The 122,507-nt window shown below is 41.3% G+C and overlaps 2 protein-coding genes across 3 annotated transcripts; one reads left to right on the top strand and one right to left on the bottom strand.

The window, feature by feature from the left end:
* Positions 1–16,209: 16,209 nt before the first annotated feature.
* Positions 16,210–56,444, bottom strand: adgra3 (adhesion G protein-coupled receptor A3). 2 transcript variants are annotated; one of them, XM_084711702.1, is made up of 20 exons: positions 55,719–56,444; positions 55,384–55,545; positions 43,178–43,249; positions 35,739–35,810; positions 29,360–29,431; positions 29,170–29,241; positions 28,473–28,633; positions 27,504–27,717; positions 27,155–27,319; positions 25,270–25,471; positions 24,234–24,383; positions 23,507–23,665; positions 23,133–23,300; positions 22,768–22,975; positions 22,451–22,659; positions 22,172–22,296; positions 21,068–21,191; positions 20,314–20,459; positions 19,292–19,387; positions 16,210–17,959 (listed from the first exon to the last, which is right to left on the bottom strand). In XM_084711702.1, the coding sequence occupies exons 1-20, from the start codon at positions 55,853–55,855 to the stop codon at positions 16,519–16,521; spliced, it is 4,155 nt and encodes a 1,384-aa protein (XP_084567828.1). In that variant the 5' UTR covers positions 55,856–56,444; the 3' UTR covers positions 16,210–16,518. The 2 variants fall into 2 exon arrangements, with proteins under 2 accessions (XP_084567828.1, XP_084567827.1); XM_084711701.1 differs by having other exon boundaries at positions 55,384–56,444.
* Positions 56,445–58,452: 2,008 nt separating this feature from the next.
* On the top strand, positions 58,453–63,567 carry gba3 (glucosidase, beta, acid 3). Its single transcript, XM_084712976.1, has 5 exons — positions 58,453–58,681; positions 59,531–59,771; positions 60,508–61,288; positions 62,076–62,199; positions 63,101–63,567. The coding sequence occupies exons 1-5, from the start codon at positions 58,627–58,629 to the stop codon at positions 63,301–63,303; spliced, it is 1,404 nt and encodes a 467-aa protein (XP_084569102.1). The 5' UTR covers positions 58,453–58,626; the 3' UTR covers positions 63,304–63,567.
* The last annotated feature ends 58,940 nt before the right edge of the window (positions 63,568–122,507 follow it).

The raw sequence follows: 122,507 nt of genomic DNA, 5'->3' as shown, positions 1-122,507 counted from the left end.
AAAGAACATCATTAAAAGATCATAAAGACGTATAAAACAACAAATTAAATGCTAATGAGGCATGTTAGCACAAAGTTAAGAGGAACTTCAGTCTCTAAACATGTTATGATGGTTGCAGTCGCTGTCAGGTCACTGATCATTCATTTCCCTCACACTGTTCTTCAGAGATGCTTTGTATATGCCGGAGCGCTTTATAGACAAAGGACTTTCTGACTTAGCCCTTGAATTTCTGGACAGAAAGGTGACAAACATCACATGACCAAAGTTCCTTCTCTTCTCTGCTATTTTTCTGGGCACCGGGGAATGCGGTTTATCCTCGATATGACCTTGGCACAAACAAAGAAAGACACGTTTGCAAGCTGAGGCCAAGCGTTGCCACCGAGTTGGCATCGGCTGTTTGGCACACTATCCAAGGAAGTCAAATGGAGTGAATCTGTGGCATAAACAAGCCTGCGGGGGGAAATATAAACATGAAAGACGACGTCAGCGATCATAAACAAGCACCTTATGTCCCGCTGTCCCTATAGTTACAGCCGCAGCAACAGTGCTTTGACCGTCCTTCAACGGGTTTCCTTTCTACATCACAATCAGTCACTTTCTATTCATCCTTCACTGTTTTAGTCCACCTCTCCCTCTCTGTCCCCTGTCTCCTCACCCTATTTTCTTCCCTCCCTTTCTCCTTCCCTCATTCTTCTCTGGCCGGAGTCCCAAGGCAGATGGTCCATGCAAGCAGATGCTCCCCACCCAGTCTCTCGAAAGGGAAAAACAAAGGCTGGATCCAAAGCAAACAAAATCTGCTGGAGACGAGCAGGGAAGTTCATGGTACAATTAATCCTGGATTTGACCACGGACCAGCCAGCTTTTTTTTTTTTTTTTAATCGGCAGGTAGAGAGGAAGCACACAGGTGGTCACACAAAAAGAAATCCAACCAGTGACTTCCAAAGACTTCTTTCTGGGTCCAATCTTGATGCTTGCTTGACTTCACTGCAGTTGGTATGCCATTAAGACCATCTGATGTGCCAGATCGGACTGTTTAATAAGTCAAACTGTCCAACTTCAAATCTAATTATAGCATGGAGTTAATATAAAAGTAGGCAAACACATCCCAAAACTCTGTGAATTTCAGATTTCTGGATTGCAAACTCTTGATGGGATAGTATGGATTATTTGAGGGGGCTGTATGACGTACTTGTTGACACTAGATGCCAGTTTAGAGAAGCAGACAGGCACCCACATGGATGCTAAGCTGCACTGCTGTGGACAGGGTCGGCAGCAAAATGTATTTTATCCACTTAATAAAAAGTGTACGCTATGTTCTGAATATTTTCACCACTTTACCTCACCATTACCTACAGGAAATATCGCTCTCTCCAAACCAACCAAACTCCATAGGCAAAATCAGTAGTTTTACCTCACAGAACATGGGAGTGGCTGGTCTCCAATTGCCTCGCTCTATTAGTTTGTTTGCGTTTTTGAGTGACTTTGGTGTTTTAAAAGGATAGTTCGTATTCACAAATGTCACACAATAACACAACCAAACTAAGAGATCAAAGCTATGGTAGACTGGCAACTCCCATGCTCTGTGAAGTAAAAAGACTAATTTTTCCCATGGAGTTTGGTTGGTTTAGAAAGAACATTAATTGTCAGTTTTAGGTGGGCCTTTTTTAAGTGGCTAAAATACCTTTTGTTTGCCGACCCTGGCAGCTACGGTTGGTAACGCACTTTTGACAAGTACCTCATACAACCCCACATCAAATGATCCGACCCATCCCTCTAAAAGATTTTACTTCATCAAGAGAAACAGAACAAGTCTGGATAAAGTCACACAATAACTTCTGTAATTTCCATAATTTAAAAAAAGAAACAATAGCATCTGAAAAGGTTGTCAAGATGGTTCTTTTATGAAGCTGCCACTTCCTTAAAATGTCAGTCCTTAAAAACAACACACAGTCGAATTCTGAGTGTCCTTAAGTTGCCTTAAACTCAGTTAGTTAGAAAAAGCTTTGCTTCACAGACCCAGCAATTTATTCTAACAACAAATCAAACAGCACATCTTTTTCTGTAACAAAGACAGAGAAACTTTCAGATCGTGGAACCTGTGCTGCACGCTGTCAAAACTCTCCTCTGAGAGGCTGAAACGCACCGCTCTGCCGTCTGACAGATTTGGAGCAGTTTCAGTTTCAGCAGCGTCACTCTGATCGCAGGACCCCTGGCTGACAGATGCTGAGAAAACACTTACGCCGCATGTGGTCAGTTCTTGAAGCCATAAAAGCTGACATTTAGGAGCAGACAAAGTGTAAAATGGTTCATTGCTTGCCTCTAAAAAAACAAATACATACTAGGCTACTAGGACAGGTACTGCACATTCTTCACTGAAGCATCCCACACACAGATAATCACCTTGTATATTCTCCAAGTTATGATTAACTGTTTTTCTAGCTACATCTGGGCACAATCATGTCACCAAACCAAAGTCTAATAAAGAACTCTGGATACTCTATCTTGAAATCTCAATGAATCAGTGGCCATAGATAATAATTTTCTTGATTAATAAATTAGGTTAGTTGGTCCACAAAATGCCAGAAAATGGTGAAAAATGTTAATGACTGTTTCCTAAAGGTCAAAATGACGTCCTCAAATGTCTTATTTTGTCAACAACCCAAAGATATTCAGTTTACCATCACAGATGACTAAAGAAACCACAAAATATTCACACTCGAGCAGCTGAAATCAGAGAATTTGGACATTTTTTCTGGTTCAAAAAATGGTTCAAAACAATTAATGGATGATCAAAACAGCGTTTCATTTAATATTATACTATTCAATTAATAGACTAATTTCTGCAGTGCAGACCCACATGGAAAGGGCTGAACTATTTTGAAGAAATATCTAATTGCATTTATTTTGACTGATATTGCAACTGCGATTTGATTTCCCATATTACAGGAAAGGTTAACTTTACATCATTAGTTTAATTTTCACTGAAAAATACATTAAAACAATTACGGTGTGTCATATTTTTCAGGAATTTGTACTACACAGAAGCGTTTTCTAAAGTCTAGAGAATGATGTGTCAGCCAAAACACCTCTGCAGCAACAACATTTAGTTTAAAATGCTGTTTTGACAAATATTTTGCCTTCAACAAATACTGTGCATCCTGCAATTTGCAGCAGACTGTATAGCGATTTCAATAATATTTCTATTAAATGTTCAGCTGTAATGGAAATGACCATCCTCTATATTCTATAACTTATGATTAACTGTATTTTTCTAGCTACATTTGGGGACAATCAGGTGGGAAACACTGTTTGACATATTTTACGATTTTCTGACATTTTATAGACCAAACAACTAATTGATAAGTCAAGAAAATAACTGACAGATTAATTGATAATAAAAATAATCATTAGTTGCAGCCCTACTTTCAGTAAAAGAGTGACTCATTTATAACATTTATAAATGGTGCAAATGGGTTGTTGCACTTGCACTGAAGCCAAAGTCCTCACTGGCTCAAACATTAAAATCCTGATTCAGTACTGATGCCTTCAGTATTGATTATTTCAGAAACTGTTTGTTCTCAGTGTGATTTGTCCAGTCATGCATATGCAGATATGTACTGTGGCTGACCTCATGCTTGCACTTGTCTCTGTTTGTGTACTATCACTGCATATATCTTGGGTTGTCTCTTGCCCGACACTGATCTGCAAAGCTTTTTACTGTATTAACTAGTTGTGTTGGAAAATGTTATGCAGGATAGCAGGATAAAACATAAGCCAAAGTAATTAAATGCAAATCGGAGTAAATGAAGCATTAATTCAACAGCTATGAGGTAATGCCTTGTGGTAACATTTTTACTGTTTATGTTTTATTGCTTAATGTTGTTTAGCGCTGTTCAAGGCCCTGGATATACAACATGAGGCATAATTAGCAATGATAATTCATACTGACACAAAAGAAAGGAGGACATCCATCACGAACAGACCACAATGGACACAGCAGCTTGTTCTCAACTACTTCAGTGCAAAAGACGGAGCTAGCCGTGGTGCTGAAAAGCAGCTCATTCGGAACAATAAACCTTACGGGGCTGCCTTTCATATATCGCCTTTCTGAAACTCAGGGATACGGTACTAAAAGAGGGAGGAAATGTCTAGGGGAGCCTCTGGCAGGCACTGACAGAAGTTGCAATGGTGATCAGAGAGAGCTCCAAGGCACCGATGCAAAGAATCACTGCACCGAGGAAGCAGCTCTTGGGAGGATCAACCCATGGCTCGGTGGCTGTAGCATTTTTGTAGGCGATCGTTACGTTTTGAGATTTCCCCGAGGAAACCACGATGCGGCAGCCCACTGGAGACAAAGCGGTGGGAGCTTTAGACAGTGAGGAAAGAGAAAAGGGATGAAGAGTTGAGAAATAAAACTGCATATTTAGAAAAAAAAAACTCTGTTAGTGACATGATTTGGTTTCTCTGTACAAGAATCTGCAAATACGTGGAAATATAAGCCAGACGAATGTCATGCATATCTCCAGCCTCCTAGACTGACCTGCTACTTGATTAATGAGAAACCTGGTCAGGAGTGGGAGCGAGAGGAAAACAGGTGAAACCCTAAAACTTTAAAGATTTACGTTCAGCAGCGTTAATATGAATGCTGAATGTTTGCCAAGTGAGTTAGAATCTGTTTATGATTTGTAAGAAATCACGAGTAATCTTGTAGGAGTAGATGAAGAGTTAAACTGAGCAATATCTATATGTCTATCTATATGTATATGTCTTTGCTTAACATTGACTTACAAGTGACAGTCATAAACAGCTGATAAACTTACAGTGCAGGCTTCATCATCGCTTGCATATCAGTGTTTCGTGTCCTTGCAACCAGCCTGAGCTGGGAGAGGTGGCAGGGGTGGGGAGGAACAACTCGCTTCAACCATAGATCGTATATTAAATAGGAATTCAACCTATTTAATATACCGTCCATGGCTCCAACTTTCGCTTTGGACTGCAAAAGTCATTTCTGAATGCTAGGGTCTAACATTTTTTTCCTTTAAGAGTGAAAGTAAAAAGTTAACAGCCATCCAAGTGTTGAAATAAACTACTTTTGGGAAGAGAACTGCAATCAGTATCATTCAATAATGTAGGCAAACACCTACGAACTCACATTTAATAATGAAATATTCTATAACCAAGATATTAAAGTAAGCTGAGCAACAGTCACATGTCTTCATCACAACATTCTGATCAAAAACTGAATATTGTGTCCATGATATGGCTTATTCAGCCCTTTTCGAAACACGTATCCAAGTCTGCATGCCCTCATTAGATGGCATGCATTGTACTACTTAAAGCAACTATTTTAGCAGTTGCATAATATATTGTTTCTCATTCTTCATGGTGGGTAAGGGATGGTAATGGGAAATCTAAATTCCAGAGACATAACTATATGAAACATTTGCTGAGGGAGTATTAAGTTGGAGAGGAATACCTCTAGACAGTTCAAATCTTTTCAAAACCTTCAACGTATGACTCATGTCCTTAACAAAGGCTAATTAGAAGTCAATTAGGTGTGCAAACAAACATTAACCTGAGCCAGGAATGATGAGCAGTTAACTGCTCTTCTGGCTCAGAGAGAGGCAGTGAGGAGCCTGAGGGGAAACCTATGGACTATAACTGAGCGATCATTATTCTGGATACCGGCCAAGTGCTGTGGAGGGGGGTGGGGGTGGGGGGGTACCCAGGAGAGAATCTGTGCAACTGAATCCATTATGGTGGTGTTTTGTTTTTCCAACAGATGCCCCTGTGCCCATATACGTGCATTCAATTTTCATAAAGGGGCTCAAAAGTTTTGTGTACACAAAGTGTTGCCAAACATGAAAACGCTTCACTGCAACTGGGATTTCTACACCTTACCAACCCACACAAAATTATAATTCCCTGCAGGTAAAATCATTCAGCAGAAACTCAAATAAAGAATAACAAAAATGGCTGCTGCTCTGCTGAATTTTTGGAAGAAAGTGACCAACTTCGCCCCTGTACGAGACCATCGAACAACCACATCTTCCTTTCAAGAGAAGTCAACACATGTGACAAACGTAAGAGATTTACATTGCAGAAGCATGCAAACTAAACTTTTGCAAAAGAAAAAAAAATTCAACCAAACTCCCTTAAAAATGTATAACAATTTAATTAGTACAGGAATTACAACTATAAAGAGACTAGGTAACCTAAAGTTACCTCCTATAAATATATGATGTTGACACCTGTGAATCACTTAAATGAAATTGCAAGTTTTACAACTTATCTGATAGTTCTAAAATCACACAAAATTTAACTTATACTGCATCAGGTTTAAATAATTTTGACCAAAAAGCAAGGCCATAATAACTGTTATTCTTTTGCATGCAGATTTGCTTGACTTTTCCTTTCCAAAGCAAATAAAATGTTAAATCCCAGCAGGTGAAATTATTCTGCAGAACAAAAATGGCCGCTTCCCAGCCGAGTTCCTGCCAAAGTGACTAAAGTCAGTTGCACAAAAGACCAGCCAACCATATTTTCCTTTCAAGAGAAGGCAAAAGTCTCGTAGTGACAAAAAAACTTAAGTTGTAGAAGCATGCAAGCAAACTTTAGCATAAGAAAAAAAATACGCCAAACTCCATTTTAAAATCTATCAATTTAATGTTGCCTTAGACTGCATAACCTAAAGTTACCTATAAATTAACAATATCTTTGAAAATGAGAGATAATGCCCATCACCTGTCAATCAATCACTTACATAAAATTAGAACTTTTTACAACTTAATTAAATTGTTGGCTTCCGCCATCAACACTCTCTTCTGGTGTAACGATAATGAGGAAGCAAACATTATCGTTAAGATTCAAAAGTTAATCATTTCAAATCAATAATTTGTTTATTGCTGCATTGGCTGCAAGCCGAAACAAGGAGTGGCCCTTTAACCACATAAAATTTAAATTATCCTGTGTCAGGATTCAGTTTTTTGACCGATATGCAAGGCAATATTAAATCATCATTTTTATACGAGGAGTTTCGCGTGACCTTTTCTCCATGCAAGATCGAACAGAGCACATACACAAATCACTATATTGTCGGTGGACGCTCAAACACATGCGACCACTGTCCTACCAGGAGAAGAAACAGCAGCATCCACCCGGGCAGAAATGGTCTCCACTCTCTTTGCGTCCATAGTTTGATCCGTATGTGGACTTTTCCTCGTGGACAGGTCCTGGTTTCAGCGGCTCAGTAGTACACGTCTGGTACTAGTTGCTGCTCATTCAACTCCCAAGTTTCGCAGTGAGTGCGAGAGCCGGAACGCCGCACGTTCTCGCGGTTCTTGACGGGAACGCGCACAAGTGGGTGAGTGTGTGTGTGTGTATGTGTGTGTGTGGTCTCAGTGACTGGAGAGTAGGAAAATGCTTTTGGTTCAAGGTACCTTAAACATTGCTGAAAAGACTGACCAATTAATCGATCGATTAACAATTTAGGTAATTGACTGATTATCATTTCTGGAGAACAATATAAAAATATTTGCTGTTTCCAGCTAAACAAACGTGAGCATTCGCTCCTGTGTTTCACATAATTGCAAATTTTTCTTTGGTAATGGATGGAACTTTCTATTTCTATTCTCCAAAAATAAGTAATAATAAAAAAAATAATTGTTAAATGCAGCCATAATTATACATTTGAGCCCCATGCTAACTGTATTACTTAAAGGGATAGTCCACCCCCAAAAAATGAAAATTCAGTCATCATCTACTCACCCTCACACCGACTGAGGGTTGGGTTTATTTTGTTGGTCCGCAAAATACTGCTGGAGTTTCACAGGAAAACAGCGAATCTCCCAAACAATGTAAGTGAATGGTGACCAGTCCTCAAATGGAAAAAACAACAGAATAAAACATAATATGCTCCCATATCGCTCGTCTGGTGAAATCCAAGTCTCATAACTTGGATCCCTTCTCTTCCATCCATGTGCAGTTGTGCATCCTTCAGACTTACAGATTTTATCTCACAGCAACCTGTGGTCAATTCAGAATTCACTCTATAGTCCTTAAAATATGCAAAATCATATGTCTCCATTCAAATGCTACCAAAATAGACAGTCATTCTCTAGATGTTAAATATCAAGTGTCAAATGTGAAGTGAGAGTGCAGTGATTTTTAATATTTTGCTTTAATTTGTACTGTTTGCACAACATTTTCTTTTTTGCTCAGTGTTTGATCAAACGTCAACAAAATATTTGACAAAACGCCCAAAACCAGCAGAAAGATGTGTGATTGTTCTTTTTTCAGAATTTTATCACAACCATTTTGACTTTTTTAAATAAGCATTTTAAGTTTAAACAGACAAAAATGCCCCAGTTTTGCACGTCTGAAGTAATTGTTTCAAAAGTTTGGGGATGGCTCTTTTCTGTTTAAACTTGGTTTTTCCAGTTTGGGGTAGAAGAAGTTGACTGGCCTCCACAGAGTCCTGACCTCAACCCCATCCAACACATGGGATGACCTGGAACACTGACTGCCTTGTGCCAGGCCTTATCACCAACAGTGTGTGACCTCTTGTGGCCTAGTGGGGAGCAAATCCCTGCAGCAAGTTTCCAAAAAATTGTGGAAATCCTTTCCAGAACAGTGAATGAGTCACATTAATGCCTATAGTTTATCACGTATGGGTCTAATGTTCTGCTGTCCGCATACTTTTTCACACCCGATGGTCAAATCATTGTCCTTCAGTATCTCAGAACTCCAGTGATTCCAAGCTCGCATCTTCATCCGCTGGCATAAACTGAATTTATGGCGTCTCTGTTACAGTGTGGTTTGTTTGGCACGCCATGGGCTACATTAAACATTAAGGCAGTGGTTCCCAAAGTGTGGTTCAGGGACCACCAGGGGTCTTTAACAGTGTTTTCATCATGAATCTCCCCACAAACTGCTACGACAGTTACATAATTCTGCAGTAAGTCAAAACACTTTGGAATGCGGCCTGATAATACGAGTGAATGTGCAGACAAATACTTACCGTACATCACACACAGTTTCTCCCTTCTACTCTATTTTTCTCAATCTTGCAAGCAAACAAACTGCAGTATAAACAAAATATCAGCCGTTGGACAGAGCAGTACGTCTTTGCACACGTAGTGTATCTACACACTGAAACAAGCCCGCTCCCGCCAACAATAAAGCCCACGATGAAAAGATAAACCCAGAATAAATCAGACATCCTCGTAGCGAGCCAAGACAACTGTCAGCTGTTTTGAAGATTAGACCATTTTTAACAACACGGCACATCTGTTTCACGAAGGAGAGTTTGCTAAGGATCGCTTGACTGTCTCCCAAGAATACCACAGTTTTCTGTCTCGCTGTAAAAACACACACTCGGTTCAGTCCAACAACAGACAGATTTAGACAAATCATGAAGCATTTGCTCAGCTAGCATTATGGGAAATTGCTGTCACTTTTCAAAAAGAGGAGCTTCTCCCTTAAACTGTTCTGATGTGTGGCTACTTTGAACCACGGTGGAATGAATATTTTTAGACATGTTTATTTCTGGAATATACATGAATCATATGCAGCTGATAAAAAAAAAAAGGGGAGTATGAGCCCGGCGCTCATATGTTCCACATGGCTGACATGGATTTCGGAAGATTTATGAGAATAAAAAGGAATCGTGGAGCTTCAATGATTCATCAAAACAGATGTTGGTCAAGGTGAAAGGTGCATATAAACTACAGCAGGCCTGATGTTTTAATGTATTAACTTTATGGCCTGTAAGCATGGATTTCTAATCAAAACAGTTTATCAAATCTGAAAAATGCTGAGATTATTACCAGGCACTGCACTAAATGCTGTTTAGCCATGAAAGCAAACATATTTAACTTTAATAAATGCTGATAATAAATGCTAAAACACTGTTTAACAATACCAAGTTGGGGTGTTGTAACATACTGGTACTGACAATAACCATGACATTAAAAACATGAAATATGGATGTCAGGTTAATACACATTATGTAAATAATCCTTTGCCTGTAAATACATACAGCTAGCTAGCTAACTAGCTTCTACCACACTGAGTGGCTACTACTGCTGCACAAAATCATGTTTGTATGGTTACAGACTCTTTCCACCTTCCTACATTCGTATTTTGAGTGTAACTGATTTACCAAAAAAGACACAAAATGCACAATAAACAAAGTTTAAGATGAAATTGATTTTATGTCCTGTTCATTCAACTTTGTTTCACCCCCTCAGTTTGGGAACCAGTGTTGTAAAGCAACACATTAAGGTCACTTGTTAAACTAGCTAACAAAGAATGATTTATGTAAATTAGGTTGTTACCTAGCGCTGTGCTAACATTAGCTAACTTTTTAACTGCATCTACTGTTCCCCCCAGCAAAGTCTTCCAGCCATCTTCAAAATCTGGTTTTCTTTTCAATTTGAAGAAAAGAAAACCAGAAGAAGAGGAAACAGGACAGGAGAAAGCTGACAAAGGCAGATAAGGCAATTCTTTCTGGTGGTTATGTGCAAGTTGTTTCCTAATTTGCGTTATGCTAAGCTAACGTGCTTGCAGTCGTATGAGAGTGTCAAAATGTTTTTGTGAATCATCAAAAATGTCACTTTGGAATACAAAGAAAAGCATAAAATATTGTAAGCAGAGATAGAAAACCTGTTGTTGTTCCAGCTGTTCAATATTTGGACACCTCCATTCACATACATCTATAGCCTCTGTCCAAGCCCTCTAGTGTGCAGACAAGACAAATACATTCCAGCAGACAACCTTCAATTTCCGAGATGTGTGTGCGAGAGGTGGGGGGGGCTACTGTCTGCAACTGTCACCGTGAACAATGACGGATACCGTTTTTGAGGTAGCTATAAATAACAGAGCACCTGGACAGAAAGATGAAGCCAAAATCTGCTCTGGCACAGGTAGATGGATGGCAAATGCGAGGGCATTAATGAGAGCGCAGGTCCACCAACACATGGGGACGAGAGCTCTGCAGATGGCCTGATGTCATCATTATATGACACTGTGTGTGTATGTGTGTGTAACTTTCTGGAAAAAGAGGGAAAATGGCATTAGAGAGTGACCGATCCTCATTTTTTTCTAATAATTGTGGGAAAATGACATTAAAATATTAAAACAGTCCACAGAGAACTTTGATTTTATGCTTGCAGGCAATAAATATATTTATTTCATTAAGTGAAGTGTCTCATATTGGAAAAAACTATTTCACTACACAGGCATTCAGCCCTCCTCTCCCTCCTTCGAGATCACAAAATGAGCATCTATTTCTGTCCTCCTCTCCGATGGTGCCCAAACTTTAATCATGATATATTTTGGTTTGCACAAGATCTCTTTGCTGTGCTTAATGAGGAGACCGTGCTGATATTAGAATTCCATCACTTCGATTCAACTAAACACACAGTTAAAAAATGAACATAATATCTTCATCAAACACGTTCCAGGAGTCTGGAGAGTACAGCGGGGTTCACACGGGGCTCCGCAATACAAGAGACGAGTCAATTATGAGGTGGAAATTGTAGCTGATTTTGCAGTCTTGTGTGGTTTAACAGGATGAGATTGCAACCTCCGACCGATGACGGGCAGATTCTCGATTTGTGACACCATTATTTAAGGTGGCTCTTACAGCCGGCTCCTCTGCCAAGAACTCCTCTGGACACCGTAATCAGTTTGAATGAAATAAGACGGAAAGGCAAAGCATTCATCTTATTCAGACTGAATGTCACGAAGGCGATCTCAGAACCCATTAATGTGCTTTTACCAAAGAGTGTAATACAGAGAGGTAATAGGCTCCGTATCTCTCTGGTTTTGTCCTAGAGATGTCACGGGACTGTCAAATACGAGCTTGAACTTTAAGGACACAGTCAGCAAATTAGCTGGGGTTCTTCAGCTGGTTCTGCTCAAGATTTTTTTTTGAATTTTGGTGCTATTTGACAATAAAAAGACCTTTACTTATTTTGCACTTTTCAAGTTAATTTACAAAGCACTTAACATACAGTTCTAAAGAGATAATAGAGCACAGTGAAATCATAAAGCAAGTCTAAAATAGTGAGTTTTTAAAACTGGCATGAAAGAAGGTGAAGTGTACCTTCCACAACATTTTAAGGTTTGACCGAGGAACGACCTACCAGAGGATCTCAGGTTGGACTTGGGCTCGTGGGTGGTCAGGTCAGCTATATATTCTGGCGCTAAGCCTTAAAAGCGAACATTAAAAATGTTAAAATCTATTCTGAGATGGACTGGGAGCCAATGAAGCGGTTTCAAAACTGGTGTAATGTGTTTTCTCCTGACGGACCTGGTTATGAGTCTGGCTGTGGAATTTTGAATCGGCTAAACTTATTGAGGTTTTGTTATGTGAGGCACTGGAGCTGATTGATAATTCCCAGTCACTACACAGAATGACCTTCCTGACAGATAAGCATAAAACCAATCTGAAACCAAACCTGAGATGCCCACCCAATTTTTAAGACCTTTTTTATGCCTCCATGCCAAAGAGAACCGTGGCCAGAAGCTTTATACTTTTTGGTCATCCCAGATTTTGTGAATGTGATATATCTCCAGAATGTCTTGAGGGAATTTCTTCAAACTGGGTTTGTATGTCCACTTGGACTCAAGAATGAACTGATTAAATTTTGGTGATCAGAGGTCAACGTCCCTTTGACCTCATGTCAGTTCTATTTTTACTGATGCGACATCTCATGAACACCTTGAAGGAATATTTTTTTTCAGGTTGTCTGGCAGAGATCTGCACTCTAGTTTACATAATAAACTTCTGGCTATTTGATCAGATGCAGGCAGAAAAATCTACAGACAAGTCTGGAAATTTAAGACTGGAAAAGCATGAAATTTCAAAACTGAGAATGGTAGAAACCCTGCGTTCACTTATTTTAATCAAATACATAATGTGGACTGGAAAGTTTCTCTATTTCTGATTTGCTTTCCCTAAAATGCCTCTTTAGCATTGTCAGCATAAATCCAAGTCAGCATCGCAGAATGCAAATCTGCAGACGGTCGCACACTTTAGCTTCAGTGAGGATGACTAAGGCATTTTTAAGGAAATGATGTGCAAATATAAGATCGTCTCATCAAGCATGACAAATAAAAAAATAGCAATTAATATTAATAACGTCAGTTTCCCTGTAGTGTGAAGGACAAGTGTTGTTGCTCAGGAAACATGCATCTGTCTTAAAAATAAAGTTGTGTAGTATTATGTACCTGTATGTGTTGAATGTCTAAGTGTTTAAATGCAAACATTTGCCAAAGCCCTGACCTTAGCTAAAACATAACCTGCATACCGATGTGACTTTGCCTCATTTGCAAGAATTTAAATAAAGTCCACATAAACTGCATAAATCCACCAATTATCTGTGCAGACAGCTGCTTGACAGTGACGGCGATCATCACAAACCCCGGATGCTAATTAATGCTTTAATCTATATGTCAGGCCTCGGAGGTTTCGGGATGATTAGCAACACTGCAGGTAAAAAATATTTTGGTTCCCCTGGACAGCCAGAGCCACCTAATTACAATCAGCTCAGTCAGATGGCTTCACTTTCTAGAAAGTATCAATCTTCATTCCGGTGGCAAGTTTCCACAACAGAGCCAGATGCTTCCTCCAGGCGCCACGAGCAGCGATTGGAAAATGTAAACAACACATCACTTGTCTGACGTCGGTCGTCCCTGAGCCTCCTGGTAAGGAATTGTGCTCAGATATGCTCCACGGAGTGCACTAAGTGGAAACTGGGTGGAAAAGTATAAGAGGGATCATCAGCGTGTCTGAAAATAGGCTGTTTATCAGCAACCGATGCTTTAGGTGTCTGAATATGACTCTCTCATCTCTGATTTATTATTCCAGAGATGTTTGATCTGACCCTAAGACTTCTGAATGAGACCAAGAAAAGATCTAAATGACTTCATTTGTTTTATCTTAATTTAGTATCGATTTCTGCCCAAGGTGTCCCTGTGATCTTAAAGCACAGATACTATCGCTTCATTTGCCTTGATGAGCTTTTTTCCCCCCCAACACGGCACAAACATCCTCCGATTGTCATTCCTGCCTCCCTGACAACCTCAGATGAACTTAATAACAGATGGCAGTGCTAAAGAAGCTCGGCAATTATTTGAAGATCACTCTTTCATGCCTGGAGGGAATCAGTGAGGCTGCCACTAATCAAGGCGTAACTGCTCTCTACATAATTCAAAAGTCTTATTATAATTTGTCACATCCAAGATGGCCGGGCAATACATCTTTGCCTGAGTGAAATATGCGTTTTATTAATACGCTATTAATAAAAAATTGGAGCTATTGGAGCTGTGCTGTCCCTCTGCTGCCTCTGCGACGAGGATGATCAGTTGGAAATGATTACTGATCATTTAACTGAAGGATAGTTTGCAGCATGACCTTCAAAATTTCAAGATGGTTAGCTTGTGACATGCTGCAAGAAGACACGATAATAACGTCATCTTATACAGGTCGTACTTGTCTTATTTAATATCTAAGCCTTGGAGAGGATTCCTTAATCTCAAAGTGTAACATGGAGTTTGTGAAAATAATTTTGCACCTCTTAGCAAGTGGAAATAAGACTATAATGCTACATTTCTGCATCTGTATGTATGTACTTACTGTACATTTACTGTATTTGATATACTTCAGTATTTCCAGTCATTTTACTCAACTATATTTCGGATGGAAATATTGTATGTGCTACATTTATTTGTTCCTAGTTTTTTTGTGTGGTTGATTAGAGTAAAAGTACTGCAATAATGAGAAAATGCTCCATTACAAGTAAAAGTTATTCATTTACATCATCATATATAACAGTACAAAAGTATTATCAGAAATACACACCTTAAGCAGGAGTGCCTAAACCTTTTTACTTGAAGGACCACAACTGAAACTTAATGGTGAGCCATGAACTTAAATAACTGCAGCTGCCCTTACAAAAATGTTCTGTTGCATGTGTTCACATACAAATAGGACAAACTACTTTCTCAATACACTGCGCCTTTAAGTTTGACACTCTTTGTACATCTGATGCAGTCGGCAGGACGAAATTTAGAGCAAAAAGAAAAAGTATTAAAGTACAATTTGGAACGTAGCTAATGAGCTGTCATCTGTCTGTGTTCTCTCAGCGGTTCAGTCAATGTGACGAATCATCTGCTACGCAGAGGATTGTGGGTCAGAACAGCCAGAAAATACCGGCTTGTATACTGCAAAATGCAACCAGACCCAGTGCTACATCCTGGTATTTTTGGCATACTGCATTTGACACACTATGTATTGGGACATGCTACGTCTTTTTCTGGTATACTACATGGTATAATACAGACTTATGAAGGCAGGACCTTTACTTGATGGATTGTTTTAACATTGTTTTACTTTAATGTCCATATTGGATATAAAAACAGCTAGTTTTGTACATACATTTTTTTCATTTTAAGCCAAGCATTTTGCAGTACCACTGCCTCCAGGGCGCTCTCAGGCCCATCAGTGGGCCCATCAGCCCACTGGCTGAGAATGGCTGTCTTATTCCACCACTGCTCAGCTACCGTAAAACCATACAAATGCAAAGTACCAATTTACTGTCAGACTTCAACAGTCCGCGGTTGTTGACACAACCACAGTCAGAAACATGGCATCCACCCAGCAAAAACTGATACTAATCCATTTCAGAGCGCTCAGCAGTCAAATCATACTTTGTGTCTGTTATACGCTCGCTCCCCAACAGCGGTGTCAAACTGCGAGCGGGACTCCAGTTCAGCTGTCGGCTGAGGAGGAGACGCAGACTGGAGGGAGGTGGAAGAGGAAGACGATACACTCCTCTCATTATCCTTTCTTCTCATGGCGGCTTCACTTGCCCTGTGAGTCAGCTGTCAATCACAGCCCGGGCATCGAGTCAGCAGGAGCCCTGAATGTTACGGTGCACTCATCAAATCTGCCAGCAGGCAGGGAGAAAACACCTACAGAGCCCAAAGCCACAGCAGCCAGTCGCAATTAAAGTGCTGCTCCGCTGTGGAGAAAAGAACCCGAGGCCACCTGAAGGTCAGTGAAAAACCCAATTACCAGCTTGTCATATATTGTCAGCAAGAGTAATTCTTGGAAACAAAACAGCTCTGACTCACCTTTGCACCGGCTGCAGAGACCCAAGAGGAGATGGTGGTATCACGCGAATAAAAAAACACTCAATAAGGTAAACGGAACTTTTGTTTTATTACGGTTGGGACAAACTAGAAAATGGTGAAAAATCCCTGGGGTGAGGGTATGTACAGGGCCACAGCTCAGACCATGCAGTTTCATGTACACGACTCTTAATTGGAGTAAAAACGGTTTCGATTAAGCATTATAAAAATAGACCATTTACAAAAACATATCTACAAAGACAGTTCAGTGGCAGTAATGATTTGATTGTACATCAAAAAACTGTACAAAAAAAGACACATTTCACAGTTTAAAGGCGAGAGCGTATCACGGTGCAGTCTTTGGGACGGAAACTGTCGCTACACAGTAGTTTCATGTTTCCACAGGCCGGTCTTTACACTGGCTGCACTCTCTGTGCTGATTAAAGGCACAGGCTGTCCATTTTCTTTCAGCGTGCCACCGTTTTGAGTGACAAGGTTGAGCCCGTACGACTTGGCTTGGCTCTCTAGTTCTGTGCTGCTCAGCTGCTTTGAGTCTTTACTTGAGGTCGACGTGGTGGCGGCAGTTACCTGTTCAGTCTCTATGGTTGTCACAGACCCGTTCCCCAAGGTGCCGCTGCCTCCTTTGTCGGCATAGCGGGAGCGGCGCGGCAGGCTCGCGCTGTCGCTGCTGTCTTGCTGCAGCTGGCTCTGATGGCGCTCTCTGTAGGCCATGTAGGCCGCCCGTCGACTGTTGCGTGCCGCCACGTCATAATGGTGGTGCCGCCTGTGGGGGGCGCTCTGCACGCTGCCGTCCACACTGGTGGGGACGTCATAGGCGTACTCTCGAAGCACAGTTAACCGACTGGCCCTGTGTGCTCGTGCTCTGTTTTTGTGATGCCTGCTGGTGTGTCCGTTTGTGGCGGCTGCTGGGTTATTGTTGATGTTGTTCATTGGGCGGAACTGCACCTCCACCGGCGCTACGTGCATTTTAATTTCATTGTCTAGCGAGTGCTCGGTCAAGCTGTTGTCTAGAATGGCAGCACCGTTGGCTGTCGCCGGTGCCGAGGCGGACTTGCACTGTGCTGCCTGGGCGTGCAGATTGGTCAGCTTGCTGCCGTGGGCGGAGTTGCGCATGCTTGGAGCGCTCTTGTTCGTGTAAGAAGAGTCTGCACTGCTGTGGCCACACTTTGTTGACTCCCCGTCCGCCTTGTCAGCAGATCCTGCAGTGGAGGTCATCGCCACGCCTGGCTGAGGCAGAAGGACATCCTCCTGTGCAGAGTAGGCTCGTCTCCCAGAGCAACAAGCCTGGGACCAATAGCGCCTCATATCCTGCCTGTTGACGCAGTGATGTGCCACCATGAACGCCCCCAGTGCCAGTGCGGCCACCCCGAACAGGCAGGTGAAAGCCAAGTCAAAGGGGTGGTCCTGTGACACCGCCATGGCCCCAAACACCCAGAGGGCCGCGTACAGCCCCAACGCCCCTGCTGCACCCATCAGCTGAGCGGCAAAGGTGTGCTCGTTCTCCAGCGCTGACAAGGGCACAGCGTGGGGAGCAGACACTATGGAGGACGCCGCCTCATGAGGCTGGAGCTGCAGAGTGAGGGGGTGGCATTGGCTGCTGGGACCATCGGTCCCAGGCTCGGAGACGGCTGAAGCCAGATGCTGCTGCTCCTCGGTTGGCTCCTTAAGCTCGTAACGACGTTCAGGGTGGCGGCGCAGCTGGAGTAGGATGCTGAGGAAGTACATGCAGTCCACGAAGATGATGAATCCCACTGGGCCATAAAAAGCCCCGATACTGGGCTCCCACGCCATCCAGCAGCTAAACAGAGAGACAGAGCAGACCAATCAAATACTTCATTAATAGTAAGATAATAGATGTAGCTTTTAAAGGGATAGTTCACCCCAAAATAAAAAAACAAACAAACATATATTCCCTCTTACTTGTAGTGCTATTTATCCATCTAGACTGTTGTTTTGGTGATATTAGCTATAGAGATTTCTGCCTTCTATAAGTGAACTAGATGACATTCTGCAAAAAAAAGTATATCTGAAAAATTCAACACCAGTGTCACCAGAAATCCTAACCCCAGCACTAATTTCTTTTTGTTTTAGCATATCCCAGAACTACTTTCTTTCTACAGCAGAATCTACCAGGACTACTTCCTTTTTGTTTGCAAATCTCCTGGATCTACTTTCACTCTGTAGTAGAATTTACTGGAACTACTTTCTTTCTGTAGTAGATTCTGTGACAACTACTTACTTTCTTCTAGCGAGAAAGTTTATTCTAGAAAGAAAGTAGTTCTTACAGGAAACTGCTTAGAACCAGTTCTGTGGATTATCTTGAGTAACTGGGTCATGATTTCTGGAAAGAGACATTCGTTTTGAATTTTTTTTTGCTCCAAAATTTGGCAACTTGAACCAAAAAAAATAGACAGATAAATAGCACTGAAGGTAAGAGGAAAAATATATATTTCTGATTTGGGTGAACTGACCCTTTAAGATTCTTTTTTCCCAATTATATCAAGATCATCTTTCCACACCAACTTAAATTATAAAGAACAGTACTTCCTGAAAGCAAAATTGCCAACAGTGCTCATTAAAAAAATACCATATCTCCTTATCTTAATCTGACACCATCATTATTTACTTCACAAAGTAAAAATGACACTTTGAAAAACTTTTGCCTCTAATTTTTACAGTAACTGTCCCATTACGTTTAATAACACAGGCTGGATTCATCTTGCTTGCAAGAAATTAATTAAACTCCCAAGACTTCAGACAGATACGGGTCCAGATTTCTCAATTAGTCAGCCACGTTGCACAATCTAAACAGCTGCCACTGTGGAGGGGGGTTGTGGGAGCTCGCTGTAAACTGGCAGCAGTTGCTTGTTGCTTGGATGCACACACCATTAATAGGCCTCCATAATCAGAACTTCAGGGAATAAACTTTTCCTACCCTCATGAAAAATATCCATTATTTACTAAAGCAATGCAGCCTGGCCGGCCGATAACTAAAGCGAACTCCTCCTGAGGACAGTGTAAAAGATCTCCTGGGCCTGGATGCTCTTTTATTACACGCCGGTGTCCAGATAAAATAACTACATCCAAAGGGAGGCAAAATTTAATCACTTTCTATACAGGGTCTACTTACTATGGTGCATTGGCCCGGCTGCCGTAGTTTTTGATGTTCGCTGCTGCAGTGATCCCACAGACAATGATGGGTATTCCTCCACCGATTAAGTAGAACCTGTTGGGGAAAGTACAAAGACATGGTGGTGCTTTAGTCTTTCTGTTTGGAGGAGGACAAGTGGACATGAGCTGGGCACAGAGAACCTGTGGTCCAGTTTCAGGCCTCTACACTGACACCATGTGGCAGTTTGACCAACACACGACCAAGAGAAAGCTCAATGACACACTCACCCCTTCTCTTCTTCTCCCCTGAATTTTGTGCCAGACAGCTATGCTGTTTTATCTGTACTTGCATGCTTATGTAGATCCCACCGTGACACAAGTCATACTCTGGTACTGGGGTTTGTTCATTTCTTCACTTACACAGAGTGAGAATTGAATACAGCAGCAAGCAACAACTGAGAGAAAGCTGCAGTCAACCAGCAACAAAAAGTATTTCATCCACTTAAAAAAGGATCATCAGTTTAAATGTACACTATATTCAGAATATTTTCACTGCTCTACCATACCATCAGAAGGGAAATAATCGTTATACAAGCCAAACTTCGCTCTCTCCAAACCAACCAAGCTTCGATTTTACATCGCAGAACATGGGAGTTGCTGGTCTTCAGTTGCCTCAATTTGATTGTTTGTGTTACGGTGGGACTTAATTGTTTTAAAGGGATAGTCTGGATTGAGAAAAGTCACACAAGAACACAAAACAAACTAACCACTCGAGGCAACAGTAGACCAGCAGTGCTACGCGAGGTAAAATGACCAATTTCACTGATGGAGTTTGGTTGGTTTGGAGAGAGCAATACTGGGCTTATGTCGCCATGGTTTCGTGTCAGAAAAGGCTGCTTAACGGTAAAATAAAGATGTGAAAATAGAGCTTACACTTAAATTCATATAGATTTTTTTAAGGTGGACCTCTTTTGTCTTAAATCCCTTGTGTTGCTGGTTCAAAGCGAAGAAAACGCACCCCTGATGAATTGCCAACCATACCTCAACATGGGCCGCGGTGGCGGCGGCGGTTCGTCCAGCTCTTCATAGCGCTTGGCCTTGCGTGTCACCTGTTTGTAAATGTTGCGTGCAGTCACACCAACCCACAGAGCAGTAGCCAGGGTTGAATAGTGCAGCAAGATGCCCACCTGGAGGAGATTGCATCATTATTATATATACATGAAACATAAAGCAAGAGAAATACAATCAGTCTCTTAAGTCAGAATGATGGATGTCCCTGTTCTTAAGTTTCACCGGTAAAAAAAATAAAAAATAAAGATGAACTCTGGTAGGTGGGAGTGTTTTAAGTGGCATGATGATCCTCGAGCAATTTTGTACCAAGTATGTCATCATCAGCCTGAGCTGTACAGTATCTTTATGCCGGGGGGATTAAATAAATAAACAAAAACTTCTCTGCCAAAACCTTTCATCGCGGTACTTTGTGCAATGAAAAATGAATAAGTAATGTGACTCAGTACAACGTGCCATGAGGGGAGGTGCAGGTTTGCCTCCAGCCATGGAAACAATCTACTGTATCCTTGGATGTATTTTTTACTGTGCTTCCCCAAGTTTTTATGAGCAGAGTGAGCTTCGCCAAAGGCAAATTCTTCAATGTTTTTTTCCTTGAAAACATCCAAAGCACTTGTTCATTTCTGACTGCTGACTATTAAGTTTGGAGGAAAGCGTTCACAGGAGAGTTGGAGGTGTGTGCGCGTGTGTGTGTGTGTGTGTGTGGACGGGCGGTGTGTGTACTCACTGCTTGGCAGACACTTGCGTATCTCGTCTGATTGATGCCGCCTACAAAGACCCCGCAGGTGAGGGAGATGTGAAAGCAGAGGTTGACCAACATATGCCAGAACTTGCGGCTCACACGGACAGACCTGCAGTCACGGAAAAAACAAATCACACAATTAAAATGCGGGGAAAAAAAGTCTGTCATGCGAACACTGCACACTGATCTGGATTTTGTTTTGTCTTTAACCTGCCAAGGCTGTGCAATGACTATATTCCTCAGGATGACTACTGGATTCAGAACATACTTTTACAATAACATTCTGAGAATAAATAACAGTAAAATTTGTCCAAAACATGAAGTTAAATAAATACAAACAAAAATAATGGTGACAAATCTGCCACTATATTACTATCAGGGCTACAACCAGCCATTATTTTAGTTGTTGATTAATGTGTTGATTATTCTATCAATTAATCAATTACTTGTTTGGTGTATAAAATTTCAGAAAATAGTAAAAAATGTTGATCAGTTCCCAAAGCATACGTGACATCTTCAAATCTCTTGTTTCTCTTGTTTTGTCCACAACCCAAAGATATTTACTTTACTGTCATAAAGGAGTGAATGAACCAGAAAATATCCACATTTAAGAGGCTGTAACTTTGCTTTTATTTTCTTTAAAAGATAACTTAAACAGATTAATTGATTAACTTAGCAGTTGACAACTAATCAATTTATTGTTGCAGCTCTAATTACAGTGGTCAAATCCTAGATGACATAAAGTTCATAATGTCAGTATTACATATCACCAGACATTATACCAGCCTTTACTTAAGCAGTCCGTAATATATATTGTCATTCTAGTTGTCTATGAACTTGCAGGATCTTCCGATTGAACTTGACTCCTGATTCTGCTGCTCTAAAGCAGTCAACCATTATTTTTTTTCTTTTAAAATGACTTCCTTCAGCTTCCTTTCGGTAAAATTGATGGCAGAGGGAAAAGCGGTATTCCAACTAAAAACATCTTATTTGAAAGAATTAATATCAAGGTAGTAAATATGAGACTCCTGCAAAGCATGAGTGACAAATATACAAATATGACCTAACAGTGCAGGCAACATCTGTTACCTGTGATGGTAGATGTAGCTGATGATGATGGTGAGCAGGCTGAGCAGGAGTATGATGGCGGTGGCGTAGATGACTGGGTGCAGGGGCTGGATGCTTGGAGACAAATACTCCACACTGCTGAGGTCCTGCATGACAGATGAAGAGGTAAGTACTCAGCTTTAGGTAAGATTGTTAAGACACGTCACTACACGTCATTACCGAAAGGAGTCTATAATTATAGACAACAACAAAGTGCCAGATTGAAGCACCCTGCACACCACAGGGATTAATCCAACCCACCATCAGCAGGCCATAGCTGCCCAGAGAGTTGCAGGAAATGGTGGTGAAGTTGTCGTGATGGCCCAGTATGTGGCAGCCGTCGCTTTGCCAGCCTCCGTGTCCTCCCACCAGGCTGAAGTTCCAGGAGGCGGACACAGCGTCTGAGCCACGGGCAAACCGCCGCAAGGTGATGTTCACGGGTGTCCTCAGGACGTGCGGGGACATGCCATCTAATGGAAAACACAGACAGGCTTTCATGTTGCGGCTGCTTTCAGTTTTCTCCTCTCTGATGAAAAAAATCTATTAAATACTAATTTTATCAAACTGTTATGACTCACCTATCTTGGCCATGATGACAGGAGTGGCCACGCTCCTCCTCTTGCCACCATCAGCCAGTTGGGAGGAGTTGCCGGTGGAGGGGAAAAACTTGCCGTTGCGGAAGCCCAGTAGATGGAGCTTGTAGACCATGTCCTCTGCCTGCCCGGGGAGTGCAGTCTGGGCAAACAGAGACTGAGGAAGCTGCAGAGAAGCCTCCACAACGGTGCTCTGCAGCGACAAAAGATGCAATCAAGTAAAAACTCCAACCATTTCAGATTTGATTTGTTTTGTTAATGTTAAGCTTTTCCGTATTTTATTTTATGTGTGTACAAGTTATGTTCGGCGAAACAATCCGCTAACAAATTGAATTGAAATTGAAGCTGACCTTGTGCAGGATGCTGGAGAAGGAGCTGGTCGTGTTGCATTTGAAGGTGAGCTGGCGGTCCTGTCCGGGCGTGCGCTCAGGGCTGGGCCTCTGGAACAACATGCAGGTCATGCCGTTCCAGTCACTGACCCTGACAGCGTGACCCTCCAGCGCGATGTTGGGGGAAGTCTGTAAGGACACCGGGACAAGAAAAATACGACTCAAATCATCCTGTTTTGAAGTGTTTAAATTTTAGTGCTTTGAATATGAGAAAGTGTAGGTTGACTGGTTCTCTGTAAGTGTTTTTTTAATTCTTATGACTTTTGTCTGCTTTGCAAGTATTTCACCACACTTCCATACAGTGGAATAAGGGAACAAATGTTGAGGAGACCAACCAGGGAGAAGGCCTGTCCTGTGGCCAGACAGTAGCCAGCGATCTTCTGTAGGCAGGTGATGATGCGGGAGCAGGCCATGGCTTCACGCTGCGCCATCCACAGCACCCTCTCATCCGCCAGCATCAGGTTGCTGGCCATGCTGACCATCACCTCACCCAGCTGGGAGACGAGAAAAATTTAGAGATGAGTGAACACACACATAGATATCTGGGGAAAGCTGTCGTTATGGCTTCTGTGAGCCAAAAACAGTGACTTACTTACATGTAGCAGCAGCTCATATTTTAAATGACTTGAGTGGAAACATGAGTGAATATTCTCAGCCAGCATCTTGTTTGTATCAAACAACACTGAACACATGCTTGAGGGAGACGCTTGACTCGGCGTAGCTAAGCGACTATTGGAAGCACATTTCAAGCGCGGTGTCGCCCAGCTTAACTTTAATATGCTTTAAAACTATCGACTCCTTGCCTACAGCAGTTTACTTGGAAAACTTTGCTTCTGGTAGGCCTACAGCTGTGCCGAACGTCGTGACAACACATCCCTTCTCATTAAACAACATGACAACAAACAGCTGTTAAGCATTAATCTATTTGTCCTTGAAAAGGGTAATACACCAAACGCATGCATCAGATTCTGCCGTGAGGGATAAGTGTGTGAGAAGTGCTTCATTCTGATTTTTGGGTTGGAAATATGAACAAAAAGTAAGTCCCGCCTCCGTAAGACTTACGTCTTTGATCTTCTCGACAAACTTGCCAATCTTCTCGATCATCTCAGCCACGAAGATAATGTCCATCTTGTCAGAGAAGTTTGCGGCATCGACCGTGTAGACCAGCAGGCGTCGAGCCCTGTGCACCACGTTGCTCTCATTCAGAGGCATCTAAGAGAAAGATACAGAGAAAATCAGTTTTATCTGACTTGAAATGGTCCAAAAAAAGAGGGACAAGCAGAAGAGATAAGAGGAACTCAGAGGACTGAATAAAAGGGGTAGTTCTCATTATTAGAAGTAGAGTAGAAGTACCTACAGTAGATGTTGGCTGCCATGTCTTCAGTTATAAGGAGCAGAGAGGAGTAGCATAGAAGCAAAGCAATAAACTGCTGTGGACAGTTTCAGCAACAAAGGGTATTTTAGCCGGTTAGAGTCCACGTTATATTTTATTCAACCACTTCACACCCTTTTCTGACAGGAAACCACAGTTAAACAAGTCAAATATCACTCTCTCTAATTCAACCAAACTCCATAGGGAAAATCTGTAATTCTACCTCATAAAAAATGGGAGTTGCTTTTCAACCACTGCTTCTATTTCAAACTTTGTGTTATTGTGTGACTTCAGCATTTTAAGAGGATAGTTTGGATTTACCAAAGCCACACAATAACACAAACAAACTAACAAATTGAGGCAGCGGTAGACCAACAACTCCTGTATTCTGTGATGTAAAATTACTCATTTCACCAGTGGAGTTTGGTTGGTTTGGAGGGAGTGATACTTGTCTTACATAAGGGCAGTTTCTCGTCAGAAAAAGCTGTTAAGGCTGCTGCAATACCTTTTTTTAAGTGGATGAAATACCTTTTGCTGCTGACCCTGTCACTGGTGCTGCTCTCTGCTTCTCTGAACTGGGAGCATGCTGAAGGCAACACACAGAGTATGTGCCTCATACAACTCCACATCAAATAATCTGAACTGTCTCTTTAACATACAAACACTGGGAAAGACAGTGAACATGGTTACAGGGACAGAAAATTATCTCACCAACTAGATACCGACCTGGTTGATGACATATAGAAATCTTGTGACATCTTTCTGGAACTGGCAGCGGGAGTAGTCCTCCTCCGCCCACACTCCCTTGCGATCACAGTAGCGCCACGCCCGCTGCTCCTCGCCCGCGCTGCCCGAGTATGAACCGGGGCTGGATGGCAGTCTGTTGCAGGGGAGGTAGGCTCTGATCCCTGCCAGGGTGCGAGGCCACCTGGAAGGAGCCAAATAGATCTCAGTCCTGCTGTCTCCTCATTAACTGATGCATGCAATGTCCTTATTTTCTCCTAACTTTGTGTCATGTGAGCCATAATGTGCGTGACATCAACAGCAACAGAGGACTGTTGTGATTATGGTCAAAGCAAGAAGTAGTTTAAATGTTTAACCACAAGGGGGGGCTACAGTGCTTGACAAAAAGCATGCTGTGCATGTTGTACCTCAAATATAATGGTTCATGCATGTAAATATACACTTTTTGAGAATGGATTTCTGCACACATTTGAGTATTCACTTTGGGAAATTACTAAAAACCCCTATTATCTGTGCATTAATATCTATTTATACTGTGAAACCATCATTTACATTTGCTGCCTGCATCCTGTGCAACCAAATCTCTATATATCTGTGAAATAATCTATTTTACACAGCAATATTATTTTTTCTCTCAGTAAAATGCAACCCGCATTCCAATCAGAAAGGTGTGTAAAGTTTGGTTGTATAGTATTTTATTTCGTATTTTATGTTTTTCTCATAATTTATATTTTATTCCTATTTTATTCATCACTCGCTCTTTTTCTACTTGTACTTTCGATCCTTGAGCTGCTGTAACGAGTGAATTTCTGCAGTGTGGGATCAATAAAGTTTATCTTATCTTATTATTTATGAATACGCCTTCTGTTTGCTAATGTAATTTGGTTTCTAAAAAAACCCAAGAAGCTCTTTTAAGTCAAAATATGCAGCTACTTGTAAAGGCTTCATACAGTTTTTTAACAGTAAAATTTCCAAGCACTTTCAAGGTACCTGAAGCAAACTTGTTCACACTTGTGAAGCCTTTACATTTAAAAAGTTACTTTTTTTGTATCCACACCATTTAATGTATATCATCAATTTATTTATTTTACCAGCAATCCATATAAACTTTGATTTCATGTTTTGATCATGATTATTTAATGCTCATTTCAATGCCACAAGGCAACAAATATGATGACGGGACTCTTTCTTTTGAACTATTAAATGATTTTTGGTGAACATGAGTGATCAGGAAGCTTTCTTTAGACATTTAGTCTCATTTTCAAGCATCAGAACAGAGAGTTGCACGCAAGTTACAGACAGTACATTCAATATTGAGACAGATCAAACAAAAAAAAAACTCAACATGATAATTACAAAAGTGCCAAAAGGCTGTACAGACTCAGTGGGTAGAGAGACTAATGAAGTCCTGGAAGCATAGGTTATGACAGGACTGTTTATGTGACGTGTAAGTGTACAAATAACTGGGCAGTAGTCCAAGTATGGATTTATAATTGAAGGTATACCAGTGCAAAGGTCTGTGCATGGATAATGATGACCGAGTGAATGGTATACAGAGTACAATGATGTGCGAGGGGAGTATACATATATCCAAGCATTTTCCTAACCCTGAAACGGTTAAGACTAAGCAAAACATTTAAATACTATGTAAGAACCCTGTTTGTAGAGCTGTAAACAGTTGGACATGTGACATGACTGGAAATGGGCGTAAGCCCATGTAAAACACAGCTCTTAAATTACATAAAGAGATGCCAACAACTAATCTAACACAAAATCCAGCCTTTTATTTTTCGGAGTTGCACTATATTCTTAGGGTGACTGGCACAAGCAAGTAGCTCTGTGTCTGGTTAAATGTTCGTACACTTACTTGAACTCGCCCTTGTTGTTGGCGACGCGTTCGGGAGCACAGTACTTGGCAGAACTCTCCAGCACCACAATGTGGACAGTCCTAGTGGTGTTGCCCCTGCTCGTCCTGACCCGGCACTCCCAGTTCCCGGTAAAACCAGGCTGAATGTTTGAGATGGTCAACGCACTGAGGAGAAAAAAAAACACGAAGGGGAAAAATTTCTCATATTTAGCAAAACTGTGCTTTATGGTGAACATGAAGAGCTGGACAGAGATACCTTATTTATCCTAAAGGATAATTCAGCTATTATAAAGCTGTTAATGCGATGAAAAATCCTGAAAAAGACAAACGCTGAGGTACACTTCCATACCTAGCAATAAGGGAGCAGTTCTGCACCATGCGCTTTTCAATGGAAATGCCTTGGTCGGCGTCAGGCTTCACCATGCGACCGTTCTGGTACCACAGCACCTGCATGTCCTCGGCCACGAAGGAGGCCTGACACTGAAACGGCAGGCTGTCCCCCTGAAAGACGACCTGACGCTGGGACGGAGTCAGCTGGAAAGAGGGCAGCTCAAGTGGAGCATCTGAGGAAGAGAGTCGGGTGTCATTTCTCACATTAAAAAAAATATACTTGGTTCATATTTGTCACTATAATCTTTAATCCCATCGACTCCGGACACAATGCTTTTTTGTTTCCCTCTTGGCACCTGTTGGACACGCAGGGAAACTACAGCGCCGTGAATTCTGGGTACATTAGAGCTATTTGTCATTCAGGTCAGGCCGCGGCTCCTGCTAGATGTGTGCCATGTATTTCATAATCCCTCACTGTGATGAGTGCCAAACTGATAAGACATGAGCAAGTACAAACAAAGGCAGCACTGGCCTGGGCAGCCCTTCTCTTATCTCCCGTGTCATTGCACAAGCCCCTGTTCCCCAAACACCAGCCGCCTCACTGATACCAAAACAGAAAACTTAAACAGACAGTGTCGCATTTTGACCTTACATTCCTTGTCAAAACTCAATGCGACTTATTTCAACCTTTAAAAATGTCAGATAGTGCCGCTGAAAGTATGACTTATTTGATTCCAGAGTGTTCAAAACAGCTGTTATTTCTAAAATTAATTAATCAAAAGGTACTGACTCAGGTCTGATCATTTTTCTCATTTGTGAGCAAATTTTCAAGCATTTAAGAAAATATACAAAGTGCGGTTTTCTGGTCCGTGTCAGACTTTTCATGTCCTATATAAGGAACACCGAAAAATCGTCACACATATATGATATCATTATATCACACAGCCCTACATATGTATGCGAAGTTTTTGTTCAGGTGTGTTCCTACCGCAGGTGAGGAGCTCAGGCCTGATGGAGGTAATGAGCTGGCCCTGTAGAGACTGGGGGTAGGAACATTTTGTGGTCTTGACCGTGATGTTCCTCTCTTTAATCCAACGCAGCAGCCACAGAAGGTTGCAGTCACACAGCAGGTAAGGTGTCTGAAACTCCCTGTGGATGTATAGTAACACACACACATATACAGAAACAAGGGAAAGACAGGTTTAGTGATGGGGATCAGCTCCTTCCCAGCGACCAAAAATTCTTTTCATTGTTGATTAATCTGTCAGTTGTTTTCTCAATTAATCCATTTGTTTTTTAAGTCTATAAAATGTCAGAAAATGCTGAAAAATGTCAATTGGTGTTTCCCAAAGCCTAAGATGAAGTGCTCCAGTGTCTTATTTTGCCCACAACCCAAAGAAATTCAGTTTACTGTAATGAGGGAGTAAAGAAACAAGAAAATATTCACATTTAAGATGCTCGAATCAAACCAATCATCACAATAGTTGGCAGTTAATTTAATAACCAATTAATAATCAATTAATCGTTGCAGCGCTACTTCCCGACAGCAGCCATAGACCAGATTTTTAAAATCTGAGCCAAGCCATACAATGATAGCAATCATATGACATCCATGTGGGGTTAGTGGTACACAGATGGTAAAACTGGCTTTGCATTGGGAAGGAAACATCTCTAATCATACTTACAATGTCTTCAGAGACACCAAGCTGTCAAACGTCCCCTGAGCCAATGACGAGAACATGTTCCCTGAAAGGTTCCTGGAAAAAAAATAAATAATAGAAATATGATGAAAAACAAGGGCCATTTTTCCCAGACATTGTTTAAATACCTGTTTTAGCACACGACTGACACACTGATAAAGTTACTATTACTTACAGTCTGATCAGACTGGTGAGGCCCTTGAAGATGTCTACATTGAGACAGCCGATGCTGTTGTTTGACAAGTCTCTGTAGAACACAGAAAAACACAGTTTCTGGTTTTTATTTCTTCAATATTTCAAAAATAACACATGATAGCTACACTGGTCAAAAAGTCCTTCAATTAGAGAGCTGCATGCAGGATGCGTGGGAATGTTTTCCAACAAGATAAGCTCTGAAAATCAGATTGTAACCTTTAAAAAAAAAAAAAAAAGATAAACAGAGAAATGTTTAAGCTGCTGAGCTGACGTTTTTTTAAAGAAAGAGCCAAGTTCAACACAGACACGTTGAGGCAAAGAGCCCAAACGTTCAGCTGACAGGTTTACAACTTTCAAGGTGATTTTAGATCATGTCTGTGTGGGCCTGCGGGGAAACCTACACATCAAAGGCACAGTTACACACTAAGAGAAGATTAATCGCCTGTGATTAATGTCAAACACGTCAGAAGTGTGTGTTTCTCCTCTGGATGTGACCTGACACGATGTCTCTGGCAAACATCAGATGGAAGCGTCTGAGACTCCTGACGCCTTCCAGAGGGAAATACAGACGGGTCCGGGGCCGAACACGGGAGAGACTGATCCTACCTCCGAATTACACCCAATGTGCAAACATTTAAAAACAGCTGCACAGAGGAAATATTCACTGGAGGCTCCAGGTACACTTTATTACACCATCTGATGCATTAGTCTCACAGTTAATTCCTTGTACTATAAGTGTTGCTGAGGTTTTGACCCAAATGTGCCAAAATTCTTGAAAATGTGGATTTTTATTGTGAAATACTGGATAATTTTAATTCTTCAGGCCCTTCTTTTCCCATGAATTATGATGCGGCATTTCCTGAACGCACCGTTTCTAATGAAAAACAAGCTAGACTTTTAAGTTAGCTGAGGATAAAACTTGGTGGCATCTTTATTGGCTGCAGAATAACTTTTTGTGGCTGCGGTTAATGCCGACCCCTGATGAATGAACATATTAAGGATCCATCAATGTGTTGCTCTAGAAAAACTAACATACATTACTAAAGGAAAGCTGTGAGTTTTTTTTAAACATAATATTGGTAATGATCGAGTGGACACAGGACAAATGGAACAGGATTATGAAGTGTAGTAGCTTGTGTGATCCTAAAGATTGTTTGTATGTTGTAATTACTGTAAAATCTGTGCTTTCTCCTCTGCTTTAATTGCCGTTTTTATTTATTCGCCTATGTATTTGATGATATACTGTATTTGCTGCCATTTTATTAATATGTAATGCTTGTTATACAACCCCAATAAAAATATTGTTAAAAGTCATTTGTTCCATTGCTCAAAAAAATAAAATAATTAGTACAGCTGTAAAATTGTTATAAACTAAATCTAAATGGCTTTGATAAGTTGTCAGACATGGTTATTATCCAACAATCACATTTTAGGCTCTTTACATTCCCATAGAGATAACGTTTAAAGCAACCGAGGTTCACAGTCACAGCACCTTCACAATGGCTGTAACACATATTCCACTGCGAATGATCCAATCACTGAAAAGCGCCAAGTAAAGAAACAAGAGCCTGAGAGAAAAGACACATCATTACCTCAAACCACCAGCTAAACTGTATCCTGGGGTGCGGGAGGAATGTGATACTGACACAAAGTGATACCTGGAAAATGACTGTCAGGCATATGCTAACATCCGAGCATTTATGTAATTATTGGTGTTGGTCCTTAAGGTACCAGCTGGGGAATTTACTGTGTGAGGTTATTAGTTCCACTTGGAAGAGAAGGAAAAAGCCGTCTTTTGCAGGCTTGCCAATTTGTGCGAGCATTGTGTGTCAGGGGAAGGATAACAGTAGAAGTGAAGGGGCGGAGGGAGGGGGCTCCCCTAGCTAAAGGCAAACTTTCATCTCACTTTATCGCCTAGATTCAAATTCTAGAGTTACAGCTACATCAAAGGACTCGAGACAAGCTGGTGAATACTCCTATTCCTTTAACTCATCTTTCCTGTGTTGTGAATCATAACAGATTTACTGAGAACTATGCAGAAAAGATCCACACGTCACCAAATTTATCGTGTCTGACTGTGTTCGCATTACTGACTGAAGTCTCTACATCTCCATCTGCTTTTACTAGTTGGCTAGTATTCGTTACCGAAGATTAATTTCAAACACGTCCTTCAACCACAGGCATGTAGCACATTAACAGCACGGAGGACTGTTTCAGTGCAGTGCTTCAGTTGTTGCGAACGATACGAGGAGCAGAGGCAAAAATAGCTCGATGTGATTAGGCTCGAGCGGGGACTGTTCAGCTGTTGGTGGAATGCAGAGTAAAAAGGAGCTGAGGCCAGAGACATTCATAGTGTTTCAGTGTTGTATACTGTGTTTACATATATTTATATGTCTAAAACTGTGTGGAAATGTGTGTGGACTGTGTGTAAAGTGAAGTAAAGGATAAAGTTATCTTTCCCTTGAGGGTGTAACCAATAGTGCACCGTATACCCGAATTCCCAGCACGAATAAAGAAGCCCAGACAAGTGGGACCAGCTGACTAGTGACAAGTGAGAGTTCTTGATACGCCGACCTTCTCATCTGAAGTGCTGCTTTTAACTTGACACGGACAACATTTTTTGTATTCTATAAGGGAACGGTGTGTTTTTCACTATTGAGTTGAAACGGAAAAAATGACATTAGTGTTGATCTATATTGTGGGCCGGGAAGCCAGATCAAGAGCAAATTTTACCTGTCTACCTCTGTACGGAAACAGAGAGGATTGCTTAATTTCAAGGGTAAGCATTAGGATGTTTATTTGTAATTCCAAAACAAACATGACAGAACAAAATGAGGTACTCAGATCCTGATGTAGCTAATGGCAATGGTGAAAATCCCAAACAAAAAGAAGCACACAATAAAAACACCATTAGAATTAGTAAATAAATCAGTAAAAGTATAAAAGGCAGACAGTAGAGTTTAGATAGTGAACTTTAAGCACCACTGTGGAAAACCTGGGATGCAAAAAGGACAACTGACTTTAAAAATAAGAGCAGAGAAAAGTCAAATTTACGGCAGACACAAGGGGCTAACAGGAGTCCCTCCGTAAAAAAACTATGACAGAGGTTTTGATTTATAGATCAGTGTGTGATTTCTTGGTAATATTAGATGAATGCGCTGTACATGATCAGTTATATTTCCCAAAGTATCTGCGTTTACATGATTTAAATTACTTTGTGATATGCTTTATTACTGAATTTGAGACCTTTCAATGAGGTCGTGCAGCTTCATTCACTGTGACGGCGTGTGGGGGTCGCGGTGAGCAAAACATTCGCAGTAGAGATGGTTTTGCTAGATGTTTGAAAGTCAGAAAATCAGAAACTCTCAGGAGAAAACAAAAGGGCCTTATTCTTTTCAACCTATTTATTTTGGGGTTTATGCCCTTGATTTTATTATTTTCCTTCTGATCTTGTTGAAATTTGACACATTTCAGGATTCATTGTTTAAAGCCAAACTTAATTAAATGATAATTCAATCTACAGCGCAGATATTAAGATTATTATTATTTACATCACCTACAAAACCATTTTAAAAAGAAGATGTGGATGCAGTAGGTATGGTGCACAAGTATGAAACTCAAGTGTCTCTAAACCACTATACCAAACCCTTATTTTCCAAGGCGGTATGAAAATCTGACTCACAAACTTTGCATATAAACTAACAACAACTGCTTCTTAAATAGAACAACCCTTTGAGTGTGTCAATAAGACACAAGAAGAACGTCCCGTGTGGAGAATTACTCACACATATTATCCAATCTTCTGCAATCCTCTCTTTAACCGTCCCCGTCACTACTCTGTGACGACACACATACGATAATTAGGACCTCTGAATGGCACGTCTTGAAAAGAAAAGTAACCTAATTAGGCAATGCTGCGGGGGACGGAGATACAGATGGAGGGAAATCAAAGAGTAGAGTCATAGATAAGGACAAAGAGAACGGTAGAAAAGCCTGGGCCAAAGGTATGTCAAATAAATGTGATATAAATTCTGGAAAAAAAGATCTCTGTTTATGTACTTGCTGCAAATTAACTTCCCATTTTCCAAAGACTGGGAAAAAGTAGGGTGGATGTGTAGCGGTGGATGCCAACCCTTGATGTAGGGCTTCTGTGTTTACATTCCCAGGGTCCAGCACTACCTCATCGTCTCCTTCGCCCGTCCTCTCTTTTCTGTGCTCCCTCCCTTTCACAGTCGAGTGACTGACAACTACCCTTTGAAATTAACTGAGATGGGTGGTGGGGCCAATTAGACTTTGTTGCCCTCAGGCAAAACCAAACTGTACTGTGGAACAAACCATGTGAGGCTGCAGGCGGCAGGGAAAGTCTTTATGAATAGTTTGTGTGTGGGGTAAAGATTTTGAAATGCAGAAGACATATAGGCAAAGCATGAATCCCTGTGAGTGTGGCATGAATATGCATTGAGGACGAGGTGGGGGGAGCCAGGTCTGAGCCAAGGAGCTGACTGCCTTCCTGTCTCGCTCTTATTGCTCCGCAGCAGCAGCCAAGCTCAAGTTTGTGTTGGCAGCGGCTGGGTGCTGTCGGATGATTCCAATTCACGCTGTGTTCTCTCATGCACACACACACACACACACACACACACACACACAAAAGAGAAACACACTTACACTACACACTTACATTACACAGTTTCTGACCTACACTCTCAGAAATAAGGCTTCCAAAAGGGTTCTCCCTGAGGGGCTGGGGTTCCATCCAAAACCATCTGCTTCTGTGGAAACCCTTATTGAAGAAAGTCGAGGTTCTCAGTAAGGCTAAGTGTTCCATTAAGAATCCTTTTCATCCCAAGAGCCCTTTTTAGAAGGAAGATTTCTTCAAGGATTGCTGAAATCTTTGAAGAATTCTTTGGTCAAAGGTTCTTTGAACCGTAATATAAAAGGGTTCTCAGTAGAATCCCCTGAGTGGGATCTAGATAAAACACTTAGAACACCCTGGGTGGGTTCTAGGTGAAACCATTGGAATATAAAAAGGGTTCTCAGTAGAATCACATGGGTGGGTTCTTGTTAGCAACCTTAGAATGTAGAAAAGTTTGGGTAGGACCCCCAGAAAGGGTTCTGGGCAGAACCATTACTACATAGAAGGATTCTCCTTTAGAAGTTCCTAATGGACCCTTCTCCACCAACATGGAACCCGTCCGGTTCCGGTTCAAGCACCTAATTTTGAACTGTTCTGAGCATTTCCACCAAAAATGGTTCAGAACCTGAAAAGTTGGTTCCCAGCTGGAACTAAAAATAACAGGTTTCCCCTGGGTGGTTGTGCATCGTGCAGCACCCTCTGTTGATAACATCCTTGATTACGACGGTTCTGCTTAGAACTGGTGAAGACGTGAGCAGGTTCACTAGAGAGCATCCAGGGTCCAAGGATCTTGAACAGAACAGTTCAGGAACCAGCGCTAATTTAGTGGAAAAGATGGTTCTAGGTATAACCCTTTAAGAACACAGAGGGTTCTTCTATGGGGACAAGCCAAAGATCCCTTTATGGTTCTTGTTAGCACCCTGTATTTCAAAGAGTGCACCACACTCACACACCACATATCCCAGGTGGACTCTAACTTTGTGTTTTCTCTGTATATCAAAATTATCATCACATGATATTCATAGACGCCACACACACACACACACACACACACACACACACACACACACACACACACACACACACACACACTTATATGGCCGCCTCTTTTTTTTTTAAAGTGTGTGAAAGCATATAAGGCCTCATGCTGTCTGCAGTGGTCTCTGGCAGCGGGCCAGAAAAAACAGGGCTGTAGAAATAGACTGCTGCCTGACCATGCTCCCTTATGGACACTGGATACACTGTAGACCTGCTAGAACACGCACAGCACATCGCACAGACGGATACGAAACAACAGCTGCTTTAAAACACAATATATGCAGTCAGAGTCACTGCTGAAAGCAATCTGTGATTAAATGCTATTAAAAAGTAACACAGCCCAGACTGTTAAAGAATCTGTAAACACAAATTCAAAACAGTTCTAACCATTTACAAAGGAAAATGGCTTGAACCACACTTCAAAATGACAGTTTAAAATAGACTGAACAAGAGAAGTGACTCTCAATGTTCATAAACCGCTATTCTCGCATGACAAATAATTAAAGCGAAGCACTCCAAACTCGCTCTTAAAAAAGCTGGAATTTACATCTTTTGGTTGCGATAATAAAAGAACACCTAAGTGAAATCCCAGAAGGACCGAAAGTGTGATTGTAGAAAATATACACACTCACACACACACACACACGTGCAGAAACCACATTAAAAAGACTGTTCCACCACTACTCACAGCCTTTTGAGTGCCGGCAATCCGAGGAAAGCTCCTGGTTCAATACGACTGATCATGTTACTCCGCAGGTCCCTGTGGAAAAAAGTTGAGAATTTTAGGTCACGAGCAATTTAAACAGTAATAAAATACTAGAGCTGCATGTATTAGTCAATGATTAGCTGAGCAACAGGACATTATTCTGCAACAATTTTGTTAATCAATTAATACTTTAAGTATTTTTTTTTTTTTAAAGAAAGGAATAGTTCAAAAGGAACAATTCACTCGTTCCAGCTTCTCAAATGGGAATGTTTTCTGGCTTTCTTACTCTTCTGGACAGACAAAACCAGATACCTAAAAAGACATCACCATTGGCTTGGAGAACTTGTGTAGTTACAGCCCTGCAAAATAGCATGTTAAAGGTAGGAATATGCGAGTATCAACCTGATACCAGTGACTGGACTAGGACTCCCTAGTCAAAACAAAAAACATGACTTCGCCATCCTGGGGGAAAAAAGGCATACTGACGCAGGGTGCAGGGTCCCTTTTGGGAGTTAATAAATGATGTGATATTGACTCGTGTACTTGCCGATACCAGTATTTTAGGCATTTTCAGATACTTTTATCTGTATCAGAACAACCTGGTTATAGGACGCACAAGATGTAAATCCTGCTAATAATATTATGAAATATTAGCAGATGGGTTCATTATTCTGTAGACCTTAAATATTCTAATTATAAGAAAAACACTTAAACCATCTGGACTTGAAATTAACATTTCAGCATGCAAGCATCAAAAACGGCAAGGAAGTGAAAGTGGCAAGGAAAGACTTGGATTACCATCCTTAGACCATAATGATATAAATTCATTCACGCCCATAATAACATGGTAACGATTTACATGCACATACATGCATTTCTGTTTGCATCCAATTGGAACGCCCACATCTCCACCAGCCTCACTCACTGATCATTACTACACAGTGCCGTCACTGACAACCTGACCCTCGAGCTCTCACAACCCCCCACACACAGATGCGCAGACACAGTCTCAGACCTCCCTCTCAGACCTCCCTCTCCTGAGGTTCAAAGGCTCGCCGTCACAGAATTCCTGCGGTGCTCACCTGCGCTGGCACTGCTTAGTCACTCATTACAGTGCAGGTTCAGGAGACTTTCTAGTCGCCACCTGAACCCACACAAAGGGCCTCTGGGTAACTCTGCCCGTTTGATGTCGAGGACCTGTCATCTGAGGGTGGGTAGGTGGCCATAGATAAGTCACAGACAAAAAAATCGCTTGTTAAAGCTTTTGATGTGAGCTAACAGACTGAGCTTCTCTGTGTAGGAGTGTTGAGAGAAAAATGAGAGGGCAGGACCGTGCACTCAAAAATATTCTTAGAACCAGTTTTAGCCATGTATTGGGAGCACAAACTGCCATATTGTGTCTACTAATATGCTTGTTGCTGAGGCTAATTTATTTTAGCGTAAAGTTTGCTTGGCGTTGCAGTTGTTACAGTCGAGGAAAAGCAGGACACAAACACCATCAGCCATCCTCATGTGTTTCAGTTCAGAATGCAAGTGACTAATGAGTCAAGAGAAAAGCTCTTCTGCTTCAGTTTGACTCACTGGTCAGATGTGCAAACCACAAAATTAGATTTATACAAATAACTGAGAACGATGTCACTTCTGACACATATACTCATGTGTGCTCATGAGAATTACATTCACTGTACTAAAAGTTTTAATGCAACTTTTATAAGTAAGTTTTGTTTTAAAGTTCTGATATTACCACAAATACTTTATTGTAGGGGTGCGCATAAGACATTCATTACAGTCTTTATGAATGTTTATGACTGTTGCCATTTAGAGTCATTCAGTCAATTATCAATCATTTTTAATGCAAAGTTGATAATGTTTGAGATGTCTTTGTTATAAAAACTTGACATTAACCATGTCAATGTTTTATGCCAGTTAGGTGGCTAGCTAGACAGCTAACTGTGTGAATCACCTCAGTACTGTACTATGTCATCAAACTGACCTAACATTTAATGACATCTTCATGACATGATCAAAATGTACCACTTTACTTGAGGTCATGGAAAATATTCATGACACGCTTACAACCGTCTCATGACAGCCGGTGTCAAAATCAACCACATATGACAGTTTAATGTAACACTGAAACATAAGGTTAAACATTTTCTTTAGGTCTGATCATGTCAAGTTGTCATAACAAAGACATCTCAAACAATGTCAACTTTGTATTAAAAATGACATAATAAGTCATAAACATTCATGAAGACTCCTTCGTGTTCATCATGACAGGTATCATAACATGGTTATGACAGTTAAAGACAGTCTTATACACACCATTTACAATAAAGTGTTACCTAAAGAGACTTTAACTGATTCTCAAGGACAGATTTTCCGAATAATATCTGCAGGTGGTCCTCGCAGTTCAGGTATCAGTCAGACTAGGAAACCTGCAAAATCGCCCAGAGTAACCACCACTAGTAATGACAGTAAGAAGCAGTGTAGCTCTCTGATATTCTGATACTTGTGGATAAAATATGGGGAGTCAGAGAGACCCAGTCCATGTTTAACCACCCATAACTGCGCTTCAGATTCCAAAGACCGCTGACCACACATGATCTGGCACCTTTTAAATCTATTCGCAGAGAAAAACGCCAGGTTTTTCTCAACATGCACAAATTGAAATAGCTGGCTGAATATTTCTCAGTGTGTTCCAGAACTGTTCTTGAAATGGCCCCAAACCAAAGGGTGGTTTTGCAGCTGCTGCCATTTCTAGGGGCACACATGCCGTCTTCCAAAAGGTGTTATTTATGATAATATTAAAACTCATGTGACAGGGAGTAAAGATTAATTGAAGTTCTTTTTCAGGTTTGTTTTGGCATCCTTATCTGGTCCTGGCAACACACTGACATTCCCTCTGAGAGCAGAGTGACTTAGGTTGTGAAACGAGCCTCCAGTTGAAATGCTCCTCGTTAATAGATAATAAGAACCGGAGAGCCCATGAAAAAGATGTCCAACAAACTCTGCAAAAAAAATCTGCTTCAAAGTGAGACTGTGAGTTCTGAAACAAGTCCTAACCCATCTGCTTCTTCAAAATAAAACGTGAAAAGCACTACAAAGCACCTTCACTTAATTAAATACATTCTGTGATTTTGCTGCTACAGCCTTACATGTGCTGTCACGGCTGCTTTTTAGTCTAATATTAGCTGATGTTAGCACATTTGAGCTGCATACTGCCTTGTTACTCACACTACTTCAACAGCATGCTATACTTATTAGTGTAGCTTATTATTGTAGAATTATCCCTGATTGTTGTTTGTGAACACAGTGGCTGCTGTTCAGGAAAAAAAAGCTGCATAGGTTAACTTTAAAGGAAGAATATGTAGTCTTTTCTGAACAGTGGCCAATGTGGCTACAGGTCGGAAATACAGCTTAATAGCACTTTAAATGTCTTTTTAATTCCAAGTAGGGATATAACAATATACTGAATATAGTGATAAAAAAAGTCTCAATACTGCACTGAACTGTGATGATACCTAACGTGATCTTACGTGGTTAATTATTTTATTTTATTCTTTTTATTTTATAAAAATGAGTATCAGCTACTGTTGCATTGTTATTGTTTAGCAATTAAAAGTTCTTCAGTAAAAAGTACTTCAATAATTCAAGCATTCATTGCCAAGGACAATTCAAGCCAAATTTTTGCACATGCTTAGGTCATGGCTGGCTTCTTTTATTTTATTTTATTAAAGAAGGAAAGTTGAAGCACTTGAAGTTAAAAGGAAAAACAGATGTTCTACAGATTTATTATTTAATAAAAGGGTATTTTTTGAAGTTGTCATTTTTCTTTGTTTCTTAATGTCAGTTGCACATCAATATTCATAATCAATCAATATACAGTTTTGCAAACTTTGGCTAACATTAGCAACCACAAGCTTCTGGTCATACCAAAACAAATAAAGTTGTAGCAACAAAATTACTGAATGTGCTGAAATGAGAAATGATGCATCTTTCTGCTCATGACTTTTAATTTGTGTTTAAAAAGTTACAGCTCTACAGTCTTTAAACACACTGGTTAAGCAAATTAGAGGTCTGTCAACAGCGTCCTCTTTTCAAATGTGCACCAAGTAAAGTAAGAACTGCAATATCAATTTCAAACTGACTATATATCTATTCTTAACTTGCTTACACACCTACTTCCAAAAGAATTGTGCCATTCATGAATAGACAACAATGAATTCTTCAGAAAACGCTGCACACTAGAGCTGTTATCCTTGCTCTGTTTTCCACAATAAGCATTCCTCCACAGCAGCGGATTTAGTAAGGAATTAGCATGTGACGGTCGCCTAGCTTGGCTCTTATTTCTATGAGGAGAGTGATAATGGGGGATTCTGTGTGGCTTATTTCCAAGCAGGGGCACCTTTGGCCCTGACAAAACACAGCGGTCTCCACAGTTACTTTGCAATTTCACGCGGAGTGCCGGATAGGCGTAATCGATTCTCTACCCCTCTCTGGCACTCACAGCCAGCTGCTGTCTCAGTCTTCACGACTGCATACAGGCAGTCCAAACGAGGGAGAGTTTCTTTGTGGACTGAGAAAGACGACGTGAAGGCAGGAGGAAGGAGGGGTGGAAGGCAAGATGGAGAGCCTCAGAGCATTCAAACAGAGTGGAGAGTTTGAGGAGAAAAGGAGAGTGTGATTGAAGGTAGGAGGGGCCGGGGGTATAGGAACATTTCAGAGCGGGAGAGGCTTCAGCATGCAGAGCGTGTTTGGGAATCACACTGCTGACACCTCTGGCCTTGGCTTGGCCTCATTACAATGACAAAAGCAAGCTAGCCATCTAACAATCTCGCTTCACTGGTCGAGAGTGGACAGGAGCGGGGTGGGGTCCGAGAGGCACAATGGGAGCTGCTTTCTGAGGTAAACTTGCCTGTGGATTGATGCAACGACAGGCAGAGCAGACTTTACAACCAAATCCACTGGCCATTCACAGACAAAGCACTAAGTACCTTAAAGGCTTTCTTGGTGAAGAAAGATCAAAGCTTTTTTTTTTTCACACATTCGGTACACAGCCTCTTGTAGGCCTGAACTCTAACATCTGAAAACTAACATCTGACCCAAATTCAAGAGCCAAGGGGGAATTCTCCTGCAAATCTATAAAGAATCTAGGCAGACAAATGTCTCATTAAAATGGGAGTCAACTTGTGAAAAGACATACCGGACGATTTCACACATGAAATTATGACCACAAGATGAAAAGAGGAGGGAATACTGCATGCTTTATACCAATAATCTACAAAACCAAACTTTGCAAGTGTGTCTGCAAGTTGTAGGACACTTGTAGGGTCACATGCTAAATTTGTCATAACAGCGATGCATGCCAAAATTGACAAATGTCAACATCAGTCTGAAGAAATTTGCAAAAATATTTTCCTAGCAAGTCTGTCAGGTTTTTATGAAAAGTAAAATCAATGAGCATCAATGACAGGGTCATTGACACATTTGTATTTCTGGCCACTAACTTAGTTGAAAATTTTGACATTTTTTTATGTTGGCCTAAAGACTTTTTTTAAGGGAAAAACTACTATGCCTTTTATCATAAACTGCTTTGGTGTGCTTTTAACAAGCACACACACGTTACATGCAGCACTTCAGTGTTGGCAGCAAAGGGAGGAATGACGCATTCACAATTTCTGCATGATGAAGGTAATTATAAGCCAAACAAATGTGTGTTTGTTATGAAAGCTAGGTTAGCTTACATTAATCTCAGTAGCCACTTTTTGAACCTCTGTACTTGACAGCTCATTTAGAAAATAAGTATGCATGTCAACGCGGATGTCTAATAGCAATCCCACAGTAAAAAAAACTAGAATCATTACTGCACAGAACACCTCTTACGCATGCCACACACTTTATCCAGCCTTCTTTACCTCTGTCTAAAAGACATCCCGGGAAAACCCTGTGACGCTACATGAAGCGAACCAACAAAATGTTTTTACATGCCCCAAAGCATTAGTCAGATTATAACTTTTCTGACAACCAGTCAGTAAACAAAGAAGTGTTTCCATCCAGTAATTTTCAAGATGGGCCGACATTGTATCCTAAGAACAATATTAGTGTCTTTGCTGCCACTATTTATTTAAACCAGACAGAAACGATTGGAATCAAGTGTCAACATAGTTTGTATTTTCCCACTGAAAGAGTTATCAAACCTTTTACCACCTCGCTCAGTCCGATTGAAAATTCCTTCTAATCTGGCTGGATTGGGCCACTCTCTTCTGACTGAGGTGTTTACACTAGGCTCTTTTATGGTTTGTGATTCTTTGTGGAATATTAAAGTCCATGTACATGCAGCTCATGATAAAATTATATGAGTCAATTGGGAGCACATTTCAGCCTAAATCTTTCTGAACTGATACTGCAAGGCTTAATGTGGCCAGTTCGGCCTCATATACCTTCTACATTTCTGGTCTTTTTAATCAGACCGGGATGAACGACAGGGGAAACATGCCCTTAGAATTCCATATCAATGCAGTCATGTGTTATTGTAGCCTTGGGTAAAAGCACGGCCATTAATGGTCTGGTTATTTTATCTGCATGAAGCCATTCCGGAGAGATAAATCACCCATGGTTCTTATGTGCGGGCCCAGAGCCATTTTCTTGAAATCACTGTAGGGAGGAAACACGGGTGATGACATTCCCATCTCTAAAGTCAGAGTCACATGGCATCTCCCCGTTGTTCAAGGAATCTCAGAGAACATACACAAGTAAAAAGGTTCTCCTCTGAGATAAACTGCAGTCAGCCTGCTTTATATACTTGTATTATTGTATAGGTATATGTTACTCTTCTAAAATGGGCCCCTTCCCCAGAATATCCAAGCAGCCGTATGTTGAGACTATGTCACCAGGCAGACAACAACCAACCCTTGGGGCTATACCTATAATTAGCCTTTTCTAGTACCATCTCCAGTCTTCCACCATAGCCTGATATTCCCCACTGAGGCTAAGTGCTGCACGGATGCCTTCTCATTTTCTATGACCTGGATGTTCCACTGGCACAAGGCCAATATGAGTTTTACAAACCTCTGACTCCACAAGACCAAACTTTACTTGTGGAGTGATGGACGGTTCCTGCTAATGCACTGGTAGATATAACGTGAAATATTGTGAGGCCCCTTCATTGTGGAGACCATTGGTGATACTTCAAGGATACATACAGCTTTAATATCCACTTTACAAAATGGAAAACATCACTTCTTAAAGCTAAGATTATTTGTTTTGTTAGGGTGAGAATCTAAATCCAAGCACAAATTTCAACTGCCAAGGTTAAGTTTTACTTTAAAATGTGCTGGAGATGCTAAATTTAGGCATGAGTGCAAACACAAATACACTAATAATCATGCAAATCTCTAGCAGAAAACTTTTATACTTACAATTTCTCCAAGGTAGACAAACCAAAGAAGGATCCATTTCTGAGTTCTTGAATTTTATTGTTGTTTAAAATTCTGTGGAAAGAGAAATATGTATTAACACAAAGCAACAGAAAACAACTATTAAAATTTAATGTACATCACATGAATAAAGTCCACAAAATCACCATCATTTTTGTCGCTGTGCAATATCTTTTACTGCACTTAAAACATGGGTGGAACTTTTTATTCCCAAAATATTGTGTTATTGTTGGCAGCTAAAGTGTTTCTGTCAACTTATCACCCTAAGTCCGATTTAATATAAGCCTACATTTAGCCTAACGTTTACCAAATAGCAACAGTTTGTCACATAATAAACCAGCCACAGGGCTCAAAAAATCGGCAAGGAATGTGTGTTAATTGAATTCTGAAAGAGGATTCAAAAGGATCTAATATCTCTTTTAACAACAAGTGGAACGGTGCCACGCTGCTACTTGTTGACAGGTAACAGTATTAAGTCTCACTCCTTGTCCTCTAGACAGTCTTCTCCTCCAGTCACAGAATGTTCCTGGCGGCCAGGAAAAGATCAGAAGAAAAACAATGTGAACTTCAGATGAGTATTTTCTTTCACGTACAATTGGCAGGATCTTGAGACGGGTAGTCAAAATGAGATAAGAAGAGTGATCTTTCTGTAAAGATGCTTTCATTTTAAAAGGTAAACATATCATAAGCTGATCTGTGGCAGCTATGACTCATAGTTGATACACTTAAGATATTTTTTTTTATTCTAACAGCCACAGGACAAGTCCCTTTTGCACAAACAACAACAACAACAAAAAAAAACACTAACACCCACCAAGATTTGGCTTTTGCCTTCAATGGGAAAGGCTTGAATTGGCATTCCTGGGTCAAATGACTCTGCAGTAGTCACAAGTATTTATCAACCCCAGCTCTGATGGACAGTGATGGCCATGTGACACCTTGATTGATATGCTAATGTCCGTCCCTTTTCAATAGAGACAATGACAGCTTGTCACCTCCATCCTTAACTTGCAACTCTATTGCTCTTTTTTCATACACATGCTGCTTGGCTTGACTGTCAGCCAAGCACAGTGGAGTTTTTGCACGGATATGCACTTTTCTTCAGTCGAACATGGTGGATAAACATTTTATTTATAAATTAATAGTAAAAATCCATTGTTATTTAGTTATTTAAAAGCTTTTTAATGAAGCAACAAAATCAGAAAATGTTTGATTTTCATCATTAACTCAACACAACTACAATCCAACTGAAAGCAGACATGAAACAGTAAAATAAAGCAGATACCTGAAAGTACAAACAGCGGCGCTGGTGAGAAACTAGATTTAAACCAGTGCAGCCTGTTTAGCCATGTTTAAATTCTTGTGTTTGATCAAACACAAAGTGGGCTTAAATCCAGCCATGATCTGACACAAAATTATACACCATTTGCTTATTCACAACAGCACAATAAACTAAGCCAACCAAATCTTTAACTGTGGTTACAACTCTAAAAAAGAGCAGTCATTCAGTTTTTTATGAGAGGACACCCAAACAAAAATCCAAAGTCTGGAACAAGGAACAAGCTAAGTGTTACGTAATGAAAATCATAAATCTTACTGACAGCTAACACTAGTTTAAGTGCAATGCAATAAAAGGCAAAAAAATTCTAACAATAACACGTAGCCTGAGGTATTCCTTACATACCACAAGCAACAGGTACAAATCCTGTTATATAAGACAATCTGTCATTGTTCTCAACTTTATCACTGCAAAAATGAAAACGAGCTTGAGAAAACCTTCAAGTCCAAGTGTGAATTCTTGATTGCTTCCTCCCTGGGTAATAAACCAGTTTTTATTATCCAGTTTATTCGCTGTGTATGGCACAGACTGATTAACAGCATAAAAAGCTGCAAAGTAAAGCTCCACTCTCTGTGCCCAAGTCCTTGAGAGTTCCTGTCTTTCTCCTCAACTACTCCCAAAGGGTCTGGGAAATCAATAGCACTGTTAACTCCCAGCAGAAAACCCAAGCAGGGACTTGTGGTTAGCATATGTTTCTGACCAGCAAGGAGGGGATGTGGTGGGTGACATACATGCTAGTGGCACCCACAACCCGGGGCCAGATTGGAGTCATTATGGGGTGTTGAGGGGTTGTTTTATTACAGGGTTGGACAGTGGAGACTCATTGGAGATTTGCTGTTTGGCTCCCTGCCGCTCAGAGAGAGAGACTGTGCACACAAACAGTTCCTGTGTTTCGCAGGGCTCCGAATGCTGAAATGGCAGATGTTAAAACATGGTGATGTACGAGGCTGCAAATTCTATCACTGCCTGTGTACACATGATCTGATGATATAGGCAGAAATGCTGGGCCTCCCAAGATTGTGGTCACAAAAGCCTCATTTATATTGAAGAATAGTTAGCATACCAATGGGATGCATTTACCATGAGGCCTGTGTGAATAAGGAATGCAGCAATCAATCCACATAATATAGAGAGTTCACAAAAACATTTCACAAAACAACAGAACAGCAGTTAATGCCACTGCAGTCGGGGAAGTTGACAATATTTGGCTGATAGTGTTGCTACCAGAAATTATGGTAGAAAGTAGTGACTCTTTCAGTTGCAAATTACGCGACCTTCTATTGAGATTAAAGAAAACTCCCGCCCAAAAACCATTTAACCAGGGAAATTCTGACATTCTTACATTTTTTCAAGACAAAGACATGAATTTCCAGAATCTATACTTCCCCCCATTCTCCTCAATAGTAGGGACACAACTCCTGCTTGTCACCATCCTAATATGAAGAGCCACCCTAAAAGCTTTCGATTTGTTGCAAAACTCTCTAATTGTTTCCATTCAGTTTTAACAATGAAAGCCGTGAGACTGTCCTCAGTCTCCTGTTAGAAAAGTGTTTAGAGACTGACTTATGAGTCTACTCTACGAGCAACAGAGGAGGGATCCCTCTTACAGAATGAACAGACATGCAATAGATGTCATGTACAGAACAGACCAAAACAGCCAACAATAAAACATAATTAGATCATAAACATATATGAAGAATATGATTCTGGAAGACATCAAGCCACTTCCATGCGCTGTCATCTTTAATTCTGCACTGACAGTCCCCTGCTGATATGGCATGGTACGCCAATTTACAAAGGTACAAAAGGGCAGAAATACTGCTTAATTACTTACAGGAAATTATGGCAAATCATGAAGACACTTGCCAAACAGGAAAAGTCTAACAGCAAAAACGTAGAGTGGTCACAGTAGACCCTTGCCAACATTGATGATAAGTTGCATACAGCGTGAAAAAGCCTTTAATCTTCATGGAAAGTTGGATAATTACGTTTACAGAGTAGATTACGAATTTAAAACACCACATCTTTGGAATTAATCAAGTCTGGCTGCATAAATACACATTTCTAGCCTTGTGACTCTACAGATAGTCAAAATAAATCTGTGAAAGAGAGTTCTCCTGAGAGTCATGAGCCCTTTCCTTGCCCTCTTTCCATCCCTCTGTTCTTTGCATGCTTTAGCCTCCTTCCTTCACTAGCCTTGTCCCTCCCTCTTCCTCATGACAGTAGTGTGACCTTGGTATGCTGGAAACTGCTTTGGCTGCAAAAGTGTCTTCTTTACACTCACATTCCACAGAAATACCACCACTGACTATACAAGCAATATAAAGCCTCAAATCTGGTTGGCAATTGTGGCCATTTAACCACCAGCATCTCCATCGGCCTCAGGACATTTGTGATTAGACGGTCTGCTTCCTTACTGTCTGTCTCTGGACATCGGCCTGAGGTCTCCAGGCTAAAAAAGCGTCTATGGAATTTCTTCAGGCTAGGCCTCAAACGATGGAGGAGGGGAGTCTCCCTTATCTTAGTGATGCATAGATAAGACCTGCTTGAGCTCAAGCCAGGAACAAGCTGCAGGGGGATCCGACCAAATCTCACATCCTGTCTCTTGGCACCGATGCTATAAATCTCAACGACATTTATGGAAAAGCTGTCTTCTGAAACCGGAATTTCTACTCTGAGTCAGAGTCATATAAAATACATTGGCCTAGATTTCATCTTGCCTTCAAACTGAGTAAACATGACACTATTGATGGTATTCCTGAGTTCTTTTTCGTTTTAGAAAATACACCTTCGAAAGCATACACCTTTGGCTGTGGGCACATTATCCAGAGAAGGACTAAAAGTGGCCAGCCAGTACACAATCCCCCCTCACAGGCACATGGCGTTTTAAGGACAAAGCCAACTGATGCTCTCTCAACACTTTCTTTATGCTCAGGAGGCTTTTAAACAAAGAACTCCCAAGAGCAGAGGGCTGTAACTCTTCAACGGGTTTTCAAATAAGTTTCAGGCTGCAGTTGAGCTCATAAAAACCCTTCTAGAGTGACTTCCTCTGAATATAGTAGATGGAAAAGTGGGCCTCAGCTCAGGTGGAAAAGGGAATTGTTCCAATGTCTTAGGTGCTGCAACTTGCCAAGGTAATTCTTGCGGTTATCCAGCACTTTCTTGTTCCATAAATGATCCAAGTATGAAGAATTCTCTGCAATATTCTGAGTTATTTTGAGCAAGGACACAAAAGACTAGGATTTCTGTAACTGAGGTAATATCAAGTCATTTAAAGTTCCCATTAGGTCAAAATCGATGTTTAAGTGTTTTTTTAATATGTATTGTATTATACATCACCTATATACCAGTAAAGTAGTTTTGTGGATAGTTTGGTATTTCAGATTTTGTCTTTTCCTGTAAACAGGAAAACATCTGTTCACCAGACAAACTGCAGTATTTCTGGGGAACTTTGTTCACTGATTTGGGTGAAAGTGGATAATATTTTATGTAGAAATTACATTCTACTTTTCCTTCTGTTGTCCCCTGAATGCTTTGCATCAGCTCTCAGACATTTAATTCTGGGGTTTCCTGATGGACAGACAGCTTTAGCTTACTTGTTGCTGCCGTAGCTAACTCTATCTGTTAGGTGCCACTAGCAGGCAACAGAACCATGGTCAGCAGCTGCCCAGCTAACAGCCAACCCGGGCAAAAAACACAAACCGCACATGGGTACTGTAGCCTGTTCTCTGTTGTCAAACTGGCCTCTACGGGAGGTGAGACGTAATGCACAGTGCTGTTGGCTACTGTAAATGTAGTCGATGTCTGTGACAACTACCTCCCTAGCTGCCTGTATTACAGGAAATATGTAAGAACTCCACCAGCTATTTCATGGGATTCACTTGTGTTGGGGGAAGCTAAGAAGGGCACTTGTCACACAAGCTCTCATTGCCCCTGCATTCTTGTAAGTTGTACAGGACGCCTTGCAATATCCTCTTTCATCATCCAACAGGCAAAGCCATTAGAGCAAGGTATCCACCTTAGAGGTCTCTGCCTGAATGGAAAAATGATCCACCATGCAAACACCAGGATAAAAGCAGATGAGCAGTAAAATTAACAGAGATGAGAAGGCATTGCTCAGCCTTAGCTCATGTCTATGCACAAAACTGAAGTGCTTGTCTGGGATTAAATGAGAATAGGGGCAACCTGGCAAAATCAAAGCCCAATAGGTCTGGGAAATGAAAGGCTGAAAACTGACTAAATGTGCAGCTGTCAGGGCCTTGCCTTTGGGATTTTGCTTTCTTCTGGAAACACTGGAGAACTACTATGAAGAACACAGGGGCATTCCTTTAGACCAATGCCTTGCCTGGAAAGCAACAAAAACAAATCCTCTCAGGGCATGCATGACAGCAGGCACCTGTGGTCTTGTTACACAAGCACTTCAAAAGCTTTTTTAATGTTGGGAGAATAAACATACAAGATGATTGATATAAGGACTCATTCCAAACTGACGTGTCTGTGTTTGCTTAAGTTTTTTTTTTTTAAGTTCCCATGAAACAGCTAGTGGAATACTTATTAGTTACATGTTGTAGGTAAAACAAGCAGCTAGGGAGGGACCTGTCACAAATACTGATTGGCATTTACAGCAGCCAAAAGGACTATGCCTTACTCTTCGCAGGCTAAGAGCTTCAGGCCAACATGGCCAAACTGGGACCAAAACAGCCAATGGAGGCCAGTCCGGCAACTTGGAACTAGACTCCATTACCGAGGTGACTTACTAGCCAGGTTTTCCTCCTGTCCCCCGGGGAATGAGCCATGGCTAACCGAGCTAATGGCAGTTAGTGGTAAGCTAATTTATGTCCCTCTATTCCAGTCTGCTCCCGTGAACAAATGCCCCACTGCATTATAAGCAAGAAAGCGTTTCACTGGACAATTTAGTGGCGTCCCTGAGTGCAGGATGAGTCATCAACAGTTTCCCAGGAAAAAGACAAACTGTGAAAAAAACATTAAAATACTGTAGAATGCCTACAAAACGGCGTTTTATGTCTGGTGTCATATAATGCAAACCACATGCGATAAAAATACTTTAACATCAATTTGACTTCATGGCAACTTTAAGATCTGAAATCCAAGGGGAAACTTCTCCACGGGTCTCGAGGAAACCAGATGATGTTGTAACTCTAGCTCCCAGTTCATACTGCTGTGAAACAAGACAGTTTACTGCACTCTAACGTGTCATCAAACTGAGGGTGCTTTTCCTGCAGCGAGGGAGGAAATCCCTGCTTTCTTCCTGACATTAATCCTGTGCTGCTCTGTAGAGGCCAAAACCAGGTGCGCTTATTTGCACTGTGCAACCCAGGAGCTCCTGTGAATGGATCGTGATTACACTAAACAAGATCTGTAAAGAAACATGAGCTGGCTGAGCACAGAGAGCTTAAATATAGTCAGTTCCTGTCTGCATGGGTATGTGGGCTGAAACCTAAACAGGTACACAGAAATAAATGCTCATGTACACACCCATACAGACAACTCACGCAACCTGATTTATCCTTGCACAAGAGGCTATATTCAAGCCCTCGTATTTTAGCCGAGGCCTACACTGACATGGGAGACCAGGCCAGCTGTAAACACATTTGTGTCATTTCCTCTCGGATTACTTCGGCATGCGGTATCATTTGGAGAGCACAAATGCGGGGAATGCATCACTCATTTTTCCTCTACAGAGGGGCATTCAGAGCAGAGCTGCACTGCATCGACACCCATTCTATTGCAGGGTAAAATGAAACCAGCAATCATTTAAGTCTGGCAAAATAATAGCTACTTAACTGTGTAACTGCTCATGTACAGACAGGCGTAGTTAACATTAAGGGACGAGGTAAAAAAGGAAGGAAGGCCCATCACGTGAGAGTATCTGGGGTAAATTTTCTGGCGTGGAATCAAAAACAATTATCCCAGTGGTTGAATATGTTCACCATAGCCTAAGGAGCAGTTCGAAACATTTCTCAAAGAAGTGTGCAAGTGGTTCAAATCTTTTTTTTAATGTTCTCTGAAAAGCCAGACTGATTTTTTTAATTAATTAGAATCCAGACCCCTGAAGAGGAAAACAGGAAATGTTAAGTACAAACGAGAGAGGGGCAAGTATGATGAATGGAATGGGTCTGTAATCACACCTAGCTTATACTGCCGTTTCTGGCAAGACCTCTAATTAACACACAAATTGAAAAACATCCATATAACAAGGGAACTATATTGCCACTAGTGACCACATTAACAAAATAGTGTTATCCTAAAACAGGGTAGTTTATAAGGGAAGGTCTGATATTTAGTTTTAGTTATTTGCTTTTATTTGTAATGATTTTAAAGTGGAAATTGGAACATTTGTCTTAAAGGAGGTCTGAGGACAATTATTACTTACAATTCCAAAAGAACTAATTACAGATGTCTGTCTGCTGACACTAGTTAGTTGCACAAGCTGTGGCTGTTGACTCAGCTGACAGCAAAGTCCAGTGCGGAGTAATGAAGGCACAGATTATAAGGCAGATGAAGATCAGACATGAACTAGACATCCAGAGAGAAATACTTAAAAGACCATCAAAACTGATGTGATCAAGCAACAGCCAGCGTGTCAGCATCTGTAAGGGCCGTGGTATGACAAATCAGGGAATGACACATCCCCCAGAGTTTTAAAACTGAAATGAGGCCAACAGCATTTCCAAACCTTTCCATTTTAGGTGTCCTAAAATGCTGATTATGAAAAATGTAGTAGTGTGGCTGTAGCTCTAGATCCAGGTCTGTTTGTTGTTTATATTCAGAGATCATAGCCACAGAAACACAGAAGACTTATTGCAAAGTGTTCAATGTCTCTTTACAAAGTCAGAGAACTATTACGATGCTAATTCCATGAAATACAATACTTGAAATGAAACCAACTAATAACCTTGAGACACTGGATAGTTTAACAGCATATTTGGTTAAATAGTCACTCACACTTACCACAGGAACTTTATGCACTCACACTTCGTGAGAAAAGCTAAACTGGGTGGGTTCTGCTTCGGCTTAACGAGGAGAAGTAATGGCTGGTAATTTTCAAGTTTCTCGTAGCAATTGAGACCCCTGCTTCAGTTCACTGCAGTCCAGACCAGCTGCGTCTCGGGCACGGTCAACCCCAACAGTCGTAAAAAAAAAAAAAAGGACCACCACACCTACTAAGGGCTTGCCGATTTTACAGGTCATAAATTAACACCCAAAAACTGTGCAGTCAACATAAATTGCTTTTTCATTGCCAGTCAAATCTACGTGGAATTGTGAAGGGAGTTCCCACTGAAAGAGGACAGTTCTATTGTTTCCTATTATGGACAAAAACAAATGTCCAGAAATACAAAAGTGGAGGCTGGAAGCAGGAATTCCAGAGAGTTACATTGCTTTCTGTCCATGCTCTCTAATTACATCTTTCTTGTTCTTTGGAGGCCATCCTCCACGTTACAGTGCCTCAGCTCAATGCTAAATCATGAGAAGCCTGGCTAAACCTATCCATCACTGTCAGAGCAAGACTGCAAGCTCACTGAAGACATACAGACATTGTAAACACCAGGACTATATGGAGGCTTACTAAATGATTATATGACAGACCATAGCTAAATGAGATCACATATTTCACATCCTATAAATATCAGTGAGGACACTAGGATTATTCCAGACTACAAAGAAACGATAGGAATGATATGGGGATCAAGAGCCAAGTAAACTTCTTCTGTGGCAATGCAGTTGATCAGTTGGACAGATTCCTTCAAATGTCCACCAGTGTGGCGCATTTATGTGTCGGTGGGAAACTCCAACATCTCATATTTAACAGCACCTTAACTTGGACTTGACCACCAGTGACTCACGACTTCATTTGGACTTCGACCTTTTGACTTGAGAATTGTTCCATCATTTCATGCATCAGCTAACGTAAACCTTATTAATTTCCTGCAAGTCGACACTTGTGCACTTTGTTTGAACCAATCCAGCAGCATCCAGTCAAGCTGCAGGAGAGAACACTGAAAAAATTGAGCACAAATCGGGAAAAAAGTGACACTTAAGATAATTTCATTCATGTACATAAACTACGCAATAGTCAACAACAGACAAACTACAGTATACATTACAGACTTTTGTACAAAGATTGCTAAGTTGAGGCTCTGTTGTTAAAATAGCACTGCAATTGGTGAAGAGAGCATTATGACTTGTTAGGGCTCAAAATTCAAAAATTAGGACTTGGGACTTGAGTGCAAAGACTTGAGATTTACTTGCGACTTTGACTTTGTCCCATCTCTGCTGTAGGATTAAAATAATCTGACTGACAATATGGAAGTAGGGTGAGGACATAACTGTTGTTACAAGAGATATTTAGTGTTTTACTGACAGGTCTCTTAAGCTATAACACTCAGTTGAGTTGTTGCCAGGTGTTAAGCTCCACCCGGGCAACACCACACCAGCTCCAAATTTTGATTTTTTTTTCTCCAGTGACTGATAAGATGATTGCAAAATAAACCCAATCTGTAAGCTTATAACAACATCCATGTTGAAACATGATATCACTGACAACATGCTCATGTATTTCAAGAGTTTTTCAAACTTTTCCATGCTATAATGATTTAACTTTGAGCTTCACCTAACTCAAGCCAGTTTTCAAACCCCTGCAATTGTACTTAAAGACTGTCCTGAAATGACTACAAACCAATATGTATGGAAAGCAGATTTAAACATCTAAAAATCTACGACTTTGGAGAGCGCTTCAAACAAAGCAATGTGCATGTGATTTGTGGTAAACGGGTTAAAACATGCACGCACTTAACTTACCAGCCAGTCCTCTCCCTTTCTTTCCCTCCCTGGAGTCTATTATTTGCTTTCTACTCCTGCACCCTGCCCTGGTATTCTCATATTTCCCCCATCGCTCACCACCACCACAAAGCACAAGTGCCCTGGACTCACAGCTTTTGAATTTCTGCTTTCTTGCTAGTCAAATCTGCAGAAACATTTAATGATCTCAGTCCATGAAGTCATGAACAGGTTTGTAAAAGAAATCCACCTATGCTCAGTCAGTTGCCCAGTATGTGTGTTTGTTTCATCCTAACAGCTTGTGAGGGTGGTCACACAAGGACTAACAACTGTATCAATAAGACTGATGGATGAACTGGTGTTGGAGGACACAAAATCACAACTGCTGCCACTGAAACACTTACATGAACACTGGTGGTTAATTACTCATCAAATACCAACCTACAATTCCATAAAATCATTGTATTTGCAAGTGCAACTCTGGACCAAAACTGGTGTTGGTGTTGTGCGAACAGACTTCAAAAACTAAACAGTGTAAAAGCAACACCACAAGGATCAACTCAACAGCCAGTCAGCTCTTACGTCTATTAAAAAGCCTTGGGGATATAGTAAGATAAGTGTCTCGTGTGAGCACGGATTTAGTAGCCAAAATATCTTCCTGTGTGTCAATCACTTCACTACAGGAGGGCGGGCGGTTACATAGGGTTTACATTTACACCATTCCAATATGCAGCTGTGAAAGTGTGATATATGGCTGATAGAGAAAGGAAACAAGAACAGCTTAGGTTTGGGATATGTCAGAACCGTTCTTGTTTTTGTTGTAAGTGGTGTAAGTTAGATTTGGTTCAGTCAGAGCTGTGGAATATTAAATCATCCATCTTTGCTCACTACATCTGAGCCTCTCTTACCATCAGGTGCAAACAACCCACAAGTTACACAAACTTCTTTATGAAATACAAACATGTGAAGTATCAGTTAACTTACCAGTATCGACCCTCAGAAGTCGGTAATTATAGTTTTTCAGTATTGGCTTAGGTGTCCTATGTTGTGAATAAGGTACACAATACGGGTGTTCACCACACAGTTATTAAGAAAAGGATACCCTTTCCCTGCATTTTGGAAAACTACAGTTTTAGTAGCATTAAGTATAACAGCAAAAAAAACTATTTACAAGCAGCAAACACAGGGATTATAACTAATGCAGTTTACATATAACCTCCAACAGTGACTACTTACTGCTGAAACCTTGAAGTAAAGCTTAAAGATTTAAACTGTAGTGTGAAGCAGGTTTTAAAGATATGACATATATTTTAATTAGGTGAAATTAGGCCTGCATGACTTAATTTACAAAATCATACTGTGATTATTTTGACATTTTGATTGCAATATGATTAGTAGGAATGATTGTTGTTGCAACACTGTTTTCATTTTTACTGCAAAAAAAAAAATTAAGACCAGATGATGTGACATTTGTTGAGGTCTTTATCAAACAATCCTGTTCATTCTTACATCTGGAGAACAAGATTTGTCAGACAGGACTTCGCTGCAGCGCTACATTTACTTCCTTATAATGCTTTTCATAATGTCACACATTTTTCATTTATCAAACAACTCGGGCTTCTGTGATTTAGATATTTCACTACAGGGCTCATGATGATGATCATTTTCATTACAGATTAATCTTCTGATGACTTCCACAATTAATCAATTCATAATTTAAGCTGTAAAATGTCAAATGGCAACGAATCCTCACATTTAAGAAGATTTTACTTGAACTAACTGAAATGACTAATCCCACATTCAACTTTTTAACTAATCTTTCCAGTTCTAATTGCAATTGTGATAATAGTTTGATTAATTTTGCAGACCTACTATAGAGTTATAACTAAAAACTTGTTTAAATCACTGTAGTGACACCAAGTAGACAACACTGAGTAAAGTAGATCACATAAACTTTCGACAGTAGATATTGATCATTTTAATGATTTAAACTTTAGTGTTTTTTAATATAAGGTGAAACTGCTGCAGAACGCCTCTCCTGTATACTCACAGTGTGACGGTCCTGTTGGGGAAGGAGTCCGGGGGTAACACCTGATGGAGCTCCATGTTGCTGCACACCACCTTCCTGTCGGACGGCTGGCTTTTCCCACCGCTCCTCGGCCGTTCATCATATGATTTGCAATCAGATGATCCCACCGAGCCGCCGCCGCCGCTGAGCAGCACAATCACAAACAACTGCAACACATCCACCCTCATTTTCACACGCCGCCACAAAACCGCTGCAGCATTGGCAAAAGACACGACTGTTTTGAGACTGAACAGGGGCAGACGGGGTGGCTGATACTCGGGTAGCTCTGTTATGAAAAGGTGACCTGAAATCCGGACCCTGTTAGAGACAAAAATGAGAGTATCTTGTTCGGCTCAAGCGAGCCTTCCTCCTCCATTTCTCGCAAGGCTTTTCCTTTCGCTCGGCGGTATCCACTCCGACAGAGGTGTTCTTCTTTGTTTGCCAAAAGACTCATTTATAATTCCCTTTCCATCCTGGCGTGGTGCTCATTTCCTACAACTCTGCGAGGACACATTTTTTTTTACATGTTGAGTCCGCTCACTGGCTGCTAAATAACTTGTCCAGTTGTTGAGAGGTTTTCTTTGTTGCCCATAGCGTGGGGTCCAGTCCACAGTGTTGTGTTTTCCACGGCAGGCGGCTGCAGTAGTCCCAGGTTATCCGCACTAACTTCAGGAAACCAGACTTTTTTTCTTTTTTTTTTCAAAACACCCACGTTAATTTCCCAGTACTTTGGACTATATACTGAACCAAACAAGAGCGAGTAAACTTTCCCCGTCTCTTCTTTTCCAGGACGCACCAACAGGAAATTGCTCAGGAAAAAAGACACACAAAAGCGCTCCAACAACACCTTTCAGCTCAAAGTGCGCTGCAAATACTCCAAAACAACGAAAAAGGCCGCGCGGCGCTTACAGACGAATATCCAAAGCGGTTGATGTGTCTTTTTAAGTTCTACTGCGTCTTTGGAAAGTATTCAAACTAGCCAGTTGTCTGTCCATTGAGAAGTCCTCTTCCCATGGTCCTGCCCCGGGATACACTATTGTCAAGTCCAAAGGAATTCAAACCATATCCGGTGCGCATTTCACAATAAAAGCTCCACCAGACGCGCTTCTTGTTATCCAGAGTTGCTGTGTGTTTGTAGAACATGGTTAAAATGGCTTTACTTCTGTCCAGGCTTTAGAGGTGGAGAGTAACTACACACAAGAGCTGTATAAATACATTTTATGCTACAGGTATTTTATGCTGATCTTGAATAATTGTTGAAGCTTTCAAAGTCTGCTTTTTTAAAATACTTTCACTACTTCTGTATATTTACTTAAGTATAATTTTGAATGCAGGACTTTTTTCTTCATGTAATAGGGTTTTTTCTGCTTTTGTTTTGCTACTTTCACTTCAGTAAAAAATCTGAATACTAGTTTTGTCTTCTCCTGGGTACCTGGTCTGGTTAGCTGCACAGATAATAGCCAGAAAAGATTAAATCACATGAGGAGCAGAAATCCAATTGTAACTTGTAGCCATATTAGGAGGACGTTTCACTGATAGGAATTTGTTTGCCCTTGGGCAAACAATCCATTTTCTTTGTTATGATCAGGTCAAATGAGTCACTTCACTCTAAAGAAAACTGGGTCAGAGGATAGCACTGAAGTGATCACAGGCCAGAGAACATGTGCCCTCCGGCTGTAATGCTTTCACCTCCGCCAGTCTATTTGTTCTCAGGAGCTGCGAGGCTTTACGCACTTTGACAAGCACCTTTTGACCTTTTTTGTCTGCATGCAGGACATCACATTGTTGTAACATGGTGGAATGGATGATGGTAACTTTAAGCTAATAAAACATTTTCATCTTACTTCTTTCAGTCTGATGATCATGGCTTATCAAAGGCAGTTCAAAATGCTTTACACAGCCTGAAATGGTCTATAAATAAATATCCAGGGGCACAGCTTTCACCTAACTAAATTCATTTACTTTGGCCTAACAGAAATTGGGTCTTACAAAATCATAATTATACTTTGTAATGTAGTGTTATATTGGTACTATACAAGTAAGCTAGCTAATTTCACATGCTTTTTTCATGGTAGCCCCTTTGATATAAAATAGATAGGCAAACAGGTATTACCATTGATACTAATTGGGGCCTGTTCCATTCAGATCAAACAGAAGCAGGGTGCTGCTATTGTGCATGCTGGCTCACCGGAAAGACTCTGCTACACTAAATGGAACGGGACCTTAATTAGTAGGGATGTAATTATTTATTGCTTTATGACAGTAAAAATATCTTAATATCCTACTGGACTGTGAAGACAGCATAGGTCATGGCTATTACTTTTATTTTATTTTTGTTAAAGAAGGAAAACTAAAGCACTGTAAGCACTTTTTATACAGACAAAAATGCTACACATATCAGATTTATTATTTAAAAAGGTCATTTTTAAATCTCCTGTTGTGGACTTTTCTTCGTGGTATTATTGTACCTTCAGTTTTTGGTATTGCTACATGCCTATTAATTAGTATAACTGGCAACACCTGATAAGTGAAAAAAAGGTCTATTTGCTAACAAGAAAAATCGTGTAACCTAACTGTTTTGTTAATTTCCTAACTAAAACATAATTAAAATGTTATTTTGGACTTCAGCATTTCTGGTAATGATTTGTGATAAACCCGTTCAATTAATTAATTGCCACGGTCACACAAACAGTCCACAGAAAAATTAAAAACGATACCGAAAACTCACAAAGTAAAAGCTGTCCGGGCACACGGTGTAAACTTGACGTCCAGAGAGATGTTATCACGCAGGACTGCAAGCTCATGCGCTGCTTTCACGTGCTCCTCCGTAAATTTGTCTCTCCTAACTCGTGAACGCAACCTTTAATGGAAAATGAAAAAAAAAACTAGAGACTAAATAAGACTAAAAGTAGGGTCGGTCGAGTATCGTTCAACCACAGAATTCACACAGTGCAACGGGGCCAATATTATATCAGGCAATCGTGTTGAGTTTATATGGTTTGTAAAGCATACCGACAACCGTCACGTCTCCTGAACGTCACATTTCGGAGTAGTTCCTGGTTGTAGGCATGGGCGGTTGTGTGATACTCACGGCTGTGTTGTTACACTGTCCGCGGAGACAAACCATGTAAATGCAGCATTTCTGTGAGACATAAACATTAGATAAACACAACGCAGTAAGGCATTAGACCCGCGTTTGGTTTTGTGCCTTAAAGCTGAAGGAGAATGTTCCCGTGTGACTTTGCGTGGGGAGCGGGGACTGCTGCGTATCAAATCGAGGGTATGTAAACACAGCCACGAGAATTATGAATTGTTCATTATAGTGGGCGAAATTGACATAGTATCACCAAACACCAGTACAGTTTAATGTAATTGTAGCCACACAACAAAGATTTAAGCTGAATTACTTGCTTTAGTTGAGCCTAGAAGTTTCTGTGCTTTTTTGAACAAACCTTTTCAATGAATAATACATAATAATTCTACAATGTAAGTGCTTCTCATTGCTGCACTATTCAGTATGACAAAGTAGGCTCTCCTGCTGTCCTCCTGACAAACTGAACATGATAGGCATTAGATTGCATTAGGTTGCTCAAGTGTTCGTGATATTGTGTCCACACCAGAGCATACACTAAAACAAGACGCACAGTGCAATATACTTACACCCCAGGTTGTATTCATGAATGTCATGCCACTAGGCCATCTAATTTTCATGCCACTGATTTCACAATAATAAATAACGCCATGCAAGTTCAACCTTTCAAAGAGCAGTAAACTATTCAGGGGTCTACAACCGATGTCATACGACATCATATGAAATAATCAGTTAAATTTATGTGAAGTCTGACCAACTCAGACTGTTTACAGTCTATGGACTAACTTGAAGTAGCTCACAGGTCACCCTAAAGTAAAACTGACAAAAATCAACGGACAATTGCCTGTATTATAAGACAAATTGCAGTCAGAGTAAAACAATAAATCTTACTAGAGATGAGGACAATTCAAAGTCACTTTGATGTCAGTGAAATCCACAGACACACTTAAAGTCCCAACAGAAACATTACTGTGATTTTTTTCTGTCAACACCCGACAAACTTTTATAAAATGAAACAACCTATTTGTGCGCATTGAGGTGGCTGGCAGGCAGACGGCAAGGGACCGAGTATCTGGGACACATTTTGTCACGAGAAAGGCAGAGTGTTTGGGGATGAGACTGGAGACGTGGGCTGTAACAGCTACGAGCTCTGGGAGAAGGACCTGGAGTGCATCCAGCAGCTTGGACTGACGCACTATCGCCTGTCTCTCTCCTGGGCCCGCCTCCTACCAGATGGGACCACAAGACACATCAATCAAAAAGGTACTTCCACAATCCCGTTAGAGCCATGCTGCATTAAAATCCAAAACAACAGAATGGTAAAAGCTCATTTAATGGTTGCAGTGCTTTTTTACCTTTTAGACTCTTTTAGTGGGGACGTAATGATTAAGCCATGGTGTTAACTGGAGGCAAAACAAAGGAAAAACTGGAATGACCTCAGAGTAGTAAGCCACATAACCAAAAATGTCACCTTGTCGTGTTGTTTGATGCCAGAGTCCAAGTAGTAAGGGCTCAAAATTTAATTCCAGCTGCCACTGCCAGTCAAAAAAACAGAAGACAATGCTTGTGTGTGTAGTGTACGCTTCATATTAGGTAAGTTTAAATAAGGTAAAAGTAAATAAAGCAAAAAATAATGAACTCACAAAATGTCAAAGGAAATATTCTCACACATATTTTCCTCATTAAACAGAAAAACACAACCAACCTCTTTTACCAAAACTAACACAAGCTTTAATTGCCTTATTAATGCTGTAAAGCACATTTCACTTAAACCCAACAGACAGAAACAAAATCCCCAAAACAATCTTGGTCAGTCTTTCCACTATTGTAGCAATCACCAGCTTTGGTTTGGTTGAAATAAATCTTTAATTCACCATGTCAGATGTGAAAATAGTTTGGCAAGCCAACAGAACAAAACTTGCTAGCTACTGTTAGGTTATGTGTTTAGGGAATTGTTTTGCCTCCGACTAAGCTAACCCCACAAAAAAACATCACAATGCTTACCAACAGAAAAGAGGTATATTACTTATTAACAACAGTGCTGTACCCATGGTCACGCTTTACCACTTTGACCTGCCTCAAGCGCTTCAACATCAGGGTGGCTGGAAATCACCATGTATTGCGACCATATTTGATAGCTATGCAAAGTTTTGCTTCCAGACATTTGGTGACCGTGTCAAACTTTGGATCACTATCAATGAGCCTTATGTGTGCGCCAAGCTGGGCCACGAAGACGGAATCCATGCTCCAGGCTTGAAGGAACCGGGGATTGCTGCCTACCTGGTGGGCCATAACATGCTGCGTGCTCATGCCATGGCCTGGCACAGCTACAACTCCACCTACAGGACGAAGCAGAAGGGTGCGGTATCCCTGGCCATCAACAGCGACTGGTTTGAGCCATCACGATCAGGTTGCACCGAGGATATCGCTGCCACTGAACGCGACCTTGCATTTACGCTAGGGTGGTTTGCTTGGCCTGTGTTTGTAACCGGAGATTATCCAGAAATAATGAGATCTGCTATTGACGCTCAAAGTAAGAAGTTGGGATACAGCGGCAGCTCAAGACTGCCCAGTTTCTCAAAGGATGAGCCAGCCATTTTGGGCACCGCTGACTTCTTTGCACTGAACTACTACACGTCTCGTAAAGTGAAGCCAGGAGGAGGTTGTGGAAAGACGTTGAATATGAAGAGTGACAGAGACGCAGAAGAAGTTCTGGATCCTTCATGGCCTATTTGTGGTGTGGCTTGGCTTGCTGTGGTGCCCCAGGGCTTAAGAAAACTTCTCAAGTACATCAAGGTAAAAAACTACGACTAGTATACTCTTACAAAATAAAGATAATAACTAGAATCATATAGGGTTCTTTTGCTTGTCCCCTGAGGAGAATCACCCCAGAGTAGTAGGCTCTACCAGGAAACTTTAGAACCCTTTGCAGGCCTTTTCCCACCAAATTACCTGGTTCTTGAACCGGTTTCACTCAAGTTTCTTCTTCAATTTACTTTTGGTGCAAAATGCTCCAAATCGTTCAAAACTAGGTGCTTGAACTGGAATGGGGCTGGTTCCTTGTTGGTGGTGAATCATTTTGGGTAATTTTCAATGTCATCTTTTACTGAAAATCAGCTCAGTCCACATCACTAAAAAGTTCCCCAAACAAGGCTCAAACACATCCTTTATTTTGACTGTGAATTCAATCAGTTGAAATGTGAAGTCATTTTTCTTTTTCCTCTTGGCATCAAACTGAATTGACCAACAAGAAGACAAATCGGCTTCAACCAAACGAGGAGAACACTGTGACATTTGTTTAGTGTCTTGCTATTGATTTTGTATGCAGTAATCTCCTTTTAACACCTCCAGAAACACATTGATGCTTCATTAGTGCTGTCACATTGAATGAAACAGTTACTTTGCTCAAAGTGTTTGCAATTGCAATTTCCTGCTGTTGTGACTTGTCACAGGCCATTAGTTTGAGCTTGGCACCGGTGAAATGCAGCTAAACGGCACAAAGCAGACCAATCTGTCTCTCCCTGAAATGTCTGACAGCTGAGATGCCTTGTTTGACAATAATATTTGCTCCATGACTTTCCAGGACACGTTCAACAACCCAGCAGTCTACATTACAGAGAACGGCTTCTCTCAGGTCGGGCCGCTGCAAATTGAGGATGTCCAGCGCTCAGAGTTTTACAGGGAAACCATCTTGGAAGTGGCTAAAGGTAAAACAGCACTGGAAATAAGCAAATAGCCATCAGCAGACGGTAGTACGGTCCAAGCCAACGGGGCAAACAACAGTGAAAATATTAGCAGGATTCAGCATTTTGAACCATTCAATATAATGTTTCTGCAGTTGCCAATGAACAACTAACGGACAAACTGTGCTCAGTAAAATGCTGTTCTGGGGGATCAAATGTGGTCTGTTACATCTCCATTGCTTCTGCATGTCACAAATCTGGGATGCAAAGTCGGTTAGTGTAGCAACAAGAGCTTTTGTTGTGTTTTGCAAATCACTGACAGCACCCACCATCTGTGCATATCGGCAAATTCTTGCAAGTTTCAGAATCCCTGGCTCCAGTTTTGTTAGTGTGGATGAAATTTCGGGGGATTTGTTTAAATGTACCACCACTAATTAGGTTAAATTCAAAGTGGTGGAAAAAATGACATCACATTTTTTTAATTGTGAAAACAGAAGAAAACATTTGGTGAATATTATTTCATTTTCAGACCATAGGGCTTAGGAATTGTTGCTCACAAGTAAAATTGCTTGTTTTAGCACCACCATCTGGCCAATCTGTGAGGTTTTTTTTTGTTTGTTTCTAGCCAATGATATTGAAATTTTATCAGATTTGGGAGCTGCAGGATTCATGGTTTCTGTGGGATGGCAGAGTACAAGGCAAGGCAAAAGGCAAAATAAACAAGCAAAAAATAGTTTTGGCCTGTTTGGCTGGATTATATATACTGAACACACTGAGCATTTGTTGCAAATTATTAACAGTCTTGGCATGTTTTGGAAATCTTGATAGTCAGGCTTAGACGTCCATAATAAAAAATAGGGCACTTGCATTAAATCTTCAAAATTCTTTGTCTTTTCTATGTTTCATTCTCTGTTTCCTTTTCCAGCCATACAAGAGGATGGGGTCAACGTCCGTGGATACTTTGCATGGTCGCTGCTGGACAACTTTGAATGGGCTGATGGATTCAGTGTTCGTTTTGGATTGTTCCATGTGGACTTCTCAGACACAAGGCTAAGCCGAACCATGTACCAGTCTGGACGGGAGTATGCAAAGATGATCTTGGAGTACAAGCAAGGCCAATCCAGATGAGAAGACAGAAGAATAAAATGACATTTTTAAGGAACAGTTCAACTCCAAATCAACACATGTATTTTTCCTTTTTCTGTAAGTGTTGTTTATCCATCTATGTGGATTATTTTTGTGTGAATTGCCAAATTTTAGAGATATCAGCTGTAAAGATGTTTGCCTTTTCTTGAATATAATGGAACTAAATGGCACTCAGGCACAGAAATTCATTTGAAAAACTCAACAGCAATGTCTCTTTCCAGAAAACACTACCCAGTTACTCAAGTACTTAGTCCACAGACCTTGTTGTGAGCAGTTTCCTGTAGGAACTACTTTCTTTTTTACCAAATTACACCTGCCATCTGTATCACCGTGTAGAGGCAAGTGTGCATTTATTCATGGACGAGAGGTTACAGCTCAGCAGAGGAGGATGCCATTTATGTTTACATCCCTCACTGTCATGAGCACAAGTCTCTTTTTCATGAGTGGATGCACACTTCCTTCTGCAAATGTTCTTTTTTTCTGGTACTTTAGGCACCACAACCTGGGTGCCATCTAGTTCCATTATATATAAAACAAGGCAGACATCTCTGTGGCCGATGTCTCCAAAATGTGGCAACTCACACCTAAACTATCTGATGGATAAATAGCACTTCAGGTAAGAGGAAAACACTGTATTTTGGAGAGAACTGTCCCTTTAAAAGTACCACTATTGTCTCTGAATCTCTTTTCCATTTCAAAAATGGTCAGGGAAAAAGTCCAAGAAATAGGCTTACTTGGTTGCCTTTATAGAAAATCTGACTTCAGCAGGGGACGTGAGGACACGGACCAAGAGTGTTAAGTCGATTCAATGGAATGCAAATTAGTACTCTGTCCTGCCCAGTTCCCAGTCAATCTGTACAAGGAGGTTTATGGAGGGGGGAGAGGGCCTCACTCAGAAGGCCAAGACAGCTGTAAGATCAGGCTGCTGCGGCAGAAGGATGTGCATTAATGTGTTTGTCAGTGATTAATAGCAGTATTAAGGGTGGTATCAGCTTGAGTAACAGCACTGTTATGTGCCTGAGAACAGGCATGCACCTTTGCTCAACAGTCCAGGGTCTCCGTAGAATTTTGCACTTCATAATGCGTCGCACATTTTCAGCAGGAGACAGGTCTGGACTGCAGCCAGGCCCGTCTAGTACCTGCATTCTTTTACTATGAAGCCACAATGTTTTAACATGTGCAGAATGTGTCTTGGCATTGTCTTGCAAAGATATCCCTGAAAAAATGTCTGGATGGCAGCATGCTGGGCCAAAAAATGTATGTAAGTTTTAGCATTAATGTGGCCTTCACAGACGTGACGGTTAACTGTGATACTGCGGGCACTAGAAGCCGGCTCTTGAACTTTGTGCTGTTAACAATCTGGATGGTCCTTTTCCTCTTTAACCCGGAGGACGCAACATCCATGCTTTCCAAAATCAAACTGAAATGCAGGGTTGTCCATCGCTCAGATCTTGTTGTCTGCTTAAATCTTCCCGTGAGAATCAGAGTGGTATCCTCAAAACCTCAAAATACTGAATAATTACAATAATAACAATAATTCTTTGTGTTGTACTCTGGAAGTTTCAGTTTGACTGGAAGGTTGAAGGTTCCCCTGAAACACTGTACAAGAGAAAATAAATCACACATTATACAGCCCATTTGATCATCTTTCTTATGTTCAACACAAAAGTCCTCACCTATCGTACTGGAAAAAGTCAGTTATAGAAAAAATAGTCAACTTATTATTCCATCAGGCTGCATAAAACACACTCCAGTAGTCTCAGAAGGGATGCCAGCTGAAAGCAACAGATGTCCTGCCACAGGAAGAGGGTGTAATGCCATTTGTGTTCTACGGACAGCTGTGCAAACTCTCTACTTAAAGAAAGACAAGAGAGAGCGAGGCAAAAAGCCTTCTGTTGATTCTTTGTGCATACTGTGGTTAAGGTAGGATTATTTATATGGAGTGCTAAACAATGCATGACAGATCTACAGGGCGGAGGGAGACATATTGAATAGTAGGCTTTGACATTAGTGTACACAGGTGTGCCTGAAAGAAAGTGGCATATTGTAGATAATTTGTAAGGTTTCAGGAAATGCCAGTTCAAGTCAATCTGATCTCAGCTCTTATCAGTGATCAGAGAAGCAGAGACCAGGATGAGCAGTTTGAGATCACCTGTTTTTAAGCCTACGATGCCACCTTGTGGCCTTAAGGGGAACTACAGCTGTAAACTCAACAGCTCAGTATGGACTGTAGTGCACTTCACAATATGGTGTCAAATGATGTGCTGCTTTGATTAATAAAAAGCATCCTGTTGGTTCAACAATAAACAGCTAAAGCAGCTCCCTAACCACAATACATCATAGATTTAACACAATTAATATTTATGCTCTGATGTGAAGGAAAATGTCATTTATATTCTGTGTTGGGTGACTTTGTTTGCATTAATAAGCATGGTGTATCGTGACATCCAGTTGGCTGTGCATACTGTTTTCAACAGATGTGAGTAATACCCTCGTGGCCCTCCTCCATCTATGTCAAGCCGAGTGAGATTCTCCTTTGTCTTATGATGAATAACAAGCTATTGTGGAAACATGAATAATGCCACTGCCGCTCGCATTAGAACTTCTTTGCAGGCAGCTTTGAACACAGAGTTGAACCACATCTCTGAGTGTTTCAACGCTAATGAAGTTCATCTCATGTCTGTGGCTCTGTCAGGAGCCGCTGGTGATCTTTTAATCTGCATGATGATGGCGACAAACCACAAAACACTAAACAGATATGCAACATCAGGTGAAGACACTGGTGAAAAAAAAAAAAAGTAATATGCTCATGGAAACTGGGGGTAGCACTCTAAAACAAGTTATGTCTAATTCATTTTAAGCACATTTAAAAGTCATTATAATGCATTTATAAAGCTTTATGAAACTCTTCATGTTTACATACGCCTCCATGTCAAAGACAACAGAAGTGAAAATCTGCAGCCAGTTATAAAGAGACATAAAGAACTGCTCTAATGTAACATAACAAATTATAAATATAAAGTTTCTAAAAATGGAATAATGTTGTACAAAGTTCAATAATGCTATATAGCATGACTTTGAGAGCTTTTAGTAAAGTGACGGCACTGTGTAAGATCACCAGTTATATTCTGTTTATAAGACATTATACCATTTCAGAAACTTTGGCTGGGTTGCACCAGCAAAGATTCATTTTTAAACCCAGTTAAATCATGGTTTAACTTTAGCAACTGAGTTTTAAGATCTCTTTCTATTTCTTTCACTTCAGTTAATCCATTAAAACAGTTATTGCCAGGCAGTCTATTTTATGTGCTGTCTGTTTCTGTTTTAATCTAATATTATTTGGCCATATTGCCTCATTAATTTGGCCAACTAGTTTTTCTCAAAGGAGGAGAAATTAAAGCTTCTTGAGTTTTTCTCAAGCTGCCATAAGTAAGTTAACTATGCTAACTAATGTTTTAGCTAACTAGCAAACAATGAATTATTTTAACTTTTTTGCTAACTAGCTAACAACATAATGTTTTGTTGATTTTTTTTAGCAAGCTAGCAAACAATGTAATGTTTTGTTAACTTTTCAGCCAGATAGCAAACAATGTAGCATTTTATTAAAGAATACAGAGCTGCTGAAAGTTAAGCACCTCCCTCCTTTACTTACTAATTCCTGACTGTAAGCAAGTATATCCATATTGATTAAGTAGATTAAATTTTTATTTACATTTACATCAATAAACTTGGATTTATTTAATAGATCAGTGTTTAATTGTGCGACAGAGCTGCGTGTAATTTTAAATCTGGATTTACTCATGTTAAACTCTGGTTGGAACTAATCTCTGATTAAATTAATGTTGTTGGTGCAACCAAGTCTATAAGGTTATTAGCATTTTATATTTTATAATACCATTTCAGGAACTTTTAGAACAGTTTTCTGTGTGTCAACTGGCTACAGTAATGGTACTTATTACGTGCCGTGTAACCAAGGACTCAGGTTCTTCTTTCAAACACTGTTGGCACTTTGGCATGGAGGTATAAAGCATTATATGAATACTACTTTGTTATAAGTTGTTATGCATGATTATAGGTATTTATTAAGGTTATATAAAGCTTTATAAACACATTATGATTTTTTATGGTAAAAAAAAAGAAAATGAACAATTGAGAGTTCTCTTATCTGTGTCAGAGACAGAACCACGAAGAAAGCAGAGAATCAAGTTTCCCAAGATTCATCAATGCAGCCGATGGGCGACTGAATTCCCAGCTAAGAGTTGATTAGTAATTCCACCGACTGTCTCCCAGTATTGATGGATTCCATCTTCCTCCATCACTGGCTGGATGTAGCTGCATGGGTGAAAGAGCCACCACCGCTGCTGAATTGATTGAATGAAATATGAGCGAGAAGTTACTCTCCACTTAGTGAATGTTGAAATTAGCCATTTGTGGGGAACTGAGGAATAATATGTGCCTATTGCAGGTTGGAAAGCTTAAAACATTAATTAGCATTTAAATAATTCACTCCTCAAGTCTCTTTAATAGCCCAACTACGAATATTCAACTTCAATTCATTACAGCGGGCAGAATTTATTCTGATTAGGCCGTGATGTAGAAAGTCACAGAAGAAACCATTTCTAAATGTGCTTTCCAATTAAGCGCCAAATATATCATGTGTATAGATAAGTTGCTTTTGACAATGAATTAGTACGTTTAATTGTAACATTCAATCACATTCACTGGCGGGAGATTTACCCCGAGGAACATTCTGGCAAATTACCAAGAGAGGCCCATTTGTATTTGACCAAACTTTACTCATTATATTTTGACAGGCGCTATGAAATATTCAATAACTGGGAAATTCATTTACTTATTATGAATTAACGAAACAATTTAGCCGCTGATAAACTATCTTTATTGTGAATTATAGGAAAAGCACAATCTCGTGCATCGCTGCAGTGCTTACAGGTGCAAAGGGTATGACTTCTGGCATATAATTACCTTTTTCTATTTACTGATTACCCTCATATGCATATTCCCTGGAGAAATTGTATAATTAGATTGTTGCTTCAATATCAAGATGAAGAGACATCAGCCACTCCCTTCCTCTAGAGCGCAGATACAAATCTCTCCCTTCCCTTTTCCTCTCCATCTCTTTGTCTGGGTCTCTCAGTCAGCTGGTGAGGGACCCGAGAGAGGCCCCAAACCACCACTCAGCCCGTCTTTTTTTATTTCTTTTCTTTCTCTTGCTCTTTTTCACTCACTCTCCGTAGCTCATCATCTTCCCCTCGCCTAATCGCATTGCTCATTTTCCATTGACAAGAGAGTATGAGGAGAGAGGGAGGAGAAGAAAAAAAACAGCACAAACTTTCTAAATCCCATTGACCTACTTCGCCAGACATTTCACTGGGAATTCATATTAGTGCAAAAGAGTTAGAAGAAGAAATGTTTTCTCATTTCTCCCCCTCCTCTTCTCTCCATCTTCCTCACATCCCCCCCCTCCTCCTCCTTCTCTTTCTCTTTCAGCTGGGAGCCATTTTCCTCACATCCCGTATTTGATCCTGTATGAGCACTACAGTACATTATACAAGTGGATAAACGCCTTACCGTGGCATAACCAGCGGTTTGGAGCTCTGTCACCACTTTTGACAGTGGCGTAAGAAGCGTGACATCGGCGCTATAAAAAGCGCTTTGAAAGACCTCGTCTTTGATTGATGAATTTGGCGGCGGAGACAAGATTGAGGGGGATGAATATTGCGAGGCCTTGAAGACAGGAAGTGGAATTATGACAGACCCATACAGAGAACTAAAGCGCGGAGACGAAGGGAGAATAAAAAGAGAGAAAGGCAATTCAAATCTTTTTCTTTTAAGTCCCTCCCTGAGGGACTGCAGATGACCCTGCTAACGACTGTTGAAATTCTAACTCCCTTGAGTGTGATGGCGCCGCGTGATGGGAGGGGGTTCGCAGACCTGCCTGAAAAATTGAAAGCTCCTAGAATATTCAGCTAACCTCGCACGCTCGGTTGGGGGTGGTGATGGGAGGGGGCACATGCAGAGATTGGTATTCAGGGTCTGTGCGTGTGTGGTGGGTAAGCCCAGCGGTGGTGGCAAGAGAGACCCCCCCCCCCCCCCCGTGTGCGTGTGTGTGGTGGCCAATGAGCCGAGCGCCATGTCTCATGGGAACAGTGGTAGGAGCGCAAGCGGACGCAGGAAGGGAAAGAGACAATTTATGGAACCTTTAGAACCGAAGTGAATATAACTGTGATGGCGGTGTAGTTATCAGGCCTGGATCCAAGCAGGGAGACTAATGACGTGGATATAACCTCGTGCTCCCAATATGCAAACACAATGTCATCAACAAAGAAAGAGTGAAAAATTCATCAGCTCTAAATCTCCCCTGAAACTTTAGAGACAGAAAATGGGCACCTGTGGGTCTTATCTGGCTGGAAATAATGAAGGGAATACAGGGGGGCAACTTACAGTATAAGCTTCATGCCACATTTACCTTGGCCTCTCTTGTCCTACTTCAATCAGAAATGTAACAGGCAATCTTGGTTTCAAACAACCTGGTTCTTATTTTCTTAGTTTTGGCCATCGTCTGCAATGGTAATAACAATATTCAGCAAGATAACTGCTGTGATCTGGAAACGCATCATTAAAGATAAATCAGTGCAAGACAAACAGTCAGCTGATCATGATCCAGGTTAGCCAAAGGGAGGCGAGCAGTAAATTACCAGTTGCAAGTATCCATCACAGCTTAAAGTACAACTTATTGCTTCAACTTTGACCCACTGTGCTCACCATAGTGTGCACACAGTTGTGTTATTACCTTCGATTTGGGTATCCTCTGTTTCAGTTTTACTTCCAAACTAGAAGGACACTCGGAAAGCACAGACCTCCACCAAGACCAAAAGACCTTTTTCATGGCAGCCAATTTGACATTAAATAGTAAACACAGGTGTTACCAATGATACTTATCAAGGCTCTATTCCATTCAGGTTGAACAGAGTCAGGGTACTGCTACTGTGGTGAAAAGGGTCTACTGTCAACTCTTCTATGATATGCAAATCTGCAAGGGCAAACTTCACGGTCAATAACGCCTTTTCTCATGTAGCAAAGTTCTGTCATTTTTCCTTAATGACTCTGTCGGAGTTTGCTGTGAGTGAATAGCTGTTGGTTCTACTTAATATTTTAAGCTTCATGAACATGTTTTCTACATCACAAGTACAACTGATATAATATGAAGTTTATATGAAAAGCTTGTTTGTTTTGAATCAATACAAAATTACCTTGTCGAATTCCATCAACTTGAAAGTTAAAGGCAGCCCACACACTACCTTTTTGAATTTAAAATAAATAGCTTATTTTTACAGTCACACAACATTCGTTACTGGGCTACGATGGAAACAATATAGTAAAAATGCAGAATTCATAGCTATTTCAGAAGTGCTTATGTTGAAACTGTCAAGGTCTGTGTTGCATTTTTCTTCATCACTCCCTATAATTCCCTCAACAGCAGGATACTGATTTTGAAGTACTGAAGTAGGTCATCCTAATGTGAGATAATCAGTCATCACCCACTTAGCTACTGTAGCTACTCTAACATGAGTAAAACCAAAACATTTAGAGCTTGGAAGAATTTTAGAGAGCTAGAGTTTCTTTGGGGGAGGTAAAAGAGATAAAGGTCTAGTGGGTGTGTTACAATACCCAACGCTGGTTTGGATAATTGATGGTTTACCTCTGGTTTATTGATATCCAGGCTAAACTGTTCACTAATTTGCAATGTGGCAGCTGAGTGAGTTTTTTGAGGGGGGGAACTTACAATACGGCAAAGGTTGGCAACTACCTTACACCCTAAGCTAGGACCTAGAAAATGCTTCATAGACTTATGTTTAAGAAAGTTTTTTCTTAACTATTCACAAATTAATTGTCTTTCTAAAAATCCATACGCTAAAACAACTAAAATGCTTAATTTGAGTGCCATATCTCAGGGCTTCCCCACAAACTGGATTATTTCATGATCTGTCAAGAGATACAGAAGTATCCACTGCCATACTGCAAGACTTCATGACTTGTTGCTTATCCAAGAATTGAAAAAAAGGGAGAATAAAGGATGTGTAGGGCCCAATGCTTGTATTTGCCTTATGCCTCAAGCTACCAAGGACCCAAAAAATGCCTCAAACATTTATTAAGAAAGTTACAATTACATCAAAATCTACATGCTAAGATGGCATCAGAATTCTTCATTTACAAGTGTCATATGTCAGGATCATCCCGCTACCTTTTCAGTTTTTCAACAGATTATTTAATGATCTGCCAAGAGATACATAAGTACCTGGTGCCATACTGCAAGACTTCAGAGGAGCTTCTTTCCTGTGGCTGTCACACTCTTCAATTCATCCTCCACACTTTTCCATAAATAAAAGTTTATTTTTATGATTTATTATTTATTTGACGATTGAAAAATTGGGACAACAAGGAATCTGCCTGTGGATTCTTGCCCAGTTGAACTTCAGTCTAATAGTAGTTGTAAAACACAAAGTCTTGTGCAAAGAGAAAAGCAGTTCATTGACAGTATTGTTGTCCAGATGCCACAATACACTACCTTAGAATTTAAAGAAAAAAAGCTGCCCATTTTCAGGTATTTCCTGAAACAACAAGTGGTTCCTATGGAAAACTCTGCAGCTCATCTTTGATTAACTGCAAACACTTTAGGTTGAGGCCATTTCGAGAGAGAGCGGATGCATAGGGCGCAGAGCAACAGTGCGCGCGGACTAATTAACTCTAAGTGTTGTACGACATGCTCCCTTCTCACCCGTGTTGTCACTCAGGGTTTGAGTGGCGCTAATGAGAGAATTATCTAGCCTCGGACCCTGGTAATGCATTCAAATGAACACCAGCTGACCTGACTTATGAGATGGCTTTTTAATCTCACCACTTAATACCAATCAGACCTGCTTTCTCATGTGCCTACACTGGGAGGGCCCTCTGCTCCGAATGCCGCCATCCACTTCTTTTTTTCACTGTTGATCTAAGGGAGAGCGTTAATTGTCTTGGATGACTCAAGGGCCTCTGCTGATATTATGCAGAGAACCTCAGGTGTGCCGGATAAAACAGGTGGATATGGCTTCTAAAGTGTTTGCCGGGCGGGCATCAAAGTGAAAGTGTTTGGGTGCGTGTGCATGCTCGTGTGTGCGTAAGCCCCTTATCATGAAAACCCAGTTGAGGATTAAGAAGGTTAATAAGGTCATGAGTTTGCAACAAAAATCTGTGACATACAATAGAGCTTTGGCATTGTTGGATTACCATAATCGTCATACTTTGGTGCCCAAACCTGTGACTCAATTGTTGTGCTCCGGATGCAATACAAACGTTCTGCAGGGGGGCGTGTTGGGGGAATTTAATAATTACCTGCTGGTATTACCAATTTAAGCACTTATACTTCAGCAAATAAGCCTGTGTTTCAAATTGGATCAAGGTATTTTCAGTTTGTTGTCTTGTGAGCTTAACTGTGATGGTTTGTTTCAGCCAGACAGCGCTGAACTTGTGGGCAACATGAGCAATAAGCCCTTTCAAGTGTTTGGGCTGTAGCCGTTTTTGTTTTGCCAAGTGCTCGAGGTAACAAATAGCAGAGCAGCCAGAGTTCAAGGCTGCTCGCGAAATGGTTGGTGCGTTTCAATGCCTTTTGGGGAGACTTTTATTGTTATAAATCTTGTGGCGTACTCCGTGAGCGTGTACGTTTGAGTGACTGTGTTTGTGTGTGCCAGGGAGTCGAACGCGAGCTCGGGTACAACATCTGCTTGTGTGAAACGGCGAGGTTCGTGCAGGTTTAGAAGGCGGCTGCGCCCTCCTGGCCTGCAACCATCCCACACTCGCAGCATGCAGAAGAGTGTCAGGATAGGGGAGGGGAAAAAACTATTGATGAGTCTAATGTGCAAGGTCTCTCCACCTCCCTGAAGTCATTAGAATCTATATTTTTATATTGTTCACAAGCAGTCAGGATTTGCCTGAACGAGGCCCAATTAAAAGGGATTTAATAGGATTTGCTGATTCAAGGAGGAGGTTGAGATACCTTTGGTAGCAATTTCACTCTGAAATGTATATTTTTATGTTATAGTATTAACCGAGGAATAAACCCTTTGGAGTGTTGTCATCTTGAAGGAAGAGGTGAAAGATATTATGCTGAAACTGCAATAATGACTGGATTAGATACATTATTATGCCGCTCCTCTTTGTTCCCTGTTGTATGCATATACAGTATCCCAAATTCAACTAGTTTGGATCGATGCAAAAGTGTGATCAAACCTAGTGTCAGAATATTGCTGTAATTATGGTGAGTAAAAAGTTGGTTGCACTTTAGCAACAGCAAGCTGTACTTTGTATAATAATATGCTGGGGCAATTAGGGACACATTGAAAAGAATGGTACTGTAAACTAAACTAAATTATTTTCTGTAGTAAGAGCCTCATTAGATTTTATTCAGAGGGGTATAATGTAAACTTAAGTGTATTATTGTCCACTGTGAGACTGTTATTATTCTTTATTAGAGGATAATTTGGCACATGACAACATAACTGTACTGTAAACTAAAGTGAAATCACATATTTGCTACTTTAGACTTTAGTTTACAGTACAATTCTTTTGTAAAGTGAATAAAGTCTCATTAAGAATATATAATTTCTAATTTTTGCCCAGTTTGATACAAAGTACAGCTTGTTGCGTCTTGTTAGTGTACTTTAAAATAAAGTAGGACTGAAAAGTTTTGTTGTGATGACTCGCGCAGACACACATAGTATGCAATTACGTGTTACTAAGTTGGGTGCATTGTATAGCGCATCTTTACATGTCGCTGGTTGACAGCTAATTGTCCAGCAGACAATAAAGATCAGCTGGTGTGTTGTGCTATGCGTGTGTGTGTGGCAGAGTTGCAGCTTTTGTCTCTCTATCTCAGCCCACAGGCCCATTGTCATGCAGTCGCTCAGGTAACAGGCCCAGTCGTCACTCATCTGCCTGACGGCCGCCGCTATCTGCCCTGACGGTGACTGATGATGGCAGTGTGGGATGGGAGTGTGTATGTGTTAACACCAGACAGTGTGTCGTACCAAAAGGGGGGTCCGTGGCAGGTAGGCAGGCGGTGAGGGAGGCGAGATGGATACCACCCTGACTGAGGGCTGGGTTAGAGGCCAGTGGGCAGTGCTGCATTCACTGACCGTGCCTGTGAGCAATACAGGGGCTATACGGCACAGCAGCCAAGCAAGGACAACAGTGCTGGTGAGATGGATCAGTTGTCACATGGACGGTGTGACACCGAAAAAAAAAAGTTGGAGTGTCGTTGGATGGCAGAGGGCTAACAGAAAGACGTGGTGCAGTACAAATTCACTAGTAGACTAGTAGAATGGTCATACATAGCTTTCCTGTGTCTCTAGTGGCTGTCAAATGATGGTGTGGAGGTCAACAGGAAGGAGGAGAATATAAAGTGGAACTGAAGCTGAAACAATCTGTCTCATGTTGGAACGATAATGCTTTCATGCTAGCAATGTTAACAAGAATCTAGTAAAATCTTTTTTTCACTTTTTAGCCAACTAGCAAACAATATTATGTGGGGTTTTTAATGTTTTTTGGCAAAGGTTCACAGGCAGGACTCAAACCCCTAAGCAATGTTAAGTTTCTTAACTTTTTGGCTAGCTAGCAAGCAATGCAACCATTTGTTAAGGAATAAAAGATGAAACTCTCCAGCCCTTTTATTTCTTGAAATTTACTGTATATTTATTTATTATAATTTGGGTAAACAAGCATCTCCATTATGATTAAAATTTGATTTTGGTTTACATGATTAACGTGATGAATCATGATGAACACATCCCAGAAGTTATAGCAGCCAGCAACAGTTAGCAGGAAACACACCTGTGCCTTGAATAAATGATGCATTTCTCTGGGTTTGAACGCGGTTGGAAAGATCTGGGATAGTTTTTTGACATTTTAACGTGGAAATGTTATATATTGTAGCTTTTAATGTATTTATTAAACACTTTGAGGAATGTTACAGACAGTACAGATTTAAACTGCAAAGAAGAAGTCTGACACGTTAAACTGTTTCAACCCGTAAACCAACACAGAAGCAGACATCACAAAACACACCCGTTAAGTAGAATTTTTTGACAGGTAAGACGAGAAAAAAATTGGTGATGCTCATCAAGCAAACACCCCAGACAAAACTTAAAAAACCTAAAAAATATGACAAAGTCTACCTCTAGCTCCTCTCGACTTCTCTGTCATAGCAGGGGAGCCTGCAGTCTTTCATCTCCAAAAACTAAGGCAGCATGGGTAAAGTTCAGCTTGCCTCATCGCAACATCAGTTCATGTCATTTAAGGTTCAATCTGGCCTGTTGCGTTTCTAATTTACTGAAGGTTTTTTGTGTGTTTTCAAAGGGGGACATGACAGAAAATGCTATTTTAAAGATTACTGCTCTAAAATAACAGATTCTCCTTTTAGGGGTATTTTGATGTACTTAAAAAGCATAAAGCTATCTGGAAAAAAGTACAAAAATCAAGTAATCAAGTATAGTAATGAGCAGTTTTAATCAGGTGATTATTCGAAGAAGTCTGGTATCTTGAATGCTGAATGTCTTCATTAGTGGTCACATGTATGTTCCATGTAGGTACATAAATGCACATCCATGCACAGGTGGAACATATGAATGCGCGTGGACGTGCGTATGAGTGTTCTCATGCGTCTGCTGTCTGGGAAGATCAATGCGTCCGCATCGATGTTGTCTTGCCCTCCGCACGTGAAGTGAATGGAGGGGGAGGAGGAGGCGGCGAAGGGTGGGAGGAGAGCGGGACGGGAGGCGCGCACTAAATGGATGCGATGCAAATGGCACCAGAGGACATAGGAATCAATTTACCTTATTGAAACAAATGAGAGCGGCTCAGCCCTGCCATGGCGCGTGTTCTTTCTTTCTTTCTTTTTTTTTTTTTTTTTGGCCGCCCCCATTGTTATTGTAATTAACCCACCCAACCCAAATCCCTGACCCTCCCTTTCACAAACAGCGCCAACCCCCTCGGCAACCCTGTCCCTTTCTGCCGAGGATCCCTTTTACCCTAATGAAAAAGCCTTAGAGGTGCCCAGGTAAAACTGTAGGTGCTGTAATGGTGATTCATGGCCCGGGGTGACATGCTAAAAGGCACGGGAGATCTGCCTAGGAAAGCATTTAGGGAAGGGTATTCCATGTACGAACGCCAACACCCCCACTTACGGACATTCCCTGCTCCCAGCATGCTCTCATGTTTATAAACTCCCCACATTCATGGAATCCCAATAACCAAAATGGACTCCTCGTATTGCTGGAATGACCTCGGAGGTAAGTGGTCGGCGGAATGCCTATTTCATAGAGTGATGTGTGACGTCCTATTGAAAATTTGCCATTCTTCTTTTGTTTAAGGGTAGGCCACATTGACGCCTGAGCTCTAATTCCCCAGTGTGGCATGGGCATTGTATAGGGGTCTTGGGGGATGGATCAATAGTTAGAGAGAGCGATGGGGTCATGCTGGAATCGATGCAGTGGACAAACGACCTCCCGCTGCCGCCCGCACCTTCCAAGCCGCTTGACACCTGAGGCGATCTTTACTGAAATGTCCTCTGCTGAAATGCCACAGGGCCACGGGCTGCTGAGCAGTCACTCATGCAGGGCTCCCGAATCAAGTGGCGTATGCAAACCGGGTCCGCTGTCATCCGCGGTGAAAGGCCTTGGCTCAGCGTTACTACATAAACAAAACTCATGCACCTGAGAATGTCAATTACTTGCCGCCTGCCCCTTTGGACGGCCCCGTGCTTGATGGCCAAATTGGGATTAATTTGGGGAGGATGGAGGCCAGTGTAGAGGTGACACCGTGTCGTTCCACCCCAAAGAAAGAGGGAGGCGGCTGCGTGGAATGGAGAACAGAAGCAGCAGGCCGGCTTGATTGTTCCCCTATTACCCCGCACGCCGTTTTTGCATAAGCGGCAAAAGGCGCTGATGAAAACAAGTGGCGGTTTCAGGTCGGAAGCAGACACCCAGAAAATGAGCTTTTTTTCCTCCCTTTCCCTTCTTACCCTTCCGCTGGGCCGCATAATTCAGAAGAGCCATCTTGTGGAAATGTCATCGCGTGGTGCCGGTGGAGCAAGCAGTGTGACAGAATGCTGTAACGCCTCCCGGGCTGGGGCCCTCGCCACGCTTGCCACGCCCGAGTCGGCCTGACCTTGCAGGTGCTGATATATGCAGCCACGTTGGTGTCAAAAACGGACAACGGGCGCCTCTTCTTTATGGAAGGTTTTAGGCAGTGACGGCACAACTTTTTCCTCCGATGTAGGGTTCATTGAGAGGTGGTGCATATTTCAAAGTGAGGCGTATATGTTTATTTGCTTGAGGATATAGATATCTTCCCTTTTTTCCTTCCTTTTCTTTTTTTTTTGAATAGAGGTCAGTTCCCCACTGTGCATTCCTTTTTATGCACCCTCTCCCTATTCTTCATTCATCTTACCTGCTGACACATCTGACAACACGCCGCTGTATTATCATCTCCCAACCCCCAGCTCTATACCTTCCACAACAACACAGGGCCGGCTCGACTCCTCCACCCCTTCTCTTTCTCCTTTAGAAAACTGATTATAAATGGTCAATTTGAAAATAGACTGGAAAGTCCCCAAGGCTGCTTGCCTTGTCAAATTGAAAAGGGACAAGGACAAGTCAGTCGACTTGCCCCCCGTCCGCCGTCCTGATATTTCCGAGGCAGGCGCACGAGAGGGAACATAACAAATTCCCCCCATGCGGCAGGCGAGGCGATGGCGAAGGATGACGAGGGAGGGTGGGGCGGCGGTTGGCGGCAGCGAGCTGAGGATCTTCAACATCTAGCCCTCAGCATTTATATCACAAGTCTCCACAAAGAGTCTATGGATCACTCCAGTGGGCTGGTGTTGGCAGTATCAGGAAAAGCCATAGGCTGTCAGGGAGTATGTGCCTTTCATATTTCACCGTAGACAGCCTTCCCTTCTCCCGGCCTCACTCACAGCAGCCTTTGAGGATAATATCTTCAAATCTCTCCTTGCCATGCTGAGAGGCTATTTTTAAATAGATATTTATTTCATTCTCTCAATTTTTCTTCCTCTCTCTCTCCCCCTGTCCTACAGGTATAGCTTTACTTGCTTGTGACCGGTGGAGAAATCTGCACAAAACGGAGAAGTGCTTGTGGCAAGGCAGGTTTTTCTGTCAGCACCAATCTATGAGTCTTTTTCTGTCTCCATTTTCCTCTTCCATTCACTTTTTTTTTTCAGGGAAATCTGCACTTTTTTCTTGCTTTGTTAGAAACCGATCACATCCATCAAACTTAAACAACACACACATTAAAGTTGATAAGCATCTTATGAGACCCTAATTACCTTAATGTCAAGTGTTACCAAAAACGTCTATACACTTATAATCTCACAATAACCATGTTTATAATGCAATTATTAACACTTAGTTATATTAATACATTAATATTAATAAGGGCCTCATAAGAGCCTTATTAACTATTAATTAATGCTTATTACAGGCATCTCAATGTAAAGTTTGACCAAAAAACCTTTAAACTGTTATAAGTTCTTATAAATGTCCTATAATTTAATAATAAACTTGTTTGTAGCACTTACATAGTCTTATTAACATATACTGTCAATAAGCATCTTATAAGGGCCTTATTACCTATAAACTTTCATGTATTACAAGCGCCTTAATATATACAGTCACCAAAAAGAAAAAAGATTATTGAAAATGAACTTGGTAAAATGTTCCTTCAGCACATCACCTCATTATGCCGAGGTCTCGTCTCATCAATGCAGAGTGAACAAATACTTGCTTTTATGAGTCTTCCAGTGATCTGCAGTGACTTTGGTTGTTAACAATAAAGTCCCTCTCTGATTAATCACACTAGCGAGATGGAAAGCATCCTTTGATAAACCCGACCATGTCCATTGCAGCAATGATTCATCAGGGAAGACCTTGCAATCAGATGGGACGTGTGCTTTTTCCCCAACACGTATCCTCCTCTCTCTTCAGAATACATTAGAGGAGTGTGAGCGACGGAATCATCAGATACCAGGAGGTGAATTGAAGTGGTCATGAACCTAGTGTCAAACTCAAATAGCTGAATGGCGATAGATAAAACAAACAAGGAACGTGAACCGCTTGCAGAAAGAGGCGAGGAGATGAGCGCCGCACTGTCGAGAACTTTTACAGATAAGGCCCGCTAGCCCTGCATAGCAATTGGGCTATTATCGAGCGTGACCCCTGCTGGAACTGTAACATATGACCCCAAATTTATGTATTGCATGAACTTTCTCCCCACGTAGCGTGACATGAGTTATGTTTCATGTTGAATTGTGAGCTGTCCTGCTTTCCCCCGGGGGTGCGCGGTCCTCCTGACCCACTGCGAAAAAAAGGTAGATGTGAATTTATGAGCTGCGACTTTCCCTTTGGGCTGAACGTAGCTATTAGCAATGTGACCATGCTTCAGGTTGAATACTGCGGGGATTGAATGCACAGTGATACACGGTAAAGCTTGTTCGCTCAAAAGCCTTTTAGTCTTTAGTCCTTCAAGACGCGCCTCGCAAATTGACAGCTTTCCTGTTGGAAGCGATATTATTCTCATGTTTACCATTGAGCAAACAAGAATATTAGATAAAAACAAGACGCTACGACCTAATGCTTTATTATAGCCTCCTCCTGTATTCCCTGACGATTGTCTCCTGCACAGTAAGCACATTTGAAGTTGTTGTCTGTTATTCTTTATCTTATTTCGTTCCTCTAACCATGGCTAATAACAGTTTTTCCTATCTTCCTCTATTTCTGGGCTAAGCCAGGTCTTAGAGCTGGCCCTCCGTTTTACAGAGAGGCAGAAAATGCTTGGGTAAGCAGAGGAAGGATTCCTCCGTTGCTACTTCAGGTAGTCCCCTCCCTCCCTTTAGCTGAGATTTCTATCCCAGGCCCTTATTATCACCAAACAAGCACTTTTTGATGATGATAAGTAATAGCCACATCCCCGTGTGTAGGACTCACTTCTCAGGGGAGTAAGGAGAGCATGCTGGTCATTTTTCTTGCCTGTTTGGCGTCCAGCGATCCCGGGGAATATAGAGGCTGCATGGAGGCTGGGGTGATTCTGTGTTTTTGCAGCAGTATTCACAACTGGAGGAACGAGCGGTAGATTGTGTGAGAGTAATGCTTTTGGATGCTTTTCAGTGCATTTAACTGGTTTGGGAAAAATACAGAACATCAGACTTATTATAATGCTGATCATTGAAGACACCATATCTCTTAGAAAACAGCAAGCTTACCCTTCATTTTACAGATGAAATAAATGGCCTCTGCTCTGCGTTAAATATTTAAACATTATCCAACTTTACAATGTGGCTCTCAAGCAGTATGGATAATCTGACTGATAAAGTCTCAACTTGAATGTTTTGGAGCAACAATGATAGAGAAGCAAGGCACCAAAAGGGGATAATGTAGTGGTGAGTGCCTCAGAAACAAGTTTTTCATATACTAGACTGGGTTGCACCAATAAAGATTAATTTAATATAAGATTAGTTCTAATCAAAGTTCAGCAGAACAAGATTTAAACTGAGTAAATCCAGATTCAAAATTCAGCAAGGCTCGGCTGCACAATCAAAAACTGATGTCCACTTAGTAAATCCAAGTTTATTGATGTAAACCAAAATTAAAGTTGTTTGCTCACAAAGAAATTTAGCAAAAAGTTCCATTGTTTGCTAGCTAACTAAAACATTAGTTAGCCTAATTAGTCTCCTCATGAAGGCTTGGGATTGAAGCTCTAATTTCTCCTACTTTGACAAAAACTTTTTCACCAAATTACGCGAGAAATATGGCCAAAGAATAAAAGATTAAAAAACAGCATGGTACAGAAAAAAGAGACTGCCTGACAGCAGCTGGCAGACTGTTTCAACTCTTAACTTTCTATGAGGAACTTGATTATTTTGCTCAATTCATCTAAATAAGGCAGCCAGTTTAAATGCTAATCCTCCTTAGGTGTAGATTTAAACTGGAGTTTAAAGTTGTGGTGCAACAGAATTAAAGATAATCTCAGTTTAGAGTCACTAAACTGAGGTTTAAAAGAGAGGTTTAAATTTCATATTCTTCATCTTAATTTTAAACTAGTTTAAAAGTTTTGTGCAACATAATTTAAAGTTAGACCATGACTAATTGGTTTAAAAAATTAATCCAGTGACAGTGGTGTTTAAGGAAGGATACGATAAGCTGTGGACAAAAGTGAAAATATCCTGCGAACGAGCGAACACAAATAAACAGCATCTTGGGGCCTTCTAATCCCACAGACGTGCGCGACAGTGGCCTGTCAAATTGCGCGGACCAATTTGAATGCACAGCAGGGGAACTTCCCTCTTTTCAATTTGGTGGGCATCTTGTTTATTTCCCGCTATGACTGCCTCTCACTGCCAAACGCACCAAGACACCCTTCAGAAAATCTATAATTCAGTTGGATTTGTGCGACACTTTGATATTATAGACTGCTAAAGGAAGAAAAGGAGGGAAGGGCTGATGGAGAGGGGGAGAAAGAAAGAGGGGGGGCATGAAAGAGACACAAAGGATGGAGGTGAAAATTATGAAAAGAAGTCACATATGAAGAGGGTTGAAATATATTGCAAAATATATCAGCTCAAACACAACTGGTGTTTGAGAGTTGAAGGTTTAGGTCTCATAGACGGGATGTTCCTTTGTCAGTTTGCCTGCTATAAAAGTTGCGGCCTCGGGTGCGGTCTGCCAAGAATGCCACTCAACAGAAATGATATTCAAAGCAGGTGTCAGAACAGTATGCCAACTGCTCTGTCCTCGAGCCAGCGTAGCCGTTTTCGGGTGATGAGTATTGAGAAGAGAGGTGATGATGTGGCTTTCACGCATCCGTGACAAAGCGGTAATATTTTCTGAGTCTTTAAAATTAAAGGGCATTGAAAGCCCTTTGGTCACCAATAAATGTCCAGTTTGATTGAAATTTTAATACACACATTAAAGCTTTATTTTTGTCGTCACTGGGAAAAAGTTTGACAATACAGGCTTTAGGGATAGGGATATTGGGGGATCATTAACCATTCAATTCTGGCTACTCTGTATTCCTTAAAAAAAAAAGTTTCATTGTTTGCCGGCTAGCTAAAAAGTTAACAGAATTTATTATTGTTTGCTAGTTAGCAAAAAAGTTAACAAAACATTGCATTGTTTTCTAGCTAGCTTTAGAGGTAACAAAACAACACTGTTGGCTAGCTAGCTACAAAGTTAACAAAACATTACATTGTTTGTTAGCTAGCGAAAAAAAAGAAGACTTTACACTGTTTGCTAGGTAGCTAAATAGTTAACAAAACCTGTCATTGTTTGATAGTTAGCTAAATAGCCTGATGATGACTCAGCAGAAGCTCTAATTTGCCTAACACATGGTTTAAAGGGCTAGATGGGAGACTTTGGCTGGTCTCATGTTTTTAAGGTAGTTGACTGTTGAGTCTCATTCCCAGATAGTCCAAAAATAATGTTTAGGGTCCAAGCCAGCAACCCACAGTGTTGGTATTTAAATTTTCTTTCTCCAGAGTCGCTTACTGCACCTTTAAAATGCCTAACAAACATTTTCAGCCTGTTTGATAGCACTTTTGTTGATACTTTTAAATGTGCAATGCTTTTAAGAACCTTTTTCAAACCACCAAAGAGTAGCGGTATGTTAAGAGTGACGTCTGTGGTCTAAGAATGTAGCTGTAGCGCGTGGTCACATGAAGGTGGAGGCTCTCCCCCGTCCTGGTGGCTGTCACAGTGAATCCCTGAGCTGCCACTGAGCAGCCTGACCTTTGGCTCTGCCTTTTAGTGCATTGATCCACCGATCACTTTGAGCCAAGATGGCTTCCCTCACCTCGCCCGCTCCCACCCAGTTAACCTGAGCGGACTCGGTAACTGGCCTCTGACGTGTGCCTGCCCCCATAAACACAGCTCTGTGCACAAACCCGTCCAAACTAACGCTTTTTCAGATGTCTAAAATCATAATGTATTCAGGAAAAAAAAGGGAGGGGGCCTTTTATTCCAGGCCAGATGCACAGGGTCATGCGGTCTAATTTTAGGTGGTGTTAATTGCAGCCCTCTCAAGTGTCCTCACTGCCACCTTTGACAAAAGCACCATTCATAGGCAGGGCAGCCAGGCGGGCTGGCAGGGCGCCTGCTTTGCCAGTTGTTGCTGACACCTCCTTGGCAGCGCCACGCCGACTGTGGCTGAGGTGTCTACTCCCAATAAGCATGCCTCATAGTGCATGTTTTATAAGCAGAATGTCTGCACGCTCCTGCCTGGGTGCACTCTGAGAAATAAAGATGCTGACGAGAACCATAAACGGTTCTTTGGCTTTCAGAAAGTTCTACCGAGATGAAGACTACTGAGAACCATCTGTGAATGGTTTCACCCGGAAGCTCCTACGAGTGATTCTACAGAGAATCCTTCTGTAGTGTAATGGTTCCACCTAGAACCTTTCCACTGTCTACAGGTTTTATCTAAAACACACCCAGGGGGTTCTACCAAGAACCCTTTTTATATTCCACAGGTGTTATCTAGACCACACTCAGAGTTATACCGCGAACCTTTATACACTCCAAGGGTTTTATCTAGAACCCACACAGGGGGTTTTAACGAGAGCCTTTTTATATTCCATGGTTTTATCTAGAACACACTCATGAAGTTCTACCAAAAACGTTTTTATATTCCAAGGATTTTATGTAGAACCTTCTCAGGGGGTACTGCCAAGAACCATTATATTTTCCAAGGGTTTTATCTAGAACCCACCCAGGGGGTTCTATTGAGAACCTTTTTATATTCAAGGGATTTTATGTTGAAAATATCCAAAGGTTTCTACTGAAAACCTGTTCATATTCCAAGGGTTTTATCTAGAACTCACCCAGGGGGTCCTATTGAGAACATTTTTTTAATTAAAGAACCCTTGATGAAAGAGATTTCAACAATCCTTGAAGAAGTCCGTATTTCAAAAAGAGCTCTTTTCATGAAAAGGGTTCTTAATGGAACCCTTAGTCTTACGAACAACCCTTGACAAATCCTTTCTTCAAGAAAGGGTTCTTCAAAAGCCACTGGTTCTGGGTATAATCTCAGCCCTGCGGAAAGAACCCTACTGGAACCCTTATTTCAATGAGAGTATGTAACACATGTGATGTGGGTCCCCTGTTGGATTTCAGAAACAAGTTGCATAGTATTACAGCAGTGACAGACCCTAAGAGGCACGCTGTAATTTCAAGATAAGGTTGATAGGATCAAGACGCAGCGTGCGAAAGACAAAAATGGAACAGATCCCGTGCAGTCCATAAAACACTGTGGCTGTCTTGATCTAAGTGAGGGCATTTTGTCACTTTAAGGCCTGGGAGCTCACCTCTGAGTCGGGCCTCATAAACATGGCCCCTGCAAAGGCAATAGAGGCGCAGCACGTGCAGCACAAAGCAATTCAGCATTCTAACGCCCTGTCACCGGGCTCACATTTCAACCATTCTTTATTCTCCGCCACAGTTCCAGCAGGGTGTAAATTGTGCGGGGCTGTAATTAATCCATGTCAGGTCAGAGAAGAAGAAGAAGAAGGAAAAACGAAGGGAAACGAGCTGAAGTACGAGGTGCCTTTGATTATAGCCCCCCTACCCCACTCCACTCCACGCACACACACACGCCTGCGCTATATTGTTTTGCATTCATGAAGGAAATCTCGGACCCCCAGGGAGGTGGGGCCCTCCTACAGTACTTTCATGTTTCTAATGCCTGCTAAAGCTCTATTTGTCCCATTGTACTCTTTCTCCACTATAGGACAGAGGCAGCCTTCCAGCGTGGGCGGAACAAATAATATATATCTTCAAAAGACAATTCATGCTGGGCTCATATGTGACCACAATATAACCCCAATTTCAACTTGCACCATCAAATCAGGAGCGTGGAAATAACTGAAATTAAAATGTGCGATCCATATAAAATATATAAAGCGATATAAAAATCCTCTCCCCTGCTACAAAAAGTTCTAGTTAAGTTATGATGTTTGGCGAATAAAAAGACTCTACAACCAATTTTCAGGTTTAATGGAGGTGAAAAGGTTCATTATACTCCCACCTTTGGTGATATAATGATAGTTCACCTAATTCAATAGCAAGGTTTTTGAATTAGGCCGATCAGAAGAGCTGCTGTCAATCATGTTGACAAACATTTGCATTTGAGGATGGAAGAATGCTAATCCTGAATGGGGGTGGTATTATTTACTGACATGATTGACATTTATAAGTTGGATGCCCTAGTCTTAATTTAGCCTGTGAAAGAGAATGAAATGAAATTGGCACACAAACCTGACTACAATTTACAGCTAAAGATCAAGTGTGTAAAGGATGGAAATAATAAATCTGAGGAAAACATGATTTGTTTTTTGTTTTTTTGCCATGCTAGCTGTGTGGCTCCAGGGATAGCACTGTTGGTCTGTTCACCATTTTAGTCAGCAGCTATAAGTATGATGATCTCTTCTAATTTACAGAGAACCTGCTGAATATAGTTCTACTGCCTGCTAATGGCAGCTAATAGCAACGGTTAGCTACTTTAGCAACAAGTCAGCTCCATCAGGAGAGTTCTGTAATTGAATAACTGAGAGTTGAAGCTGAGCAACCAGTGGAAAACCAGAGAATATTTTCTCCATAAATATGATCCAGTTTCACCAAAATCAATGAATAAATTAAGTTGTGCTTCTGTACAATGAAGCCTAGCCCCAGAAACAGTCCATCCCCTCTGGTATTCTCCTTCCATGCTCTGCTATGTGAAAGTAAGAGAGACTAACTCTGAAAAACCCTTAAAAAACACCAAAGAACACCTACAGAATGACTTTTCTTTCATTGTTGGGCTAGAAACTGCCTTATATGTTACATACAGCTCAATACGTGTGTGGTAAAAACACAGAAACATTGATTTTGACTCCACAGGAACATTTAGTACAGCCTGGCTGGCTGTAGTCTCTTAATCTTGTTCATAACTTGTTCATAACTACCCTGTACAATTGTTCAGAGAGGAAAATTCTGCAGCCTCCCTTGGCTTTCTGTTGAACCTCTCTCTAACTGAATTGAGTTTGTGCATTCAGCATAGTTGAGCCATACATTTTAATCAATAAAGGCTTCAGGAACCAAAGCAATCTATATCATGCTGTAACTACCCAAATCAAAGAAAATCTGACATGAAACTTGTGCAGCCCAAGATTGAATAGAGTTAAGTAATCCTTAAAGGGCCTTTTCTTATCTCATTCTTTTTTTTTTCCTCCTTGCAGAGCTTCACAAGTTTTGCTTCATTATTACTTCTGCTGAACATCTCTTTCTTAGTCTGGTGAACAGAGAGATGAGCAAGGGGGAATTTAAGTCTGTTGAGGGGGGGGCGAGCAGAGGAACCACGGCATAGAAACTTTTTTCAGGCTTCATTTAAACTTTGAACAGATACTGTAATATGTTTCACTTCAGACTCTCAAAGGATGAGGGATTTTGGGTTTCAGTTCCTGGCCTGGAGCTCATTTAGGCCTTATTAATCTAATTACTTGCCCAATTGTACATATTTAACATCGCCCCGGTCTTCTCCCAACTCAACTATAAGAAGATGCCTGACGAACTCGGCTGGATATACCTTTTTAAGGAAAATTGCTGAAGCTTGCAGATAGTAGAAAAAAAAACTAAATGGCTGCAATTCATCACACGATTACACCAATTATGTCGCTGGAATTTGGACGGGCTCAGATCACGGACCTCTCCGTCTGGGATTCCTGGCAGCCAATCCCATGTGCACACCAGTCCGAGATACTAGGGCCCATTTATCTACCTTTGGGGAAGTCTGAGCCAATATTAATGCCCTGACCATGATTCCCCATCATCTGCTTCACCCGGTTGGTGACACTAGCGGTTTACACATAGGTTATTAATGGTCTATAAATATTCACTCGCCGTTTAGTGGGACTTTGTGGCGGCCATTAGCAAAAGACGTTTGCGTCGGTGGAGAGGCAGACGGGAGTTTTTTATTTCTTGACGTGACAGTGCAATGGTGTGGCTAACCTTGGGGGATCTGGCCTGATGGGGAATTGGACCTTGGTTTGAGGCACTACTTTTATTCTCTTGCTTTTCGTGACTAGTGAGGCCGTGAATGATGAGCTGCACGCTTCAGACTCCTCACTCTTATCTTCCCAAAATACAAGGTTAGGAAGAGAAGGGAAGGGAGTGGAAGGGGCAGGCCATCCTCACCAGAAAAATGTGCATGTTGGCAAAAGGTGCAGGCCGCTTATTCCGACTGATACGTCAATTTATTATTAGGCAGTGCCCCCTAGTGGACATAGTAAGTATGAAAGGATCCACGATATTTTCCCAAACCTAACCAAGTGGTTTTTGTGCCTAAATCTAACCAAACTGCGATTGTTTTACAGCATAAACAACACATGTATTGTCACATGAAGAATGTCGTGACTTATTTAACTTAGTTAAGGTCTGGTATGCCTGTTGCTGCTTATACTCTACCTGTAATATACGTATGTTGTTTTGGGAGTAACTGACAATTGACCTTTGTTTGACTGTTGTTTAGGTATGAGGATGCGTTGGAAAGGAAAGGAAAGGAAAAGAAAGGAAGACCCTCCTACTTAATGCCATGCATACACCCATTCCTTGAGCAAAACAAATCCATCAAAACTTAAATAAACATCCCTCTCTGAAAGAAATCTACACAAATACCAAAAAAATCAAAGAAGAGAAATTAAATATATTGTGAAAAATGAGTCAGCTGTCTCTTTTTGTGTAATTTTTTCCCTCTTTCTACAAGTGAGCAGCAACCAGATCTGCACAAATCCAAATGCAATCAGACAGCTTCCTGGAACATGCACAGCATTACATACACCTTGCTCACCGTGGATTAAATTGCCATTGACAAAGTCTTGTTGTTGCACTCTCTTTTCCGAATATGATTTGAATTGGATTCATGTAGACGTTTCTGACACGGTGAAATGGAGAGAGGAAAGGAGGGAGGGAGGAAGGAAGGAAGAAGCGCTGGGGGAAGAGGAAAGGTGAGAACAGAGAGACACGGGAGCAATCAGAGACGGAGGGGGAAGAGATAAAAAGAAACAAATCAGAACGGGGGTACAGCCGGCAAGAGACGGAGACAGAAGAAGAGGAAGGGGTAAAAAGAGAAAGAGAGCATGTCTGACTGTTTCACAGGTTCATTCTGATGCATGGAGACAGACAGGAGAATAGATTGGTAGCCTTGGGTGGATAAGGACAGAACCATTCCCCAGAGAGATGGATTAGACGAGGGAGTGGAAATAAATGATCGCAGATTTTAATGGCCTTTTGGCTTGCTGCGCCCCCCCCCTCCTCCTCTACTTTCCCATTTCCGAGTGGGGGGGAGTTTTACAGTGATGACATTTTCACATGCCAACTGTCTACCTTTTGCAGTTTAACTCTCAAAAACAATCATCGCGGGGTTCGGCGGCGGCGTAGGGGTCAAGGGGATGTGGACGAAGCGTGTCCGTCTTCCAGTTACAGATGCACGGCGAGATAAGGGAAATGGACACCTGAGCTAGAGTTACATGTAGAATAGGTGACCTATACAAGTCAGGATGTTTTTGCAAAATCCACCCACTCTCTCTTTCCATCCAGAGGTCACTATACAGTATGAGAAGAGTAATATTTCATGCACATGCAAATGCAGTCAGGTGTTTCTGAATTTAAACAAGTGAATCTCGTAAAATTCTGGGTCTAACATTCGTGGTTTTAGAAATAATTCGACAGGACAAGAAACAGAAGACAACAGACAGTCAGACGGGTTATAAATATATTTTTCTTGGAGACCTTGTTTGAGTATTACTTAGACAATAAAACTAACAGTAAGCACACCTGAAATGTTCCTAAAAGTCTGACATTACACAGAAAAACTGTGGTGCGCAAATTAATTGTGGTGATTGAAGTTAAACTGATGCCTACTTCAGACACTTTAGGTGTTCATTTACTGTCCGTCTTTGTTTTCCAGACCCGTGTTGTGATCATATCGCTACTGGTGTTTAATTATTTGGTAACACTTTAAAATATGCCATGCAAAAATATGAGTAATTACTGAGGGATGAATCAGGAAGGACCTGATAACAACTTTAATGAATCGCTAATGATAATTTTCTGAATAACTCTGAACAACTGATGAATTACTAGAGAAAAGACTGGGAGCTACTGTGGGAATGAATCGTTGGGTAATTATAAGTATCTGCAAAATAAAATAAAGTCTTTCTTCTAGTCAATCCTGATTAACTCTGAAGCACAAACTCATTCATTACTAAATTCTCTTGCACCCTATAGGATGTGGTACATCATAGTTTGTAAGTAGTTCCTCTTTACTTCATGTCTTTTTTCTAGCAACAGAACATTATCTACAGTCCTCGATTGAAAGTTATTCAGGAACTACTCATTAATGATATATTAATTACCCAGTTGTTCCTGATTTGTTCCTTAATAACCCTCACATTATTGTAAGGTGTTTACTGTTCATTTTTGTTTTCCAGTGGTTTGTTTAAAACCAGTCTGATTATGTGACTATTTATGTTTTTTGTGCCGTCACATTCCTTTGCAGCAGTGTTCTCTGATCTTAGCAATTAAAGCTGCAGTGATTATTATTTTCATACGAACAGTTGGTCAAATACTGTGTCTGAAAAAAATGGCAAATGTGACAATCCCACCTGACTCTGCACTTCCCCTTAACGCTGCAGAACTTTTTAACATTGTTGAGCTTCTTGTCGTTTTCTGCAAAAAGCTCTGATAAACCCATGGTATGTTACCTGACTGACAACAACACAAAGTCAGAACATTAGCTGGTGAAGCGTTTAACAGCTATAGAACCAGAGACCAAAGCAGAGTTAAAAGGAGGAGTGATTACTGGACATTTGTCAGGTAGCCAGAAAGCTGAAGAATACTGTTATGTTGTGTTTGCTAGATCCATAAATTGTAAACAGAGTCTTATAAGGTGGTAATTTATGTGCCCCAAGTGCCAAGAAAGAGAAAAACAGAAAAATAGAATTTAAAAAAATTAATGCAGCTTTAACTTAAAGCTTTAAAAAAAAAGAAAATGTCACTTTTTTCAGAGCTCACCTTAAGATGAACCACAGGTCTGGGGGTGTGTTACCCTAACTGAACCATTACCCTTCATGTAAAAATAGCAGACGGTGAATGGACTTAAGTTTCAGTAAGTACCGACATGCTAAATTGGAAACGTGTCCCTATAATCTGGGGACAGACTGCAGTGGATACACGGCGTGCGTCGATCGGCTCATCGGAGTCAGCCAGAACGCAGCTGCGATGAAATGTATATCTGTTCACACACACCCAACGTCGAATACCACTCCCATTTACCGGGGCTTTCTCTTTTCTTGTGCCAAGAGGTGGGAAGGGCGTTGCACATTAATGACATACTGTTCTTATTACCCTGCTGCACCTTATCTCAAAATGCAGCACCGCATTAATCTTGGCAATTTTAACATTATATATACAGTATGTGTGTGTGTGTGTATATATTTAAAATACAGGGGAGCCAGCACATAAGTCAGTATAGTTGAATAATATACTTGGCCATTAGTTTTTATGGAAATATAGCCTTGGGTTGTGGAATAAAAAATGGGTCTCACTCCTAATTTCTGTTATGATAAGTTCCATACCTGATTGCCTCCATAAGAGGCAGATCTGTCTTCATAAGGCCTTGTGAGGCTCCTGACAACTATTTAGCTCTGCTAATCCATTTGTTTGATTTATTTCTTACAGTATGTGGCTAATGTCTTTTAAAGATCTCGCGGCTACAGAGAGATTAGGGAAAACCAATTGCTGACAGATAGCATCAAATTTTTGAGCATCTAATCATTCTTGCATATCTTCCTATCCTCAGAATTCCTTTTGGTTAATAAATGAGATGCCTTGATGAGCACAAGAGATATGGATGCTATTCTGTGCCAGTCTGGACAAGATAATGATTTTGAGGGTGGGATAAGCATCATCTAAATAATGCAATGCACTACTCAAAATAAATTGATGACATGAAACAAATCGCAGCACTCCAGCAGCTTAAACTCTGCCAGAGCGGAGGAACACAGAGGAAACAGCCTGTTGAGAACACCGAAGGAGGATTTAGTGAACTCTTCTCACTCAAACAGGGTTGGGTACCAAACTCGCAACTTTTAAGGGTACTGACCGAATATCTTTGGTACTACTGAGTACAGATTTACTTTGAGTCAATCTGTGCCAAACTTCTCAAAACTTAATAACACTTCAGTGTTTGTAGTGCAAAATGCAAAGCCAGCCAACACGTCTAACCGAACACAAAGCAGCTGAAGAATGTACTGTGTTTTATAGGCTGAAGAGCAGCTGCAGCTAACATTAGCACAGCTTCAGCTAATGCCTGAAAAGTTTCACTTAATCCCACAGGGACAACAAAACTAAGTGAGGCATCGACTTTTGACATCTTCAGGTGATTAATTAATTGGTTAACTTGTTGTTGGAGATAATTGTGGTGTTTGCACTGTCTTGTTTGACACTGGCTTAGCATTTTTAAAAGCATAAGCCAGCAATCTGCCACTGCCAACATATTAACCACACTATAACAGTACGTGAAATTTGTTAAAAGGTTTGGCTATTAGAGAGTAACAATTAATCTAAATTCAATCTGTGTATTCAAGAGCAAGGGCAAGAGCGTGGACAACACTCAACAATGTGAAATGTAAAGTTTAACCAAACACAAAATATATCCAAAACTAAAAGAGAGCTCCATTTTTTCACAGCCTGAAAACAAACTTCCCCCTCCAAAGTTGCAACTGAGAAGTTTTGGTTTATTTCTTACTACTGAAGTTACACTAGTCACTTGGCAGTGGCGATGTTGAGTCACACGACCGTGGTGTAGTTTGTTACTAGCCTAACGTTAGCTTTTTATTTGCTTGCTTGGCTTGTTGTGTATGTAATCTGAGCGAAGCTAACTTCCAGGTTGGCCTGCAAACATTAAATCATCCCTGCAGGTCTCTATTACAGAGAGAGTAAAAGTACCTATAAAAAGTTACTGTTTGGCACTGGCACCGCATTCCTGGTAACGGTACCATGAACGTTACCAGATCCTACACTCCAACACTCATCTCTCTCTTCCTCTTCTACCTTTCCCATTCTGAGTAACAGTTCCTTCCATCACTCTCTGACCTCTAACCTGTGGAGGCCTTGCTAAGGGACCCGGCCAGCAGGTTGAGGCCAACGCTGAGATGACTTTGGGGGGGGGGTCTCCAGCCCCGTCCGCACTGGAAACATCCGTCACCGTCAGAGTGACCACGACCAGAGCTCAGTCTAGCATACTGGAGGTGGCGGCGGCGGCGGCGGTGGAAGCGGGGGAGGGAAAAAGCGAGCGATAAAGACTGATGGGTAAGGGGCTCGTGCTCCTCTATCATCATTTCACAGGTCTGGGACTGTGAGACAGCAGCCTCTCACAGTGGGAATCACCGCCAGTTTGGGAATGGATGGGAGATGCTAAAAGAAGAAAAGTAGGATGCTACAGGAAGGTGGAATGCAATCAGTTTGGTAGAGTAGACTCTGCCACTTAAGGAGCCACCGACTAAAGCCAGTGAGTGAGTTGACAGGCTGATTGAAATTGTACACAACAGCATTTGAGAAGCACTTGAACGGAAATGTATTTGGAATGCTAAGTTGCTGAGTGAGACGCCGGGCGGCTTTCCTCAATTTCTGTGCAAATACATGCAAATACAACTGTGTGAGGGCATGCATATACATCGCACACAATGTGAGGACTTATCCTGCCAACAAACATAATGTGGGAAAAATATATACACATGCGCACACGCACAAACACATGCAAATGCAAGTACACTCAAAGACACACAAATGGTATTTACTCTTCCTTAAGTAAATACACAGCTACACATGTGGGGTGCACACACACGCATACGCATACGCAGGTGCTTTCACACTCATGTGCACATGCACTCACACATCTACACACAGATTAGGCCACTGCTGGGACTCAGGAAAATGGCTTTAGGGGACCCATGGCAGCGGCTGTGGTTCCCTGTCTCTGGCTTAGACACAGCCACGTCGATAACTAATCCTGACCTTTCCCCAGCCACCAAATTGAAAAATAAGAATAAGAAAAAATAAAATAGATGGCGGATGCTATCGAGACGGCCTCTGCTGCTTCCTGCGGGTGTAAGAAGCGCTCCATCTAATGGATCGAGAGGGGGGAGGGGGTAGGGATGGGTGTTGGGGTCGGCCCTATCTACTTTTCACAAGGTCCCTTCACATGGCCTGAGAGAGTAATTCTATCCTTGGTTTGCCCCACTGGCCCAATCCAAACTTTGAGAGCCAGTCGTGAGGTGGATTTCAGTCAGTCGTGTCATGTCCGTCTTTAAAATCAAAGATACGCCGCAAGATAGGAGAAATGGACACCTGGACTTATGCAGTGGGTTGGTGTTTGTATTTGTGACCCCCCCCCCCACCTCCTGTCTGCCTGAGACTGTTCAGAGCAAAGTCCTGCACTGGTCCAGTTTTGTCTATCTGACATGAATCATGTTTATGGATGGAGTAATGTATTAAATTTTTATCCATGTTATGTTTTGCCAACTTCCTTCTACTCTCTCTGACATATCTAACATGTCTTCTGATTTCACAGAGGTTATGGTAACCAACTAGCAGGAAATGGTCTTTTTCTTTGAATGTATTACAGAGTTTTACTACTTTTGAACAATGTTGGAAATCTTTGGGATCATTTAAGAACACAACTCAAGAAAATAAAGTCCTGCGTTTTTGACATTTTAATGTGGAAATGTTACATATTGTAGCTTTAAGTTTTGCCATTTTATGTCACAAAATACAAATCTGTTTTTTTAATTTTTTTTAGTATTTGTGTTCATCCCAAAAATGGTGACTTGTGTTATTAAATGTGGTTTTTGTGCTGGTTTATAGTTTTAACCATTGGTCTTCAACAGGGGGTCCGGGAGCCCTAGTAGGTCTTCAGAGTTAGTCCAGGGTGACCCCCAAATTATTGTCTGATAATTCTTTGATTTTTTCTTTTTATTTTGTTAAAATATGTGAAAATACACATTAACATTAATCCAACATAGCAAAGATAAATCAGCACGTTTGTAACTCCTCATGAATCATATTTGCCAATTAACTGTATTATTATCCACCTCAGAAACCACCAGCAGAAGTGCAGAGGGTGAGGCTAACGAGGCTAACATTAGCCATGCTATAACTGCTGCTGACTTAGAAGCTACAGCTAATCGCAAATTTGAGAAGACCTGAAAACACTCAATGCAATAACAAACAACCACAATATGTTTTGTTTTGTTTTGTTTTGTTTTGTTTTATTTTCCACAATCATCTGGTGACCCCTGGAAATCGTCTCACAACCCCCTTAGGGGTCCCAACCCCCAGGTTGAGAACCACTGCAGTAGGTGACCTATACAAAGCTAGATGTTGCCCCATGGTTCATTATAGTAGGGGAGCCTAACCTTTCCTTTGGTAATACACACACACACACACACACACACACACACACACACACACACACACACACACACACTCCATGCCCTGTCATACCTGTTAGAGCTCTAAATTACCTTTGCCACAACCATGGCGAGTGTTACCAAGCGTCTCACTGTAGCGAATATATTTGGTTACATTACCCAACCACCCATGGTGTGGCACCAAGGATGTGATGTGCTCCCACTGGACCTCCAGATATTTGATTTCATCAAATGAAGGTATTTGAACCCCCCGTGAGGACTGATCCAGCCATGTGTGTCCATCATCAGAATAACTGACTTATAAACTCCATTACTATTAAAATCCATGATTATCTAATGCAGTGGTTCTCAGCCTTTTTTGAGTCGCGACCTCCAAGAATAATCAGGTTGGCGTTCACGACCCTCAAAAAAATCCAGAAAGTCGGGGTCATATTTGCGAGGCTCGGGGCTCTGTTGAAAATGCAGATGCCTTGTGTTCATCAGTTGATGGTGCTGCTGTTGGACTTTCAGGTGAGTCTCCTTAAGACACATCTTCATTTCCTGTCCTGTCTCCTGCTGGCCCAAATCTTTAGCTAGAATACTTTTTCTGAGATGCTAATGCTCCAAAGAAGTCTTTCGATATGATAGCTAGTAAAACCGGCTACAGCTGGTTGGTTAAGCACAATACTGTCGGACAAAAGCAGCAAAATCATCATTAAATTATGGATTAATCTGCATTTGAACATTGTTGGAAACATTTGGGATAATTTAAGAACACACCAAGACACCAACCAAGACATTTTAATTTTAGAGCTTTAAGTTTGCTTTAAATTTGCTATTTCATGTTACAAAATGTAAATCTGTTTTTTGTTAGTGTTTGTTGTCTATTCAGAACTTATGGTTTGTTTTTTTTAACTGTCACAGGTTTATAGTTTATTACTGAGGTTGCTGTTACGTGTCTAGAGTCCAGCTGTCTTGTACATATGACTCCTGTTTCTTAAGTTGAATGTCTTCAAGGAGCTGTTTCCTGGCTCTCATTCTGTGCTGCTTGTGACAATATGTTATTTTATTCTGCACAACCATCCGGCAACCCCCCAGAATATACCTTGCAATCTCCTCGGGGATCCTGACCCCCAGGTTGACAACCACTGATCTAGTGAACACTATTTGGGAAGTTAAAAATATCAGCACTTCACCAGAAGATACTGATGAAATTATGATTGCGCCTGGACAATCAGTGTCTGTGCAAAAGTGAAATGGACGGGACAGAATGCACCACATTGCGTGGGGAATTGTCTTGGCCATTTTAGTGAACAATCATAAGAAAATGAAGCAGCAACAAAGCACTTAGAAATGGTGCAAAATGAAACAAGAGAAAGCTCATTTGGAAATAGAAATGAAATTACTGCAGTCGCTTGCTCAAATTGGGCCATTTTCCTATTCTGCCCACACAAAAGAAGAAAATATAATTTGTGAGGAATTTCCAGGCTGAACTGGCAGAAGAGTCATTGTGACGTGCAACACAGCAACTTGAACGTGTGCACAGGAAGTAAAGACTTGTTGAAGTGAACGTACAGGGACAGCAGACACACTTCTACCTGTTTTGAACACATACATGTAATTGACTAAAGAGACCTTAACTGCATGCTACAAAGCATGTATGCACAAACGTACATCCCAGGTTGGTGAAACAGGCTGATGTTCCTGCAAGATCCACTAGGGGGAGTGGTAGTTTTCAGTTCCAGAAGAGCCTGCTCCAAGTCTACTCAGTGTGAATCTTCTTTTTGCAGGGATGGTGCTGTGTTAGAGCCTCAATTCAGACAATTGCAGCAACTTCAGGGTCAGCAGTTGATAAAAAATGTAGATAGTAAGATGTTAAGATCAGTAAAATCCTAATCCACCCTGTAATATTTATAGGGCAAAATGTGAGGGAATTGCAAGGAGGAGCTTTTAGCACACTTGCAACCATGTGAATGAATTTTCTGTGCACAGAGATGCAAGCAGAAGCATGAAGCATGAGGAGTGAAATGCACATTTTGCAGATCCATATTCTGGTATGCTGTAGCAGGCTACAACAAAGGCAGGTAGAAGATCAATGTGCACACAATAGCATTCAGAGCACAGAGGAGAGAGAAAACTTTCTTATATAAATGGTCGGTGCCGCTCAGAACAACTATCATCACCATTTTTCCTTCGGCAGATCAACAGGCCCCCACCTGTAACTGCCTCTCATTGCTAAGGTATCGGTGCGTCGCGCCGCTGAAATCTGTCCCTGTCTTTTGATGCAAATAATACACATTTGTAAGACTCATTAGTCACTCAGTGGGTAATGGTGCCAGACGGCGGCGGAAAAACCACAAGGGCAGGTAAAAAGAATGGGAGAGATTAGTGTCTTAACTTTTTTACACACAAAACAAGTGGACACACAAAACTATACACATCTGTGCGTGTTCACGCTTGCTCACAGGCTTATGCACAATAACATACAAGAAGCAACCTTGCCAGCTGTGAAAGGACAGAAGGCAAGGAATGATAATGTCGAAGATAAACAGCAAAACTGTGTTTACATGCTACAAATCTGCTGGGTAAATAACTTAAGTATTCTCTTTGGACAAGACAATGTGCTCTGAATACATTTCCAACCATCAGACTGAAACTGGGGGTAGCTATCATAAAAGGAAATGAGCATGTACCCTGCAGTATATTTCTAAATTTATGATAAGCACAAATACTGTTGACATGTTTCAAAACTCACTTTGTTGCAGTTTTTACTGTATTAGACCTGGGGACATTTTACCAAGCTGTATGGCTAAGACATCAGCAAACAAACGTTGGCATTCATTTGTAGCCTACCAGTTTTGGCCACTAGCAATCTGTAAATGGCTTGTTAGCAATCATTTGTAGCCATGTTTCTGGACACCTGGTTAATATAAGTTCAATTTTCACTCTCTTTGTAGCTCTGTTTTTGGTCTCCTCCAACTTCTGAGAGGAACATCTGGCAAATTTAGTTATAGTTTTATCGAATTTACTGACATTACCGCTAGATCCGATGTCTTTGGGTAACAGCAATGTTTCAGTGTCTGATCATCATTAATAATATGGTTTACAGTTGTTTTGCCAACATTTTAAACATCAATCTATTCGATCTCACAGCACAGTCTCTGAAGGCTGTTTAACATATTATTAGCCATGATCAAATTTCATGTTTGTTCAGTTGTCTGACAACAGAAAACATGTTTTTTTTCAAGAAAAACACTGCCTTTGGATGTTGAATTGCAGGGTGAAATATGATAGGTATTTTTTACTTTGCAAATTTGCACAAGATAAATGGCAATTATTACAATTTTCTAAAGGTATCCAGGTAATATTAATTCTGTGCGAATAGGGCTTTTGTCTGTAATTTTGCGCCGGTGAACTCTGGTTTTATCAGTGCTTTTTAGCTAAAAACAGCCGCCCGCTGTGACTGGGAATGAGAGCCGTGAGACTGAACCACAACAGCAATATTGGGGACAACAAAACAATGAGTTAAAATAGGCTGAAATTCTCTGCAGAGCTACAGGAAACTGCAGATTTGGGTGGTAATTCTCTGGGTTCGTCACTATGAGAGACACCATTCACATTACACATTGTCATTTGATCCAAAAATATTGATTAGAGCAGTTTATATTAAAAAAAAAAAAACTTATGAGGACTGATCTAATGAGAAATAAATTCACATAATTTGTGACAGTGCGCTTATAAAGCATGTGTCTTTACACAAAGTCCCCTGAAATCAGTCTTGACTGCCTAAGAACAATCTGGGGACAAACTAATTTAAAAAAGAGAAACCATATGCTGTTCTGGTGCCATAAAATAAAAAGAATTAATTCCCCTGGCAAAATGTTCTAACTTAAATTAATGTTTTAATGTATTTCATTTAATTTGTATCCTTATAGCATAGAAAAGGATTATTTTAGAGGACACAGAACAGGACATTTGTCCAGCTACTGGTGTACAGGAGGGGGTGAGATAAACCTCGGGTCAACTAGGAGCTAAAAGAATGTTTCTGGCAAAAGAAAAAAAAAGTCAGTGCAATCCAATCCATACTAATCAAACAGATGAATACGAGCTCCGTTCAGAAGTACGAGTGGCAACAAGTCAAATGAAAGAGGATGTAAAGTGCCTCATGTCCAGACGCAGCTCCTCCTATACATCATCCTCCTTCCCAGGCCTTGTCAGAGAAGGTCACTGGAGTTAGCACCCTCCAGTGGTGACGTTACAGCTATTTTCTGCTGTGTTTTAGCTCTTTTTAATGGAATGTTTGCCTCCAGCTATCCACAGCATGGCTAATTAATCGGAGTAATTATTTGCTTAGGCAGACAAAGTGCGCGTTTTGTCTGTGTTCGGCAGTTTTCGACAGGAGAACATTGTGTCCGGATGAGGGCACGGGGACTGGAGCACGATAGCCGGGGGAGAAAAGTAAGGATGACGACTCATTGATGCGAGTGCTTTTTTTTCATAATTCTTTTGGTGTATGTCTGCGTGTGTGTGTGTGTGTGCTGGGGGAGTGTGTCACCTTTACTAGGATTTGCAAATTTGGAGCCAGAGAAGTCTTGTGGTCTTTGGATGACACTAATTAAGTATCTGTGTCTTGAGTGTCTTAGCCACACTGAGGCTGCAAAATTCATCCCAGTTATCCTTTTAGACTGGTCAGGTTTCATGAAGAAATGTTCAGAAAAAAACGTGAATTTTCAGAATCTTGGGAAAATTGAACCGGACAGTGACCATATCCCTTTCCCACTGCTCGAGAACAGCAAGAACAGAACGTCCTGCTAAGGTTTTTTTTTTTTCAATAATGAGTGAAGAATATGTACAACATGGGCACAAAACCAAACTCAAACACATACTGAAACGTGTTTAAGAAGTCAGTCACACACACACACACACACACACACTTGGAAAAGATTCTGTATCCATGCACAAAACATAACAATCCTCCCAAATTCATGTGTGCACAGGTGAACCTCGAAGAATCAAACACATACACACACACAAATGGGACAAAATATGGCAAAAATGGTTCTTCTTTTTGAACAAGCAGTTCTCGAGACCAATAACTAAACAAGGAACGAAATGTTTCTGTTTGTATTTCCAGTACACATGAAAAACTTAAGATTAGAGAAATTAGACCGATAAAGGTTAAAAAATGGCAGCTTTTGTATGAGATCCAATTTTTCATCTTCTCTGGAGCAGCAGGACATTTTTTTGGGAGGTAAGAACTGCGGGCCATGAACAAAAGCAATTAATTAGTTACCTGTAGTTGCAAATCTGCGTGCGTGGATTGCAGAACCGTGGGCACGGTTTAAAAAGCAATTTGTACAAATCTATTTGTAAACCAAGAGTACAGATTTACATAACTCTTTATTATCTTAGCTGACTCCAGGGGGGCTCTGTACTGACACACAGGAACTATGATATTGAGTGATTCTGCAAATATGACAATCTTTTTTTTTTTTTTTTAGAAGTTTTGGCACACAGGATGGCAGAAATGTGCTGCTCTGTCAGCATTACTGGCTCATGTAATAAAAAATTAAATATATTACTAGAAGTGTGTAGTAGATAGTGACAGTGTGAGCACATAAATTGTGAGTTTTGGCTTTACATCACAGATGATTTACTTGCACAGTCAAAGTTGGACTTAGACAACAATATCTCTAAAATTGTACAGTGTATGCACAATTTTACTTTCCACCTCGCTACATAAAGGTAGAGTCAGGCACGTGAAGTTCTTGAGTTCCTGGAAAAGCTTTGTGGGTTTCACGAGAAGTTACTGTGGTGGAGTAAAGCCTTAAAAATGTGCATAAACAGAGGCTGAAGACGCACACATATGAGGACAAGAGCAACAGTCACTGGGTGTGAGTTTGGGCAAACTGGTCAACTAGGAAAAATGGGGAAGCCACTAATGCTTACTTTATGCACACTTGCACAAAGCCAAGGATATAGTTTAAAAAGCCTTCATTGTTTAGGGCATGTCAAGATTAAAAATCTCAAAAGAACACAGCCACAGTCCTTGTAAGCCAGCATCATCTGAACCCATGACCTTCTTGATGTGAGGTGAAAGTGCTAACTACCTTCTTGGTTGTACTGTTGAAAAGTTACCTTCTCCACACGCTTCATCAGCTTGTGACGGCACACAAGAACAATTTCTCTGGCTCAATCACGGCGGTAAACGAGACTGACGCGCCCGTATATCCCTACCCATTACGCAGCTTTATGTATCAATGAGGAGAAATAAAAGCAGCATGAACTGTACATTTAGCAAATCTTAGTCAGTCCCACATAAACAAGCAGTCACACACACAAACACACTAACATACTCGCACTCCCGCTCCTGCTTCTATTGAACAGGCTGGGTCCTTCGAGCGCTCTAAATCTGTTCATCTGTCAAAGTGTCAGAGTCTATGCATCATCCCAGAGTCTTAGGAGCACACACACACACACACACACACACACACGAGACAGAGAGCATCTCTCAGAAGCAAAGCAGAAGGCTTTACCATATTTTAAATGAAGCAGGCTTGCAGAGATATCAGATTGCTCTCCATCTTATGGGAGACGGTCGCTGCTCTTGTGTGCGTGGGAGTAACAAAACATAAACTATTTTCAGGGAGCCTGTGGAGCCTTACTACACTGCCTCTTAACACCAAACAGAAAATCAAAGGAATAAGACAGATTCATGTTTCTGGAGTAGTCAAAGTCATACTGATGATGCTGCGCAGGAGAAATTTATTTACCTTGTTCATACACTCACAGCAAACTGAAGACTTGGCAAAGATATTATTCAGCTTCATTTTCTTGTTGAGGTGAATTCTCACAAGCAAGTAAATGTGTCACAGCAGCTCGACATTAAAGGAGGGAAAAAAAATACATAGAATTTGTTTTTGATCACAGGCAAATACTTCTCTCTGTCTACCTTGGCAAGTTAAAGTTTTATCTCTCTTCATCAGAACTCTCAAAGTTAATTTCTTAGATGTGGGAACATGGCAACATCATCCCATTACAGTCAACAGGGGGTATTAGATGGGTTGTTAACAAGCCAGCAGCTTAGCACGTTATCTGAGACACTTTATTTGGAGTTAAACCAAAAGTGACAGCACAGGAAACATTAATAACCCCTCCTTATTCCACAGGATGTATGCCAACACCTACAGAAATATAATATGATTGAAGGTAAACTCCATTCGCTGACAAAGACCATAAGTTTCAGAGTTGCTACTGAACAGAGCACTGCAGGGATGATGTATTCTTGCAGGTCAACCTGGAAATCCCTCTGTGGTGAAGGAAAGTTAATGATACTTACATGTTTTGTTCAGTGAGATAATCTTCACAAACACCACTGCAAATGGCAGAAGTAAAAAGCTAATATTAGGCCACTACATGACAATCTCTTAAGCTCAGGTCTTATTTAAGGCATCTAATGCGTTGGACTTTGAGATGAGGGAACCATGAGTGATTATATGCTAACTCATTTACAGGTTTTAGGACTCTTTCCTGCAGCACTCTATGGTATTTGTGGTGAAGATGCCATGCTAGTGTATTCCGGGAGTCCGAAAAAGCCCATTTGTCCGACAGCCTGTTATCCAGAAATCAAACACCCTTGCGTATTGAATTTAATTTATGTCAAATATGTCAGTTAATTTATGTACGTAACTAACCTCATTTTGGCTCTGTTTACAGGCTTTAGGAAATCTGGCCTGTGATGGGAGACTTAGGTCAGCAAGTCTGCAGGAAAACCTCTCTGGCAGAAATCTATCTCAACCCAAACCATGATTTTCCCCCCTCAGCCTAACCTAGCAGGGCTTTCAGTCAGAAATCCTTGAAGGCTAACCTCTCCATTGTATAAAACTGGCATAGCCCTTTAACAATGACATAGTTTGGTCACTGCATGGAAATCAGAACTGTTCTAAGAGACTTTCTGCATCCTGAACATAATAATGCCCTCATGTCATTGTTCTTAAAGTAACCCCACTTGTAAAGCACTTGAATGCTACAAAGAGATGCTCAGCGACCACAATTGCGTATTCCTCAGTGGCCTGAATGTAAATGGGAACAGTACACAGTGTACGAATATGATTATGGTTCGGAAAAGGGCACAGAGCCTCCGTACAGGTAAGGGCAGTCATACTGTGGATGCAGCTATAAACAAAAACTGATTCTCCTGCTGGTTAGAGGAAAAGTCATTTGCAATATTACACTGTCAGTGGAATCACAAAAGCACATACACCGTCTGTTCCTCCTCTCGTCTTTCTGCCCCTTTGTCTCTGTCGCTCTCTCTCTCACACACACACGCGTGCGGGCACACACAAACGCGCAGAGTTTCTGACGGCCATAACTCAAAGGTCATGGACGCCCTGGAGCGTGTAGTATCTTACCACACCTCAGTGGTCCAACACAGCTCCCAGGTGAGAAGGGATGCTGTGGGCTCAGCATGCTGATGCAAGCACGTCTCCGAAAAGACCAGAGCGGAGCAAAGTAATTTGTTTGTGTGTCATTGTCTTTGATTGTTGGCGACTGTGTGTGAGCACTTATGTGTGTGTTTCGATACTACATGCTTTCCTCTCTTTCCTGCTCCGGTTGCCTTTACAGGCAGACAGTGTTATGGCTGCCGCACTTAATCCAAATCACCTTACTCACAAGCATTTGGTGTCCCGACAGAAATCACTGTCCCCCACTTAAATATCAGCTACGAGACGACTCGAGGATCTGTGCACATTAGCATTCAGCATTTAACATCAAATGATTTTTTACAATTGATTAAAATTGTAAACACGGATGCTCGGAGATGATCAAATGGTTCAGAACAACATCTCTGGAGCCCCAATTGTGTTCCCGCCAACCTTGGATCCAGTCCTCGACAAAATGGTTTTGTTCCTGTGTCCCTTGCTTAAAAGAAACTTTTTGGGGGACAAATGAAATTGTAGACAAGGTATACAGCAAGAAAGCCATTAGGTAATTGAACACTATAACTCAACGTGGTCCCTGAACAACAATTGTCCCATCATAGCTTAGCAACCGTGACTTGGCACAGCAGGCCTATCAAGCTTTGGATTCTTTCACATTTCTCCACCCTAATCCATAACGTAAGGTGTTAAAATATCCAGCTAACTAACTCATTATTTATTGCAGTGACTTCACAATTCATTGTTTTGTAGGGTTAAAGATCACATTGGAAAAAAAAGCCCCATTCATGAGCAGCACATCCACTGTTTGTAAAAGGGTTATTGTGGGCAACTGGACTCGGTTACAAATGCCGTGACCTGGATGACTGACACAGACACATCCGCTGTGTGGTATTTTCCCCTCTGGAAACCAGTCTTGAACTACACCAGATTGTAGGCTAATGTTAGCAGAGCTGTCTTGCTCTGTTGGATTTGGGGAAGTTTACACTCCAGCAGCCCCAGCCAAACTCATTACTGGGGAGAACATTATGTTCGCTAGACACGCTGTTTGAAAATAAAGCATAAATAAAGCATTTATATAGCCTCTCAATATTCCAAGTTAAGCCGAGAGGCTAAATGAAGTTACGTGAGAATGACAAGGCAGGCATAACTACACTATATACAATACAATAACAGTGCAGTTTCTTAGTTGGCACATCTTCTACCCCAGTGCCAAAAAAAGATGGGGCGTTTTGGTCTGACGAGTCCACATTTCAAATTGTTTTTGGAAATGATGGACGTTGTGTCCTCTGGGCTAGAAGGACCATGAAAAGCTAACTTCAAAAGCCAGCAACTGTGATGGTATTGGGGGTGTGTTAGTGCCCATGGTATGGCTGGCTGTCACATCTGTGAAAACCCAATTAATGCTAGAAGGTACGGGTTTTGGAGCAACATATGCTGATAAAATCTGCTAGTATCAGGTCACTATGAAGTGCTAAGTATGCCAGTTATTACTGTAAACCTCAGGCATTATATTAAATAGTTGCCGGAGCGTCCATAATGTCACCTGCAGGTTTCTTAAGAGCCTTTTTGAAGCTTCGAAGTGAAGTCTGTCATGATTTCGGCAGTGCCTGACTCAGCCAACTCGCAGCGAATCCAGAAACGGGCAAAGAGGTGGAGCATGAGTAGAGCCGACGTGGCTGAATGAAGCGGCTACCTAGCAGCTAGCCATCTGTGATGGCACCCACAGTCACTCAAAGCGGGCCCACCCTTAATTGTGCATATCTTTAAGCCTTAATATAACTTCAACAGTTGTGTTATATAAAAATTCACCCTCGTACAGTTGTCAGAAAGGGAAGAATTAGCTGTAGAGACCAAAGCCGTTTTTTGTACCCAGCTGTAAACTTGTTTATTTCTGCTGTAAAGTTGGCCATTTTAATCTGGAAGTCTAGAGGGAGCCAGCCTCAAGTGGCCATTTGAGGAACTGCAGTTTTGGGCTCTTCAGAGTTTTGTAAACTTTTTCCTAAATCTGTCTTTTTTGTGTCTTTACAGTTTATTTTTTGCATCTCTGCCTGGCTCTCGTACCTGATCTTTCCTCTGTGAATTATCTCTGGATCCCTCTCACACACAGTCATAATCACACATTGTCCCGCGCTCACTTCCCCTCACTCCTTCCCTCTCCCCTTCACCACCTCCTCTCGCCTTGTGAGTAGTAAGATGAGAATGTGCGTTTGAGGGGGGGGGGGTCTAATGTCAGCCCAGGCCATGATCCGCTCGGAGGAGTTGATTTGCTGCGGCTCAGCGCCCCAGAGGCCGATTAGCATTCCGCCGCTAACTCTCCAACTCCCTCATAGCCTACTGTACGGCGGCACGACCGTAAACGTCTGCCTCTGCCGTTCTCCCCTTTCTCTCTCTCACTTCCTCATCAGAGTCATTCTAGCCACCCCGTATGCCAATAATGAGCTCTACAAATATCACTGCTACACTCACTCACGGCTATCCCGGAGCAGCCCTATTGGATTGAGCAAAGCGCCGTGCCAGTATGGAATAATTGTCAGCAGGAAGAAATGGTCCTTTTCCCTTCCACCTCTGAGTGTGATTTCCTTATTGTGACTGTGTGGTGACTGTTGGCTCACCCCTGGGACAATAAGCTCAGACGGGGCTGAACTTGTGGCCGTCTTAGAACGCTTGCCAAACTCATTGGCATTGGGGCCCTGTGTGCAGCTCCCGAGGTTTGGTGCTTTTCCTCTCACTCAATGAGACAGCCTTAATGATAGGTGTGCTAAGGCGGCGCAGCGACATCGATCGGGAAGAAATAACCAGATTAGTCCCTCATTGGGTCTGGGAGTACGGATAAGCTTCAGAACTGGGTGTCAAGATGAATTGGACCAGATATTGAAAGATAAACGACAGCTCAGAGACTTAGATGGAGTTTTGACTGCTAGTGCCAACAAAAAGCAAAGAAATAACAGTCAATCTGCAGGATAGACCTTTGAATAAAGACTACTTTCAAAAGCTATTGTCTACCTACACCTGGATACAATGTTTGTGGTCCATCTTTTCCTTCCTGTAGGCACAAAACAAATGCTTAAAGGGATAGTTCGGCTTATGTGAAGTGGGGTTGTAAGAGGTACTTAGTGTATTACCTACAGCAGATGCCAGTTGGTAGGCCTCCAATTAGGAGAAGAAGAGACAGGCACCAGGATGGAAGCTTAACAATATGTTTAATATGTTTTCACTGCTTTACTTTGCCACTAGGCAGCCTTTTCTGGCCAGAAACCACCATTATATGAACCAAATATCACTCTCTCCAAACCAGCCAAACTCCACAGCTGAAATCAGCAATTTTACTTTGCAGAACACAGGAGTGGCTGGTCTACTGCTGCCTCAATTTGTTGGCTTGTTTGCATTATTGTGTGACTTTGGTGAATCAGAACTACCCCTTTAAATTACTGAAGTCACACAATAATGCAGACAAACTAACACATTGAGGCAGGAGTAGACCAGCCACTCCTGTGCCCTGCAAGCTAAAATTAGTGATTTTGCCTGTGGAGTTTGGTTGGTTTGAAAAGAGCAATATTTGGCTTCAATAACAGGGACTTCACATCAGAAAAGGCAGTCTTCTTTTACTTATTTAAAGTGGCAAAACTTCTTGTTGTTGACCCTGTCCACAGCAGTTCACTGCTTAGCCTCTGTGCTGGTACTCAAATCTGCTCCTATAGACTGGGGGAGTGCTGAAAGGCATTTACTGCAGGTAATATACAGACTATCGATTAGTACCTCATATAACCCCACATTAAATAATCCAAACTATCCCTTTAATGGATATTATTTTGACGCCAACTCCTTCCGGCTTGACTTGAATGCAGCTCTTTGGATAAAGTCCAAAAGAAAGTGCATTTATCTTTAAGACATCATTGCTCGAGCATGTGGCAATTCACCGTCACTTATGCGAGACATATATCTCGTGGGTAAATTGATATGGAGTGCTCCTTTATTGAACTAAAGCAGGAACAAACTTTAGGTTTATTGAATACACCCCAGGTGTTCAATAACCGCCAGACCCCATCAGACGGCAGAAGCTCTCTATTGAGCAACACAGATTAAGTTTCTTGACTTAAGCCTCTCCAGCTGAGAACAAAGATATATACCTGAATAATGTTGAGGGGAGAGGTTTAATGAAAAATAAGATAGAGAAGAATGAAGAGAGAGGACATATTGGCATCTTATTGGCATCTTGCAGCGCCTGGCCATTAATGTATGCTTTGACATGGTGGATGGGATGCATAGGCTCAGACAAATAATCCTAATAAAGAATACAAATTTACAAATGCCAGATTCAAGCAAAAGTGCTCAATCATCTGCTTCCCCCCCTTTGCTTTCCTTGCGCAGGTGCAGTATGAGTGTCCCAGCATTGTGGGCAGGCATTAATTCACCTGAGCACTGTTGCTTTATTCTTTCATACATCAAAATAAAGAAGGGAGTGTGTCTTTTTTGTCTGCAAGTGTATATTTACAAATGAGCGCTTTTAATTTAAAAGAATGACCCAATTCTCAGGTGGTGTCAAAGACATGATGACTAATGCTTTGCCTGGAGACTCGCTGCAAGTGATTGGTTTTCTATTGCATCAAAATCAGAGATTCATAGATCATGATAAAGTGGTGCGGCCGGGACAATGCTTCATTAATGGCCAGAAAAGGGACGCGGGCTTGGGGAGTGTTTCTGAAGTAACACCCTTTTTTCTCATCCGCAGCTCAATAAGGCTGCAAAATAAGGCCGCCTTCAACTTGGCAGAAATTTGAAGCAAACACGAGGTGAAGGGCAAATTTTCAGCAGAAATGGCAAACTTTTACTTCGGAAAATACACAAAGTAGCTGCAGAGGAACAGTTCTGCTTGGGAGGGTATGAAAGAGTTCAAATGTGGCTGATTATTATGCTCTTAAAGGTAAAATTCCTAACTAGAACCAGGGGAATCAAGGGTTCTTTGCCTTGTCCCCATTTTGGCTCTCAGTCTCCCACTTGAAAGTCTTTCAGAGTTCTACCAAGAAACCCAACATAAAGGGTTCTGTGAAAGGTGTTACTCAGAACCCACTATGAGAAGTTCTAAAGGGGAGCTATGGTGCAATGGTTCTATCCAAAACCTTTCCATCTTCTAAGGAAGCCGACAAGAACCAACCAAGTGTTTTAACTAGAACCCATCCAGGAGGTTCTGCAGAGAACCCTTTTTCTATTATGGTACAACACCTCTTTGAAACTTTCTTCAACAATTTCAACAATCCTTGAAGAACTCTGGGGGTTCTACCAAAGCCTCTCCACCTTATAAAGGTGCCAACAAGAACCCAACCAGGGGGTTTCACCACAAACCCTTTTATATTCCAAGGGTTCCAAGTTCTATGGAAAACCATTTTATGTCATGGTTCAGATCCATTTTAAAAACTTTCTTGAACTCTTTCTTCCAAAAAGGGGTCTTTAGACGCAAACGGTTGTATGTGGAATCTCAGCCCTTTTGGAAGAACCCTTTTGGAACCTGTATTTATAAAAGTGTACAGGACAGTCCTCTTGCCCGCCTTTTTGTGGTCATTTTATCTCTCGCAGCAGCACGGCTTGAAATCCTTAAGGGGAACCCTCTTTGGCATGATCCGTGCCCCTACTGTCTGTATGTGTCCTTAATAAAGACGCTTTCCCCACTTCCTACCTACTCCCCTCTGATTCACAGCTCTATTTACAGTTCCTGCATGGCCCTGCCAAATCAGGGGCCTTCAAATTGGGTAGTTAAAGGAGCTGCGGGCGGAGAAGCGCATTTTATCACCAGATATGACCAGAAATCAATGCACCCTCTCAAATGGCTGTCTCTTTATGGACCGTCAGGGAAATATGAGTGGAAATGGAGAAGCGGGAGGGCAGTGATGTGATATAAGTGAAGGCCTTCATTCAGAGTCTTGCCTCCCGGTTCAAAACAGACATTAACACGAAGGGTCCCATTGGTTAAAACTCCCCTCTCTCTGAGTCCATTGTGTGCAGTCGTGCAAGATTTTATACCTGATTACTGGACATAAAATCTCCAAAAAAAAGAGTTCACAAAGTTGAGTTAAGCCAGAGTGTAAGTGGCTTTCAGAACATTTACAAGCAAGCTTATAATGTGATTATAACCAGATAAAGAGCATTTCACATCACTGCAGCTGGTGTAAACACCATATGAAGAGATAAAACTGTGCCGGCTTGCAATAGGAGTGATCAGAGGGAGGGCTCAGAGTGACCAAAGCCATGAAGCAGGGAGGAGAGAGCTACTTACAACTCTGATGCAACCCTTTTTATTGAATTTAATAGAATTTAATTTTAGACTAAAAATATTGCATTAGAATTTTAAGTGCTCTTTTCTCCCGCCTTATAACGTAAATATCATAACCTGGTTAACTCTGACAAATTTAGGTTTAAAAGTATACATAAAAACAGATTAAAACAACTACAGAAAAACACTTTCCAGTATGTGGAATGACTGAGTAACCTTTGCTACGAATAGTTAGCAAAGGTTGTTTTCATTTCATTAAGGTTAGGGTTCCTTTATCAATATGCTTAAAATGATCATTACTTGGTTAAATTTTGGTCATAGTTCCAGGAAAATAATGTTCCCACGATCCCACAATACGTTGACCCATCCAGCCACCACAACCACCTTCCTCTGCAGACTCAAATTAGTATTTTGCTTGGCAGTTGTTTCCTGTTTGTATGTACTAATGACAGTGGTAGCACGCTGTCAGCACTTTGGTGAGTTTTTAAAGTCAAAGCAGTTAAACTCACATCAATCACACGTGCCACCTCTCCACATGAACACCTGTAAAGTGTTCATGTACTTAATCTGTGCATTGGCACTGCCTAAACGCTGTTACTTCACGCCTGTGGAACAGGCGCATCGACTCAGCGGCAACCTCCTCTTTATTTAGAGTCCCGTCTCCCTGGTTTAGACCCAAGGTCATTGCATCACGCCATGGACGCTGGCTGCCAACAAAGTAGCCTATCAGTCATCAGCCTTAATGAATAGGGTGCAGTGTAAAAATAGATACAAAGACACGCAGTCAGAATGCAAGCTTTCACAGGCAACGGTGGCATTGACACTTGGCAACTTGCTCCCCTTATTATCAGTCCACATAGCTGTGTCTGCTCATGTCCAAGCGGTTATCTTTAGTTTGTTGATGGTTATTATAGTAACCATGTTTGCTGCATGCAGAATGACACCAGCCTAGGAGGACACATGCAGTAAAGTTTGGTACAGTGTTCTATTGTTTTCCTTCCTAAGTTTTTCTTCTTAAGGCCGTGAAATTAATATTAAAGGCTCAGTCTGCTTGGTCAAAACTTTGTCTGTTTCACGCACAAGTCGTTTTATTTTATCTCTTGTGTAAATTAATTATACCTGAGGTGACACTCAAGATGCACAGCACATACCATAATCCCTCCATTTTAACCACGTGAGATCACAAATACTCATCTGACACACACAGCACGCAAAGGCACTCTGACCATCTCCTTATATTCCAGTGCATGTATAAATATGTATCTGGGTTCTGATTGAGTACAACATGTGTGCACATGGTTGTTCATTTGCTCTTGTGGGGGCAAACTGTCATCCATCAATAGAAACTCTCTCAATTGAAAGTATGAACTGCTCATTTTGATTTTAAAGATGAACAGATAATACCAGGCATACCAAATGTGCTCCGTTGGACCTGTAACCACACCCACCAGTGATGTCATGGTGTACCGACACAGCCTGCACCGCTGCATCCCAGCGGCATTATGAGATGTTAAACCACTGAAGGGCTTTTGTGAGCAGGGTCTAGATTTGATTGTATCTTGCACACAAGCACATAGACAGTGTGTGCTGTGTGTAGCGACGCAATAAACTTTCCTGCTTCCAATTTCAGGCTATTACACTCATTGGCAGTAATATACCAAGACACAGGTTTCAAAATACTTGTTTGCAAGAAAACTCCAGCAAGTAGCTTTGATAAAAATCACTGATACTGTTATTGGGGGGCATTGGCTTCTTTGCCCTCCAATCCTGATGCAAAGCAGGAAACAACTGTTATTAAACTTATTAAATTTAAGTTTTATATCAAACAAAGGGCCACAAATAAAGCTGTAGCGTATGCTATATTATTCTTAATACTGAATTAGTACGATAAGGCATATAAGGCGTTTTTGTTGCTCTGAACCTGGACTGAGCTCCCCCTTCAGGAGGCTGGCCTTGTGGGTAACTTGTGCATGTGATGTAGTCTGGTGAGTGTCTCAAGGTGAGTGAGAGAAATACAGGCACACAGCCACATAAAAGTGCTTTATGCAATAGACAGGGATGGTTAAGTCTCCTTTGTCTGCCATTAAGTGTGTAGATAACTTCAGGTTGCTACATAAAAGTCCAGTTGTTTGCTGCTACAGAAGAGAAAAAAAATGGTCTGGTCTATGAAGTCAGGCTAAAGTAAATTCAAATAGCCAAAAATCAGAGGTCCACCAACCATGGTTCAGAGCCAAAAATGTTAATCAGTGAATCAGGCTTTGTGGGTAGAGCAACAAATGTGTTGGGCAGCACCAACAACTGCGCTGTCACGTCTCAAGAAGAGAAAACAGGAGTATGTGATTTTGAACCCGAATGCAGACTGTCTGAGCAGGTGCAGTTCAAACGAACAGAATTGAAAATATAAAAGCTCATGGATAGTCAGGCAGTCTGCTCACCACATCATCTAACACTACATACATTTTCTGCACCCCCAATGTGGGTGTGGGCATAAACTTGCCACTGGGTGCCTGTTTCTGGCAGCATGCGCCACATCTGCTATCTGTGCTCTCAAATTCCCCCGTTGGTAGGGGAAACACTATCAACCTCTGAGTTAGCAACCTACACGCTGAGAATGGCAAACTGGCACCTGGGTCACTAACACTAACTTACTTTTTGTTTTGCAGTGCCGTTTTAATGCCCACTTGCAAATATTCCACCATAACAAGTTATCCCCCAATCCTGTTTTGCAGGGGCGACGTTGCTACATCCTGGGATTGACGCTCCCCAAGACAATGATGATTAGCTTAGAGCACCAGCACTTTGACCCAGAGGAAAGATAGTTAAAGCCTACAAACTTTCTCTGTTACAAAGATGAAGCACAGGTAATTATCTCAGTCAGACCCAGAAGCCAAAAATTACCTCAAATATCTATGCAATAATACACTGTTTATTCTACCTGAGCCATAGGGTTTAAATGCAAGAACTCATGTCTGAATGCAGGTGAATTCTAACCACCTGGCAAATCTCACTTCTGGATCCAGAGAGTAATATTCCCTGTTGCCTGCACGAGCACTGCAGCCTCTGAGGATCAGCTGTGTGCTGAAATAGTGTCCTTTGACAGCGTTGTCGCTTCCTTTACTAAACCCAAATTGGTCCTTAGGCTTTAGAGGTACAGGGCGGCAGATGGCCTGCCCCCCTCGCCGAGCGGCTCCACCAGCTTGGGCTAGCACACATGTTCCCTCAGTGCAATTAAGTCTAGCTGACCCCTCAGAGCCCCCTGCATCAGCGGGGTGTTTCCGTCGCGTTCCTCCATGCAGATGCTAGCACCGGCGTGCTCTATGTGCAGACCCTGGCTACGCGTGTCACACTGTGCACATATGGCTGCTCCGTGTTCAGCATGTTTAATAATGCTGACATGTTTTAGGAGACAACATTAAAGGCAGCAGGAGACCTAGACTAAATTGACCATCCGTATGACAAATAAAGCTGTTAGGGCTTTGGTTTGCACGGTGCTTGAGGTTGTAAGCAGTGCTCAAATATATTATGGCTGAGAGATGTTGTGCATGTTCATTCTTGTGTTGTTTGTTTGGTTATGCATGGCAGAAAGGTGCTTTGTTCACTTACAGCTCCTAAATCAAATTCTCTTTTTTTGATTGAAAAAACAAATCACTCACCATTTGCAATCTGACTCCTGGAACGGCATCTCTCTCCCCTCTCTCTCCTTGTCCATATGTACAGTAAATATATCTCTTTATTTGCATGCACAGGCTGCACTGAGGCATGACAATAAAAGAAGCAGCTTAATATATCAAAAATCTGTCTGATTTATTGGCATCTGAAGTGTTTGCTAGCAACAAAAATCATTCCCATGCCAAATAGTCTTTGTAAGGCTTGACTGCTATTTACTGTCATGCGTCTCATTTTAGTGTTATGGGTGATTATGATGGGGAGGCCTGTGCAGCCATATATTAGCATGCGCTGAATGAGCTGTGGGACATGATGCCCCGTGACTGTGAGGTAAATGAAAGCTGCTTGCTTATGCAGATGCATTTACAGCCCAACATGAACTGAAAATAGCCTGGAACATTATGCAGAGATGTAGTGCCATGTAGATATCCATATATTTGGTGTATTTATGATTTATCCATCAATCCTTCCCTCCATCCATCTTGTGTAACGACACATCCTTACCTATCAGTCTGTGCAACGATCATACTCAAGTTTTTTTTTTTTTTTTACCGGTTCCACTCAGTAAATCCTTCTATCTATTCTGGCATCCATCTAATTTGGGATATGCAGAAGTTTGTCCCTTAAACAAAATATTTCCCTGAACTAAGGGGTTCACTCAGAAGTGTTTGTCTCAGTGTTTAAAGCAGGGGTTCCCAAACTTGGGTTGAGTTTGTTACTTAGCTTTTCATTAAGGAATTATTTAAGCCTCAAGTGTAAGTTTAAAGTTAATAAAGAATCACAGTTTAAATTGGAGTTTAAAGTTTTGGTGGAACAGAATTCTATTTAATCTGGGTTTAGGTAGGTTTAGAGAAAAATTAAACTGAGGTTTAAAGAAATGTTTAAATTTTACTTTTAATCTTAAGCTATTTTAAAAGTATAGTGCAACATAATTTAAAGTTAAACCATGATTTAATTAGCTTTAAAAATGTTAGTGTAACCCAGCCTTTGAGATTAAGAGGTTCCCAAGGAAATCCTTACGATGATAATATGCAACTATTTTTTTTCCTATGGCATCCTTAGAAAATTTAAGGGAAACCTTAGCTTAAGTGGTTTTATGCAACCGGGCACAGAATGCATCAGTGTGGCTGTCAGTCTGTAGGTAAATCACTGAGGTTCCCACTGTCCTGCTGCACAGCCCCGGGTCAGACTGGGCCGTATCTGCCCCTTTCATCCAATTAAGAAATGAGTTAAAACCCTTCACTTGTGCTGGGACAAGCTGACAGACGCACACACATAAACACACACACACACACAGGTGCTGGCCACAGCATCTGCCCCATCACCCACGCTATTTCTTAATTTAGATCTCAAGTAGGATAACCGGTCAAAACACACATACAAACACACTGAGGGATAAATAGACCGTCTGTCTCCCTACTTCCCCCTCTGTCTGCCACATGGTGCAGACACACATCAATTGATTCGGCATCTCTCTTCCCGTCTCTTTCTCCCTCTCTTTCATACACGCAAACACACACACACACACACACACACACACACACGAGCATGAAGTCCGTCCCTTGGGGATGAAATCACTTACACACACGCACACAAACACGCACACAAATATCGGGTGGCTCGTTGCTGGAGTGGACAGGCCTTTGTGAGATAACGGGCAAACGCAGCCTGACAGGCTCGGCTGGGCCATTATTGAATTGCAGTGAAGACTATATTACTTTAGAGTGAGATAAAAGACTACATACAAGACGGATGGGTGGGGGACATCAAACAAGACTGTGTCCGGATTGTGCCAGGAGTAATCCGGCTGAGGGCAGCGCTGATTTCCCCGAGGCCAGGTGCCATTTCTCCTTGAATAATTCTTATGAGGAATCCGCCGGCTGCTCCGCCTTTGTGCCGTTATTTGTATCTTCTCCTCGATTCCCTCCATCATATCCTGTTTTTTCCCCCCATCCCCGCTCTCACCCATTCTTCTATCTTGTTTCTTGGATTGCTGTTGCACAAAACTCCGATGTTATGATTGGAATTCTTCAAAATCGTTTAACTTCATGTGGTGCGCCCTCGGCCGGGGGATGTTTCTCGACTATGAATGGAGAGGGAGGGCCCTCGGGGGAAATACTTGTGATGGTGTTTGGGAGGTTTGGCCTAGAATGCAATATGGATCGCGGCAGAAGCCATCTGATGTTGAGGAAACATTTGGCACCTTGTGTCATCTGCTGAACTTGTTTGCAGTCAGAGGCGTCTTTGATCTCCAGACAAAAACATTGTAAACAGATGCTTTGTGTTTGCTCATTCTGAACATCTTAGGCTGCAAAAAGGCTGACAGGTATGATGATGATAATGTCGTGAAGCAAGGTGATCATTACTCACTTCAAAGGGGAAATTAACAACTATAAAAACAATGCAGAAATCACTATATGAAGCACGACTAACAGCTTCCCTCTTTTCCTCTCTTCTATTATCTGTTGCAAGGTGATAGCACTCTTTTGTAGCTGGCAGTGCTGAATGGCATTGGACTTGACAGTGATGCTGGCATGTCATTAATCAAATATATATGCATGGAAATCATCTAGGCGCCCCGCCATAGGTTACGCTCAGGTGGCAAGGAATAAAATAACTGGGGTGAAAAGAGGCTTTTTCCACCAAGATCCAATACAATTCCCACAGAATTAAAAAAGGAGGCTCGCCTCAACATAAATCCAGAGACTACATTAATAAAATATCAATGCTCAGTGATATGGGAAAATCGATCTATTTGAGTTGGTTCTCAGAATTACAATGCGCAGTTGTGGCAATTTAAGAATCTTCAAGTTGTGGACATTTTTGTAGGGTGTCTTCTGAGGTCACAATCTCTGTGTTTGCTGCGTCAGAATGCATGCAAGTGTGTGCGGCCGATGCCCAACTAATTCATGTATTGATGTATTCAAGATTGTATTGGGTGCTAATACAACCAATAACGCAAGTCCAGATAAGCTGTGACCACCTCAACGCAACACTGACACATTTAATATGATAACATGAGCAGCAAGAAAAACTCATACACAGTTCTGTTATAAACAAAAGAAAGTGTAAAACCACTCCCAGGGGACTTTTTAGGGGTCAGACATTTCGAAATAACTCATGAGGGATGAATAAATGAGTTTTCGGGAGTTTTAGGGAAAGTTTCGAGCTTAGTTTCACCACGCACAGCCTCGCACACAGACAGGAAACGGAAAGTCTAACTCCCGAACAACCTTCCAGAAGTCAACTGGAAGAAAGTGAGTATTAGCTCATCGAAAACATTTCATTTAGTGTTCTCAGAAAACACTTAAAATGTCGTGGCCTATTGGCAGTGTAGCAGTCATAGTATGCATCACTGTCATGACTGGCTTGTCAATTTAAACAACATTTTCAGGCATTTCAAGTTATGAGACCAAACATCCTTCTGTTACTGCTTCACATTAAAAGTATTCAACTAGCCAAACACAGCATGGCTGTTATTGCAAAGAGGAAATAGGAAACGCAAGGTTTTTGTCACATGAATGCTAACTGTTATCAACAATGTTTTTGCAAGGCAATAATGAAACAAGAAGGGGCAGATTTTGACCCCTGGAACAAGAAAGATACAGCAGGGTTTAACAGGAAGTCGTGAAGTTGGAGAGGAGCAAGAGGAAGCTGGGGCATCAGCCAGCGTCCACCTCTGGAAGCCTGAGTGGAAATTTTTTTTTATTAAGGGATGATTGATTGATGATCTGGCCTACATGTTATATCTTAAGTACAACATCTCTGCATGATATTTTGCACGGAGTTCTGAAAAAGTTTGTCATTCGCATTTACCTGAAAGGCTGCAGTCCCCTTAAATAACTGCAAGTTCCCTTTACACAGAGCGGTGTGACATTCACACTGCATTCTGTATTATAGTCCTACCTTTCTACCTTGTGTACTGGATTAATTTCTTAATTCATCCTGTAGTTTGTGTAATTGATTATGAGCTAAATGCGGAACGTCCACTGTCGAAGGACAAGGTAAATACATTGTTGTTCTCTGATTAAAAACGGGTCTGGATTGAGTTTACTCCCTCCCACCAAATGCTGTTGCTGTTCGAGGGACAGCCCCATTGTCTTATTTATTTGCTGACGTGATCCACAACACGATAATAATAATTAATTGAGGTTATTAATTTTTAATGAGAGACCTAAATGGTGTGCCCCAAGGGCCTATAACCTCTGGTTTTAATTAATATGCGGTGGGTGCACATTAGGCTTTCAATTAAAGTGGGGGGAATGGCCAGGCAATCACTGAGCGCTTTTAATCCATATGCTCATCAAGGGTCCAAGTCATGCCTTTTTAATCAAGCACTCCAGACCTGAAAAGAGAAAAAACACATGTCTATCCGTCATTCAGTGGGAATGGCTGGAGTGATTCTGGACTTCAAGAAAAAGTGCTGTCTTTTAATGAGCTTGGCTTAAGACAGTAACGTGGCATGAAACAGCGAGGGAATTCAGAGAGGAGGAGGAGAAGAAAGAAAGTAGAATTCTTCAAGAGGAGCTGGGAGGAGAGGTGGGATTAATGAGATGCAAATTAGTCCCCATTTGTTCAAATGCTGACAGCTGAAGCGTCGCCTTGACAGGGGACACTGTCAGTCCAACAAGCCCAAATAAACACTTCTCTGTTTTACCACCCAAACAAATGGCTTCCCCGCGCCAAGATGTGGCACATTCTGCTGGCTTGCCGCAGGTGACTCGATGCCATTCGTGAAAATGAGAATCCTGTGCCACAAGGAGACGCGTCGTATGCATGTTGGACGAGCGTGTTTGTACATCTTGTAAAACAATACCCCCACACTGCCATCTCATCACGACAACACACGCCTTGGCTGAATCACTTAATAACCCAGGTGTCCTGGGAAGATGCTACGTGTAAGTGAGTTCAGTTTTCTCAGGTGCGACTGGGCAATATTTACCCTAAAAGTAGCCCCGACAGAGAAAGCCTTTATACCAATCAACAATGGTATGTGGATAACATGACTGTTGACGGTATGGATTTTTTCTAACCGTGGCAAAAAAACGTAACAAATTTCTGCAAGATGTTGAATTACTTCCCAAAAAATTACATTTTATTGGTCTTTCCTGAAAGATGCTGTCATAAGTGTAGCACAGCTCCTTTAAGAAACAGGGCAGTACGTAATGTGGTCTAAATGTTGCCCAAAGGTAGATGTTGAAAATTTGGGAGGTCTGGTCTTTTAAGTGGTTTAATCACAAATGATAAATAAAAAATGAGGACAACTTTGCATCAAAGAACATCAAAGTGTCATAACTAGAATCACAGTACGTTTGTCTGATTTAGTGAAGAAATAGAAAGAAACTGAGGCCGTGTGGTGACAGAGAGGGAAAAAAGAGCGAGACTTATAGACAGAGAGGAGGTCGACAGATACATAGACAGGTAGACAGAGAGATCGGGGGGCGTTGTGCAGCAGCTAATGCACACCAGCAATTATGGGCCATCATAATCACAGCATCCAGTGACAACATAATCATAGCACAATCAGGTGGCGAATCAGAGGCAATTTGCAAACTATCTCTACAACTTGGAGGGGCTGGCGAAATTCCCCATTTGTGTGCAGCAGGCTGAGAAAGCTTAATTATCCTGATGAGGGGGTGGCAGAGAAGGGACCGGCGACCCCCGGCACGCTCCAACCCACCTACAAGACGAACAGTGGCCTCGCATCGAGGCCTCGAGACACCTGGCAAACCGGGTCCGCGCACGTGTCTGTGAATTCCTTTGTGGTGACACGCTGCAACAAGCAGGTGTCAAATTGATCCTGATTGAGAAGACAAGAAGAGCAGATGCACCAGTTGTTGGTGGTAATTTTTCCTGTGATTTCCCCTCTTGTGAGCGTTTGTGTGTGTTTGTCTCCAAAATGGGTTTACAAAATCTTAGAAATAAAAGTGATAACTAGAACCATAAAGGGTTCTTTGGCTTGTCCCCATAGTAAAAATTTTATAAAGGTTCCAATAGGAACACTCCAGAGGGTTCTACCTTGAATCCAACAGGAAAGGGTTATGCCTAAAACCATCTGTAAAAGATTTCACCCAGAACCCAACAATAGTGTGGTTGTTCCAGCAAGAACCTCCACCTTCTAAGGGTGCTAACAAGAACCCATCCACAGTTTTATCTAAAACCCACCCAGGGGGTTCTACCAAGAACCTTTTCATATTCCAAGGGTTTTATCTAGAGCATGCTCAGGGGGTTCCCTGGAAAAATGTTTTCTATTCAAAAGGTTTTATCTAGAACCCAACAAGAAGGTTCTACTGAGAACCTTTTTTTATATATTCCAAGGGTTTTATCTAGAACCCACCCAGGGGGTTCTACTGAGAACCCTGTTATATTATGTTACAAAGAACCCTTGGCAAACTCTTGACAAGAGAGTTCAAGGATTTCAGCAATCCTTGTAGAACCCAAAGTCTTCAAAAGAACGTTTGATGAAGTCGTTCTTCAAAAAAGTTTTCTTCAGAAGCAAATTCTGGGTTCTGGGTAGATCCTCAGGCCTTCAGTCTGTAAACACATGCACTTAAAGAACGGTGATGATGGACTCTGAGAACATCACTTTTTTTTTGCTAGAGAGGCTGATTATCTTGTCAAGTTCTAGCTTCCAGCCAAGATGTGAACATATCGATAATCTCGGAGTGAGACTTTATAATATATTCATGTATGGGGAATGCAAAATTTAAAACCTACAAGCAGACAAAAATAACAGAGAACGCAGAGAGGGCTCACAAATTTTTCTGTGTTCAGTGAAAAAAGAAATACCTTTGGGTTATATTATTAAACTTAGAAATGAACAACAAGGAAACTGAATTAATCTCCACCAAGAAGGGGAGCCAGATAATTCCAGTTGAGCAAATTGAATTGGAATGTAAATGTTAAAAATGATCCACATGCTGTCCCTGGGTTCCTATGAGCACCGGCTCAGAATTCAGTCTGCTCCTCTCCCTCCGTTACTCAAATATGTGGATAACAACAAAATTAATTATACATATTAATGCTTGCTTGCCAATTTTTCATGCGCATCTCCCCGAAAACGGCTTTCTTCAAAAAGCACCCGTCCAGAATTTGAACTAACTAATCTCCAGTTGCCTGGGGAGAGAAAACAAGCGCTTTGAGGAAATAAGTTACATTCTGTTGCGGCGTTTACACGTGTGGCTGAGCACAGAACTTCAGAGCTGGCATTTCAATCAGGAGCCATCAGAGGCATCCTTGGCAGATAAGAGGAGCTGCACAAGCCCCTGTGCTCTAAACTCTAATAGTGTGTTTACGCAGGAGATACACTCTGCATACAGTAGAACAAATCGGGCCTACACTGAGGCCTTACACAAAGGCTCAGTTCTTACTGGCCTATATTCTCTTCAGGAGGAGAACCCGTGTGATGTTTAAACAGTAAAGAATGAAAACTTACTGTACTGCCACCTATAGAAGTAACATTTTTTAAGGTTCGGCATCATAGATTGCAACCAAGGGAACACCTTACAAGGGGTGGCAAAGGAAAATAAGTCAAAGACCTCATCACGAAAGGTCACAAATAATCATTTCTTTCTCTTGTATTGTTTCAGATGTTTTATTGAGCCAAAGAGAGTCATGCATTTAGTATACTGAGGTGTCAGTTCTCATTTTCATATTATAAAATAATTATAAAATACTGCACATTCACAGATCTAAAGCAAATTATACGTTTACACTGGACAGTAATTGGACTGAGGGGACAGTATAAAAAATAAACCAACTAAAAGTAGAAGGTGAGAAAAAAGGAATCTGTGTCAAAGAGTAGAACATAACTAGTCTAAGAACTATGGTAATCTACCTCTTCTTCCCTCTTAGACTTCCTCATTTTCTAAACCCCTCCTGTTCCACTGCTTTCTATTCTAAAAGTCTCTTTATTCTTTCTTTCTTTTTGATAAAATATATGATATCTGTTAGCTACAGTGACCTTAGTTTAGCACAAAGGCTGGACATAGAGGGAAACAGCTCGCCTGGCTCTGTCCAAAAGGTAACAGTAATACCAAAGGGCAAATACTGAGCTTGCAGAAACAACGTGGAACAGAAATCTTGCACAGAAAGTGCAAGGCTGTATCATGATCTAGGGGTTAGTTTGTCCATTCTGGGCTACGGTAGAATGCTGGTGGTGCAACCAGAGGACCTGTGCCCTCTGAACATGTAAACAATGCATTCTAAGGTAATGTATATACAACAATTTTTATTTTCCAGTGTTTATACACTGATTAAATACACTACACCTCTTCTTTTAGCATGTACAAAATCAGTGGTGTAAAAGTGACATGTTGTGCTTCTGGCTGGTTTTGTGCTTGGACTATTTCTTACTGTCACCCTTGAGGTTGCCAAGAAAAAAATATTTAACTAAAAAGGTCATTAGCAAAAAAAAAAACTGTCACAGATCAAATATCCGCTCACTGTATTCCAAATATTTTAACCAGGTAATCTTTGTAAATCAGGTGAAATCGGTAACATGTTGCTGTGTTGCTCTGAGCAGAAACCGAGCTTGAGAAATGACACACTGACTGCAGAGAGCCGGTGCAGCCCCCCCACATGCTCACATGATGCAAACATATTGGATCGTCACAGAAGAGAAAGCTAAACCAAGTGCATAATTTAGTTTCGCTGCCATTAAGTTCTCATTAAAATTGTTAAAAACCAGCTTTGGTGCCATCTTTGGCAAAGGACTGACTATTTAGGCAGAAGTGAAAATCTGTGAGATTAAAACTAGTGTTTGTCTTATACTGACATAATAACGTACATCATGTGAGAAAGTACCCTAATATAGTAGGGACAGACAAAATGACTCATATGACTCTATAACTAATGCAAAAAAAGAACTAAATAAAGTTATGTCTTCAATGGCATCAAGGCCGTTTGCTTTTGCTCTTCAAAACTCCTTTGTTATGTCAGATATATTTCCTGGATGGCTCCCAATATCCTTAAGGCTTATTGGAGAGCTGCATCCACACAGCTCGCAGAGGACACCCAAAGATAACAGGAAAAGTTGGACCCCTTCCTAAAGTCAGGTATTACTGAGGCTAGCTGCGCTGTGCACTGGGGATTCGTACCCACAGCATCACAGGTTTATATCACCTGGCGTAAAGATTCATCGGCGTGATCATTGGAATTGACTTTTAAGTGACCTGCTCGCTATAAAAATGAGGCTAATTACGCCGGAATGGGAGAGTGTCACCTTTGTGAAAATATCTCATCTATTGATGCC

This window comes from Lutjanus erythropterus, chromosome 23 (genome assembly GCF_056507025.1).
Source record: "Lutjanus erythropterus isolate fLutEry1 chromosome 23, fLutEry1.hap2, whole genome shotgun sequence".
NCBI lineage: Eukaryota > Metazoa > Chordata > Actinopteri > Lutjaniformes > Lutjanidae > Lutjanus > Lutjanus erythropterus.
The sequence above is the reverse complement of the archived record's forward strand: the minus strand, read 5'-3'. Positions and strand labels throughout refer to the sequence as shown.

Bases quoted from the DNA above. Each gene is read 5' to 3' on its own strand.
- adgra3 (XM_084711702.1), bottom strand. From the start codon at position 55,855: ATGAGTCTTTTGGCAAACAAAGAAGAACACCTCTGTCGGAGTGGATAC. The intron at 27,718-28,472 runs GTAGGAACACAC...TCTCTTCCTCAG, and splicing joins GCCTGAGCTCCTCACCTGCG to ATGCTCCACTTGAGCTGCCC. The intron at 23,666-24,233 runs GTAAGTCTTACG...CTCGTCTCCCAG, and splicing joins TTGTCGAGAAGATCAAAGAC to CTGGGTGAGGTGATGGTCAG.
- gba3 (XM_084712976.1), top strand. From the start codon at position 58,627: ATGTTCCCGTGTGACTTTGCGTGGGGAGCGGGGACTGCTGCGTATCAA. The intron at 58,682-59,530 runs GTATGTAAACAC...GTGCGCATTGAG, and splicing joins TGCTGCGTATCAAATCGAGG to GTGGCTGGCAGGCAGACGGC. The intron at 61,289-62,075 runs GTAAAAAACTAC...ATGACTTTCCAG, and splicing joins AACTTCTCAAGTACATCAAG to GACACGTTCAACAACCCAGC.